General features: G+C 46.0%; 4 protein-coding genes and 1 long non-coding RNA gene across 10 annotated transcripts; 2 read left to right on the top strand and 3 right to left on the bottom strand.

Annotated features, from left to right (window-relative positions):
• Positions 1–16,480: 16,480 nt before the first annotated feature.
• MAIP1 (matrix AAA peptidase interacting protein 1) lies at positions 16,481–24,200 on the bottom strand. The gene is made up of 5 exons (XM_083470446.1): positions 23,789–24,200; positions 20,632–20,703; positions 19,856–19,982; positions 17,510–17,660; positions 16,481–16,719 (listed from the first exon to the last, which is right to left on the bottom strand). The coding sequence occupies exons 1-5, from the start codon at positions 24,173–24,175 to the stop codon at positions 16,641–16,643; spliced, it is 816 nt and encodes a 271-aa protein (XP_083326572.1). The 5' UTR covers positions 24,176–24,200; the 3' UTR covers positions 16,481–16,640.
• A 412-nt stretch (positions 24,201–24,612) lies between these two features.
• TYW5 (tRNA-yW synthesizing protein 5) lies at positions 24,613–40,981 on the top strand. Of its 4 annotated transcripts, none has more exons than XM_083470405.1 (8): positions 24,616–25,021; positions 25,984–26,138; positions 29,622–29,691; positions 30,812–30,856; positions 32,914–33,051; positions 33,710–33,797; positions 35,160–35,276; positions 37,914–40,981. In XM_083470405.1, the coding sequence occupies exons 1-8, from the start codon at positions 24,941–24,943 to the stop codon at positions 38,168–38,170; spliced, it is 951 nt and encodes a 316-aa protein (XP_083326531.1). In that variant the 5' UTR covers positions 24,616–24,940; the 3' UTR covers positions 38,171–40,981. The 4 variants fall into 4 exon arrangements, with proteins under 4 accessions (XP_083326532.1, XP_083326531.1, XP_083326533.1 ...); XM_083470407.1 differs by lacking the exon at positions 24,616–25,021 and adding an exon at positions 25,068–25,233; XM_083470408.1 differs by lacking the exon at positions 24,616–25,021 and adding an exon at positions 25,498–25,584.
• LOC310690598 (mitochondrial protein C2orf69) lies at positions 38,345–45,570 on the bottom strand. Its single transcript, XM_083469888.1, has 2 exons — positions 45,104–45,570; positions 38,345–43,765 (listed from the first exon to the last, which is right to left on the bottom strand). The coding sequence occupies exons 1-2, from the start codon at positions 45,461–45,463 to the stop codon at positions 42,932–42,934; spliced, it is 1,194 nt and encodes a 397-aa protein (XP_083326014.1). The 5' UTR covers positions 45,464–45,570; the 3' UTR covers positions 38,345–42,931.
• Positions 45,571–51,560: 5,990 nt separating this feature from the next.
• FTCDNL1 (formiminotransferase cyclodeaminase N-terminal like) lies at positions 51,561–67,742 on the top strand. 3 transcript variants are annotated; one of them, XR_014518161.1, is made up of 7 exons: positions 51,563–52,025; positions 53,480–53,602; positions 56,220–56,315; positions 57,469–57,621; positions 61,059–61,250; positions 65,628–66,283; positions 66,649–67,742. XR_014518161.1 is itself a non-coding variant. In XM_083470366.1 (6 exons), the coding sequence occupies exons 2-6, from the start codon at positions 53,488–53,490 to the stop codon at positions 66,065–66,067; spliced, it is 996 nt and encodes a 331-aa protein (XP_083326492.1). In that variant the 5' UTR covers positions 51,561–51,885; positions 53,480–53,487; the 3' UTR covers positions 66,068–66,295. The 3 variants fall into 3 exon arrangements, 2 of the variants coding, with proteins under 2 accessions (XP_083326492.1, XP_083326491.1); XM_083470366.1 differs by lacking the exon at positions 66,649–67,742 and having other exon boundaries at positions 51,561–51,885; positions 65,628–66,295; XM_083470365.1 differs by lacking the exon at positions 66,649–67,742 and having other exon boundaries at positions 65,628–66,295.
• On the bottom strand, positions 63,868–65,669 carry LOC310691400. The gene is made up of 2 exons (XR_014518492.1): positions 65,582–65,669; positions 63,868–64,967 (listed from the first exon to the last, which is right to left on the bottom strand). It is a non-coding gene; the product is annotated as an uncharacterized lncRNA (long non-coding RNA).
• Positions 67,743–142,876: the final 75,134 nt, after the last annotated feature.

Here is a 142,876-nt window from a genome sequence, read left to right on the forward strand (position 1 = left end):
ACCTATTTATCTACTTGCACTTTGACGTGCTTTGGAACTGCTAGGTTGGCAGGAGCAGGGACCGAACAACGGGAGCTGACCCCGTCGCGGGGATTCGAACCGCTGACCTTCTGATCAGCAAGTCCAAGGCTCTGTGGTTTTAACCCACAGTGCCACCTGCACCCCAGAAGTATAGGAAGGACCAAAAGGAGAGGGACATGCTCTCTTACATCAACAGCACACAAGCGGGAGAAGTAAACATGTTGCTGTGTAGCACCTTTATATTATAGAAGCTCCCCTCTCAGCCCATGAGGCCAAATCTCTCAAGTGCTCAACAGATCTCCTGCTCTATGTGAAAAGTGAGTGTGATCTCCTTTATCTTCTCCTGCATTCAAGAGACACTAGAATCAGCACTGGGCGTTGGTTGCAGAATGGCGTAAACAAACACATTGGGGGACATCAATGCCATGGAAGTGGCACTTTCACCCTGCCTTACAAACACGACAGCCTATAAGGAGGAGGATATAAATTGTTACTGTTCACACGGTGCATCATCGTATACAGCCTTTGGCAGTGTGACATGGGAAGAAGGGACAGGATCCTGTCTGAAGAAACGTGCAGTCTAAGTTGCCATGGTTCAAGAACTAACAGATGTTGGGGTAGAGGGATAAGAAAGGTTAGATGTTTATTTATTTTTAGGCAGTGCTTTTTTCTGGGGGGGGGTACGCAGGGGTATGTTGTTGTTGTTTAGTTGTTTAGTCGTGTCCGACACTTCGTGACCCCCTGGACCAGAGCACGCCAGGCACTTCTGTCTTCCACTGCCTCCTGCAGTTTGGTCAAACTCATGCTGGTAGCTTCGAGAACACTGTCCAACCATCTCGTCCTCTGTCGTCCCCTTCTCCTTGTGCCCTCCATCTTTCCCAACATCCGGGTCTTTTCCAGGGAGTCTTCTCTTCTCATGAGGTGGCCAAAGTATTGGAGCCTCAGCTTCAGGATCTGTCCTTCCAGTGAGCACTCAGGGCTGATTTCCTTAAGAATGGATAGGTTCGATCTTCTTGCAGTCTGTGGGACTCTCTCCTCCAGCACCAGAATTCAAAAGCATCAATTCTTTGGTGATCAGCCTTCTTTATGGTCCAGCTCTCACTTCCATACATCACTACTGGGGAAATCATAGCTTTAACTATACGGACCTTTGTTGGCAAGGTGATGTCTCTGCTTTTTAAGATGCTGTCTAGCTTTGTCACTGCTTTTCTCCCAAGAAGCAGGCGTCTTTTAATTTCGTGGCTGCTGTCACCATCTGCAGTGATCACGGAGCCCAAGAAAGTAAAATCTCTCACTGCCTCTATTTCTTCCCCTTCTATTTGCCAGGAGGTGATGGGCCCAGTGGCCATGATCTTCGTTTTTTTGATGTTGAGCTTCAGACCATATTTTGCGTATGCATACCCCTAAATATTTTGCTCATCTAAGTTTGGCCTCATTGAGGGCAGTATTTCAATATGAGTAGGAAAATGAGAGTACCCCTAAACATTAAAAAAAACACTGTTTTTAGGTGTGTGGGGAATTCTTCAACACATCCAGTGGTTATCTTTCCTAAACAGAGCTTTGTTTTAGAGCCCCAGTTCTGAGAACCAGTGAGGTTGGCATCCTTCAGGTCTATTCCTTCCCTCCCTGAGCATGGATAGGAGCTAATGGAGATGGATGTGAGCTACTTAGGTTCCGCTTGCTCCGACGATGACGAACATTGGATAATGTGATTCTGCAAAGCAGCCCCTTTTAAAAGGACAGGAGTAAATGATGACTTGCCTCCTTGTTCTGCACACATAGCAGGAAGCGCCCCAGACCTTTCAGTGTGCTGATGGACATTAGAGGAGCGAAACCCCTACCAATCCTGTCAAACAGAAAGGGGCTTCTGCTGGCATAGCAAACCTGAACATCAAATACTTAATCTATGAGCACTTTATGAGACAAGGTGTTAGCAAGCATTTGGAATCACAGCTCTCTACATCATCTTAACCAGTAGCCAAGACAACATGTAGCAAACGGTATAAAAATAGCCAACTTAACAAACCTTAGCATGGTCCATTAGGGTTATGACGCATTGTATATGAATTTGAATCAACCACCATCTAAATACTGTACACTGTGACTGGAACTGATGCAAGATCAATACAGATCTAAAGACTGGAGGATGCCTGAGCTCAGGATGTTTCAATTAAGATGGTTCAATAATAATAATAATAATAATAATAATAATAATAATAATAATAATATATTATTTATACCCCACCCAACTGGCTGAGTTTCCCCGGCCACTCTGGGCGGCTCCCAATCAAATGTTAAAAATAGTACAGCATTAAATATTAAAAACTTCCCTGAACAGGACTGCCTTCAGATGTCTTTTAAAGATAGGATAGCTGCTTATTTCCTTCACATCTGAAGGGAGAGTGTCCCACAGGGTGGTGCCACCACTGAGAAGGCCCTCTGTCTGGTTCCCTGTAACCTCACTTCTCGCAATGAGGGAACCGCCAGAAGGCCCTCGGCGCTGGATCTCAGTGTCCGGGATGAATGATGGGGGTGGAGACACTCCTTCAGGTATACAGGACCGAGGCCGTTTAGGGCTTTAAAGGTCAGCACCAACACTTTGAAGTGTGCTCGGAAATGTACTGGGAGCCAATGCAGATCTCTCAGGACTGGTGTTATGTGGTCCCAGCGGCCAGTCCCAGTCACCAGTCTAGCTGCCGCATTCTGGATTAGTTGCAGTTTCTGGGTCACATTGCCCCACGTAGAGCGCATTGCAGTAGTCCAAGCAGGCAATAACTAGAGCATGCACCACTCTGGCGTGTGTGTCTGTGCATGCATGCGCTCAAAACACACAAGTGTAGCATAAGCTTAGCCCTTTTTTGTGACAGTAAAGTGTTCAAGAACAGACTTGAGCATGGAAAAACAATTACAGTGGGTGCCGCACGCAAAGAAAGCAGGAAAGTGAACTGCTGAAATAGACAGGGTGTTGTGAATGAAAGCCTTTAAAAAAAAATCATAGTAAGTGATCATAAATTCCTGCACAAATACTTTCTCTAACCACAAGAGACAGTGCAACAGTGTGGGAGGAAGCCATAACCACTGCAGATCCTATTTAAGTTTCTCTAGCAGGAATGAATGGAGAGAACGGGGGGGGGGGGGGACTGCTTAGAACAGATCCTAGAGTCCTGCAAGTGAAGTGATTGTTTTAGCAGTGAAGGAAGAGGCTGGAAGACAGAAGAGCACAACGTCTAAATTCATTATCCAAAGCAGTGACTCTTGGGGTGTGTGGTCTGTTCGGAAATCTGTACTAGTGTGTGACTGCAGTAGGATAGGAGGGAAGAATGAGATCTGATATAATATCAAATTTTGCAGTAGTAAGGTAGTTTTTTTAAGGGACATGGGTGGTGCTGTAGGTTAAACCACAGAGCATAGGACTTGCCGATCAGAAGGTCGGCGGTTCGAATCCCTGCGATGGGGTGAGCTCCCATTGCTCGGTCCCAGCTCCTGCCAACCTAGCAGTTCCTTTTTTATTTTAAATGATATTTATTAATTAAAATTTCAGAGAAAAAAAGAATTACACAAAAACAAAAAATAAAAATACAAGGAAAATACAAAATACAGAAAAAAGGAATAAAAAACACTTAAAAAGAAGAAAAGGAAAATGAATCAATCTTTCTAAAGCTTACATTCATATCCTTGTTTCCCTGACCTCCTCATACCTCCCTTTTTTGTATTCCAGTTCAATTATTTAAGTCAGCAATTTCTTTCCCTCTTTGTTTTCTCATGATCCTTTAACTTAATATACTGTAACTTTAAATTTTCATCTGTTATCAATCCTTTTTTTACATACACCTTTATAGCATTACTGCTTAAACCACCTAGCTTCATTCCAACATCATTCTAACATTCATTAATTTTGCAATATTTCTGTAAATAGTCTTTAAATTTCTTCCAATCTTCTTCCACCGACTCTTCTCCCTGGTCTCGGATTCTGCCAGTCATTTCCGCCAGTTCCATGTAGTCCATCACCTTCATCTGCCATTCTTCCAGAGTGGGTAGGTCTTGTGTCTTCCAATACTTTGCTATAAGTATTCTTGCTGCTGTTGTGGCATACATAAAGAAAGTCCTATCCTTCTTTAGCACCATAAAAGGCTAATCTGAATATGGTGCATTTACAGGTTGCATTTAGCCACACAGGCTTTCCCCTTTATCAGTCAAAACCTTCAAAGCACCATTTGCTAGTTTAAAGGGTGCTTGCGGGGTGCAATGTAACGCAGCGGAAAATTTCCATTAAAAACCCAACTCCCTCTCCCCGCACCGACTGCCAGCCTTTCTCAGCTCCTCCAGGCAAATGTTACGCCCCTGTTTAAATGCCAGCTTCTCTTAGCTGGGTGACCCTAGAGCAACAGTACTGAATGGCAGTAAGCTTCTTGAGAGAGACAACTATCTAGAAGGACAAATTCACTGCAACAGCAATTTTAACCCAGAACAGCCTTATCTGGTAACTGTAAATAGGCTTGGCCCAAAAGGGTCTCATGGTATTTTTGAACCACATTGCTGGAGAAACTGCATTAGGAGATTCACCCACTGACATTAGGTTGTTAGGACAACAACAACAACATTTGTACCCAGCCCACCAGACTGGGTTGCCCCAGCCACTCTGGGCAGCTTCCAACACATATAAAAACATAATAAAACATTACACGTTAAAAATGGGTGTACACATGGTATTGGCGCTTCATTTGACGCACTATCAAAACTGACAATAGCATCCAGTCAGGACATCATTCAGCGTCGCCCACTTTGGAAAACCCTGCTCTAGCTTATCCATATTCTTTCTCAGTTCGGCGAGGCTTGGGAGGGTTTCAAGAGGTATTCGTGGCTTTCCGCCATGTTCATGTCTAAAGCTTTATCAATCATCTTTTGGAAATTGGAGAAGTCAGACAGCAGCACCCTCAGAGGTCCTGTGAACAATGCATATACGAACGTACTGCAGTGGAAAGCTTTTTCCAGTGCCCCTATCCAGGGGTGTACGAAGGGGGTTGCGGGGGGTGCAGTCCGCCCTGGGTGCCACTCTGATGGGGGGGGGTAAAAAAATGGCGGGCGGAACTCATCACCACGGGGCCTACAGCATGCACAAGCCATGCGTCTAGGTGCCCACAGGCTCCGCGCTGTCCACCCGCTGCCACCCCCCCAGCTGTAGGTGGTTGAGGCCCCACTGCACTCCCCATCCCTATGGGCGCCGCATTCCGTCCCATATGGGTGCCATGCGCTGCATCTCCTCCCTATGGGTATCACGCCCCATCCCGTATGGGTGCCACCCGCCCTGTCCTTATGGGTGGCACGGCTGTGTCTTGGCCCTATGGGCGCCACATGCCCAGTGGCACGTGGCGCCCATAGGGATGGGGACGGCACAGCACAGGACACGCTGCGGCACCAATAGGGGCAGCACAGCATGGCACGCGAGCACCCTGTTCCGTCCTTATGGGCGCCACGTTCCCTGGGCATGCCACTCAAGAGGCTTCATCCGCCGCTGCCTCTACAGTGGTACCTCGGGTTAAGTACTTAATTCGTTCCAAAGGTCCATTCTTAACCTGAAACTGTTCTTAACCTGAAGCACCACTTTGGCTAATGGGGCCTCCCGCTGCTGCTGCGCCACCGCTGCACAATTTCTGTTCTCATCCTGAAGCAAAGTTCTTAACCCGAGGTATTATTCTGGGTTAGCGGAGTCTGTAACCTGAAGTGTATGTAACCTGAAGCGTATGTAACCCGAGGTACCACTGTATCACATTCGATATCGGATTAATAGCCTGGTATATTTTGTAACAGTCCTGGAGTGCGACTTTCTGGGGGATTTTTTTCGCCATCTGATTGAAATCCGGAAAGCAATGGAGCAGACTGTGAAGAGATTGCCTCAGCTCTGTGTCTTCCACAAAGGCCTCCACCAAGTTTAGCCTTTCCTCTGTTTTATTCTTGTCTACTAGGACTGTTTAATTCAATGGTTCACCAGCCTCTGTCCTTGAGCTGTTCTGCACTTATTTAACAGGCTGGCCAAAGACTGGGTACCTCGGACATTTTCTGGAGATCCCCGGGAAAGGTTAAGGGCCCTGACAGCAGAATGATCCAGTGTGACATACTAACTGAGGTCCAAGGTGGAGACTTCAAATTGCCCAAAATTAAACTCATCTAAATAGTTCTAAATTAGAGGGATGTGGTTGGAGCTGTGGGTTAACCGTTAAACCACAGAGCCTAGGACTTGCCAATCAGAAGGTTGGCGGTTCGAATCCCACGACGGGGTGAGCTCCCGTAGCTCGGTCCCTGCTCCTGCCAACCTAGCAATTCGAAAGCACCCCAAAAAGTGCAAGTAGATAAATAGGTACCGCTCTGGCGGGAAGGGAAACGGCGTTTCCGTGCACTGCTCTGGTTCGCCAGAAGCGGCTTAGTCATGCTGGCCACATGACCCGGAAGCTGTACGCCAGCTCCCTCGGCCAATAAAGCGAGATGAGCGCCGCAACCCCAGAGTCGGTCACGACTGGACCTAATGTTCAGGGGTCCCTTTACCTTTAAATAGTTCTAAATACTTAATCACTGCGGTCAAGGAAGAGATGGAGAGCTGTTGGTGCATTTTGAGTAATGCCACACTAGACACACAGTCTTTCCCTTTTGATCTCAGCAAGCAGTTGAAATCTTGAACAATGTCCTTTGTGAAACACTCGGTCTTTTTCAACTCTGCAATCAGAATCTATTCTCTTTGAACAGCTTCTTCCAGCTTTTTCTTCTCTCCAGCAGCCTCGTCAATAGGTAGAATACATTCCTTATGCCCCATCTGAATTAGCAGAGCTTCAAAGTTTGAAAACTGGTCATCATCTGGGAACTCACACTCTTCCAGCTTCCTCACTAAAGTATCCACAAATCCAACAAGTTTTTGCCCACCAGCTGTGAGTACCTGAATGCCCGCAACACCAACAGAAGATGACATATCATGCTTACAAAACAGAGTATCTTCAAAATGGGCAACGTTCCCTGGAGAGCCCTTATATGCCAAATACCCCTCTCCCTCCTTGTCGGATTTGTTCCCTGCCATATTCTTATATATGTCAGCCTTATAGTGACGAAACAAAAGCAGATTCCTTAAAAAATGATTCAAAGTTTGTTATGTACTGAGTTGAATAGGATCCAAACTGCAGCAGTCTGTTTGGTCCTAGAACAATAGGATTCAGAATGCAGCAGTCTGATTGGTCCTAGAACAATACAGCAGTATGATTGGTTGGCAGGAACCACCCAATCCTGCTCCAGATAGAAGTGAATCCACAACCTGATTGGCTTACAGTAGAATTCCGGAATTAGCCAATCATGTGCAGCCCATTGTGTAAATAATGTATATAAAGCAGATACTGTGAGGGGACTTTCATTCATTCCTCCTCACCACTATGAGCTGAATAAAGAGCATGAAATCACTTTGCGACTCTGAGTATATTTCAAAGTTCCCCTTGCTAAGTGCAGCACTTTCGAGTTTCTGGTTTCCCTGGCTCAGCATTTGAATGGTTCAAGATGTCAACTACCAGCACCGCATCTTTGCCATGCACTGTGCAGCAGTCACCGCGCTCAAAGAGGCACACAGTGGTGCCTGGCTTTGCGGAAAGTGCATGTTTGGCGCGCATGAAGCCACTCTCGGCGCCCGCCCTGTCAGGCCAGCGCCCCTCACGTGAAGTTGTCAAGGAGGAGGTATCCACCAAGACCGCCATGCTGCCGCTTTCTCCCACCAATGGCAGCTACTGCCCTGCTACTGCTCGGGCCTAGGAGGCTGCGCCCCAGCACTTGCCAGATGTCATGGCAATGGATGGGTGGATGCACACATGGTAGGTGAGATTGAGGGACCGCTCTGGTACCAGTTTCTCTGTTCGGTGAAGTCATTAAAAGAAGATACAGTGGTACCTCGGGTTACAGACGCTTCATGTTACAGACTCCGCTAACCCAGAAATAGTTGTTGTTGTTTAGTCGTTTAGTCGTGTCCGACTCTTCGTGACCCCATGGACCAGAGCATGCCAGGCACTCCTGTCTTCCACTGCCTCCCGCAGTTTGGTCAATCTCATGCTGGTAGCTTCGAGAACACTATCCAACCATCTCGTCCTCTGTCATCCCCTTCTCCTTGTGCCCTCCATCTTTCCCAACATCAGGGTCTTTTCCAGGGAGTCTTCTCTTCTCATGAGGTGGCCAAAGTATTGGAGTCTCAGCTTCAGGATCTGTCCTTCCAGTGAGCAGTCAGGGCTGATTTCCTTAAGAATGGATAGGTTTGATCTTGCAGTCCATGGGACTCTCAAGAGTCTCCTCCAGCACCAGAATTCAAAAGCATCAATTCTTTGGCGATCAGCCTTCTTTATGGTCCAGCTCTCACTTCCATACATCCCTACTGGGAAAACCATAGCTTTAACTATACGGACCTTTGTCAGTACCATGGGTTAAGAACTTTGCTTCTGGATGAGAACAGAAATCGTGCTCTGGCGGCAGTGGCAGGCCCCATTAGCTAAGGTGGTACCTCAGGTTAAGAACAGTTTCAGGTTAAGAACGGACCTCCAGAACGAATTAAGTTCTTAACCCGAGGTACCACTGTACACCATTCAAAGCAACAAAACAGAAAACCTACTTGTTGTAAGACTTTCTACTGCAATCCGTTTTGCCTCTGATGCTTTCCTGTTACATATGCCTATTAGGACCAGTTGCAAAATCATATTTTTTCTCCATAACGGTGGTTTATAATTAGGGTTGTGCCGTGCTTTTTAAAAATAATAAAAAAGGTTCTGGTACTTGCCATGAAGTTGTTACAGTGAGTGCCACATGTTTAACATTTGTGGGGGGGGGGAGTGCCAGTACTGAGTACCCTTGAGTAACCCCGGGGGGGGGGGGAGCACCAGGACTGTGTATCTTGTTTTAATTATTCCACTACTGCTACTTTGGCAAAAACTGAATGTGGTACAGGGCTGGATGCAGCAAATAATTAGAATAATGCAGTTCTTTGGCTGAATCTATGGCCCAAGTCAATTCTTGGATGGGAGACTATAGAAAGCCCCATATAGAATTTGTTCCGGAGGTCCGTTCTTAACCTGAAACTGTTCTTAACCTGAAGTGCCACTTTAGCTAATGGGACCTCCTGCTGCTGCCGCCGCACCGCTGAAGAACGATTTCTGTTCTCATCCTGAAGCAAAGTTCTTAACCTGAGGTAAAATTTCTGGATTAGCGGAATCTGTAACCTGAAGCGTATGTAACCTGAAGCATATGTAACCCGAGGTATCACTGTACTGAGAAATAGGCTAATAAATGTGTGTTTAAAAAAACCAACCACCCCAAATTGTCAATAGTCCCAGCAGTCTCCATTTTATTTTTAAATGGAAAATTATAGTCGTTATGGATGCAAAATAGGCTTCAAAGTGCCGGGGGGGAGGTCGGCAGGAAGGAGGTGAATAGCCCAAGAAGTTCCATTAGTGCTTAGAAGGTGGTATTCTGCTCATTCTACTTTCAGCTATAAAAATACCAAAAAAGTAAACAAGGAACAAATCGTTTAATTTGCAAAATTAGAGAGATCAGAGATTATCAGTTTTAATTGGCAGAGATTTGGGATTCATGTTTTCATTTCCTCACTGAGTCATCAAACCATCTGCTGCAGATAAAAAGCGTTAGGCTGGGTTCAACCAGAGGAGTAGCCTTCCATTTAGGAAAAACTAGCTGTTTGGAGTTTCAAGCTGCTGGAATAAAATAGTTGGGAGTGGCAACAAAATGTTCTAGCTGTAGAAAAACACTCCCACCTAATGTTTGCAGAAGAGAACTGCAAAGAATAAGGCCTCTTACATATGTTTTATATAAGGGTTATTATTTTCCCTTTTCGTTTATGCATTTTTACAACTTATAAATACACCATACACTATTCATCATTATCTCTTATCCTCGGACTTCCCCGTCTATCTCTCCATGGTATTCTAGGTAGTCTTTTGTCGGCTGCATAATCCAATATTCCACCCATTTTCGTCTCAGATCTTCCTTTATTTAATGCTATCTGCTGCTCCTATGTTCATTCCTACTTGTAGGTTAAACCGACTATCATACCCTCTGAGATACTCTTCAAAACACTTCCACTCATTTCTTATCCGTGACTCATCCTTATTTCTTAGTTTCGCGGTCATAGTTACTAACTCTGCGTATTCTATCCATTTATTCTGCCATATTATTTCTTTCGTGGGTATCTCTTTTTCATTCCATTTTTATCACATATACATAGCTGTCAACTTACAGATTTGAAAATAATGGACCCGCAGCCTTGAAAATAAGGGACCAGCAGCCAAAATAAGGGATTTTAGTCAACCAGTTAAAAGGGACCAGATAATTTTGGAGAGCAGCGCCAGTTTTTAGCCCTTCGTTTCCAGAGGTTGCTGCTCAAGACACCAGCCAATGAAACACTGCAATTAAATAACTACAAGCAGCAACCAGTTTTCGTGCAAAACGAAGTCCAAGCTATGAAGATGCTGCTGCAGTTCTGTATCTTTTCTCTCGTGCTCCATCTGCAGCTCTCAGTTCCACCAGGTGGGGCGGGAGCATAGGCGCCGACTCCATGGGGCTTGAGGGGGCCCGAGCCCCCTCAAAAATTCGTTAGGGGGGGCTCCGCCCCCCCAATAATCTCCGGCGCCCCTCCAGCAGAGCGCCATCGCCGCCCCTCCCCCAGCCCAAAATGCACAGGGTCGCAGCTGCATGCCTCCTGCCCTCCCTCCCGAGCAAAAGCTCCACCCAATTTCCGCTCCGGAGCTGATTAATAGGCGCAGCACGCTCTCCCCTATTCGCTCACGAGGAGGCGGCGCCACTTTATTTGCATATTCATGAGCTTATTTATTATTCATGAGCTTTCCCGGCTCCCCCAATATTTTTTATAAGTCTGCGTCCCTGGGCGGGAGGAGGGGGGGGGGAAATAGCGCCCAAAGTAAACCCGCAGATCAGACCATCTATGCTAGTCTACCACTACAAAACTATGGGAGAAGTGCTTGCGGTCCTTCCCTTGTAGCCCTTGGAACACCTGCCCGCGCCTCCGCCTCCTCTCTCTGAACTGCTTTCTCTATAGTTGCCCTCGCTCTCCTCACAAGGCTCCTCATCAATTCATAGACCATGCCAGGCTGCCCATCTCATTTGGGTCCTTCGGCGGCACAGCCGCAGTACGACCCAACAGGAGCGGGAGCGGCAGTGACAGGCAGAGGGGAGGCCCCAGGCAGAGACGCTCAGTTCGGCGGCCGCGAGGAGGATGGTGGCGGAAGGGCCCGAGGTTCCCACCAGTCCCGGCGGGGAGGGGCTCCTGGGGGCCGAGGCTGGTGAGAGGAGGCCGGAGGGGGCCGGGCCGGGCAGCCAAGCAACACAGTTGGAGCCTCCCTCCTCCCTGGCCGGCAGGGAGGGAGGGAGAGGAGCTGCTTCCTTTGAAACCCGGGAAATTTAAGGGACATCATCAATAAGGGACAGCAGTGGGACACGGCACTGGGATAAGGGACTCTCCCTCCAAATAAGAGATGCTTGACAGCTATGCACATATACCATTCTAGCTGCCACAGTCACATATAAAAAGAGACTGAGGGCCTTTTTCAGGATTTCAGCGCTTGTTATCCCTAACAGAAAGGCCTCAGGTCTTTGGGGAAATGTGACCTTAAGGATCTTTTAAAATTCTGTATGAATCATCTCCCAGAATTCTATAGCATATTTACACAACCACCACATATGGATCAGGTTCCTTCTACCTCATGGCACTTCCAACATAGATTGGACCCCTTTCTGTACATTTTCACCAGTTTGCTGGGTGTCAAGTATCACCTTTTGTAAATTTTCCTTAATAAGGTGGCAGCAAAGTAGTTCAGTTTTCCCCCATAGTTTTCCCCACACTGACATTTCTTTATTATAACCAATATCTATAGCTCATTTAATCATTGTCGCCTTTACCAAGGATTATTTTTCCACCCTACCTGGGCAAGGTAGTGCTTCCCTTCCGCTTTCAGTTCAGAAAATGTTTGCCTGTTGTGGAACATTCATCAACGTAAAGCATGGATCACAACGGGAAATATTGCAACTTAAAAAACCAACAACACACTTTTAGTTAATGCTGAGTTTTCCCAGTTTGCACATGAGCTTGTGGCGAGGGCTTTCATGTCTGCTAATCCATTTTGCTCCCTGCACCACTGCCCGCAATTCATCCGTCTCTAGTTATCTCTAACCCAGCAATATTCCTTCCCCTGACTTTTCGGATCTCTCCGTTTTAGACATTGACTCTCTAGTTGTGATGGCAATATAGGTAGGTAAAGGTAAAGGTACCTCGGTGCCTGCGTTCTCTCGGTGCTTGCCTCCCTCCAAGGGTGGATCCTTTTCTCGCTCCCACCTGCTTGCTCGTGTGCCATCCGCCAGCAGGGTCCTGGCAGAGGGGATGGCCCCAGAGCACAGTTCCAACCACGAAGACCTACCTGTTGGCCGTGGCTACCTGGTTGATCTTGCCAGCAGCATATGCTTGTCTCAAAGATTAAGCCATGCATGTCTAAGTACATATGGGCGTTACAGCGACTTACTTCCAGGATGAGAGGAAGGGTAGCTTTCTCTCTATCCGTCCCTGGGAGTAACAGGCGACAGAAATTGCCTTCATATCCTGCTTAGGGGCTTTCCAAAGGCATCGGGTTGGCCTCTGCTGGAATAATAATAATAATAATAATAATAATAATAATAATTTATTATTTATACCCCGCCCATCTGGCTGAGTGTCCCCAGCCACTCTGGGCGGCTTCCAACCGAGTGTTAAAAACAATACAGTATTAAATATAGTGGTACCTCGGGTTACATACGCTTCAGGTTACAGACTCCACTAACCCAGAAATAGTACCTCGGGTTAAGAACTTTGCTTCAGGATGAGAACAGAAATTGCACGGCAGCGGCAGGCCCCATTAGCTAAAGTGGTGCTTCAGGTTAAGAACAGTTTCAGGTTAAGAACGGACCTCTGGAACGAATTAAGTACGTAACCAGAGGTACCACTATATAAAAAACTTCCCTAAACAGGGCTGCCTTCAGATGTCTTTTAAAGATAAGATAGCTGCTTATTTCCTTCACATCTGAAGGGAGGGTGTTCCACAGGGTGGGGGCCACTACCGAGAAGGCCCTCTGCTTGGTTCCCTGTAACCTTACTTCTCGCAATGAGGGAACCACCAGAAGGCCCTCGGCGTTGGATCTCAGTGTCCGGGCTGAACGATGCGGGTGGAGACGCTCCTTCAGGTATACAGGAAACAGAATGCAGGGCTTTATGAGTCTTTGGCCTGACCCAGCAAAGCACTTCTTACATTCCTTAGTGACATCACAGAATCACATACAAGGTTCTGAAAGCATCACAAACAGCGCCTCATACTTTGCTTAAGCTACCTGTAAAGCTAATTCAAATATTACATAGAGCAAATTCTAATTGATCGGGGGGGGGGGGGGAGGAATCATTGGAGAGACTGTGAGTTAATGACACTATATTTTTATACAATCATTTCAGCATCAATGTGTTACTCTAATGGGACAAACTTAAAAATAATATAGATTCTTTTCTCCTTAACAATTAGTTGCTGGGTTTGTTTGTTTTTTAAAAAACTGTAAGGTCTTTTATGCTTCTTTTAGGTCAAGCTTTCCCAAACTTGAGTCTCCTGCTGTTTTTGCACTACAACTCCCATCATCGTTACCTAATACTACTACTAATAATTTTTATTTATACCCTGCCCTCCCCAGCCAAGGCCGGGCTCAGGGCGCCTAACAAGCAATAATAAAAACAAGTTGAATGAATACAACTTAAAAACAAGATTACAATACAACAATTAAAATATTGAAACATTAAAAGGGCCTTTTCGGTGGTGGCGCCCGCCCTGTGGAATGCCCTCCCATTGGATGTCAAGGTGATGGACAACTACCTGACATTCAGAAGACATCTTAAGGCGGCCCTATTCAGGGAAGCTTTTAATGTATGATATTTTAGTGTTTTTTGGTTTCTGTGGAAGCCGCCCAGAGTGGCTGGGGAAACCCAGCCAGATGGGCGGGGTACAAATAATAAATTATTATTATTATTATTATTAAAATATTAAAATGCAGCCTCATCACAGGAGGAGAAAGGAAAAAGAAAAAAGAAAGAGGAGGAGGGAATCAAATTGGCTCCAAGCCAAAGGCCAGGCGGAACAACTCTGTCTTACAGGCCCTGCGGAAAGAAATCAGATCCCGCAGGGCCCTGGTCTCATGAGACAGAGCGGTCCACCAGGCCATAGCCAGTGTTGAAAAGGCCCTGGCTCTGGTTGAGGCTAATCTAACTTCCTTAGGGCCTGGGACCACGAGGGTGTTGTTATTTATGGACCTTGAGGCTCTCCGTGGGGAATACTGGGAGAGGCGTTTCCATAGGTACGAGGGTCCTAGGCTGTGAAGGGCTTTAAAGGTCAAAACCAGCACCTTAAATCTGACCCTGTACTCCACCGGGAGCCAGTGGAGCTGGAAAAGCACTGGGTGAATATGCACCCATGGCAGAGACCCCGTGAGGAGCCTCGCTGCAGCATTCTGCACCCGCTGGAGTTTCTGGGACAGCTTCAAGGGCAGCCCCGCGTAGAGCGAATTACAGCAGTCAAGCCTGGAGGGACCGTCACATGGATCATTGTGGCGAGGAGGGTTTCTTATCACCTGCTACCTAATGTTTTTTTAATCAGGTGTGGGGAAACTTTGGCCCTCCAGAAATTGCTGAACCATCATTCCTGGCCACTGGCCATGCTTGCTGGGGCTGATGGGAGTTGTTCGACAACATCTGGAGAGTCAAAGGTCCCCTACACTGGTTTTAAATGAAGATTCCAGAGATTCTGCATGCAAATCAGTTCTTTTCCACTGTATTATATTCCCTCTCCATTAGGTGCGGTAGCTTTCAGATAATGAGAATGATAAAAGCAAGATAGCAGCAGAAAAAGCACCCCACCTTCCACCCCGAATTGGTAGGCATTTTGGGAAAGCAGTCTCTAGGTCCTTTGTTTTGCCTCCTCCAACAGCTTCCTAGAATGCCATTCATATGAATGAGTTGTCTGATGCTGGTAGGCACCTATCGATGGAGATATATATTTGTGGCTTATGGGAAGAGTCAGAGCATCCATTTATCATGGCTGATGTTGACGTAACACCTACAGTGATTCTTCCACGAGTGCCTAAGCTGCCAGCTTATGGTCAGCATTAGAAAGGAGCAGGTCATTGTAGGAGGAGGAACGAGAAGTCACAGAACATGTTTTGCCAATGAGACAGTCTAGTCTGATGTGGAGTTAATATATGCCTAACCCTCCATATAGTTCAGAGTTTAAATCCTTCCACATTCATACAGGCTATACCAAAATTGCAATACGACTGTGCACTTCATTGCTGAAATAAAGGTAAAGGGACCCCTGACCATTAGGTCCAGTCGTGGCCGACTCTGGGGTGGCGGCGCTCATCTCGCTTTATTGGCCAAGGGAGCCAGCGTACAGCTTCCGGGTCATGTGTCCAGCATGACTAAGCCGCTTCTGGCGACCAGAGCAGCACACGGAAACACCGTTTACCTTCCCGCCAGAGCGGTACCTATTTACTGTATCTACTTGCACTTTGATGTGCTTTCGAACTGCTAGGTGCTGAAATAGTGAGGAGCTAAAAAACAGATGCCTTCACAAGGGTGAGATAATATTCACTTACAAGCGTATAAGGATCCAGCTTCATGCTCTACAGATCTCTCCACAATCATATTGAGCTCATCGAACCAAGCCTATAGTAGCCCTTTCTTCTTACCCTTTAATGTACCTCACCTTAAGAGATGGGGGGGGGAGGGCAGTGAAGGAAGAGAGCTCATCACAAAGCTTAACTTGCTGTATAACCACAAGTTATTAAGCCTCTTTTCTTTCACAGTGGAATGCTACAGGCCAGGCATGTCCAAAGTCCGTTTCGGGGGCTGGTCAGTTTAATCTGGCCCCTGTGGCAGTTTATTTCCTGGGGTAAAATCCCCCCAAAAACCTCAACCCCCCCAAAAAAAACTCAACAACTTTTGTTGGCCCTCACGGTCCTTTACTTCATTAAATCTGGCCCTCTTTGAACAAAGTTTGGACACCACTGAGATAGGCTGTAAATTAGTTCTAATGTTCCTAAAAAACAAAGATTTTTTCATAATGTATCCATTATGTAACTTTTACTTTCGGTGACACATAAAACAGGAAGTTTGGAACTCACTTCTCTCCTTTCCTTATTGTGCATCCCCCCCCCCCGAAGAAAAAACCATTTGGACAGATCATTGAGGGCGGGGACGGACAGATGATTCAGTTATGAACTGCCAGACGATGCATCACTTTCTTTCAAATTTACATCAATATTTCTCAGCATAACCGCTTAGCATGCTTCGTATTGAAAGTGACTTCGAATGACGCTTTCAACGGCGGGCAAAGAACACATCTGTGAAGTTTCCAAGTCTGCTGAAAAAGATTTTATTTTTATGCTTTGGAGCGAGACTGTGTTCCAGTAACCGAGAAGTACAAAAGCAGTCCACAAAAGATTGTGGCACACAAATCTTGAGATGTCTTCTGATATGCCAGAATATTAAGAACTGTCTATGAAAGTGTCCAGTCAATTCATTCTAATAGCTTTGGATGCTCAATCCGTGTAATTGTCCAGTCTGGTTTCACACCTTGTGTAAATTCTCTTCGAAATCTGGGGGGGGGGGGGGGGGAGAGAGAAAGAACAGAAATAAGAGACTGTAACACAAGCCAAGCAGTAAAACGTTTCCAAATCCTTGATAAAGCTTTTAGTGTTGTAGCAAATTTAATACTGAACTGATGGATAAAGTATCATTTGGCAATGTAATAATAGGCTCAAACTTGAATGCTTAATCCCAGTGGGTTGTTTTCAATGTAGAAATAAGGCAAATATTCCATCCGCACAAGGATATCTCCTTGCAAAAGGAAACATTTCCCTACTCTTTCCCCCCTGTGCTCCTGATAATCTGTTTTGGGTTCCCTCTGAAGCAGATTTTGGGATTGTGTGGGGTGCAGAGAAAGTCCAGTGGTTCTTCCACTCTCACAATTTTTTATTTAGCTGGATACTTCCCAATGGTACACTAAATATTGGGACAATAAATAAATCAAATCTTAATGTTCCTGTATCAATACTTTAGGAGACCCATTAAAACATTCTCTCTTTTGCAGGAGAAGTTTAATGCACCTATTTCTGGTCTCGACTTTTATTTGCCATTTATTCACATTTATGTATATTATTCACAATTAAAGTGCATAAATTCGATTATCTTCTTCATCCCCCACACCCACCTTACTGTTGCTCACATTTCAGGAGAGAAAATAGTCAACTAAGTGGTTTTCTCACAATAGCATGGGGGTTTTTTCAGGAAAGTAAACCCTGAACTAAAATGCACTGATTTGATGGTAGTTTCTTTATACACAGAGCACAATGCCGCCGCCACGTAGAAAACCAAAGATGTGCTTACTCATAATTTGCTGTTAAAAGACGCTTCGTTTCCTGTGAAGTTTCATCTCCAAACACGACCTGGAATATTTTGGTTCCATCTGGAGTCTCATCAGGGAGGTCAGCGCTCGTCAGATACCAGAAACGCATCAGGATGCTAACAAACTTTCTTCCTGTTTTCAAGATAAAAGGGGTATTAGAAGAAGAAATACTATTCTACAGCTTCAGACACGTGGATTGGTACAAAAAGGATGGAGCAGACAGACGCTCCATTTAAGAACAAACACACACACATACAGCCTAATTTGGAAGGCTAGTGGGTGGCGCTGTGGGTTAAACCACTGAGCCTAGGGCTTGCTGATCAGAAGGTCGGCGGTTCGAATCCCCCGTGACGGGGTGAGATCCCGTTGCTCGGTCCCTGCTCCTGCCAACCTAGCTGTTCGAAAGGACGTCAACGTGCAAGTAGATAAATAGGTACCGCTCCGGTGGGAAGGTAAACGGCGCTTCCGTGTACTGCTCTGGTTCTCCAGAAGCGGCTTAGTCATGCTGGCCACATGACCCGGAAGCTGTACGCCGGCTCCCTCGGCCAATAAAGCGAGATGAGTGCCGCAACCCCAGAGTCGGTCACGACTGGACCTCATGGTCAAAGGCCCCTTTACTTTTACCCTTACTACAGCTTTCAAGGAGGTGAGGAAGGTGGTGGGATAAGCGACAGATTGTTGATGGAGAAAGGATGGTACTTCCACTCAGCCATTCAAAGGTTCTTGGCTGCATCTCTGAACACAAAAAGCTACTGAATTCCTCCATCAGGTTTAGTGGCTCTTCAGTAACGACCCATTTTCAGAGTCCCTCGGCTTGATTATGAGTAGACCTCTAATTACAAGCAAGCTACTCTCTCGGGCATCTCATTGCCTCCCTGACAGGGCTACTGATTCTCATATATCCTCCAATTTGGCCCTCTTCTTCCTTCTCACCCCCCACAACATGGAACCTAGAACCTTACCATCTGGGATAACCCCTATATCTCTAAATGCTGCCATGCAAAGAGAGTCACGACAGAATCTTATGTATGCTTAAAATTCTAAGCATGGGAGCTCACTGATCAAATCTGAATTGGACCAAACACTAGAATTACCCATCCTCCAATGAGTTCAAACAATTATGTTGCACTCAGGGAGGGTGACTGGTTCAAGCTCAGCCCTGTGAGATTCCCAATTGAGCAGAAATTTGAACCTGGGTTTCCCCAGCCCTAGTTCGCACTCTAACCCAAGGCTGGGGACCCTTTCCTAGGCAGCAGGCCAGATGCTCATCTCACCATCCCTGCCACTACAAATTTGACAGGTTGCCCACCTGTCAATCACCTGACACCACTATGCTATCAGGTGATGCTGCCCTTTGAAGGCCCAATTGTCAGGACTGCAAAGGAGAGAGAAACAAACAGAGGTCTGAAGAGCAGCATGGGACTGTTCGCAAAAGGACTTTCAAACACCTCCATGCTGATCTTTGAACCAATGATTCAAAGCTAATGGGTAGTAGGAGCGCACCTTGCTCCAGCAAAAGGTTAACCGGGAGCTCACCTTAAGCTCCTCATTGCTCCTCTACAGCTCTGCACTTCCATGCTTCATTGTGCATAGCAACGTGTAGGGAGGATGGGCATGGCTTGCCCAAAATGGCTTTGCTGTCCAAAGTTCTCCACCCCTCCTATATAGGGTGCGGCAAGGATACACCAAGAGATGAACAATGTACAGGACCCTAGTGGCATAGAGCCAGTGTGGTGTAGTGGTTAAGAGCGGTAGACTCGTAATCTGGTGAACCGGGTTCGCGTCTCCGCTCCTCCACTTGCGGCTGCTGGGTGACCTTGGGCTAGTCACACTTCTCTGAAGTCTCTCAGCCCCACTCACCTCACAGAGTGTTTGTTGTGGGGGAGGAAGGGAAAGGAGAATGTTAGCCGCTTTGAGACTCCTTCGGATAGTGATAAAGCGGGATATCAAATCCAAACTCTTCTTAATATTATTAATGTTAGATTGAAGAAAAGTACCGTATTTTTCGCTCTATAAGATGCACCAGACCACAAGACGCACCTAGTTTTTGGAGGAGGAAAACAAGAACAAAAATATTCTGAATCTCAGAAGCCAGAACAGCGAAAGCAGCAATCCCTCTTGCTGTTCTGGCTTCTGGGATAGCTGCGCAGCCTGCATTCGCTCCATAAGACGCACACACATTTCCCCTTACTTTTTAGGAGGGAAAAAGTGAGTCTTATAAAGCAAAAAATATGGTACTTTGAACAGTATCACAGAGAACGGATAATAAGTGTTTCCCAAAAGCGGCCAAAGGATTTAAAGTAAAGCATTCTGAACAGGTTGCATACCACTGTCGTCATAGTAAATGCCAACATCTCCTGCTGTTGTGTACATTATTTCATCCACGTCGGCAGCTAGGGCACTTCTGTGGCTTTCGGAGAGTGAAGAAAGCTTCTCCTTCAGCACCTGCAGCATCTGATTGAGAAGGGATCATTGTTAACATAGAGGGCAGGATCTCCAAGGATGTGCTCTACAGGGAGCAGAGTTTGGGCACCAGGCACACTCCTTTTCACAAGGTGCTTAACTGAGAAAATCAGGTCTCACAACTTAGTCCCTACATAAAGGTTACAGTCTCTAACTTGGGAGCCTTTCCCCCCCCCCCCATGAGTGGCTGGTGGTGGAGATTGCTCACTGATGAGGGGAGAAGTACTCTGCATGTGTTCACAGATGGTCTTCCTAGTAGTACTACATCTTCCAGGAATGAGCCTTCCTACTGAAAGAGCTATGGACCTGTGACTTGGCTCATATGCCTCTTTAAGAGATGGAAGTAGAACTGAGGGAGTTAAATTGGGGGGGGGGGCACTGAAGAAAGAATGAAGAGAGGACGAAGTGGCAGTGAGTAGGTTATAAACTGCAGGACACAGAGAAGGAAGGATACATCCTGCTTTCTGTTCCCAGAAGCTCAGGTGCTAAACCCATTTTTTGAGGTGTCAGTTGCTATTCCTGCTTAAGTAGATGAAGGTAAACACGACCCAAATAATATATTCTAGCCTTGGTCTACTACGTCAGCTTAAGGAATGATGGATATATCAGTTTTACCATAACAATGGAAATAAACATTTACCTCTTTTGATACAAGCTCCTCCAGAAGATCATATTTACACTGAGAAATTAGCCTTGAAACAAGAGCAAAAGCCTAGAAGACAGGACACACAAATATCATTTTTTTACTCCGAAGTAAATTCACAGTATTCTCTCTGTGTATTAAGTACATATTATGTCTCACAAATCAATGTGCTCTTGTTGTGCAGCTATATTCCCAAGCAAAGCAACTGCAAACAGGGAGTGATATTTATTTTATGCTCAGTTGCCTAGACTGCTTAATGGTGTCCTGTTTGTGCAACTTGAAAACGGACTCAAATGATGGCTAGTGCCAGAGAAAAGGAAGAAGGGCTCTCCTACGCAACCAAGAGGTGGTGCAGTAGAAAAAGGATCAATAGAGAAGAATTTCAAACAACTGGGAAATCAGTGTTAGGGATGCCACCTTTCTTTCTTGGCTTGATTGCTGTACCTTTAACAGTATCCTGAAAACTAAGGAATGGCATAGTCACTGCAGTCTTCATCACTAGACTTTTGGAGTAGTTGTGGTAGGGAGGCAGGGAAAGAGAGGTAGGATCCTGTTGGATCAGACCAAGGATTCATCTAATTCAACATCCATCACTGCTTTTCCTTGGCATCTAATACTCAAAGCAATACAGTCCATGTGCCCAGAGGGGCTATTTAGTTATCACTGGTACCCTCCATGGACTTCACTTGTAAGAGACTTACACTTAACAACTTGCCACATGTAACCAGGAATGAGTGGGTTGCTAGGTGGAAGTAGCACAGTTTTCTCATTAGTGGACTGGACTGTTGCATCCTTCCTCCACCACTTTATTTGATATTTTGGTAAACCACTTTGTTCTTGTTTTTGTACAAATGAGCAGGATATGAAATAAATAAATAACAACACTAGCTTGCTAAAATGCTTGCCACTTGGATTTTCATGCTAGGCGGGGGAGGGGGGATAGGCTACCTTTCCTCTGCAGACAGCATAGAAAAACAAGCTACTTCAGTAGTTGCTGGTTTTGAGAGAGGACAAGCCAGTAACCCCTGTGGGCTCGTTTGCAAGGTTACCTTTTTCTTCAAGAAGTCAGAGCTTGGGCAGCTTCACCCATTGAACTTCTGCCTTAGCTCAATCAATAGAGCATGAGACACTTAATCACAGGGTTGTGGGTTCAAGCCCCGCATCGGGCAAAAGATTCCTGCATTTCAGGTGGTTGCACTAAATGACCCTCGTGGTCCCTTCCAACTCTACAGTTTAATATTTTTATGCTTTGCTGTGTCAAGGAGGCTCAATGGCATGGTACGAGGACACTGTACCATGTGTAAAAAAAGGTAAAGATAAAGGACCCATGGATGGTTAAGTCCAGTCAAAGTTGACTATGGGGTTGCAGTGCTCATGTTGCTTTTCAGGTCAAAGGAACCAACGTTTGTCTGCAGACTTCTTTCCGGATCACGGGGCCAGCTTGACTAAACCGCTTCTGGCACAACGGGACACCGTGATGGAAATCAGAGTGCACGAAAATGCCACTTACCTTCCCGTCGCAGTGGTACCTATTTATCTACTTGCACTGGCGTGCTTTCGAACTGCTAGGTTGGCAGAAGCTGGGACAGAGCAACAGGAGCTCACCCCATCGTGTGGATTCGAACTGCTGACCTTCCAATCGGCAAGCCCAAGAGACTCAGTGGTTTAGACCACAGAGCCACCAGTGTCCCTAGTGAACCATGAATGGTATAAATGTAGCATAAACACCAACAACTGGGAAACACTTGCCTGCGAGTGCTCCAATTATAGAATAGCCTCTACCAAAGATGTCATGGACTTTGAAGACACTTGACCACAGGACGAAAGGGAGAAATGTGCTAAGAGGAAGGCAGGTTTGGCAATCCCTCACTATGATCAACTCTTATCCGGAAACCTATGTCCCCACTGTGGAAGGACGTGGGGATCCAGAATTAGCCTCCGCAGTCACAGACTCACACCGTGTTCATGGAAGACCTTACTCGGCTACAAGTGATTGCCAAAGAAGAAGAAAGACAAGGTCGCCATAACCCAAGGACGACTCAAGACATTTTGGCGCCAAAATGATGCCCCCTTCCTGTCAGAAAAGAAGGGGCAAGGGAAGATCTGCATCAGTGACAAGCAGGGCCAGATTTAGGTTTGATGAGGCCCTAAGCTACTGAAGGTAATGGGGCCCTTTATATATCCAGCTGTCCTTTGTCAACAACAAATTGTTGCTGTTTTTTGTGTTGAATATATGCTATATGGTAATTTATGGACTTAACAGGTTATCTAAAACCATTTGAACAAAACAAATAGGAGCCTACACAACACACAACACTGTTGCTGTATGTAGGTTTTATTTTTTTGTTTTTTATCTTATATTTTGGAAATGTACATCCAGTTTTTTCCCCTTTAATTATTTCAGAGACCCCCCAAGAGAGGTGGCACGGGTGACGCTGTGGGTTAAACCACAGAGCCTAGGACTTGCCGATCAGAAGGTCAGCGGTTCAAATCCCCGCGACGGGGTCCTGCCAACCTAGCAGTTCGAAAGCACGTCAAAGTGCAAGTAGATAAATAGGTACCACTCCGGCGGGAAGGTAAACGGCGTTTCTGTGCGCTGCTCTGGTTCACCAGAAGTGGCTTAGTCATGCTGGCCACATGACCCGGAAGCTGTACGCCAGCTCCCTCGGCCAATAAAGCGAGATAAGCGCCGCAACCTCCGAGTCGGCTCCCTTGGCCAATAAAGCAAGGTGAGCGCCACAATTGGACCTAATGGTCAGGGGTCCTTTTACCTTTACTTAAGAGAGTGGGGGCCTGAGCTATAGCTTGTTTAGCTGATACAGTGGTACCTCGGGTTAAGTACTTAATTCGTTCCGGAGGTCCGTTCTTAACCTGAAACTGTTCTTAACCTGAAGCACCACTTTAGCTAATGGGGCCTCCGGCTGCTGCTGCGCCCCCGGAGCACGATTTCTGTTCTCATCCTGAAGCAAAGTTCTTAACCTGAAGCAGTATCTCTGGGAGTCTGTAACCTGAAGCGTATGTAACCTGAGGTACCACTGTACGTAAAATCCGGCCCTGGCAAGGGCCGATGGGGAGGAAGACGTGCTGCCCCGTGGATCCTGACCCCCTGAGGAGGCCTTCCTTTCCTCGCTTCCTGCCCAAGGCCCCTCCTCACCTGCTTGGCCCCTTCCGTGAACTCGTGGACGCTGAACTCCTGGTCGAAGTAGGCGCGGACGAGGAAGAAGTAGAGGCGGGTGCGGAGCCACATGAGCGGGTTGGGCACCCCGACCACCACCACGCCGGCCTTCCGCCGCCCGCCGGGCTCGGGGCCGCCGCTGCAGGGGCGCGCGGGGGCAACGGGCAAGCGGGGCGGCGCAAGGCCGGCCCTGCGGGGAGAGGGAGGCCGCGGGAACCCGGCCCGGCCGGGCTTGGCCTGGTCCGCCGCCGGGAGCAGGAAGTACCGGCGCGGGTGGGCCGCGGGGACCCGCAGGGCCCACGGGCAGCGGCTGCGGGAGGCGCCCACGGGCAGCGCCATCGCTCCCCGCCTCAGCCCTCCCGTCATCCCGCGGGAGTCCGGCCGCGAAAGGGGTCCGGGCGGAACGAGAGAGCGCCGGGAGGAAGGTTCCGGGCGCCGCTCCTTCAGCGCCTTAGGACCGAGCCATAGAAGCGTCGGAAGGGACCATCTCACCCCAAAACCCTCGCAACGCAGGGGTATTTTAGCCCAAACTTGGGTCACCTGCTGTTTTCGGACTACAATCCCCGAGCAGTGGTCTTGCTCGCTAGGGATGATGGGAGTTGTAGTCCAAAATCAGCTGCTCGCTAGGGATGATGGGAGTTGTAGTCCAAAAAAAATCAGCTGCTCGCTAGGGATGATGGGAGTTGTAGTCAAAAAAAAAAAAAAAGCCGCCGGAGAGCCAAGCTTGGGAAATACTGTTTTAGCCTAACATAGCGCTCGATCATGCTCCGCCGCAGGGTTTCCCAAACTTGCGTCTCCAGCCATTTCCCCCCCGGACTACAATTCCCATCATTCCTGGCCACTGGGTCCTCCTAGCTAGGGATGATGGGAGTTGTAGTCCGAAATCAGTTGGAGACCCACGTGTGGGGAACCCTGCCCTACGGACTGAGCTGACCCAGCCTAGGATCGTCTCCTACGCGCGGGGCTGGAAGCGCCTCGCAAGGGGTTTCCAGACAGGTGTCTGCTTTATCCCACCTTCCCCTTGCGAAAGGAGAAAACAACCGCGCGGTCTTCTCGGCCTGGAAAACCTGGTTTCCCTGGAGGAAGCAACCCGATCGCGGAAACCACAGCGAGAGGGGATCTGGTCCCGGCATGGAGGGGCAGCGAGTCATCCCGCTGGCTCAGTACCCCGGGGTCACCCGGGAGCGCTTTCTGCAGGACATCTACCCTCTGGTAGGGGAAAAAAATATCGCACCTTTACTTCCCTGGTTCTCTGGTTACCAGCGTTGTAACGATAATAAGCTTTATATTTTTGTAGAACTCTTAGAAAAATAAAACTGTCGGACTGATTGCCATGATACTTCTTTGCCTTCTGTAAAACAGCAACACCACAGGATGTCCTCTCCAAATGCATGTGTTTGAAAGGTCATGCATTTAAGCCCTGGGTGGGTAAGGTAAAGGGACCCCTGACCATTAGGTCCAGTCGTGGCCGACTCTGGGGTTGCGGTGCTCATCTCGCTTTATTGGCCAAGGGAGCCGGTGTACAGCTTCCGGGTCATGTGGCCAGTATGACTAAGCCGCTTCTGGCGAACCAGAGCAGCGCACGGAAACACCGTTTACCTTCCCACTGGAGCGGTACCTATTGATCTACTTGCACTTTGACATGCTTTCAAACTGCTAGGTTGGCAGGAGCAGGGACCGGGCAATGGGAGCTCACCCCGTCGCCGGGATTCGAACCGCCGACCTTCTGATCAGCAAGTCCTAGGCTCTGTGGTTTCACCCACAGCACCACCCGCGTAAGCCCTGGGTAGCCAAGCCCAAACAGATTACAGATTCATGTGTGTGTAGGTGACAAATTCCAGAAGGGTCCTCCTGTTAGGCTGCAATAGGTTGTAATGGATTGCTTTCAAGTCACTTCAGCACCAGATGGGGGGGGGGGGAAATCATCCACCAACCGCCCCACCCTGCCCTGTATTTTACCATGATGCTCATATTGACTTTCAGCATTTTAAAGTTGAAACTCAACTTAGCAAAGATGTAATTTTTGAAAGCATGTATGTATTTGCATTGATTACTAACATTATGTCAGTATATTCTTAGATGTCATAACTGTCCGTACTGTGAGAATGGTTGTTGGTAGAAGGTAGTAGAATTGCAAAAATGTTCTGCAATAATATATTTTTTTTAATTCTTAGAGAAAGCCAGTAGTGCTGAAAGGTATTGATTTGGGCCCTTGCATGACCAAATGGACCGTGGATTACCTCAGTCAAGCATCAGGAAATAAAGAAGTAAAGGTTCATGTTTCTGCGGTGCCACAAATGGACTTCCTCAGTAAGAACTTTCTGTATAGGTATTCCGTTTCAATCCTTTCTCTGCTTTTAGAGGAATGCTCCAGACTTTTAGAGACTCAGTACTTCTGCTTGAAACTTTTTATACGGGATCTGTGCTTTCACTTTGCAAATGGCATTCTGAATTATGAGTTGTTATCTTGTGCTGCTATTGAAGCTGTAAGAGATTTTCTGCCTTCCAAGAACAGTTGACCTGATGTTCTGTGACTGGGTGATATCTGGTTTTCAACGTGATATATCACCAGCTAAACATTGTGACACACTGATATATCACAATGTTTGAAATAAGGTTGGAGCTATGTAGAGGCAATGGCTGCCTTCATGTTTCCCCCCCACATTTGATTTTTGCAGCACACACACACACACCATGATTCGCAATATATTGCTGGGTCAAAAACTATGAAACCAATATCAAGATATGGATGATATATTGATATATCGCCCCGCGCTATCTGTGACCTCTTCTGCTCCTCGGTTTAATTTTCAGGCCTTCACATCTTATGGGACACCAAGGCAAAAGCAGTTCCCTGCCTATGTGGCTTTGCGATACATTCAAATATTGTGCGGATCGGACCACTTTGCTGATGACTTGTGCTTTCTTCTGTACACTCACTCTGTTGTTTTCCTATTGTCATGACATCACAATTGGGTTTTGTGGCTTTTTCAAACCAGAACTGGGAACTATACATACCAGGAGTGTGGAACTTCTGGACTGTAGGCCTAATTAGGCCTTGCTTCATCTACGACATGAGTTGTGGAGGACGTAAAGTAGTGGCTGGGCCAGAAAGCCCTTTGCAAGGAACTTTGAAGGAACTGTCCGCTGTTTGTAGGGGTGAAGGGGGACCCCCCCCAACCAGGCCTCAAAGCCTCGAGCACTTTTCAAATTGCACTTTTCAAATTATTTTCTCTAAGGCTAAAAAAGTTTTTAGCCAAGCATCTTTCTTTGTAGCAAAAAGGTAGCTGAAGAACAATGCCTTTTCGCTTCTCAGGCTAGCTGACTTTGTCAATAGCACATCCAGCTTGTTGCATGTCTTGTTGGTAGTAGGCCAATAAAGAATCAAGACTTGGAGTTCTAAAATGGGTGATCCTACTAGCATTGTTGAAAGGAAAGGGTTCCAGATTGTGCTGAGAATCTATGTTCCTGTGTGTGTGTGAGAGAGAGTGTGAGCTGGGTATGTGGTGAAGAAGCAGCACAGTGGGTGCTAGAGTACCTGGGGAAAATAAGCAAGGGGGTTTATAGGCTAAGGGCCAGGGGTAGCCAGTGTCTTGCCCTCCAGATGATTTTTTCCCCCAATTTTTTTTAATTGGTTTTCACAATTTTACAAACAAACAAACAAACAAACAAACAAACACACAAGACAAACAAACATAAATCATAACCTTATTGAAAATTACACTTATTAACTTTGTTAAGTGACTTCCTCGCTTCCCCTTGGTTGAATTTCATTGCATGTCCTTTTAACGGTTTTCCAAATCACAATTCTTATGAAATTTAACTTAAACATTAACATCCTTAAATCTTCACATTATGGAATTAAACATATTAATTCATCACTTAACATAAATAAAATCCTAAGCCAATTAAGTATCTGCAAGCTGTTTTCAGTTAAATTAACTTAACATATTTAACTAAATAATCATTAAATTTAATCCACTCTTCTTGATACTCCTCCTCCTTCTGGTCGTGGGCTCTTCCGGTTAGGTCGGCTAGCTCCGAAAAATCCATCATCTTCATCTGCCATTCTTCTATCATTGGTAATTCTTGGGTTGCCCTCCAGATAATTTTGGACTATGATTCTCATCAACCTCAGCCAACATGGCCAATGGTCAACTGTAGTTCAGCAACAACTGGAAGGTGACATTCAAAAGACCTACAGTGGTGCCTCGCAAGACGAAAATAATCCGTTCTGTGATTCTCTTCGTCTAGCGTTTTTTTCGTCTTGCGAAGCAAGCCCATTGACGGATTAGCGGATTAGAGCTATTAGCGGCTTTTAGCGGCTTATCTGCTGATCGGATCAGCTGATAAGCGGCTTAGCGGCTTAGAAAAAGGGGGGGGGGAAGGAAAAAAAACCAGCAGGAACTCGCAAGACATTGTCGTCTTGCGAAGCAAGCCCATAGGAGATTCATTTTGTGAAGCAACTCCAAAACGGAAAACTCTTTCGTCTAGCGAGTTTTCCGTCTTGCGGGGCATTTGTCTTGCGGGGCACCACTGTAATATGTTTAGGAAACAGGTGGGATTCAACTACCCAGTTCCATTAGCAGAAGGCAGCATAAGGAATCCCACTAGCGCAGGGATGTCCAAAGTCCATTTCGGGGGGCCTAATCTGGCCCGCTGGTTGGTTTAATCCGGCCCCTTCAAATCCCAAAACTTCAACCCTAAAAAAGCTTGGTTGGCCCTTTGGACGGCCCTCACGGCCCTTCACGTCATCAAATCTGGCCCTCTATGAAAAAAGTTTGGACAGTGACTAGCACAATGGGATTCTCACCCCCACTGGAGGTTCAGGAGAACCCCAGAACAGCACATACCCTTTATAATATATGCAGTGTAATTGACAGTAGTATGACTGATTATATGACAATTACAGCATGTATTTTAACAGCTTTCTGATAAGTTTCCATGACTGGAAGTTTAAAATTGATTTGATTTAGCACCAGTTAACTGAAAAAATGCAGTTTTGTTAAAAGGAAAAATGGAAGAAAAAAAAAACTTTTTTGGCATTGGGTTTGGGAGTGTTCTGCTACCCGGAGTGTTTTTTCTTGAATTGTTGGAACTGCTTTTCAAAGCCTAATTGCTGTATCCCCACATAATGACCCTTGAGGCCCAGACCTTTTTGTTCCGCTGTGGCTCTGAATAATCGTTCCTTCTTACCCAGTGAGACAAGCAGGGTAATGTCACCACCAAAATCCAGTTTATCCAATTGTCCATTATCATTTGCCTGTGAAATTCCTAAGCTGTCTTAGACAGCTCCTATCCTCGTGACCCATTCAAACACCAAAGGGGGACATTATGTGCTCTTACTTAAACTTCAGGTTGCTCCGTGTAAAAGAAAACGAGAGCCTTGGTTTTTGAATATTATGCCCCAGCATAATTGAAAACCACAAATTTGGTGTGTCGGGGCTACTTGTAATTATTTTCATTGTAAACAGTGGGGCTCATAGCATAATCCTAAAGGAATGCACTTAGAGTTAAGTCCATTGACCTGTTTCCTTGCCAGTATTAACATGACACAACATAAACGAAACATTAAAACCACCGATGCTGTGCAAAGCTAAAAACATAAATCAACGAACAGTATAAATATAAGCCAGTTAAGCAATTTGTAGTAGGTTCCACACACCCCTGCTCACCCCGTTTAGCCTTGTGGGGTTTAAAAAGCGAAGCAATCTATTTGGAGTTGTTATTGCAATGGTGCCCCATATCTGGCAAAAGTCTATTCCGTGTGAAACGCCTGGAGAGTTTTAATTTAAATATATTTTTATTTCAGAACGTTACCTTTCAATGTATTCATAAGGAGAGCTGCTGAAGCCAAACATACAGATTACTTTATTTCAGAGGTAAGACTGTGATATTGTAATTACACTGGGATATGGGTTTTTTGGGGGGAGGTGTAGACTGAAATTCAAAATATTATTCCCGCGAAATGCTTTAAAATGTGAGATAAGAACTGTACCTCGCTGTAAATTCTACTGGGTCTGGGTGCTTCTTACTCTTAAGTAACTGTGGGCAGGGTTGCATTATATCAGTACAATCTTAGGACTGTCTACTCAAAAGTAAGTACTCCCAGGTATGTGTTTGTGTGTGCAGGATTGCAGTGTCTCACTTCGGCCCAATCTTTGATGCATTTATAGCCAGTGCACATAGACTCTGGTGGGATCCAGCATTAACAACCACAATCACTCTGGGGTCCTTTCCAACTCTACAATTCTATGATATTCACCCCGGTGACTTACACTTTATATTTGCAGTGTAATTGACTGCATTATGACTGATTATATTACAATATGCAGAAGAGTTCTTTTTTAATTCTCTCTCTTTTTAATAGCACTTGTTCTATGCTGGATTTGAAGTTGTTTCACATACAGTTTCTGAAGCACTTTGGCCCGTTTAGCTAAGTAGCTACTTTAAACATTTCTCCTTTTATTTCAAAATGTTTTAGTGTTTGGCATGTGACTCATGCTTGTAGCTTCGAGAACACTGTCCAACCATCTCGTCCTCTGTCGTCCCCTTCTCCTTGTGCCCTCCATCTTTCCCAACATCAGGGTCTTTTCCAGGGAGTCTTCTCTTCTCATGAGGTGGTCAAAGTATTGGAGCCTCAACTTCAGGATCTGCCCTTCCAGTGAGCACTCAGGGCTGATTTTCTTAAGAATGGATAGGTTTGATCTTCTTGCAGTCCATGGGACTTTCAAGAGTCTCCTCCAGCACCAGAATTCAAAAGCATCAATTCTTCGGCGATCGGCCTTCTTTATGGTCCAGTTCGCACTTCCATACATTACTACTGGGAAAACCATAGCTTTAACTATACGGACCTTTGTTGGCAAGGTGATGTCTCTGCTTTTCAGGATGCTGTCTAGGTTTGCCATTGCTTTTCTCCCAAGAAGCAGGTGTCTTTTAATTTCGTGACCCACAGCAAAACGTTGATGTGTGTTCATTGAAATGACTTCTGTCTTTCTTAAGGATGAAAAATATTATTTGCGATCCCTGGGAGAAGACCCAAGGAAGGTGAGTACAGTGGTACCCCGCAAGACGAGCGCCTCTGAAGATGAAAAACTCCCTATGGGCTTGCTTCGCAAAACGAAGCTTGCCCCGCAAGCTCCGGGGATAGCGGGGAAGCGCAGCGCGTCTTCCCCGCTGTCCCCGGACCTCTTTTGAAGCAAGGGGCGGCGGGGAGAAGATCACTTCTCCCCGTTGCCAGCCCCGCAATCTCCGGGGACAGAGGGGAAGGCGCGCGCGCCTTCCCCTCTCTCCCCGGACCCCTTTTGAACCAAGGGGCGGCAACGGGGAGAAGCGATTCTCCCCGCTGCCCCTTCCCTTGCTTTAAAACAGGTCCGGGGACAGAGGGGAAGGCGCGCGGTGCTTCCCCTCTGTCCCCGGACGGTCTCCATAGGAACGCATTGATTGATTTTCAATGCATTCCTATGGGAAACCGTGCTTCGCAAGACGAAAAACTCGCAAGAAGAAAAAACATGCGGAACGAATTAATTTCTTCTTGCGAGGCACCACTGTAATGGTGTCTCATCTTAAAAGGTGTTCCTTTGCTTTCCTATAAAACACTTCATTGGAATATGCCTTGTCTTAAAAAAAGAAAAGAGGGGAAAAGAGGGCAGTTTGTATCTGATGGGGGTGGGTGGGAGAATTGACTGAACCCTCTTCACTCATTTAGAGGGCATGTAGGCACCAAATGCTGGATGAGATTCATGAGGATCATTCCCTGTCACAGTCCTCCCTGATTCAAGTCCTGGATTTATTTATAGGCTTAACATGCTATAGATTAGGGCCCCACTCTCTTGGGGCCCCCCAAAAAATTTAAAGGAAAAAAAACCTGGATGTACATTTCCAAAATATAAGTTAAAAAAGAAATAAAATAAAACCTACATACAGCAACAGTGTTTTGTGTTGTGTAGGCTCCTATTGGTTATGTGCAAATGGCTTTAGATACCGATTAGGTTCATAAATTACCATATAGCATATATTATATAGCACAGAATACAGTGACAATTTGTTGTTGATAAAGGACAGCTGGACATATAAAGGGCCCCATTACCTTCAGTAGCTTGGGGCCTCATCAAATCTAAATCTGGAAATGCTGATTCATATGGTTTTGGGGATTGATCTGAAAGTGTACAAGTAGTGTTTGCAAAAGACGCTACTGGTTCTGAAGAATGTGGAATGTTTCCTACGCAAACTTCAACCATGTTATTCTAGCTAGATGTTCCTAATCTACTCGTACCTCTCCTGCCCCCTTGCAAAAAACAAACCCCCGTTTCTGCAGGGTTTGGAATTGAATGCGGTGTTTTGGACTTTTTTTTTTTTAAGATGCAAAATGTACACACAATTACCGCATTCGTACACATCATATTGTGCCTTATTTATCCAAACACAGACCACGAACAACCCTGGTTATTGTGGCTCAAGGACCCAATTTATCCTTGGCAAACGAAAAGGCCTTTTTTGGGGGGCAGTTCATACTAGTTCATCTAGGGGCGCGGGTGGAGCTGTGGGTTAAACCACAGAGCCTAGGGCTTGCTGATCAGGAGGTCGGCGGTTTGAATCCCCGCGACGGGGTGAGCTCCCGTTGCTCGGTCCCTGCTCCTGCCCACCTAGCAGTTCAAAAGCACCTCAAAGTGCAAGTAGATAAATAGGTACCGCTCCGGCGGGAAGGTAAACAGCACTTCCGTGCACAGCTCTGGTTCGCCAGAAGCAGCTTAGTCATGCTGGCCACATGACCCGGAAGCTGTACGCCAGCTCCCTCGGCCAATAAAGCGAGATGAGTGCCGCAACCCCAGAGTCGGTCACGACTGGACCTAATGGTCAGGGGTCCCTTTAACCTTTTTACTAGTTCATCTACTAAGTCAAGTATTCAGTCGAGTTTCCAATGGCCCCTCATGTTTCTGTGGGAAGAAATACGGATGGATCTGCTCCTTAATTATTTTCTGCACCTGCTGAGGAATGAGATCATGCCTGTATGTAGTGTCCCAATGATTTCCGCCCTTTCCCTTTGGATCGGACACTTTATACAAAACCTTAAATATGACCCCCTCCCTTTTTTTGTGTTTCAGGACATTGCAGATCTCAGAAAGCAGTTTCCTCTGCTGGCAGATGATATTCAGATCCCGGAGTACTTTGAAAAAGAGCAGCTTTTCTCCACTGTCTTCCGCATAAGCTCAGCAGGAATGCAACTTTGGACACATTATGATGTAGGTAATATGCCTCTAAGCATCTTTTAACAAAGAACGATGACAAGCTCATCTTACGATTTATTGGCAGCAGGGTGGATTTGATTTAAATCAAATTATTTTGATGGGTTATTTGTGGGGCATAGGAATTCGTTCATTTTCCCCCCTTCAAAATATAGTCCAGCTGAATTTCCCCTTCAAAGTCATCTAATCTCCCTTGCTGTATTATACTGTATTGTTTAATCAGTGTTTTTATGGAGCAGTCAAGTAATTTCATTGTCCCCGAAGGGGGCAATGACAATAAAGATATTATTATTATTATTATATAAAATATAGTCCCCTGAATTTCCTGAGCCCCTGCAACAATGCTATGTTTAGCGTAGCTACAGTGGTACCTCGGGTTAAGAACTTAATTCGTTCTGGAGGTCCGTTCTTAACCTGAAACGGTTCTTAACCTGAAGCACCACTTTAGCTAATGGGGCCTTCCGCTGCTGCTGTGCTGTTGCTGCACAATTTCTGTTCTCATCCTGAAGCAAAGTTCTTAACCCGAGGTACTATTTCTGGGTTAGCGGAGTCTATAACCTGAAGCGTCTGTAACCCGAGGTACCACTGTATTGTGATAACTGAAATTCTTTTCTGGTCGCATGCCAAGTAATACTTGTCATTTTCACATTTTTAGGTAATGGATAACTTCTTAATTCAGGTGACCGGAAAGAAGAAGGTTGTACTGTACAGTCCTCGTGATGCACCATACTTGTATTTATCAGGTATGTTACATGCCACAGGAACTCACTTTTACTTGTGCAGTGGGATTCCTCCTCCCCCACCCCCCTGGGTCCCACCTGCGACACCTCCCCCCCGAAACTACTCCAGTGGAGACCCTCCAGAGCAGATTTGGGGGGCACACAAGCGAAAGGAGAACTCCAGTTGCATAAGTGGAAGTCTGCTTTCCTAACAATGGATTCTGCCCTTGGGGTTTTATCTAGCTAGGCCAGAACAGATCCACTGAAGTAAATGAGCTTAAATTAGTCATGTGCATTGATTTCAGTGGGTCTGCTCTGACTTAGCTGGATACAACCCATTTTCTTCAGTGGTGGGCAGCTTAGTACTCACATGACCTGCTGGATCAAACCAAAGGCCTATCCTGTCCCACGGCGACCCACCAGATGCCTCTGGCGAGCCCACGTGAAGCAGGGCATGACAGCAGCAACATTTCCCCACTGTTGCCCTCCGGCAACTGCTGTCAAACCCCCTCTGAACCTGGAGTTTCCATTTAGCCATAACAATTGATGGTCATTGGGCCCTGGGATAGCCCAGCTGGTAGAGCATGAGACTCTTAATTTCAGGGTTATTCCATACTAAGTAATGCTTTATTCCACTTTTTTTACAGACCAGATGTTAAGCGAACTGCCCTGTAATTTTCAGGATGCCCTTTTTTAAAAAACAGCATTTCCTAGGATTGTGAGCACATTGCTTTCTAAACAACTCCACATCTCCTGGGTCGGCACCTTAGTCACTTCCAAGCTATTTAAAGAAAAAGAAAAAAACCCAAACACAGACAAATCCAGTCCTTTTCCCCACCGAGATAGCTAGGCAGATTAGGCAATTTATGAACCAGGTGCAAATTGGTAGAGATCATTTTAGTTACTCCGATTGGCACTGTTTGCATTCTAGATGAGATTGAGTAGCAGATTCTGTTCAGAATGAGCCGTACATTCAAGCAATCTTTACGGAAATCACCGAGTGGAGGAACATAACAAGGCTTGTAACAGAGAAATCATGTGGTTTAGTATGGAATCCTGTTGTGCTATGTTTACTATCAGCAAAAACAAGTTCTAGTATTTTTAAGATTGAGGGTAAGTATGTCAGCCGTTCTGATGAACGTTTCCTTTAAAAGTACACCATGGCTGAATTGGATTCACTTATATTTGATAGCTGCAAATGTCAGCTAGAGTAATAGAAATAGGGTACTATTAACAGCCTTCAGCACACAGGAGTGTATACACACACATGCAGTTTTTCCTCTCTGCCTTTTCCCACATTGGGATACCTGCATAGTATGTTTGCATCCCTGAGAGCAATCAGATACCAAAACAGTCATGTCCATTGTTTGTTCACATCTTCATTAGGTACCAAATCAGAAGTGCTAGACGTGGACGAGCCAGATTTGAAAAAATACCCTCTCTTTGTCAAGGCCAGACGTTATGAATGCCAGCTAAATGCAGGAGATGTCTTGTTTATTCCAGGTAAGAGGGCACAGAAATCTCCTTTTGTTTTCCTCCATTACTTCTTGGATTGCTGTTTAAGGGGCTATAGGTATACAACGTATGTAACAATCCAAAAAACTTGTGGTGGTACGATTAATCAGCTTAAATCTCATGGTGCAGCCGTGCGTGTGTCGCTGTGGATTTTTCCAGGAGGATGCATCTTTTAAAAACTGCACCCAAATGAATGCTGCATCACACCTACAAAAATTATGTATTGGGTATGCTTTGCATGTGGATACATTTTCAATATAGCTCGTTTCGAAACTGACCTGGCATAATTATGTTAGCATAATAATAATAGCATTGCAGAGTACTGACAGAGTTTCAGACAGCTGCACATGCCTGTTTTCTTTGGCTGCAGTGTGTAGGTGTGTCGTGCGATACGCATCCGCATCTCTTGTAAGGGGTTAGTTTAACCTCTGGTTTGCTTGTAAAACTGGATTAAAGGTAAGGGACCCCTGACCATTAGGTCCAGTCGTGGCAGACTCTGGGGTTGTGGCGCTCATCTCGCTCTATAGGCCGAGGGAGCCGGCGTACAGCTTCCGGGTCACGTGGCAAGCATCACTAAGCCGCTTTTGGCAAACCAGAGCAGCACACGGAAACGCCGTTTAACTTCCCGCCGGAGTGGTACCTATTTATCTACTTCCACTTTGACATGCTTTGGAATTGCTAGATTGGCAGGAGCAGGGACCAAGCAACGGGAGCTCACCCTGTCGCAGGGATTCAAACCGCTGACCTTCTGATCGGCAAGTCCTAAGCTCTGTGGTTTAACCCACAGCGCCACCCACGTCCCTTAAAACTGAATTACTGTGCTGCAAAATGATGCATATCTTCAGTAAATCAGAAGTGTGTCACCAACATGAAAAGTTTGGAAAGCTCTGCTCCAGAGCCTGTGACCCGCAATATGATCTTGGTCCCCAGCCAAGCATGGTCAGTGGTCCGGGTTAAGAATTGCAGTCCAGCAACTTCTGGAAGGTCTATGGAGTTTCTCCTCCTGTCCTAGAGGACACTAGGCAGTTGTAGCTATCTGCTCTCCTCAACAGGGTTTAAGTATTTAAATTGCACAGAGGCAGAATAAAATCTAATCAATGTACTTGCATCAGAATACATGACATGCAGTTTAAGACAGCATTAATGCTCAGGTGAGGAAATAGTTGCATTCACAAGTCTTTGTTTTGTCATAAGTGTGATTAATCTAGCCTACCTAGAAAAATGGCAGAGTCGGACTGTTACAAACTTAGCACTTCAGTTTTCTTAGAAAACGGAAGGCTTTCTTCCAGTATAATGCGTGAATGCAATGTTGACTGAATTACCGTATTTTTCGCCCTATAGGACACACTTTTCCCCCTCCAAAAATGAAGGGGAAATGTGTGTGTGTCCTATGGGGCGAATGCAGGCTTTCGCTGAAGCCTGGAGAGCAAGAGGGGTCGGTGCGCACCGACCCCTCTCGCTCTCCAGGCTTCGCGGACCTCTCCGCAAGCAGCGGGAGTGCTCCCGCTGCTTGTGGAGAGTTGCCTGCATGCCGAAGCCTGCCGTGCGCTGGGATCAGCGCGTCCAGGCTTTGCGGACCTCTCCGCAAGCAGCAGGAGCCAGCGCTAGGCTCCCACGGCTTGCAGAGAGCTGCCTGTTTGGGGGCTGGGGTCGGGGGAAGCTCGGGGGGAAAAAAATTCCCCTTTATTTCCCCCCCAAAAAACTAGGTGCGCCTTATGGGACGGTGCATCCTATAGGGCGAAAAATACTGTATATAACATTTCTGGAAATGAGGATTGGTGTATAAAGCAGAAAATCACATTTCCCCCCTTAACACTTACTGCCATTTTTTTCAGTTAACCATGGTGCTGCATTTTAGCAAACTGAGTCCTCTGCTATACAGGTTTTTCAAGCTCTCTTCCTTTAAACAGTAAAAAGTAAGTCCCTGAAGACTTACAGAAGGCTATGTCTGAATACTATTAAGATAAGGACTCATTTCTATGAACTGATCTTTGCTGGTTTGAGGTTAAAATACTGTCTTCTTCAAAATGTGTCGTTGGGAGTCTTTATTTCAATTTATGCTTAAATCAGGCCTCTGCAAATTACGAGCCACTAAATCAAACCTAGCTGCCTGCCCATGGCAAAGCAGATCACTAGCAAATCAATAAACCTCCTATTTTTGCTGCCAGGCTTTGGAAACTGGGGTGTCAAGTACTTGGCAGGTCCAGATTGCATGGTAGCTGTGCTATATTATATGCAGCTTGGTGAGGGCATTACATAGCCCTGCTCCTAGGTATTGCATTAGTCACACAGGATCTTAGGGTTGGGTGACTGAGAATATTGTCATACTGTGGTCTTAGCTGTAGAAAATCATAAGCTCCACCTAACTGTGCATATAATTAATATTTACACAAAATACTGAAGGCTGAATACTGAAAATATAGCAGCCTCTGCCAAGCTGAAACATTCTTAAAGTACAATTACTGTTTGCTAGCCATAAAAATTGGTATTTTATTTTTTTTAAACAACACTGGAGCATTTGGAACAGCATTCTCTTTAACTGTTCACAGCAATATCTTACAGATTCTAGTTACTGTATTGTCTGTAAGGCATTTTCATTCAAAGTTTTTCTCTCTCTCCTTATAGCTTTGTGGTTCCATAATGTGACTTCTGAGGAGTTTGGCGTGGGAGTCAATGTTTTCTGGAAACACCTTCCTTCTAATTGCTATGATAAGACAGACACCTATGGAAACAAAGATCTTGCGGCAGCCTCAAGAGCAGTACAGATTTTAGACAGGGCACTGAAAACCCTAGAAGAGCTACCAGAGGAATACAGAGACTTTTACGGCCGGAGAATGGTTTTACGGATTCAAGAAAAAACCTACAGTACTAACTATGAATAGTTTTTTTACAAACATCTCATGAGCTGGCCTACAGACATTGCACATAGATACTTTGCCATGGGTACTTCCATTGTTCACCACTCCCCACTTTATATGTGTGTTTGTTGGAACTTTGCCCCAAGTTTATATAAAAGTAAAGCTGGAGTACTGGTCCATTAATGAATAGACACATAATTTGTCAACAAAAGAATTTATTTAAAACTTGTTTTAAATAGTTTAGGATTACACAATACAAAGAGATGTGGGTGGTGCTTCTTTCCTCTAACATTTCTTCTAGAAACTGCTCTGTAAGTTTGTGGTAGCTTCAAGCAACTATTTGCGCACAGGGCTCTCTGGACCAGGTGATTTTAAATATATAAAGAAGAATAAAAAACAGTAAAGTATCCCCCCCCCGAACTGAAATACAAAGTTTATACAAGCAAAGCCTACACAATTCACTTGGCAGAATCCATGAGTGGGTATTAAACAGTTTAATGGCTGCTTTTCTACATGAAGATGAAACTGAGTCAAGCATATAAAGTATTGCAAAATATCAACTGCAGTTATTATGGGATGCTGGGGGCTACAAATTAGCAGGTCGTGCCTTATCAAATATCTGGCTCCAGTAGATACCACTCTGATAATCCACTGAGCACCCCCTCAGTGCTTTATTATTTCTTCCAAGATCTTATTCCTGTTCGATTTCTTCCAAGATCTTATTCCTGTTCGAGCAGAACATCCTAACATCATTATCCTCATGACAAAACACATTTCTGCTCATTAACTTCCATTCCCACTTTCTAGAAATGTCTTTGCATTTTTATTTCAAAATATGAAATTTTAGCTTGCAAATCACAAGGTTTGAGCCAGTGAACTGTGCAAGGAAGACAACAGATGCTGGAACTGACCTTAAAATGCAGGTGCAAACATTCATATGGTGCCGTAATAGGGAGCTTCTATAGCCATGCTCATATTTGTGCAAGTGATTCTATAACCAGAACACTTTTGGGTTTAGCTCTACTCTTCAGCTTCTGTTTGAAAAGTGGTCTACCATAAGCATGGGCTGTCTACTACAAAATCTTAAATGTAAACTCATTCAAGATGGTGTAACACTTGCGTTTTAAAAATAGATGCAGGTGTAAGCATTCAGTCTAAATTTATGAAGCTGAAAGTACCGTATTTTTCGCTCTATGGGACACACCGGACGCAACCCAGGATTCCTCGGGTTCCTTTCGCTGACCCAAAGCCTTTGGAGCACAGCGCGAGTTCCTGCTGCACTCCAAATTGAGGCTTCGGGGACAGCCCTTGTAGCCTCCGCAGGGCAGCGGGGTGAAGGCACCCCGCTGCCCTGCAGAGGTTTTGCAAAGCTAACCCCCAAGCTAGAAGAGCGAGATGGAACGCTCCGCAGCGCTCCGTCTCCCTGTTCTGGCTTTGGGCATAGCCATACAGTCTGCATTCACTCTATAGGACGCACACACATTTCCCCTTAATTTTTGGAGGGGGAAAATGCGTTCTATGGAGCGAAAAATACGGTATATTCCACATTTCAGTGGCAAAGTACTGTATTTTTCGCTCTATAGGACACACTTTCCCCCCTCCAAAAATGAAGGGGAAATGTGTGTGCGTCCTATGGAGCGAATGCAGGCTTTCGCTGAAGCCTGGAGAGCGAGAGGGGTCGGTGCGCACCGACCCCTCTCGCTCTCCAGGCTTCAGGAAGCTATCCGCAAGCCTTCGGAGCCCAGCGGGAGTTCCCACCGGGCTTCCAAGGCTTGTGGATAGCAGCCTGCAGCCCGAAGCTGTTCTAGCTTCGGGGTGGCCGCACAAAGCCTCCGCTTGAAAGGCTGTCCCCGAAGCCAAAACAGGGAGACGGGGCGCTGCGCAGCCCTCCGTCTCTGCGCTCCAAAGGCTTCAGGGTTTTTTGAGGCTGGCGGTGGGGGAAAGCAGCGCTTCCCCCCACCGCCAGGCCCACAAGCTCGGGGGGCAGCGGCAAGGCTGTGCGCAGCCTTTGCGCTGTTCCCTGACCTGCTCTTGAACGCACCTTGTTTTAGAGGGGCAGAACAAGGAAAAAAAAATCCCCGTTCTCCCCCCTCCTATGGTCCGGTGCGTCCTATAGAGTGAAAAATACGGCACTTTAAATTTGCCTGGTTGTTTCTTAAAGCCAAACTTAATTAGTCCACCTTGCCTTGGTAGATGATTAAGTCTCTTGGTATATGAGAAGGTAACATTCACATTTCTAGACCAAAACCTACAGAGTGTTTGAAGGGGACTGGCTAGTTTAAAGCAAGCAGCTTTAAACTAGTGCATTCTTTTTTTGCTACTATTTGCTCAACCTACTGCCGTCAAATGGGAGTACTTAAAAGAGAGCAACTAGTCAAGAGCTGTGGATTTATCTGATGAAGCATGGAACACTAATGAAAGCACTACTATTAGAGAAACAACGGTCTGTGCAGGAGGTGGGGGGAACCTCTTGGAACACTGGAGAAATTATTCAGTGAGCTCCTTTTGTCAACAGCAGCAATTTAGAGAAAACAACATTCTGTCACATGAATGGGTAACAATACTCTTAATGACTGTAAAACAGGCAAGCATTATAGTCACTGAATGAAATCCAATGCTTCCACTATGATTATGTAACAGCTTCTGACACAGGAGAGGCATTTGCTAGAGTAAGACATGGAGAGGCAATTTTCTCCCTCTTCCCTCTGTAATCCCTCATATTGTGTTCTAGGATGTTCTGGAGGATCCCCCAAGTCTCTGGAACTGATCGAGGGACGAAGTGGGATGTAAGAGGGGGGAAAAGGAGAATATCACCTTTTATATTAGTCGACACCTCCACTGGATTAAAAGACATCCCATTAAGTGGAGCAGCAGCACAGGATTCTACTCCTTTGCTTTTTGCCCAAGGGGATGATGTTTCAAGGTCAGAACATGATTTAATATATTCTTCCTGAAACACTAGAAATCTTTCATCTTGGTTATAGAAATCTAAGGATGCATTTATTCAATGTTCGTTTGTGTGACAACTCTGAACGGTCTCATTCCGACATGGCAGCCTTTTTAAAAACACTGTAAAATAGATGTCCAACAATCAGAACAGCTTAAGTACTGACTGGAACAACTAGTAACGACTTTTTCACTCTTCAAATTATTTTCAGTTTTAATTAAGAATGGTGACTCGATATGAACATTCTTAATAAAAACTGAAAATAATTTGAAGAGTGAAAAAGTGGTTGCCAGTTGCTTAACTGGTAAGAGAATCGTTTCAAAATATATCAACACTTAATGTTTGGAAAAGGAATTGCTTATTCATAAAAGCAGCTTTCAAAGGCCAACAGCAGTTTCCTGTATGCCACATTGGAAAAAAAAATTATTGGCACAGAAAACCAACTTAACATGTTCATACTATGGAAGTTAAGTCTTTTTCCACTATTCTGGTCAACATCAGCTTTCAAATTGATACTAGAACTGTCACTGCTAAAATCTGCATATTTTGGTCACAACACAGATGGTTAAGCCACCCCTACAGGAATGGCTTTCAATTATTTTGTAAAGTGAGCTCCACAAATGGAAGTGCAAAAACTTTGCTTACTTCTCATAAGTAAATCAAAAGTGCTGCAGAAACATATGATTGGAATGTGCTAACTGCAAAACTGCTCCTAACATTCAGTAATGCAAACTGGTATCCTAGCTACACAAAAAACCCTCATAATCTGTATGATTGCCATTTGGTAACAGGAACTCGTAAGAGATAGTCTATGGATGCTGCAGTCACTTTAACGATAGCTCTAAGATGTACCATAACCTGTAACATCAACCTGTGGTTTGATTTTTAGCAAAACACATTTGCCACAATTGCCTAACAGTCTCACAATATAAAAGTTCAAAAATGCATTAAGTTAAATCAAGCTTTCGTATTAATAGGGAATGTTGAAACAGCAGCAGGATAATACATTCTTGGTCACTTAACAAAAATAGATGTTTAATACTCTTAAGTCTTAAAAAAGGTTATTCACTAGTAGATGTTCAGCAATGGTTAGAAGTTGCACAGCACCTCTAAGGCAACAGTATAGTCATTATGCACCTTATTTCCCATGCAAAGTGTCATTTATACTTAGTTGTAATGAATATTTAGCCCCTTGGCATACCCATAGCACAAGCAATGCAGTAAGCTGGTAATGTGGACACAGTCCGTGCCAACATTACCAACTTACTGCATTGCTTGTGCTATGGCTATGCCAAGGGGCTAAATCCCAATGTTAGCAACATAATCCACGTTAACTCATAGTTCTTTAGTTCTAGAATTGAGTGTTGAGTATTTTTGAATGATTAGTCGCTTTTATTCTTTAGTTTTAAGAATAAAAGCGACTAATCATTCAAAAATACTCAATATTCATAAATGTATGATATCTAAAACATTTTAGGGTGCAAATTATTGAGCCCGGATCTAAATATTCTGCTCACAAAAATCCACACTTGTAAAGCAAACATTAGTTCCAATTGATGTTCAGAAAATTAGTCAGATGAACTGGTGTGGCTTTTCCTCAGGGATCTTATTGTTTCAACCAGAACAAAATAATTTCTTTAAGCCAGGAATTTGTTGTTGCTCCTCAGTTGCAAAAGCAAGACAAGATTGGCTTCACTGAAGGTCTTAAAAAGTAAGTATTAGCGCACACAGCATTAAGCCTTTCCATGACTTAGGAGAAAGCACATTCTCAAACTGTCAAGTCAAAGTTTAAAATGTATTTTTGCAGTTAACAAGAGTATTTTGATATATTCACTGTGTCAGAATACTTCATGAACTCTGAAGTGGTTATCTAAGGAAGGTGCTTCATCAGCAAAATGAAGCTGGCTATTTACATTTACACCAAGCTCCTCCAGAATTTGCACGAATCTCTTCTGCTCTTTTCCAATCCATGCCCTCATTGTATCAAATACCTGATATGGTGTAACATGTGCATTAACTGAAATCCCAGTCTCTGAAAAATCTTTCAGCACATCAGGGTAGGTCACCCAAGTATTGCTTCCTCCAGAATGGCCACCATCGAGCCAGTAAATTGCTCTTATGTTTTTTATGAAGGCATTTGTGTCCTTTTCCTTTTTAGCTTCCTTTAGTTCGTGAAGTAATTGATTCAAGACAACACAACCTTTACTGAACCCTATTAAAGTGAATGACGCTTCACCAATCACAGAAGGCTCAATGAGGTTCATGGCAGAGCTGTTGAAATATTCAAAATCTCTTCCCCTTTCCATTGCGGGGCAACCATTAGTAGTAGCAACAGTAGGTGATTGACAAGCTATGGCCTTTGCATCCTTGCTGAAATTATACAGGCTTTTCTGAGACAGAAGAACATTTTGAGCAAGTTTAAATGCATTAACTAGTAATGCATGAAGATGTTTGAAGGCTCCAAAATCAGTGCTGTGTTCAGGTGCACCAAACATATTGCTTGCCACAAAATTGTCATAGCAGCTGAATTTGTGCAAATGCATACGGGAACATTTTATAACCCAAATGTAACTCTGAGGGAAACGGCGACCCAGAAGAGAAGCAACGTTTTCTAAGCACCATTGTTCCCACTGGAAATTTTCTGGATGGCAAACCATAATTTCATGATAGTTCTGAAATAAAACAACATATAAAGAGCCTTACTATTTGGAACACAACATGCACAATTAATCACTTAAATTATAATTGCACAAGTAGGTTGCTGGGAAAGGTTATTCTTGGCAACTAACAGAATTTTAATAAGGCATGCACTTGAAAATGAAATTAGAAAACAGCATAAAGTGGAGTATGTGAATCTCAACTGAAAGAGAATTAAAATGTTTGGAATTAGGAAAGAGACTGAAAACAAATCAAGTATCATTATGCCATTATATAATTTAAAGTTGTGAACACCTTTAGAATACTTTGTAGCTCCGACTGCCTCATCTCAAAATACATTTTAAAGTGATTTAACATTCCCTAAAAGCAAACATGTAGTTTCTCAAGTAAGCAAGGCATTTTCTCTGCCGCCTGCCAACCTGTCACCCACCCCCTGCCCCAGCAATCAAGGCAATAGTCACTCTCAATTTTCATCCAATGATGATGATGAATCCTTGCAAACTTCTGCATTGTCACTACTGGTATACAGTACAGTGCTTTTAAAACATGTCAAAATCGCCCTACTTTTAGTTAAGTATTTTTATTTATCTACTTGATTCAGGGGGGCCTGCTGCCCCCCCCCCCGGCTATGCCCATGGTGAAGGGCACCAAGGGAAGAAAGTTCCAAGTGCCAGTTTTCCCTCTACACTGGGCACCACCAACCATCTCCTTGGTGCTTACACCTGTGCATTTAAATTAATATTCTGTGTGCGATCCCTTGCATAACACGTCTACAAGCAGTCTGCACTCGCAAACGGAACTATGAAGGAGAGATGCACATCTTAAGATGGGGAGCAAAAACGCCAGAGAGTCCCTGGTCGAAAGGATTTAACCTTCACAGGTGCTCCATCAGATGTTGGAAAAAGCAGCATCATGAGGAAGAAATATTAAGTTCTGGTGAGTGCAATGAAAAAATTTAGGGCCTAAACAGAGGCTATGGCTTCTTCCAGAAAATCACCTCTGCTTGGGTATCCATAACAGGAAGAGGTGGCAGGAGAGGGTCGTCGTCTCCCCTCAGTCTGCAGCTTCGGGATCCCTCAGGAAATAACATGCCACACGCTCTTTCGATACAGCATGAAGCTCTTAACCCGAGGGTCGCGGGTTCGAGTCCCACACTGGGCAAAAGGATTCCTGCATTGCGGTGGGGGGGGGGAGAGGGGTTGGACTAGATGACCCTCGAGACCCCCTTCCAAACCCTAACTAGCCACGTCTACTCAAGAGGCAAGCTCCGTTTCTCCCAGGCTCTCTGAAAGGGCAGCTGGGCTCCCTTCTTCCTACACCGCCGCCGGGTTCCTCCCTCCCCTCAGCCTTACCTGCACGTCGCCGGGAAAATAGACGACATGATGCTGAGGCGGCTCCGGCAAAGGGCCGGCGGCGGGCGGCGGCAGCAGCAGCAGCACGTCGTTGGCTCGGAAGGGCTCGGCGCCCGGCACCTTAGGGAGCCGCAGCCACGGCAGGTTCAGCCGAGGCGACGAGGAGGAGGAGGCTCCGCCGCTACTACTACTACTACTACTACGGCCGCCGCCGCTTCCTTCGGAGCTCCCGCCGCCCGAGGGCCCCGACAAGCAGCTGGCCGGAGCTCCTCGCAGGCTCATAGTCCGCGCGAGGCAGAGGAATGCGGAGCCGACGAGTCCCCTCAGGACGGAGGAGGCAGGTGGGCAGCGCCTGCTCATGGAGGCTCCGCGGCGCGAGCTCCGCCTTCCTCCCTCAACGCGCGCTCGCGCACTGACAGACCTCCCAACGGCTCCCGCAGACGAAAACAAACAGGCCAGCCAACCAACCGCCCACGCCTCCGGGGCGGAGCCACGCCGACCGCGCAGGCGCCCGAGAGGGAGCGAAAGGAGCTTTCCTGCGAGGGGAGGGGCGGCGAAAGAGTCGCCCTATCGTGTGATGGGAAGCTTCGGTTTCTCTCCGCTGATTGGGTGTGGGTGGCAAGGAGGGAAGCTCAAAGAGGAGAAGTGGGGGGGGGGGAGCGGCTGCGCGCGCAGTTAGCTCTGTAACGGTTTGGGGTTTTTTTTTCAATAACAGAGAGAGGATTTTATGCAAATAAGTACGACGGTTTATTTATTTATTTATTTTTCCAATTTTTAAAAAAATAGTTTTCCAAATTTATAACAAATAAAAAGAAAACATCAACAAACAAACATTTATCCTAACTGTGATAATTCCACTTTTGTTAACATTGTTGGGTGACTTCCTCGAGACCCCCTGGCTGAGTTTCCATATAAATCATTGTAGCAGTTTTCCAAAACTATTTTCACATAAAATTTACTTGGTCAATTAACATCTTTCTTTCTTTTCATTTTTATTTTTTTTGCCATAGTATTCTACAACATCGCTTATTTAAGTCCTAGGCCAATCTGATACTCGTAAGTAATTCTATTTAAGTTATCTTAACATATTTAACTAAATAGTCTTTGTTACAGATAGGTAGCCGTGTTGGTCTGCCATAGTCAAAACAAAAAAATTCCTTCTAGTAGCACCTTAAAGTGTATCTGAAGAAGTGTGCTTGCACACGAAAGCTCATACCAAGAACTAACTTAGTTGGTCTTTAAGGTGCTACTAGAAGGAATTTTTTTGTTTTAAATAGTCTTTAAATTTCTTCCATTCCTCTTGGTACTCCTCCTCTTTCTGGTTGCAGACTCTTCCGGTCAGGTCGGCTAGCTCCCAAAAGTCCGTCATCTTCATCTGCCATCCCTCCACTGTTGGTACTTCTTGTAATTTCCAATTTTTGGCCAATATTTTTTGATTTTTAAAAAACGGGCTCCTTTTTAAGCTGCTCCTTCACTAGCTAAGGATGGGGTCACTTTGGGATGGGGCCATGTCCCAGGGCACAGACCTCAGTGGGGCACAGATTTATGCAAATTCACAATATTATTCAAAATGATTTGTGCGCTAAAACATTTTATTTTGCAGTTGTGAAAGAGAACCAAAGGTTGTTGCCCAGGCAACAACACCCTGTTTGTGTGGGGGTCATTGTGCAATGGCCATTGTGGTCACACTTAAGCCTGTTCCATCACCTTCCGGAGCCGAAAGTGGTATGCATGTCGGTCACATGTCAACTGGATGCATGCAAAATGTCCACCACCTGTATAACTTACTCTTTCAATTTAAAATATATTGAGCAGTTTCACGTTCTGCGCTTTCCCCCCACATCTGTTTTGTAAACCAAAGTTAGCAAGTTGCTGGAAGTAGAGGTGCAAGTCAGTAGCCTTGCCTAGGGTGCAAAATAGAGGGACGCGGGTGGCGCTGTGGGTCAAACCACAGAGCCTAGGACTTGCCGATCAGAAGGTTGGCGGTTTGAATCCCCACGACAGGGTGAGCTCCCGTTGCTTGGTCCCTGCTCCTGCCAACCTAGCAGTTCAAAAGCACGTCCAAGTGCAAGTAGATAAATAGGTACCGCTCCGGCGGGAAGGTAAACGGCGTTTCCGTGTGCTGCTCTGGTTCGCCAGAAGCGGTTTAGTCATGCTGGCCACATGACCCGGAAGCTGTACGCCAGCTCCCTTGGCCAATAAAGCGAGATGAGCATCACAACCCCAGAGTCGGCCATGACTGGACCTAATGGTCAGGGGTCCCTTTACCTTTACGGTGCAAAATAACTTGGCACCAGCATTTCCCATACCTCTGTCTGGCCCTTGGGACATTTCTCCAAGGCCACACCTCTCATCGGTCCTGCTCTGTACCCTCCTTGAATACTTGCCTAGCCAAAATGTGTCCTTGAACTCAGACCACCTTGGCTGTTAGGCCTGGAAGACCTGCTCTCTGCCTTGCAGGCCTTTCCCACCTGGCCTGGGATGGCAGTGCCATGACTGACTCCAACTACAAAAGCTGAGGCTGCTGAAGAGGCCAGAGACCATCTTGGCTGTCTCTTAGCACCAACCCAGGTCATTGAGCCTGAGCTTCCACAGCCGCCTGCTTGCCATGAACCACCATTGGCAGGATTGGCAGCAACAACAGCTGATATGATCGCATTTTTAATATTCTGTTGGGAGCTGCCCAAAGTGCCTGGGGAAATCCAGCCAGATGGGCAGGGTATCAATAAATTATTATTATTATTATTAAAGGTAAAGGTACCCCTGCCCGTATGGGCCAGTCTTGCCAGACTCTAGGGTTGTGCGCTCATCTCGCTTAAGAGGCTGGGGGCCAGCGCTGTCCGAAGACACTTCCGGGTCACGTGGCCAGCGTGCCAAAGCTGCTCTGGCGAGCCAGCACCAGCACAGCACACGGAAACGCTGTTTACCTTCCCGCTATAAAGTGGTACCTATTTATCTACTTGCACTTAAGGGTGCTTTCAAACTGCTAGGTGGGCAGGAGCTGGGACCGAACGACGGGAGCTCACCCCGCCGCGGGGATTCGAACTGCCGACCATGCGATCAGCAAGTCCTAGGCGCTGAGCTTTTACCCACAGCGCCACCCGCGTCCCCAAATTATTATTATTATTATATTACGATAATTTTGGATTCTCTTGTTAATTGTGCTGTTTTAAACGTGCATTTTACATCTGACATCCATTGGTAATATTTTATTTTGAAATGTTCTTTATATATGCTAATGCAACCAGTGAAGAGAGTCCCCAACAAAAGTGATTTTATTTCTCATTACATTTCCTAAAATGTTGTGCAAGCACACTTGCAGTTAGAAATATGTGGCACTTAAGCCTATTATCCTTTTTGTGGAAGATACTGTTTCAACCTCAAAGTTTTCAGGAGTACAAAAAACTTTACAAAAACAAACACTAACTGGAGGAAAACAGCCCAGTAAGCATGCTCAGTAGCCACAGAACACGAAGTATTCATTGGAAAATAAAACATATTGTTGCACATCTTATCTGTTCTGCTGCTTTCCTGCTGCACCCCCACACATTTTGTGTCCTTTGGAATGGCTGCGTTCTGTCAGTGTAAGGATAATGTTTTATTTTGCTGGTGAAAGGTGATTTAATAGCGATCCTTTCCTCATCTAGGTGGCATGAGGTGGGTAGAACCACACTGTTACTTTTTAATGTGAAATATACTTTTGTTATCTAGCTAATATTCTTTGTTGTTGTTGTTGTTGTTGTTTAGTCGTTTCGTCGTGTCCGACTCTTCGTGACCCCCTGGACCAGAGCACGCCAGGCACCCCTGTCTTCCACTGCCTCCCGGAGCTTGGTCAGACTCATGTTTGTCGCTTCAAGAACACTGTCCAACCATCTTGTCCTCTGTCGTCCCCTTCTCCTTGTGCCCTCCATCTTTCCCAACATCAGGCTCTTTTCCAGGGAGTCTTCTCTTCTCATGAGGTGGCCAAAGTATTGGAGCCTCAGCTTCACAATCTGTCCTTCCAGTGAGCACCCAGGGCTAATATTCTATTGACTTCTAAATATAAAATATAAATCTAAATATAAAATGAACTCTGATCACCACAAGATGGTGCTGCACATTCTAGCTTGAATAATAAATTTACTATATCCTATATTTTACCATCTGATTATTAGATTTAACCGTAACGTTTTCAGTGATAGTATATACTATGTCTTTTGACATTTGTTAAGAAACTGATTAGGAAGAATTTGCTGCAAGAGAGGTAGATGGAGCTGAGATCAAAGCATCTACTGGGTGACCTTGGGTTAAGTACTCTGTCACCTCACAGGGTTGCTGTGAGAGCAAAACGGGGAGCAGAACCATGGCATTTATGCAGGGCTGGATTTAGGTTTGATGAGGCCCTAAGCTACGGAAGGTAATGGGGCCCTTTATATGTCCAGCTGTCCTTTGTCAACAACAAATTGTCGCTGTTTTTTGTGTTGAATATATGCTATATTTATGGACCTAATAGGTAATCAGTCATACCAACAGGCTAAAAAAAAGTTTCTATCCGTGGGCTGTTAGGCTGCTGAACAGAAAATAATATAGTGCAACTGACTTTCGGGGTTGATGTGTTGTGTGACAAGTACAGAGTACAATGAGATTGAGTGTTGGGGGGGGGAAGGGAGGCTCGGTTAATTTCATTGTACATGGGTTGTACATTGACAATGAAGGTATTATTATTAAAGCCATTTGCACATAACAAAATATGTATTTTATAAAAGTAATTGTTGAACTGAAAGACAGTTAAGAAGAAGTATATTAATAGTGAAATATAATTAAGAAGTATATTAATACAGTGATACCTCTGGATGTGAATGGGATCCGTTCCAGAGCCCCATTCGCATCCTGAAGTGAACGCAACCTGCGTCCGCGGGTCACGATTCGCCGCTTCCGCACATGCGCGTGACGTCATTTTGAGTGTCTGCGCATGCGCAAGCGGCAAAACCCAGAAATAACGTGCTCCGTTACTTCCGGGTCGCCACGGAGCGCAACCCAAAAATACTTAACCTGAAGCTACTTCAACCTGAGGTATGACTGTAGTGAAATAATTATTAAGCTCTAACTGTATGTAGGTTTTATTGTATTTTTTTTATCTCATATTTTTGGAAATGTACATCCAGGTTTTTTTCCTTTACATTTTTTGGGGGCCAAGAGAGTGGGGCCTTAAGCTATAGCTTGTTTAGCTTATACGTAAATCCGGCACTGCATTTATGCCATGGTGAGCTCCTTGTAGCAAAGTCAAGATGTAAATGTCATAAAATCTGGAGTGTTGTAAGTGAGAACCTCCTCCTCCTCCTGCTGCTGCTTGCTCCAAAGTGCAGTAATCTGGACTTCACTTTAGCAAGCAAATGTTGCCATTGCTTTGCGATTTATGATGTTCCCTTGCATGGGCATTTTTGTTGTTGTTTAGTCGTTTAGTCGTGTCCGACTCTTCGTGACCCCATGGACCAGAGCACGCCAGGCACTCCTGTCTTCCACTGCCTCCCGCAGTTTGGTCAGACTCATGTTTGTAGCTTCGAGAACACTGTCCAACCATCTCGTCCTCTGTCGTCCCCTTCTCCTTGTGCCCTCCATCTTTCCCAACATCAGGGTCTTTTCCAGGGAGTCTTCTCTTCTCATGAGGTGGCCAAAGTATTGGAGTCTCAGCTTCAGGATCTGTCCTTCCAGTGAGCACTCAGGGCTGATTTCCTTATGGATAGATTTGATCTTCTTGCAGTCCATGGGACTCTCAAGAGTCTCCTCCAGCACCAGAATTCAAAAGCATAAATTCTTCAGCCATCATCCTTCTTTATGGTCCAGCTCTCACTTCCATACATCACTACTGGGAAAACCATAGCTTTAACTATACGGACCTTTGTCGGCAAGGTGATGCCTCTGCTTTTTATGCATGGGCATAGCCAGGATTTATGTTGTGGTGTGTGTGTGTGTGTGCAAGACACCCACCATCCTCTGTCTGGCTCTGTCTAGCAGATTCGGGATGAAATGTTTTAAATTATTTCCTTTTGACCCCAAGGGCTCGGAACAATCTGTCAAAACCTTTCTACAATTTCTACTTTTATTTTTTTATTTGTTTACTATATTTTGGGGGGCGGCAGCTGCTCCCCCCCGCCCCCGCCGCTACACCCTTGGTAAGAATAAAAAAATTCCTTCCAGTAGCACCTTAAAGACCAACTAAGTTAGTTCTTGGTATGAGCTTTCGTGTGCATGCACACTTCTTCAGATACACATGCGCATGCACGCATGCGCACGAAAGCTCATACCAAGAACTAACTTAGTTGGTCTTTAAGGTGCTACTGGAAGGAATTTTTTTATTTTGACTATGGCAGCCTAACACGGCTACCTATCTGTAACTGGACCCTTGGTAAGGTAGGCGATGCTACCGCGACAGTGCCCATCCAACATAAAATCAAACAAACACAAGATTGCGCGAAAGCAGACTTTGCAGAGGAAGAGGAACAAAGCTGGCATCTCCGAGCTCTTTCCTGTAACCAGCCGTCTCTTGCACAGGAATCTGCAGAGCGATTCAAATCTCTGCGCGAAATTAATCCACGGAGCAACGCATTTTCCGGGAGGAGCGAGGGGAGGTGGAGCGCACACGACAAATCCCGCACCAACAGCAGTGTGAAAATAGTCGCACACCAGTTTCCCGGAAGAGGCTCCCAGCAAAGCAGTAACCTTCCAAAACTCACGTGGCGTTTGCAGTCTGGGAGGGACATTGACAGAAAGTAAGAAAAAGTTCCTGTTCTTGGAAGTCTTAGGTTTGTTTTGCCTCCGCGCTTTGCAGATTTTGGTGCAGTTGCTGTCTGGTCGGATGCTGCAAACCAGAGATACTAGTATTGGTTAATAGCAAAATACCCTGAACCTGCTCTGCTAGCCGACCAGACTTGTTTCCAACATTGTAAGTAGACCACCATTTAGTCTAGATACAGCTCTGTCTTAATTTTGGGGATTCGTGCGGCAGCCCTTCCCACCCCCAGCTTGTATGTATAATATATATGTATAATATATATAATTTTCTACCCGTTCATACATGCCGCGATCAAATAATACAGAAGTCCTGAAACAAAAGTCTCATTGTTTTCTTCCTTATACTGAAATCATTTCAAGCAAAATGTGCTTCAAAACGGAAAACAACGCAATCAGTGCAATCCTGTACGAGTCTACTAAAAAGTAAGGCACACTTTATTCAGTGGAGCCTACTCCCTTATATAGGGATTTAGTACAGGGCACTGAGATATCAAAAAAGAGAAAACAATTATTTGATTTCCATGAGAAAGAGTGAGTCTGTGTTAAATGTGTGTGTGTGTGTGGGGGGAATAAAAATGTAAAGGGACCCCTGACCATTAGGTCCAGTCGTGACCGTCTCTGGGGTTGTGGCGCTCGTCTTGCTTTATTGGCCGAGGGAGCCGGCGTACAGCTTCCGGGTCATGTGGCCAGCATGACTAAGCCACTTCTGGCAAACCAGAGCAGTGCACGGAAACACCGTTTACCTTCCCGCCGGAGCGGTACCTATTTATCTACTTGCACTTGGACGTGCTTTTGAACTGCTAGGTTGGCAGGAGCAGGGACCGAGCAATGAGAGCTCACCCCACTGCGGGGATTCCAACCGCCGACCTTCTGATCGGCAAGTCCTAGGCTCTGTGGTTTAACCCACAGCGCCACCCACGTCCCGTGGGGGGAATACAGGCTGTCATTTTGATGTCAGTGGTGTCGTGGGTGCTGCAAAAAGCATCTACAAGGAGCACCGACCCCATTTTTAAACAATCGCCTGGAAGCATCTAGATTGCACCTAAATTTGGCATTTAATCTATAACAATGTGAAGAATTTCATAACATAACTGCACTTGGTCAAGATGGGCTTGCTAGGCAGAATTGCATGGTGCAGATCGTAATTTATGACAGTGTTACTTACACAGGTGCATGTCTGTATATGTACTCTCCAGAAGGGGCGTCCAATTTTAGCTTCCCAGTGCACAGAGAGACAGGGATTTAAAGCCACATAGCAGTGTTTTCCCAACCTTTGGTCTCTGGCTCTTTCTGGACTACAATTCCCATCATCCCTGACCACTGGGCTTACTAGGTAGGGATGATGGGAATTGTAGTCCAAAAACAGCCAGAGACCTACGTGGCGGTGTCATATTTTATGATTTGCATCCACAAGATTTGTGTGAATGTCAGCATGAAACAAATGCTTTCGTGTAGGGATTTTGTCCTGGGCTAAGGGATGTCGTGAAGTGACTGGAAGCAGTTTCCTCCTGTTGAGAGAGAAGGAACACTTTGACAGCAGCATTGGAGAATGCTACCGGTACCTTGCCTGTTCCGTTGGAATTAAGGAGTATTCTTTTATTACAGGGGCGAAAATGTCTTCCAGCAGAACTGGCTTGCGTCTGGCTGCTTGTTTGCTAAACATTTCAGAAGGAAGAAGAAAGGACATTGTTGAGAAAGTAGCAAGAGCTGCGGTTTGTGAGGATAATGGTAAGAATAATGTAGATCTACTCCAAATATGGGATGCAGGTGGCGCTGTGGGTTAAACCACAGAGCCTAGGACTGGCCGATCAGAAGGATGCCAACCTAGCAGTTCGAAAGCACCTCAAAGTGCAAGTAGATAAATAGGTACCGCGCCAGCGGGAAGGTAAACGGCATTTCCGTGCGCTGCTCTGGTTGGCAGAAGCGGCTTAGTCATGCTGGCCGCATGATCTGGAAGCTGTCTGCGGACAAACGCCGGCTCCCTTGGCCAATAAAGCGAGGATCTAATATGCACTTTCTTTATAATTTCTCGTTTTAGAATATCTCAAGCATATTTTTTATCTTTTCTCTTTAGGATATCTCAAACATGAAAATGCTTTTAAACCCTCAGGTTGCATATTAATGTCATCATCCTGCACTTAAAGGGTAAAGGTAAAGGGACCCCTGACCATTAGGTCCAGTCGTGGCCGACTCTGGGGTTGCGGCGCTCATTTCGCTTTTTTGGCCGAGGGAGCCGGCGTACAGCTTCTGGGTCATGTGGCCCGGGACCTCCAAGATGTTTTTGTTTGAAGACCATAAGGTCCTCCATGGGACATACCAGGAGAGGTGGTCCCGTAGGTACGAGGGTCCTAGGCTGTATAGGGCTTTAAAGGTTAAAACCAGCATCTTAAACCTGATCCTGTACTCCACTGGGAGCCAGTGCAGCTGGTATAGCACTGGGTGAATGTGATCTCGCAGCGAGGACCCTGTAAGGATAATTTTTAAAACCTTCCTTATACCATGTCCGACTTATCTGCCCATTTCGTCCAGCATTATCTGTTCTGGCTATCAGTGGCTCCCTAGGGTCTCAGTCTTTCCCATTACCTGCTGCTTCAGGGTTGTTGATTCGGTAAGAAAATTGCACTCTGCACATTCTCAGAGGCACTTGACTGTACGTATTCCAGTGTTAGCCGTAGTCCTGGAAACGGATGGTGTTCTGAGCCCCCAGGCACAAATGAAGCTTTGATGAGAAAACATTAGTTGAGCTTTCAAGCTTGAGCTTTCCGTTCTCACCCACCCAACCAAACATTGACGTTGATGTTCGTGAAGCTCTGAAGCCGTATGTTGGGGTGTGTGTGTGTGAAGTATGTATAGAAAGTCCTGCCTCGGGGCAGGAGCTAAGACTAAACGACACTCTTGAGTCCCTTCCAGCCCTCTGGTTTTTATGATAGCTATGGTTTGGTCAGCCACGCATTTCTGAAGTCCTACCAAATGGCAGCCTTTGTGAAGTTTATGGATATAGTTTGCATGAGCTGTGGTTGCACAAAAGAAGGCCATTGATCTGTTAATCACTGACTAACACATTCTAAAACTTCGGGGTGGCGTTTCTGTTTGTGTACTTGTAAGAGTTTTTTTATCCTGGCATCTCTTTCAGGCTAAGTCTGAAGTTCATTGTGTGAACAAACTTAGGGCAAACAGATGCAGGAGAATACCAGCCCTCACCCGTTAATGAAGTTGCCAAGAATTGGGAATTTCAGCCAGTATGGTTTTCATAATGACAAGCCCTGGATTGTGTTGCCTATCTGTACTCTCTCAGACCGGGGTGGGGAACCTGTTGCCCCCCACTTGTTGTTGTTGTTTAGTCGTTTAGTCGTGTCCGACTCTTCATGACCCCATGGACCAGAGCACGCCAGGCACTCCTGTCTTCCACTGCCTCCCCCAGTTTGGTCAAACTCATGCCGGTAGCTTCAAGAACACTGCCCCACCATCTCGTCCTCTGTCGTCCCCTTCTCCTTGTGCCCTCCATCTTTCCCAACATCAGGCTCTTTTCCAGGGAGTCTTCTCTTCTCATGAGGTGGTCAAAGTATTGGAGTCTCAGCTTCAGGATCTGTCCTTCCAGTGAGCACTCAGGGCTGATTTCCTTAAGAATGGATAGCTAGACTACAATTTGTCGGAAATCAAGCCTTTATCAGGAGAAACTGGCAACTCTCCCAGGCACCCGGCTTGGTCTCCTGTTGACCTCCCTGTCTGCTTTCCCGGCAAGATCCAGGCAGAGGTCGCGATAGGCGATCCTTCTCAGCGTGAGAAGAACACACCCCTCTTACCTGCCCCCACCCCCCCGGCAGGGGAAAGAGATAGACAGAAAACGTATTTTCATGCCTTTATTTCTGTCTTTGCAGCGTTACAAAAAACATGACTGCTCTCTTCAAGCTCCAGCAGTCGAGAGAGAAAAAAACACTTCCTGTACAGCTCATATTACACTCTGAGCTAATTCCGGTGCCCTCTGTTTCCCATGGACAGTCCCAACATCATGTGATGTTTTCCAGCTAGCAGCTCGCAGCTGCATTGCTTCTATATCATAACACAATTCCCATCATCTCTGGCCACTGGCCATACTGACTGTAGCTGATGGGAGCAATAGCTTTAAGGCCACAGATTGCATTGAGCAAAACTGTTCAATATTTTTCTAATCTATCATGCTTGCACCGATGTATGCTCCATTTAGCTTGCTAGAACTTATTTTGCAATTAATGGATTTAGGATCAGAATGTACCTCTTCAAAACATAGCATGTGCTTAAGCTAAATTAGAAGCCTTTATTTGTTGTCTGAACCACAAGAAATGTTCCATTTTTTTCCTCCCCGTAGGCCAGGAGCATCTCCCAGCAACTGTGCTTAATATATTTTCTGACTATGACTATAACAGGTCCGTCATAACTATTGCAGCTCCAGTTGACAGACTGGGTAAGTTTTAAAAATATGTATTAAAATGTCCCAGCTCATATTATTATTATTATTATTATTATTATTATTATTATTGGCCTTTGAATGTTGTGTTTTTCAATGCAAAGTTTGCAGTTGTATACATGTTTGCCTGAGAGTAAAACAGTACATTTTAAAACGCATTGCTTCTCTCAAAAAACATACTCTGGTGTTTAGCTTCCTTGATAAATGAGGACTTTAAAAAAATCCTCAGCTGAAAAATTATATAAATACAAAGGCACATATTTCCAAAAAAAGGTGATGTTTTAATCCCCTTGGTGAATGGTTGCACTTGAATCACAAACACAGAAAATTATGGTGTGACTGATCGTTTGTGACAAGAAGCTCTTCTCTGGAAGCCCTCTTAACAGTTTTTGAAAATAAATAACATTCAGCTAGATTTGAGAGGGATGTGTTGTGTAGAATTTCCCTTCAACACTGGTTTACAAGAGCCAGTTCCCCAATTAACATCACACTCCTAACCATGTCTACTCAGAATTAAATTATATTGAATTCAATGGGAATTTATTCCCAGGTAATTTGTGTTTGGACTGCAGCAAAGCTTACTTTTGAATTCAGGCTGTGCGATGGAGGAGGCGCAGAATAAAATATTCTTTCTTATCTTTTCTGCTAAGGACGTTCTATAGGGATGTTTACAAAGTGAATCAAAAGCAGTCTTGTCAGACAAAGTTAGCAGGAGGATGTCAGGTGGCCATAATTAACACGGTTGTGTTCAGCACTTCACTAAAAAAATACACCCTTGTAGATTGTGATTCAATAGCAAACCCTCCAAGATACCAAGTGGGCTATTTTGTTAGTATATTTTTAAAGTGTGTTTGTTGCATATAATAAGAACCCTGCTTCAAGGTGGGTAGATTTGTAAGAGTCGTAAGAGCTTCACATTTCTCCCAAAATTAGTGCTTTGTGTAAATGAGAAAGAGAAGTTACCTTATCTATGTCACTAGAAAGAGTCGCAAGGGGCGGGAGGGAGTTTGTCTATGTTTTTTCTTTGTGTGTGAATGTTTTTAATTAAAACATATTTGGGGCAAGAGTGGCTAAGATTTAGTTTTCCTTTTCAGATTTAGTTAATAATGGGTTTGATAAAGTTTCTTTCGCCCTCTTTGTGTTTTGTTAGGCAGGTCTGTCGTTGCTGCCTGTGTGGAGGCTTTTGCTTCAATAGATATGGCGGAACATTCTGGAATCCACCCTTGCCTTGGCGCAGTAGACTTGGTGCCCATTTACCCATTGTCAGGTGTCGATGTGGAAGAGTGCGGAACAGTGGCTCGAAGTAAGCGGAACCTGAACATCCAGCACAGGGGGGGGGGGGGTTAGTCAATGTCGCGACCTCAGTATATGGTTGGTTGGACTCCAATTTCCCATCATCCCCAGCCAGCATGGCCTTTGGCCAGGGATGATGAGAGTTGTAGTCTAGCAACACCTGGAGGGCCCCAGCTTGGCTGCACAAGATCTGGCCCAAGGATCCTTAATGTAGTCACCGATTCATGTTGGATTGTTCTTCTGTCAAAGCAGAGGCATCTCTCTAAATTAACTGGGGTAACTGAAGGACCAGGTGCACAGCCTGGGAGTCATTTTGGACTCACAGCTGTCCATGGAGGCGCAGGTTAATTCTGTGTCCAGGGCAGCTGTCTACCAGCTCCACCTGGTGCGCAGGCTGAGACCCTACCTGCTCGCGGACTGTCTTGCCAGAGTGGTGCATGCTCTAGTTATCTCCCGCTTGGACTACTGCAATGCGCTGTATGTGGGGCTAGCTTTGAAGGTGACCCGGAAACTGCAGTTAATCCAGAATGCGGCACCTAGACTGGTAACTGAGAGTGGCCGCCAGGATCACATAACACCGGTCCTGAGAGATCTGCATTGGCTCCCAGTACGTTTCCTAGCACAATTCAAAGTGTTGGTGCTGACCTTTAAAGCCCTAAACGGCCTCGGTCCTGTATACCTGAAGGAGCGTCTCCACCCCCATCGTTCAGCCCAGACACTGAGATCCAGCGCCGAGGGCCTTCTGGCGGTTCCCTCATTGCGAGAAGTGAGGTTACAGGGAACCAGACAGAGGGCCTTCTCGGTTGTGGCGCCCACCCTGTGGAACACCCTCCCTTCAGATGTGAAGGAAAATAAGCAGCTATCCTATCTTTAAAAGACATCTGAAGGCAGCCCTGTTCAGGGAAGTTTTTAATATTTAATGCTGTATTGTTTTTAACACTTGATTGGAAGCTGCCCAGAGTGGCTGGGGAAACTCAGCCAGATGGGCGGGGTATAAATAATATATTATTATTATTATTATTATTATTATTATTATTATTATTATTAGGGGTAGGGCGAGGTGGCACTCTGCAAATGTTCTTGGGATTCAAACTCCCGCCAACTCCAGCCAGCATGACCCATCGTCAGTGGTGATGGGAACTGGAGTCTAACAACAAGTGGAGGGGACGGCGTTGGCTAAACCCATTCTAAACCATTTAGTGCAGCTGTTTAATGTATACTCCAAAGCATGGTTGTAAAATTTGCAACTGGAATGACAGCACAGCATTTTAGATAATCAGTTGCCACCTTGCTCACATATTCACACTTTCTCAGACCTGTTGCCTGCTTGTGTGTTTGTTTAACACATTAATATCCCACCCTTCACAAGAAACACCAGGGAGGTTCACAGCAGTGCAAATATATGTATATATATATATATGTTAAAAGCAATGTGTTAAAATACAGCCATCACAGTACAAGCAGCCAATTCTACTAAAAGCTCTGCATTAATAACTAGCATATGCCTGGGTGCATTAGAAAAGTTCTTAGCATACATCAAATCATGTAACAAAGGCAGCACTTGCCTTATTTTTGAAGGGAGATGAGGGTGCCCACATACTGGGTAAAAAGGTAAAGGGACCCCTGACCATTAGGTCCAGTCGCGACTGACTCTAGGGTTGCGGCGCTCATCTCGCTTTATTGGCCGAGGGAGCCGGCATTTGTCTGCAGACAGCTTCCGGGTCATGTGGCCAGCATGACTAAGCCGCTTCTGGCGAATCAGAGCAGCGCACGGAAATGCCGTTTACCTTCCTGCCCGAGCAGTACCTATTTATCTACTTGCATTTTGACGTGCTTTCGAACTGCTAGGTTGGCAGGAGCAGGGACCGAGCAACAGGAGCTCACCCCGTCACGGGGATTCGAACCGCTGACCTTCTGATCAGCAAGTCCTAGGCTCTGTGGTTTAACCCACAGCGCCACCCGCATCCCTCACATACTGGGTGCCATAATGGAAAAGGCTTTTCCTCTGGTTGTCTGTTTGTTTTCTATACCGCCCTTCATCCAAGGATCACAGGGAGGTTTACGAAAGAACAACACAAAATTACATACCATGATAACAGACAAAAACAGTAACCCCATACACACAGTTTAAAAGGCCGTTGATTGTTTCATTAGCTAAAGTCCTGGAAGAAGAGGAATGCTTTTGCCTGGCGCCTAAGGATACATAACAAAGACACCGGGCGAGCCTCTTCTTTTGCAAGATAGATCTCAGCAGGCCACCAGTTAGGCAGCCATCTTCTTTCAGGTACCCAGGTCTCAGGTTGTTTAGGGTTTCTTAGGTTGACACGAGAACCTTGAACTTGGCTTGGGGGCAAATTTGTAGCCACTGCATATGTATAGCGTAGGCAGCCCCAGTCTACAGCTTAGCTGCTCTCTTAGTCTTTCTTCTTGTGTTTCTTCTCACTCGGGGTCACCAGCATGGTGCCCATGTGCCTGACACTGCATCCCCTGGTTGTGGCCTTTGCCTCCTAGGTGGGTCATAAGGAAAGGGTTAAGTGAGTGTGATGTGATGTGATTGGCCAGTGGGAACTGAGGGGAGGAGTTAGAGTGAGAGGTAGAGTTATGTGGAAGTCAGTTGAGAGTTGGGAGTTGGAGAAGGAAGAGGGAGGATAAAGTCTGTGGGTTGGTCGAGTTGTGTTGTGAGAAAGTGAGAGGAACTGTTAGGTGGAGTCAGATAGATAGTTGGGATAATCAGTTTGAAGTTGTTAGGAATGTATAGGACAGTAAAAGAACTAAGATTAAGAAACTGACAAGAAAAATTAACTGAAACCATAAACTTGTTCATGCTTATAAAAATAAACTTGATTATTTGTTAATGTTAACAACTGTCTGGGCTCCGTGTGTACCCGAGAGAAACGGGTTGGTGGCAGCGAAGAAAGCAATCACAGTGGTGGCACAGGGATCAATAGACCGTCAAACGTCCGGGGACCCTGTGTGATCGCCACACTGGTGCTCGAGAAAAATGCCAGTAATGATTCCCTCCAAAACCCACAATGCGCAACAGACTCTTTTCGTTTCCTGCTCAGTTTTTGTTGGCACTGGCAAGGGCTTCTACTACATTGAACACGCCTCCTCAAACCTGCCCACGTTTCGTTGGAGGCCAGGATTGGACAATCATCACTGCCTCTTCCATTCTGAACAGAGGAGAGGTGCTTCCCTGCCCCTGTCCGCTAGTGTGGGACATGCCCAGACCTGTTCGTCCTATCTCTTTTTTTTAATAGATGTAGCATCCGTTTTGTGCTACACCACATCCCCTTGACCGCCATTTTGTGTTCCGTCATGTTCCCACGGCAGCCATTTTGTGATTGCACCCACACCACTCCTTCAAAATTCCAGAGTACTCACCCCCAAAGGCTGCCACCCCTGTTCTAGCTGTAGTACTTCCCTTCTGTTCCTCTCTTCCCTCAGATATAGCAGAGACCCTGGTCTGCCGTGTTCCTGGATGCAGCATATTTCTTTTTGGTCAAGCTCATCTCCCAGAGAAGCAAAGTCTGGTTCAAAGAAGAAAACAGCTGGGATGGTTTAACCGCAGAGCTTTCAATGCAGCCACTGTTATCCCTGATGTAGGGCTGTTGCCTACCTTAAGACACGGTTTAACAGGTATGAAATGATGGCAATGTTCATTGTAGCTGTTTTTGTCATGGGTACAAGGCAATCAATGTCTCTAGGACTTCACAGAGGAATATAGCCCACTCCCCAGTGGAGCTTACATATAAATATTGAGAATGGGAGAGAATGCAGATAAGAGACAGGTGAGTGTACCAAAAATTGAGAGAGGGAAGATAGGAAGACTAATAAGGGATTAAAGTTGCATAGGCTTGCTGCCCAGTCTTTGCTTACTTGGGGCGTCACAGAGTTCATTAGAACTTATTCCCAAGCCTATTGCACTTACGTGTCAAGATCCCGCAGCCACCTCCTTGTTGGAAATAACTCAGACACGGATATTAGGTTTATGTTATTGGGCAAATTTTGGCCACAACGTTATTGAAATTACAGAATGTGAGTGGTATTGGCTTAGGTATTGATTGGACCTGACTATATCTGACTCCTTCCCATTGTGCAGGAAGTCCCAGTAAGGGTAAACCACCGGTAGGGGGAGCCCTGTCGATGCGAATCAACTCATAGAATCATAGAATCATAGAATCATAGAATCATAGAGTTGGAAGAGACCACAAGGGCCATCGAGTCCAACCCCCTGCCAAGCAGGAAACACCATCAGAGCACTCCTGACATATGGTTGTCAAGCCTCTGCTTAAAGACCTCCAAAGAAGGAGACTCCACCACACTCCTTGGCAGCAAATTCCACTGTCGAACAGCTCTTACTGTCAGGAAGTTCTTCCTAATGTTTAGGTGGAATCTTCTTTCTTGCAGTTTGGCTCCATTGCTCCGTGTCCGCTCAAGCTCCCCCTGGTGTTCCCGTCGGGGTCGTGTCAAGGCCTTATCTCGCCAGCCGGGATTCAGACTAGATCAACACCCCCGGATTCCTTTAACGGAATACCCTTAAGCATGGAGGGGCAGGTGATGGCCACACCTCCCCTCCCCCACACAAGGTCAAACAATGCCTAACCGCAACCCTAACAAAGTTGTGGCGATTGCTACGAGGTAGGCGAAAACCAAGTGGCCAGTGCCAATTTGCCAAGTGGAAAAATTCCTACCAGGCCCCTCAGACAACCGAGGTGACCAACCGAAGTCCATAGCAAGGCCATTGCCTAACTTGCAAAATAGGGAGGGAGGGTGGGTGATCGAGGAAGCGAGCCAAAGAGGAAGTCCTCTGGCTCGCTCCTCTGTTTAAACGGCCCCGGCCACGCCCCCCCCCCGGCCAGCGGATTGGCTGGCCGGGCGCTGACGTGGCCGGGAACCCCCAGGCAATGGGGGACAGAGTCCCCCACCCCCGGTGGGGAGTGGGCGGCCACGTGGTCCACCGCAACTCCTCCCCACTGGGAAGTGGAGCGGATTTGTAGGACGGAAGTCTTAGGCTTTTGAGATGGGGATGGGGAATAAAGTGTCATTCAAAAGGACTGGGGAGAGGACGACTTGTGGGGGTATTGAGAAAGAGAGAGCACCAAGAAGCAACAGGAAATGCATAGAGTTATTTAAGAGCAGAAGACCTTGAGGCACCTGGCAGCTTTTTGCTCTTAATTTGATGTAGGCTGTGATAATAAATAATAAAATTTCATTTATATCCCGCCCTCCCCATCCAAAGCCGGGCTCAGAGCAGCTAACAACAGAAAAATAATACAGCATTCTAAAATCAATTCATTATAAAATCAGTTCAGATCAAATTAATGGCAACCGTTAATGGTCGCAAATCAATTAATCTATTCTCGTGTAAGCAATATTTTGTGTTGAATCCCTTCAGGTAACTCCAGAACCTTCTTGAAGTCTACAAAGGTTTTGACTTTCCCACGCAGGCTATCTTTTGAAAAATAAACCAATAAATGATTGTCTCTTAAAACGGGTGGAGGAACTGTGACCCCTAGAGATGTTGTTGGACTCCAAGTCCCATCATCAATAACCATGGGCTGTCTCCACTGGGTACTGATGGGAACTGGAATCCAACAGCATTTGGAGGGTCACGGTTTCCCTATCCCTGTCTTATAAGATTCATTTCGAGTGTTGTTTATCTTAAGTCCCTGTGTAAAGATGTGAGACCTGGAAGCTCATTACCAAACGGGACAACAACTACAAAAATCCCAGAATTCCTGGAGTGGCTAAAGAATTCCCTTTTGGGCTCCGCTGCGTTGCCAGTAGGCAAATTGCCCATTTAAATAATTTCACAACATTAATTGTCAGTAATAATAGGGGGTCAAATGACCTGACTTCTGAGTTTCGATGTGAGTTTACAATTGGTCATCATGTGGTCAATAGCAGACAATTATAGCCGTTTTTGAGCATGTACTATCAAGCATTTGGGTACCATTGATATCTTTTCTTTTCTTTTTAAGCCCCACAATATCAATTGGGCTTGTTTCGTACCCTGGATTGTGCCCAGTAAACGATTTCAAATGTTTTGAAAGGAGGACGGATGAGGCATTGCTACAATCCATTGAAGAGAATTGGTTAAATATTTAATATAGAATGGGGAGGGGGGTAGATATCAAGAGAATAACAGTAATTATTCTCCTATTGACCCACTTAGAATTAACCTACTTAAAAAACGCTCTGCATAAAACAAAGCTCCTTATGTACTTTGATTGAATAATCCATTTTTTAAAAAAAAAAATCCTGTTTCTTCAGACGTCATTCTGCCGCAAGAATCCTTAAACCAGTTATTATTGCCAGCGCTGTCACACACATACTGCATTTGGGTTTGTGAGAAAGGAACACACACCAGATGTTAATTAGTGCATTTGTTTTTATTTTCCCTCTACCTCAACAATTTGGCCTTGAGGGTTTGTGTTCTTTTTTTTTTTTTTGCTGTAAAGATCTTTGTTTCTATCCAGGCTCTGGCTCATAAACTACAAAGACAATGAGTCAGAACTCCGAGGAGGAAAGGAAAAGAAAAGACCTCGGAGAAATATTAAACTTTCACACTCTTTTCTTCATCATGAACAATTTGCAATGATGATTTATCCCAGGTGGAGTTTCTCCCCTTCCTTCTTTCACGTTGCTTACAAAGAGGCAGATATAAAACTGCTTTTCCCTGGGGAATAGCTCTTGAGTGCAGTACCTTTGATTTATTTACTAGATTCACCACTGGCTGACTTCTATTTGCACCGAGGTAGCTCAGTGCTCAGTGTGAGAAACAGACTTTGCTCTGCAACTTCCCTTCCCCTGGAATGCCCTTCCAGAGAATTTATGTAAAAGCTTGGGAACTGCAGGCCTGGGGGCAGCATATGCCCTCCTCCAGACATTTATTTGCAGTCCTGGTAAGTCTCTCTAGGCCATAAAACTCACCAGACCTGCTTTGGACTCTCCTTGGGTCTTCTGGATCCAACTACAGTCATTCTTTGGTTGCCGAATGCCTTGGAACTTGTACGCTCAAAAGCCAGAAGTGGGTGCTTCAGTTTCCGAACGATTTTCGGAAGCCGAACGTCCGACGTGGCTTCTGCCGTTTCCAATTGGCTGCAGGACGCTCCTGCAGCCAATCAGAAGCCATGTCTTGGTTTTTGAGCGGTTCCGGGAGTCAAATGGACTCCCGGAACGCATTCTGCTTGAGAACCAAGGTACAACTGTACTACTCAATCTCTTGATAAAGAATACTGAATATTGCCTGGTGTATAAGTGAAGGATTAGCCAAAGTCCTTTTCCAAGGCTTAGAAACTACTCGACCAAGTATCTGAAGAGTAGATGCAGAAGCCAAACTAACCTAACAACCTGTGCTGGTCCCAAGGGTTAACCGTGCGGCAAGGTCTGAGTCCAGTCCAAGGTCGATGCTGCAGTATGGAGGCTGTCCGTCAAAGCTGAAGTGGGGTCCAAGGCAGGGAGTCGGGTGAGGTCAGGACCTCTGGCAGAAGAGCAGGGCAGGGTGCAGACAGGAACAGGCTACCAACAATGTTGCTCCCGCAACCTGGGACTGGGGCTGGCTGGCTTTTATCTGCCCTGAGGCATAGGGCGGCCCTGATCCTCTGGTGACTTGCCTTTCCTGGCCTGGAGGCGAGCCCTCCTCCTGCGGGAACTTAGTTCCCTCCGCCTCTCTGCCCTGAGCCTCTGCAGCTCAGGAGAGGCTGGAGGGTTACCGGATCCAGAGGCAACCTCACCTTCCCCTGACGGGGCTGAGAGTGGAGCACCTGCAGGCAATGGGTCCTCCATCACCTCAGGAGCCAGAGCAGACTCAGCTGATGCCTGCAACTGAGGATCCAGCACAGGTGAGGACCCTTCAGGCTCAAGCCCCAGCCCCGGCTCAGCTGGTTCTGGAGGCGGGGACTCCTGTGCAGGCTGGGATTCCTCAGGTTCAGCCTCCGAGTTCGAATCCCAGGCCATCACATAACCATTAATTTTGACTCGCACCGGTGGCTCATTTTCTGATCGTTTCAGGGGTCGGGGCCAGCCCTTACGTGATGAATTGCAACGTGACTGTCGACACACAAGACTTGACTACGGCCAAGGCGATCGCAGGCTCCGTCCGGGGCAGTAGTGCCGGAGGCCTGAAGGGCGTGCAGTCGATGGCTTTCCCACACAACGGGCAAATCGAAATAGCGTGCAACGTGGAAAGCTTTGACGAGCATGACCCCAGCTGGGCCGCGGGCGACAAATCGGGATATGTTTCCTACAGCCTTCTCGGGAGAACGTATCACTACGTGTCGCCTTGGCTGATAGAGGCGTCCATTAAGAAGTCAGCCAGAGACCGCGGAGTAAACACTGTTGGGACCGCGCTGGTTGGGTTTACGCCAGAGGAATGCGCACGATGCGCTGCCTACGCATTGACAAGCGGTGTCCATGAATTCTGGAGGATGCGGGGCGGCGTTTTCATGTGATAGCCTTGCTGTTTGCTGGCTTAAATCGGGGTGGAGTACCTCAGATCCGGGAGTCACACCCTCTCCCCAGACAGACTCTTGCCCCACTTAGTGAACCTCAAATATTTTTGTCTGGCTGGAGCGCATCACTGAACTCTGACCCGGCCTCTGGCTTGCCTGTAGGGAGGAAGGAAAGGGTTGTGTCAGATTGTGTGGGAATTAGCCTACTGTACAAAGGTAAAAAGGGACGCGGGGTGGTGCTTTGGGTTAAACCACAGAACCTAGGACTTGCTGATCAGAAGGTTGGCGGTTCGAATCCCCGTGACAGGGTGAGCTCCTGTTGCTCGGTCCCTGCTCCTGCCAACCTAGCAGTTCGAAAGCACATCAAAATGCAAGTAGATAAATAGGTACCACTCCAGCGGGAAGGTAAACGGCATTTCCGTGCGCTGCTCTGGTTCGCCAGAAGCAGTTTAGTCATGCTGGCCACATGACCTGGAAGCTGTACGCCGGCTCCCTCAGCCAATAAAGTGAGATGAGCGCCGCAACCCCAGAGTCGGCCACAACTAGACCTAACGGTCAGAGGTCCCTTTACCTTTAAAAAGGTAAAAAAGTACACTAATTGCTATGCCCAGTTTTACCTCTGGCGCTGCCCACCCCTGTTATGAAACTCCCAGAAACCTGCCGTCAGGCTGAAAAGCAGTTCCTGATCACTGGTTAAAATTCTTCTCCTTGCTAATTCCAAGGCAACCTTTGGGGGCCAGGAGACTAATGTATCCTGGCAAGGTGTAAATAAATTGAAATACTTTATCGTCACTTGTACAACTTGTATACAGTGAGATTACACGAACACCCCCACTCAGCGCTCTTAGTCTTAATTCCCCTTGTTTACTGACGCACACCCACCAAACCCAAAAGTCAGTTGCCCTGTTGTTATCTTTTCATTCAGCAGCCTAACAGCCCACGGATAGAAGCTGTTCTTTACCCTGTTGGTGTGACTAATCTTGCTTCTATATCTTTTGCCCAAGGGCGGGAGATCAAGAAAGTGCCGGCCAGGGTGTGAATCATCCCTGAGAATTTTCCTCACTCTCCTGAGTTCTTCCATGATGTCATCCAGCGGATTCACGGTACAGCCCATAATATCTTGTGCTGTATTCACCACCCTCTGTAGGCACTTCCTATCAGTGTACCACACCGTGATGCAGTATGAAAGGACATTTTATATGTGCATTTATGTAGAGTGTATCCAACTAACACTTTGCTCAGAATTAGGACATCCTGGATTAGGCCAGAAGTTCATCCTTTTTTCACAGTGGCCAGCCAGATGCCCATGGGAAGTCTGTAAGCAGGACTTGAATGCAACAGTCCTCATTTGTGATTTCCAGAGACTGGTGTTCCAAGGCGTACGACCTCCGAGAGTGTTACCTACTGAGCTTGGATCCTAGAACAATAGGCAGGTAGGATCCTAGAAGGCAACAACCTGATTGGTCTGCAGGAGCAGCCCAATCAGGCTCCAGGAGGAGGTGAATCAGCAACCTGATTGGCCTGTAGGAACAGTCCAATCAGGCTTCAGGAGGGGAGTTGAATCAGCCAATCACATGGGACCCATTGTGTAAATAATGTATATATAGCCAGAGGTTTTTGGGGAAAGGACTCATTCACTGTTTGCCATGAGCTGAAATAAAGAGCATGAAATCAACACTCCGAGTATATTTCATAGACACTAGGAAAAGCAGAAAAACACTTAAGTATGTGCTTTGGAAAGTTGCCCCAAAACCTAGCTAGTGGTTCCAGCACAATCACAAGTTCTTGATTCTCCAGGAGCAATGGGTGGCAAAGGGATGGACTCCAGAGAGTCTTGGTTGGAACCTCAGGGGGCCAGATGGGGAGGCTTCACAGACTGGAACTGGCTATAGGGCAGCAGTTCCCTCACCCCTGTCCTAGAGCCTCGCTCCTCCCTTTCTTCTTATGCCTCATCCGTGCCAAAGAGGCTGCACAGGAGCAGCAAATATGGTAGCCAGCTTGATGCCCTCCACATTTCATTGTACCGCAGCTCCCATCATCCCTGACCACATTGGCTGGAGCTGATGCAATCTGGACTCCCGACGACAACTGAAGCACCAAAGTATCTCCCTGGAGGTTAATCTTGGTTTATCACGTCCCCCTTGGGAGGCTGTTGCATTGACAGCGATAAAAACCAAGAGCAAGCAAGAATCCCGGCTGTGATTATTGGGGAAAATGGCTCTCGCTTCCATGATGCCCTCTTTAGGGTGGTTCCCTTTAGAGCTTGTTGTTGTTTAGTCGTTTAGTCGTGTCCGACTCTTCGTGACCCCATGGACCAGAGCACGCCAGGCACTCCTGTCTTCCACTGCCTCCTGCAGTTTGGTCAAACTCGAAGCTTCGAGAACACTGTTCAACCATCTTATCCTCTGTCGTCCCCTTCTCCTTGTGCCCTCCATCTTTCCCAACATCAGGGTCTTTTCCAGGGAGTCTTCTCTTCTCATGAAGTGGCGAAAGTATTGGAGCCTCAGCTTCAGGATCTGTCCTTCCAGTGAGCACTCAGGGCTGATTTCCTTCAGAATGGAGAGGTTTGATCTTCTTGCAGTCCATGGGACTCTCAAGAGTCTCCTCCAGCACCATACTTCATAAGCATCAATTATTTGGCGATCAGCCTTCTTTATGGTCCAGCTCTCACTTCCATACATCACTACTGGGAAAACCATAGCTTTAACTATGCAGACCTTTGTTGGCAAGGTGATGTCTCTGCTTTTTAAGATGCTGTCTAGGTTTGTCATAGCTTTTCTCCCAAGAAGCAGGCGTCTTTTAATTTCATGACTGCTGTCACCATCTGCAGTGATCATGGAGCCCAAGAAAGTAAAATCTCTCACTGCCTCCATTTCTTCCCCTTCTATTTGCCAGGAGGTGATGGGCCCAGTGGCCATGATCTTCGTTTTTCCCGTTTTTTTTAGAGCTACCTATCATCCAATAATAGAAGATTTTCCTTTGCATTTCAGAAGCTATTTAAGGCAATGGCCGTAATGTGAACCGGCAAATCCCACAAATTACCTATTTGATGTGTGCAAAATGGACTATTACTGCAAGATGTGGCGGTGACTCGGAGGCGTTTGACGTATTCCGGGAGGATAACAAGGCTAAACGTGGAAGCAATTGCCTGTTCTCTGCACTTTTGGTTTTGCATCATCTCCACCAGAGGGCAGCAATTGCAAATCCTCCCTTTAAAATGACAGTTTTTGCTATTTCGCTTTCCTTTTGTTTTGCCATCCAGCGGCTAAGGGGAGGACTGCTCAGCAAGGAAAGTTTTATAGTGCACGTGCTCAAGGATGAGCTATTGAAATGCAAATGTTATTGTGCAGTTTCCAGTCTTGGTGTCGGGTAGTGGCTGCCGTTCATTAAAAAGGAAAAAGCGAGTTTCTGTGTATGTGTTATGGACTACATTTGGGCTGCTCAAATGTTAAGATGCCTCGTTGTGTAGTGGCACGAATGAACACCCAGGAAAAATCCTGGTTCAAATCTCACTTATCATAGAATCTTTGAGTTTGAAGGAACCCCAAGGGTCATCTAGTCCAACCCCCTGGAATGCAGGAATTTATTTTTTTTTGCCTAAATGGGGCTCCGACCCATGACCCTGGCATTAGGAGTCTCATCACTCTACCAGCTGAGCTATCCCCGGCAGGTCTGGCCTTTGAACTCACTTGCTGGCTTTTCCTAACACAACCTGCTGACATTCAGCCCCCAGTCCTTATGCAACAATTCATTTATTTAATTAAATTCTCACCGGGAGAATCCGCGACCAGAAAGAAGAGGAACATCAAGAAGACTGGAAGAAATTTAAAGACTATTTGAATAAATATTGTAATATTAAAGATATGAAACCACTTGATAGAAACAATTAGGCCTAGGATTAAAATGGAATTAGATTTATAAATAAGAAAATGTACAATAAGGAAAGCTGTGTAATATGATTAGGACTGTGATATGGTCTTTTGAAACACTGATATTGGAAACTGCTACATATAATTACTAAGAAATTCAGATGGAAGAGATTCGAGGAAGTCAAATACTATGTTTATGAAGATGGACGGTACTTACGGTAATTTTAATTAATTAAGCGGTAATATGTTGTATGTATCTTTTTTCTTTTTTCTCTTTTCTCCTATTTTTTGTTTGTCTTTATTATTGTTAATCTTTTCTTTTTTATTATGTTTATCTACTGAAAATAATAAATATTATTGGGGGGAATTATTTAAATATTCCTGTTTCTGCATTGTAATGTTTTCATTCTGAAAATGTTTCAGTGAAGGAAAGTCTCTACTTCTATTAATGTTGCATATAGGTAAAAGGTAAAGGTACTCCATCTCCTCAGAGTCTTGCAGAAGAACAATGTCAATCAACATCTGATGATCTCCTTTGACTGGACTAAAGTGTCTTTTCATACTGCAACACGGTGTGGTACGCTGGTTAGACATCAGCTGATAGGAAGTGCCTGCAGAGGGTGGTGAATACAGCACAAGATATTATGGGCTGTCCGGTGAACCCACTGGATGAAATAGCGGAAGAATGTTGCCTCAGGAGAGTGAGGAAAATTCTCAGGGGTGATTCACACCCTGGCCCTCAGGCAGAAGATATAGAAGAATGATTAGTCGCACCAACAGGGTAAAGAACAGCTTCTATCCATGGGCTGTTAGGCTGCTGAATGAAAAGATAACAACAGGGCAACTGACTTTCAGGTTTAGTGGGTGTGCGACAGTAAACGAGGGGAATTAAGACTAAGAGAGCTGAGTGGGGGGTGCTCGTGTAATCTAACTGTGTACAAGTTGTACAAGTGACAATAAAAGTATTTCAGTTATTTCAATTAAAAGACCCCTGGACGGTAAAGTCCAGCCAAAGGCGACAGAAACTTTGCTGTTGGCTCATAAAAGCTCTAGGGTTAAGGACTTTGGTGAAGTTAGTCTTAAGTCCCATTAAGTTCAATGGATCTACTCTATCTGGATCTGGATCCACCCTTTTATATTTATTTCACTTCAATCAAAACAAACTGTAACACGTATGCCCATCATGAGATAGTTTGGACAATCAAACAATCAAATTATTTACGATCATGATTATATGTTTTTACTTTTTAAAAGTTTTTAAAGTTAAAAAGAAAAGGTAAAGGACCCCTGGGCGGTTAAGTCCAGTCAAAGACAACTATGGCTTTCAGCCCGAGGGAGCCGGCGTTTGTCCACAGACAGCTTTCCGGATCATGTGGCCAGCATGACTCAACCGCTTCTGACGCAATGGAACACTGTGATGGAAACCACAGCGCACAGAAACACTGTTTACCTTCCCACCGCAGTGGTACCTATTTATCTACTTGCACTGGTGTTCTTTCAAACTGCTAGGCTGGCAGGAGTTGGGACAGAGCAATGGGAGCTCACCCTGTCACGGGGATTCAAACCGCCGGCCTTCCAATCGGCAAGCCCAAGAGGCTCAGTGGTTTAGACCACAGCACCACCTGCGTCCCTTAGTAATGTTGCTTCTCTTCCACTAGAGTCCCTTGACCCTCAGGAGAGGCTTTTCTGGTGGGAGCAAAGGAATGTGGAAGTTGCTGGGAATCTCACATTTGCATGGACATCTCTATGCTTGGGATGTATTTCGTACAACCGGTTATTTCTCAGAAAAGCAAAACCACGTCCACTCACAGATAGGATGGGCGCTTACATGTTGTCCCCCCAAAGAGGAATGCATCACCCCCCTAAAATGGGGATGAATATTACATAATATTGTAGGTGCCAATTTATATGAATAAAGGTGTATCTTTAGCAATAACAGAGCCTAGGGCTTGCTGATCAGAAGGTCGGCGGTTCGAATCCCCGCGACGGGGTGAGCTCCCGTTGCTCGGTCCCTGCTCCTGCCAACCTAGCAGTTTGAAAGCACGTCCAAGTGCAAGTAGATAAATAGGTACCACTCTGGCGGGAAGGTAAACAGCGTTTCCGTGCGCTGCTCTGGTTCACCAGAAGCAGCTTAGTCATGCTGGTCACATGACCTGGAAGCTGTATGCCGGCTCCCTCTGCCAGTAAAGCGGGATGAGCGCCGCAACCGCAGAGTCAGTCACGACTGGACCTAATGGTCAAGGGTCCCTTTACCTTTACCAACATGGAAGTACAAATACAACCCATCTCACCATGATGGGAATGACAGAGTCTCCTGTGTGCCTGGCTCAGGCTGCTGTCTAGGTGCTGCTAACTTTTGATGGGCAACTCCCTGCTCTCCCTTCTTAATGGCTCTGTAGTTTTAGACTGAACTTGCACTGAGCAAGGGAGGGCTTCAAGGGAAGGAGGCTGTTTTCTGCCACCTTGTTCACTCTGCAGCTGATGAACTGGTTCAGCTACACAAATTGTTCAACTGGAAATGGGCGAGAGCTTATTTCACCCAAATATTGTTTGGTTGTTGTTTTTGTAAAACTGGAGACAGTAAAAGAGAGGCTGTTGTTGAAGTCGATCTGCAATATTGTTTTATTTATTGATCAAAACATATATATATATTGCTTCACTGCAGAAAAGCCTCCGAGTTAAATTATCAGTTGAAAACAATGGAAAACCTTTAAAATTGAGTAAAATCAACAGCAAAAGAGATTATAAACACGTCAACATCTTCATATATATGTCTGGAAAGGCAGGCCTAAACAAAAATGTTTTAAGCAGGTGCCAAGAAGTGTACTACTTTGAACATAGGCACGGGGTTCCCAAAGTGTAGGAGCTGCCACAAGTTCTAAACTTGTTTTGTTCTGTGGTGTCGATACCAGCTTTACTGAAGAGGTATGGGCGGGCGAGCGTTCTGCTAAATCCAGCAATTAAATAAAGGGGACTTTCAGATGCAACTTCGAAAAGCACATTTATGAACATCATTACCAATGTTTTATCTCGCCATATAGACTGCTGCTTCTTTGGCTGTTGCTGTAGTTCTGGTAGTTGACTTTTTTGTGGACGTTTCAAAGCAGGGTGTTATGTACTGAGTTGAATAGTATCCAAAATGCAGCAGTCTGATTGGTCCTAGAACAATAGGATTCAGAATGCATCAGTCTGATTGGTCCTAGAACAATAGGATTCAGAATGCATCAGTCTGATTGGTCCTAGAACAATAGGATTCAGAATGCAGCAGCCTGATTGGTCCTAGAACAATAGCTCCAGAATGCAGCAGTCTGATTGGTCCACAGGAGCCACCCAACCCAACTCCAGATGGAAGTGAATCCACAACCTGATTGGCCTACAGGAGAATCCCGGAATTAGTCAATCACGTGCAGCCCATTGTGTAAATAATGTATATAAAGCAGATACTTTGAGGGGACTTTCATTCCTCCTCACCACTATGAGCTGAATAAAGAGCATGAAATCCACTCTCGACTCTGAGTATATTTCACAGGGTCTTTTGTTTTGTCTTGGAAATGGTTCAGGGGCAACAGAGGATTTGTCCTGGTTGGGTCATCATTAAGACATGGGCTCTCCTAACGGGTTCAGGGCTCCTTTATAAAGGATAAACACACCAAAAGCTCCAAAGTGCAATAACTACCTCTAGATTGATTACCGTATTTTTTTGCACCATAACACTCACTTTTTTCCTCCTAAAAAGTAAGGGGAAATGTCTGTGCGTGTTATGGAGGGAATGCCTACGGGTGGCATGCCTACGGATTTTCCTCCTCTAAAAACTACATGCATGTTATGGTCAGGTGCGTGCTATAGAGCGAAAAATACGGTATTTCCAGTGGAAAGGTGGCTCGCATTGGATATAAAAGGATTGCAGGTAAGCAGGGAAGGCAAATAAGGCTGGGACTCGTGTGGGTTGCTGGATTCACCGTTGATGTCATCTTGGCACTAACACATGGCCCAGGGCCAATTAATTAGGCTAAAAGTGTGACCGAAAATTGCCCATTGAGCATTATTACTGGGTCACTGCTGGCAAAGGAAGGCATGTGTGTCAGTAGATGATTCAAAGCCAGAATCGGAGGTCATTCCTTTTCAAAGACTTATCCTGCGAAACGTCAACTGAATATAAAAGGGGAAAGTTGGAGATAAGGTCGGTCCATGCAAGGAGAGTATGCGTCTGTCTTTTGCATTCATCCGCAAAGATTTAGTAAATGGACAAATAGAAGTAAATTGACCGGGAGAATCAGAGACCAGGACGACAAGAGGTTTAAGAGAGAATGGGTAAAATTTATAGGTTACTTAAGAGAACACTGTAAACAGTTGAAAACTTTGGCAGGATTAGGATAATATTTGCGAAAGACAAAATATAATGGAAAAGTTAATAATAGATATAACAAATTTTGGGGGAAAGGATAAGTTGAATAAAAAGGGATATACAATGGAAACCAGAGAAGGACAGAAGGAAATCAAAGGATTCTGAGAATCCTAAATGTAAAGGTGATTGATATGTTTAAATGGAAATTTGGTATGTAAAATTTAATATTTCTTTTATTAAAAAATAATAATAGAAGTAAAGTGTTACATTTAAGCTGGTGTTAATATTGTTGTGCCGTCAGCGTGCATACCAGTTTAAATTGTGCAAGGGGACAGTTGCCTGCCCTGAGGAGCTTACAAGCCAAAATTTCTTAAAGGGAAGGGAAGTGGAGAAGGGAGATGGAAGAAAGATTCATGAATCATTTCAATTACACATTACAGTGGTTGATAGGAATTACTGCATTTGTTCTGTCTGCTGAAGTACATGTCCCAGATTTTTGCTAGGTTTGGGCATCACCAAAAATCCTGGGTGAGCAGCCAGCCAGCAGCTCACTGACTCCCGAAGCCATCTGAAGGTGATCCTGTACAGTGGTACCTCAGGTTAAGTACTTATTTGGTTCCGGAAGTCTGTTCTTAACCTGAAGCGGACTTTCCCAATGAAAGTAATGGAAAGTGGATTGATCCGTTCCAGACGATGAAAAACACCCCTAAAACAGCAATTTAACACAAATTTTACTGTTTCACGAGACCATTGAGCCATAAAATGAAGGCAATAATCAATGTAAAGGTAAAGGGACCCCTGACCATTAGGTCCAGTCGTGACCGACTCTGGGGTTGCGGCGCTCATCTCACTTTATTGGCCGAGGGAGCCGGCGTACAGCTTCCAGGTCATGTGGCCAGCATGACTAAACTGCTTCTGGCGAACCAGAGCAGCGCACGGAAATGCCGTTTACCTTCCCGCCGAAGCGGTACCTATTTATCTACTTGCACTTGGACGTGCTTTCGAACTGCTAGGTTGGCAGGAGCAGGGACCGAGCAATGGGAGCTCACCTTGTCATGGGGATTCGAACCGCCGACCTTCTGATTGGCAAGTCCTAGGCTCTGTGGTTTAACCCACAGCACCACCCCAATAATCAATGTACTGTACAGTGGTACCTCGCAAGACGAATGCCTCGCAAGACGAAAAACACGCAAGACGAAAGAGTTTTACGTTTTTTGAGTCGTTCCGCAAGACGAATTTCCCTATGGGCATGCTTCGCAAGACGAAACGTCTTGCGAGTTCTTGCGAGTTTGTTTCCTTTTTCTTAAAGCCACTTAGCCGCTAAGCCGCTAATAGCCGCTAATAGCCGTGCTTCGCAAGACGAAAAAACCGCAAGATGAAGAGACTCGCAGAACGGATTAATTTCGTCTTGCGAGGCACCACTGTACTATAAAATAAATAAGACAGTATTTTAGATGAAAAAAATTAACATTTATTTGTTTTCTTATGTGCACTCACTGTTTGAAGGGGGTTCAGGGTCCTCTTCCACAATCACAATCGGCTTGGCTCCTGGCATTCGTGGAGGCTTCAGAGAGCTCCTGCGGCTGGAGCCCAGTTGCAGAGCCTCTGCAGGCACTGCAATGTGCTGGTCCCGGGGGGTTACCGTGTGGCGTGGTCCGAGGCTGAAGCGGGATCCAAGGCAGGGAGTCGGGTGAGGTCAGGAACTCTGGCAGAGAGCAGGACAGGGTGCAGGCAGGAACAGGTAACCAACGATGTTGCTCCCGCAACTTGGGACTGGGCGGGCTGGCTTTTATCTCCTCTGAGGCATAGGGCGGCCCCGGCCCACAGGTGACCCGCCTCTCCTGGCCTTAAGGTGAGCACTCCTCCTGAGAGAACTTAGTTCCCTCTGCCACTCTGCCCTGAGCCTCTGCAGCTCAGGAGAGGCTGGAGGGTTACTGGACCCAGAGGCAACCTCACCTTCCCCTGACAGGGCTGGGAGAGGAGCACCTGCAGGCAATGGGTCCTCAATCACCTCCGGAGCCAGAGCGGATTCAGCTGGTGTCTGCTCCTGAGGATCCAGCACAGGTGAGGGCCCTTCAGGTTCAAGCCCCTGCCCCGATTCAGCCGGCCCTGGAGGCGGGGACTCCTGTGCAGGCTGGGATTCCTCAGGTTCAGCCTCTGAATCAGATTCCCAGGCCATCACAGACAGATGTTGGGGCTTGGCTCCTGGCATTCACGGAGGCCTCCGAGAGCTCTGTAGGCCCCACCGATGTTGGGGTTTGCCTCCAGGCAGCGGCGAAGCCTCCGAGAGCTTGGACAACTTACTTCCAGGTTACAATTGTTTGTAACCCAAGGTACCACTCTATAGGGAAGTTTTTAAAAATGTTAAAATGCTTTACTGGCTGAGCTATCCCAGGTGTTGCAAGAGAGGAAAGGGCCCATGCATTCCGGTCTTGCACGTGGACCTCTCACTGGCGTCATTGGACACTATGAGAACAGGATTCTGTCCGTCAGTGTAAACAAAACTGAGCTAGGTGGACCGACTGAAGCATCTCCCTATGTTCCTAATTTTCAGCCCATAGAAGAGTGAACCACAGCTATCCAGAAAAGCTGATTTATCGCCCTGGGCCTTGATCCAGAGAGCAGTGCAACTGGTACTGCACAAGCCCAAGGGAGCTTTAGACTTGCTTTCCTTGCACAGCACATGGCAAACGGATGACCGCATGGCAGATTTGCTTATAAAACTCCCCTCGGTTTCAAAAGGCATTTTGTGATTTGGCCTTGGGGGAGGTTTGTTAGCCATTCAAAACGAGGATGGGATGGGGGGAGAGGCGAGGAGTCCAACAGTTCAATGGAACTCCAAGCCCTTATTCTTAAAAGAATATGCATCCCAGGATAACGCTCTGCTTGGGTAACAAATAAATAAAAGTAACTCCACGATGACGTATGTGTATGAAATACGATCTGAAAGCCAATTAGCAGTCCCATGGCGATGACTTTTAAGAAAGGACTTTAAAACGGCATTTTAAGCTGTTTCAGTGACTTACGTGATGAACTTACTTATACGCAACATGTGTATGTTTGTAAGTCCAATCTGTTTTCCCAGGCTTTTTTTCCGGGGAGGGGGTCAACAAATGGTGGGATTCTGGAGCTGATAGCGGGGAGGAATCCTTTCCTGGAAGAGAATCAGTTGCAAGTGTTTTCATTTGATCGTTTTGCAAAATCTGAAACATGTGCAGGGAGATTAGTGATTAATGCTGCTTAAAATATATTTAATTGTACGTAGCGATGGTAGAAATCTGGGGCCAATTATCTGACTAATGAGAAGGCAACACAACTCTGACTAATTGGCCAGTGTCTTTGGTTAAAAGCAGTGCAGCAGAAATGGGAGAGCGTGGGGTTCGAAATCAGGATTTGGAGATGTTCGGGCCAAACGTGTCTCAGGCTTAGAGCAATTATTGTTCCCAATAGGCTAATAACTGGGTGTTTTTGCAAAGAAATTGGAGGGGCGTTCAAATTGCTTTGCAAAGACACCTGTAACTGAGCAAAGCCTCAATGCCAACTCTCCCTTAGGAATTCTTCACCTGCCACTGCCGACTCTCCTCCCTCCCTCAAAGTGAAGAACTTTTCTGTACACAGAGGATAGCAGACCCTCCAAGTATCCCTATTTTCCAGAGACGTCCCTGATTTAGAGAAGCTGTCCCGGTTTCTGATTTGATCCCAGAATGTCCCCTTTTCCTTAGGACGTCCCCCTTTTCATTGGAGACATGTTAGAGAGTATGGTAAAGGTAAAGGGACCCCTGACCATTAGGTCCAGTCATGAACGACTCTGGGCTTGCGGGGCTCATCTCGCTTTACTGGCCGAGGGAGCCGGCGTACATCTTCCAGGTCATGTGGCCAGCATGACTAAGCCGCTTCTGGTGAACCAGAGCAGCACACAGAAATGCCATTTACCTTCCCGCTGGAGCGGTACCTATTTATCTACTTGCACTTTGACGTGCTTTCGAACTGCTAAGTGGGCAGGAGCAGGGACTGAGCAATGGGAGCTCACCCCATCGGGGGGATTCGAACCGCTGACCTGATCTGCAAGTCCTAGGCTCTGTGGTTCAAGAGAGTATGGTAGGGTGTCCCTATTTTCATGGGAGAAATGCTGGAGGGTATGGAATTATCCGACCCCTGAGCCTTCTGAAGGCAATTCTGTATAAGGAAGGCTTTTTTAAAAAAATGCTTAATGTTTTATTATGTTTTTATATATGTTGGAAGCTGCCCAGAGTGCCTGGGGCAACCCAGTAAGATGTGGGGGTATAAATAGCAAAATTATGGAATGGGATGCCCCTATTTTCATCAGATAAATGTTGGAGGGCATGGGATAGTTCCATCCTGCCTAACAGCAACCCAGGAGGAGACTTGTGCCCTTTAGACCTTTTAAAGCAGAGGTGAGAAACCTCAGGTCCGTAAACTGAATGTGGCCCCCAGCTCTCTCCATCTGGCCTATGGGACATCCCAGTCCATTGCAACCCCAAATACTCACCCCTGCTCTGCATCCTTCTCTAGTGATTTTAAGGCTGTGTGTACACCTTCATTGAAGGCCCATGACGTCCCCAAAATAATCCTGGGAACTGTAGATGACCCCTCACGGAGCCACAATTCCCAGCAAGCTTGGCAAACTACAGCTCCCATGATTCTTTGCGGGGTGGTGGGAGGTCACATGCTTTCAGTGTGGGGCGTGTATGGAGCCTACCTGGCTGGCACGTGACCTTCAATTGCTGGATGCAGGATCGAGAGATGTATGTGTGAGTGTGTGACCCACAAAGTGAAAGATATTCCCCACCCCTGATATACAGTGGGGTGGCTGGCTCTGTGGTCTAAACCACTGAGCCTCTTGCTCTTGCAGATCGGAAGGTCGGCGGTTCGAATCCCTGCCATGGAGTGAGCTCCCATTGCTCTGTCCCAGTTCCTGCCAACCTAGCAGTTCGAAAGCACGCCAGTGCAAGTAGGTAAATAGGTACCACTGCGGCAGGAAGGTAAACGTCATTTCCATGCACGTTGACTTCCATTACGGTGTTCCGTTGTGCCAGAAGCGGTTTAGTCATGCTGGCCACCTCACCTGGAAGTCTGTCTGTGGACAGACACCGGCTTCCTCTGCCTGAAAGTGGAGATGAGTGCCACACCCCATAGTTGAATTTGATTGGACTTAACCGTCCAGGGATCCTTTACCTTTTACCTTCCCTTTTTATGCAGTGTGTCATGAACTGGCAGGATGGCAGAAAGGAGAAAGAGGATCCCAGCAAAAGTTTGCAGGGGATGGGGAAGAAAGTACTCGCAGGGAGACAGAGGTTGGCAAGGATATGGGGGTCAGGGCACAGGACCCAGAGCAGCAGGACCCCTCACCGAAGCCAGAAGGTCCCCTATTCCCACAAATATCACCATCATCATTCTTCTATTCCATTGAACCCCGCTGAAGGGATGAAAAAACTGTGGCTCTGCAGCTGTTCCTCATGAGTAATCAGCATTAAGTAAAGGCAGATACCTGGGTTTTCTCTACCCCCTACCCCTGCCCAAGGGTGCTGTGCAGTGCCACAAATCCAACTCAGTAGTGTAATGTTGGAAAGTGTAGATCACTTCTCCTACCTGGGCAGTTATCTTTGCAAAATCCAAAATCCAGCATCGCCTGAGCTCTGCGAGTGCAGCTTTCTCCTGATTGAACTGCAGAGTGTTTGAGGACTGGGACATTTGCAGGGAAACCAAAATGCTTGTTTACAAAGCTATTGTACTACCAACCTTACTGTATGCTTGTGAAACATGGACCACTTATAAACGCCATCTCCAACTCCTCGAAAGATTCCATCAATGGTGTCTCCGAAAAATGTTACACATCACTTGGGAAGGCAGGTGAACTAATGCCCAGTTCACTGGAACAAGCAAAGATTACCAATGTCGAAGCAATGATTCTTCAACATCAACTTTGTTGGACTGGTCATGTTGTGCGGATGCCTGATTATAATCTTCCAAAGCAACTACTCTATTCCGAACTTCAAAATGGAAAGCGTAATGCTGGTGGTCAGCAAAAGAGGTTTAAAGACTCTCTCAAGGCAAATCTTTAAAAATGTAGTATAAGCACTGACAACTGGGAAACGCTGGAGTTGGAGAACAGCCTTTACCAAAGGTGTCATGGACTCTGAAGACACTCAAACTCAGGACACAAGGGAGAAACATGCTAGGCAACTCCACACCGTGATCAACTCCGGCCTGGAAACCTTTGTCCCCACTGTGGAAGGACGTGTGGATCCAGAATTGGCCTCCACAGTCACAAGCAGACTCAGTGTTAAAACCATGTTTATCGAGGGCACTCTTACTCAGCTACGAGTGATCCCCAAAGAAGAAGAAACAGATTTGTGCATGCAGGCAGTTTGGTGGACCAGATTTTTGCAAAGACTAAAGATGAGTTATGCAGAAAGTCATGCAAAGGCTGAGGGTGGAAGTTGTTACATCGTCTTTGCATGTAAATGAATTAGCTCATGGCCCTCTTAAAAGATCCCCTTGCCTTTCCATATCTGAGGCTGAACTTTTTGATATTCATCTCCTATTTATAGCATAATCCTCCCATCTGGAAAAAGCACCAGCCCACAATATTGCTTTCTTCTTCCTCCACACACAATAACCACCGATATTAAACACTTAATGCTCCTTCATATGTTGCTCGCCACACATTTCAGTAAATTATTGTCAGCCTGGCCTCCGAAGGAAAGACGGAAATTATTGCTGGGAGCAGAAGGTTCTTCAGGGATTTTTTATTTAATATCAGAGCAATTAAGTGGGAACGCATTATTGAGCAGCGGAAAGTACATTTTGTGCAAGCAACACAAGCGCAGTGTTGTAATATAAATGTGTATTGGAATAAATATTGAGCTTCTCTTTTATGAACGCTCAGGATTATTCCAAGTTGTGAAAAACACAATCTGGAGGAAGAGAGTGCATGCACTGAGGTTTAGTGACTATACACAGCAATCCTACTCAGGAGTAAGACCCATTGAGTTCCTTGGCACTTGCTTCCAGGTAAGAGTGTACATTAGCAGGGTGGGGGGGACCTGTGACCTTCTGAAACTTCAACTCCCTCCAGCCCCTGTTACATGTTGGAAATGTCCTTGACAAACTTTGTGGCCTGTTCTCACAAGACCTTAACCTAGGTCAGTCACTTTTCCTTTCTATGGTGGCTAAGCAACTCCTAATGACCGCTCCCCACATCAAATGGGGGGCGCCTTTTGCATGGTCATGTGCAGCCCCCCCCCCGGATCCCAGTGTGACTCCTGGTAATTCGGGCTGGCTTCATCTTCCCCAGGCTGGATACCTGGAGGTCTCCGCCTACCTCAGCCAATCGGCCAGTCACGCCTGGGGAGGCGTTGCCAGGGGATTGGCCAGGTAAGGGGAGGGACTGCCCTGCTCACACAACAGAAGGTGACTCTTATCTGCGAAGTGGCAGTCGGCTCCAGAGAAAAAGAAGAAGAAGAGTTTGGATTTGATATCCCGCTTTATCACTACCCTAAGGAATCTCAAAGTGGCTAACATTCTCCTTTCCCTTCCTCCTCCACAACAAACACTCTGTGAGGTGAGTGAGGCTGAGAGACTTCAAAGAAGTGTGACTTGACCAAGGTCACCCAGCAGCTGGATGTGGAGAAGTGGGGAAGCGAACCTGGTTCACCAGATTACGAGTCTACCGCTCTTAACCACTACACCACACTGGCTCTCCCACCCTCCCCACCTCAGTTAAGTCTTCTTTTGCAGGTTAACCTCTTCTCCACAGGTATGTGGGCGCTGCTACGTCATGGTCACAGGAAAGGAATTTTCCTGCATTGGCAGGTTTTGCCTTTCCCATAGCAAAACGTCACAACTTTGGTGATTTAAGACCTTGGGCAGAATCCTTTAGTCTATCTTCCTAAATGGGGAGGAGGCTTGAAGCGGTGACCCTCGTCCCCCTTGTGGCGGTGATCCCAGGGTTCCCCGTTAAAGGGGGCTTGAGGGGAGGCATTGGCCATATGCCAAGAGGTTGTCATTGCTCTCCCTTCCAATGGTGGCGAAACAGGGGGCGGGCTCTTTGCTTGAACATATGTTCTCCAGAGCCAGCCCAATCCCCACACATTCTGGATAACCCTGATGTCTCCCAGATCCTTGGTTGGGGACTGGGAAGGATAAACGCCCAATGCCTGAGCCAAGGACTCCCTAAATCTGAAAATTAATAAGGTTGTGGCCAATTTTAATCCCATAGCACGTTGTCTTGAGTCATTATTCCGCTCGGGGGTCGCCTGGGGTTGGGGGGACTCCGCCTGTCCATGCAATATGTTCTTAAATAACTATGAATTATGAAAATGGTAGAGCTTGAGATCTGGTTCCAGTCTCAACTCTTGGCATCTCCAAATAGTAGGGCTAGATATGTCCCCTGCCTGAAACCCTGTAGAACCACTGGTGGTCGTTGTAGACAATGCTGAGCTTAGATGGACCTCAGGGTCTGTGTCAGTAGAAAGCTGTTTATTATGTTCCCAAGAAAGTTATTTTCCAGAGTGGGAGGCATGGATTAAAGTTGCAGAGCCAGACGACTGCTCACGAGTGCCTCTCATTCGCAGCAGTAAAGCTTCATAGAATCATAAAGTTGGAAGGGACCATGGGGATCCTCTAGTCTGTTGTTGTTTAGTCGTTTAGTCATGTCCGACTCTTCGTGACCCCATGGACCAGAGCACGCCAGGCACTTCTGTCTTCCACTGCCTCCCGCAGTTTGGTCAAACTCATGCTGGTAGCTTCGAGAACACTATCCAACCATCTCGTCCTCTGCCATCCCCTTCTCCTTGTGCCCTCCATCTTTCTCAACATCAGGGTCTTTTCCAGGGAGTCTTCTCTTCTCATGAGGTGGCCAAATTATTGGAACCTCAGCTTCAGGATCTGTCCTTCCAGTGAGCACTCAGGGCTGATTTCCTTCAGAATGGATCGGTTTGATCTTCTTGCAGTCTGTGGGACTCTCAAGAGTCTCCTCCAGCACCATAATTCAAAAGCATCAATTCTTTGGCGATCAGCCTTCTTTATGGTCCAGCTCTCACTTCCATACATCACTACAGGGAAAACCATAGCTTTAACTATACGGACCTTTGTTGGCAAGGTCATGTGTCTACTTTTTAAGATGCTGTCTAGGTTTGTCATTGCTTTCCCTCCAAGAAGCAGGCGTCTTGTAATTTCGTGGCTGCTGTCACTCTAGTCTAACCCCCTGCAATGCAGGAAATTTTTGCCCAGTGCGGGACTCGAACCAGAACCCTGAGATCAAGAGACTTCTGCTCTCTGGACTGAGCTATCCCACAACTTATCCTGCAGCTGACTAAACTCAGGTGTAAGGAAAGGTGTGCACCCCTAAAACAGGAAAGCACTGCTATGGGTGTTGTCCCCACCCACACGTGCAGAAAAATGCTTGTGAGTGCAGTCCTCCACAGGGATAAATAGCTCCGTCGGTACAGCATGAGTCTCTTAATCTCAAGGTTGCGGGTTTGAGCCCCACGTTGGGCAAAAGATTCCTGCATGCCATAGGGTTGGACTAAATGACCCTGGCACTCCCTTAAAACTCTTATGATTCCATGTAGAAGTTGCATAACATTTGAAGGCTCTTTTCTGAAGTACAGTGGTACCTCGGGTTAAAGACGCTTCAGGTTACAGACTCCGCTAACCCAGAAAAACTACCTCGGTTTAAGAACTTTGCTTCAGGATAAGAACAGAAATCGCGTGGCAGCAGCAGTAGGAGGCCCCATTAGCTAAAGTGGTACCTCAGGTTAAGAACAGTTTCAGGTTAAGAATGGACCCCCGGAACGAATTTTAACCCAAGGTAGCGCTGGCCAATCCAGGCGTGCTACACCTCAGTGCAGAAGCATGTGTTTATTCCAGTCCAATGTGCTCTTGCAAGGTGATATGCAGTGCCTTGTGCTTTGGCAGAATAAGAATAAGAGTAAGAGTAAGGTAAAGGTAAACGGACCCCTGACCGTTAGGTCGTTGCAGACAATTCTGGGGTTGCGGCGCTCATCTCGCTTTATTGGCCGAGGGAGCCGGCGTACAGCTTCCGGGTCATGTGGCCAGCATGACTAAGCCGCTTCTTGCGAACCAGAGCAGCGCACAGAAACACCGTTTACCTCCCCGCTGGAGTGGTACCTATTTATCTACTTGCACTTTGATGTGCTTTCGAACTGCTAGGTTGGCAGGAGCAGGGACCGAGCAACGGGAGCTCACCCTGTCATGGGGATTCGAACCGCTGACCTTCTGATTGGCAAGTCCTAGGCTCTGTGGTTTAACCCACAGCGCCACCCGTGTCCCTAAGAATAAGAGTAATAAATTTATTATTTATACCCCGCCCATCTGGCTGGGTTGCCCCAGCCACTCTGGGCAGCTACCAACACCTATAACAACTTCCCCTCTAGCCTTCTGAGCCAGGGAGCAGGTAGCGCCCTCTGCTGTAGAGGCAGACAGCAGCACAGCATTGCCAGGCCCATGTCCTCTTGCGCAGCCATGCCACAAACCCCCGTGGCGCAGGCCCCAGAGGTTGGCCGCCCGCGCCTCAAGTTTGGAGCCTCTGTGTCCATTATGTGGTAGCAAATTGAGGGCAATGTGCTCCCTTTCAGCCGTGGTAATTCAAAACACATGCAGGGTCCCTTCCCTGCCGCCGTCCACATCAAGTGCATAGGATGCACTGCTTCTGGTTCTGGCTAGCAGGGCGATGTGGCAGTAACTTGAGCTCACAGCTCGGCGCGGTCAGCCTTTTGCTCTAGGGTCCCTCATCCAGATCCGTAAAACGGCAGGCTTCCTAGTTCTCCTATGGCTGTTAAAAACCTTTGAATGTCATTTATATGTGGTGTGCCCAGATGCTCAGTGGGTGTGGACAGATGTTGCTTTGCTGAGTGGGTTTGCAGTGGAGCTCTGCTAATTGACACCAGCAGCACCATGTAATGCGACGTGAAGGTGAGGAATGGTACAGTTTAGCTAACAGCCCTCATTGATGTTTATAGCGGGAAGTTTCCAAGATGGCTGCCCACAACCAAAGCAGATGTATAGCTGAGCTTTCCCTGAGTTCAGTCTCTCTCTCTCTCTCTCTCTCTCTCTCTCTCTCTCTCTCTCTCTCTCTGTATTCTTTTTCAAAACAGGAGGGCTTTCTCCCCCATATTTAACACAGACAACATGACAGTAGGGAACAGAAAGGATATGGTGGGGAAGAAGGCTCGATTCTGCCCTCAGACAGTGGCCAAATCGCATTGTTAGTTTGCTTTGTTATTATCATTGCCATCATCGTCATCATCATCAACATATTTATTGAATTTACCGTATTTTTCGCCCCATAGGACGCACCTAGGTTTTTTTTGGGGGGGGGGAATAAAGAAATATTTTTTAAAATTCCCCCTCAGGTGCGGGGCTGGGGCGGGGGAAGCCCGAGTCCCACCCAGGAAGAATGGCAGATGAAGCTGATGGACTACATGGAATTGGCGGAAATGACTGGCAGAATCCGGGACCAGGGAGAAGAGTCAGTGGAAGAAGATTGGAAAAAAATCAAAGTATATTTACAGAAATATTGCAAAATTAATGAATGTTAGAAGGACGCTGGAATGAAGTTATATGGCTTTAGCAGAAATGTTATAAAGAATTAAGTAAAAATAGATTGTTAATGGGCCAAAGTGGAAAATTTAAGGTTAGATTGTGTTAAGATAAATTATAGAACAAAAATTGAGAAAGATGGAAAGGATTTGCTGAAATAGGTAATTGAACTAGAATACAAAAAAGGGAGGTGTGAGGAGGTCGATGAAACAAGTAAATGAAAGGTAAAGATACGGAAATATTGGATGTGTTTTTAAATGTTTTTGTTTTTCTTGTTGTTTTGCTGTATTGTTTTTTGTTTTTGTTTTTATTTCTGATATATTGTAATGTATTGTTTTGTTTTGTTTAACTTTTTATTGTTTCTTTCTTCTTTTTTCTGTAACTATTAAACCTCTAATAAATATCATTTAAAAAAATAAAAATAAAACTTTATCACTTGCTGAGAATACAGGTACACACATCCCAGACTCCAGTCAGTGAGAGATTTCAGGGGTCGCATCACATACCTTTGGTTAGAATGAAGGTCACCAAAGACTAATGGTGTTTTTCTGTCATGTACACATATCCTGTCCTCTACACATATCTACAAGGCTGAGTATAAGATGGGGAGGGTCCACAGGGTTAACTGATCTTCCTTCCACATTAGGTTAGGGGTGGGGGAAGCCATACCCTTGAATGCTGCACAGGGAGTGAGTCAAGCCCCCACCTCTTTCCAGATCCAGGACTGCCAGCGTCTTTTCTCTTTTATATGCACATGAAAGAGACTTTTAATGCAGATGACACAACCTTGATGGCAGAAAGTGAGAAGGAAGTAAAGAACTTTGTAATGAGGGTGAAAGAGGAGAGAGCAAAATAGGGTCTGAAGCTCAACATCAAAAAAATGAAGATCATGGCCACTGGGCCCATCACCTCCTGGCAAATAGAAGGGGAAGAAATGGAGGCAGTGAGAGGTTTTACTTTCTTGGGCTCCATGATCACTGCAGATGGTGACAGCAGCCACGAAATTAAAAGACGCCTGCTTCTTGGGAGAAAAGCAATGACAAACCTAGACAGCATCTTAAAAAGCAGAGGCATCACCTTGCCAACAAAGGTCCGTATAGTTAAAGCTATGGTTTTCCCAGTAGTGATGTACGGAAGTGAGAGCTGGACCATAAAGAAGGCTGATCGCCGAAGAATTGATGCTTTTGAATTATGGTGCTGGAGGAGACTTTTGAGAGTCCCATGGAGTGCAAAGAAGATCAAACCTCTCCATTCTGAAGGAAATCAGCCCTGAGTGCTCACTGGAAGGATAGATCCTGAAGCTGAGGCTCCAATACTTTCACCACTTCATGAGAAGAGAAGACACCCTGGAAAAGAGCCTGATGTTGGGAAAGATGGAGGGCACAAGGAGAAGGGGACGACAGAGGACGAGATGTTTGGACAGTGTTCTCAAAGCGACCAACATGAGTCTGACCAAACTGCGGGAGGCAGTGGAAGACAAGAGTGCCTGGTGTGCTCTGGTCCAGGAGGTCACGAAGAGTCAGACACGACTAAACTACAACAAAAGTCTCCAAGCACCACCTTGCAAGCATCACCTAGAGCGTGATGCTGATGATGCCAAGGTTGCAGGTTCGATCCCCATATGGGACAGCTGTGTATTCCTGCACTGCAGGGGATTGGACTAGATCAGGCATAGGCAAACTCGACCCTCCAGATATTTTGGGACTACAACTCCCATCATCCCTGACCACTGGTCCTGTTAGCTAGGGATGATGGGAGTTGTAGTCCCCAAACATCTGGAGGGCCGAGTTAGCCTATACCTGGACTAGATGATCCTCAAGGTCCCTTCCAACTCTGCAATTCTTCGATTCTATGGCCTCTAGGTGACGACCTGCCACTGGTGACTCCACTTGAGTGGCTGCTGACTGCTGCCCTGTGACCCAAGTCATGAGCCACTGCTTCGGTCACCGAAATTCAGGGCAGGCAACTGAAACAGGGGCTTGGCTACTCATTCGCGCTGAGTCTCTCCCTGCTTCCGAGCTGTCAGGGACAAGTATCTGTAAACAGATAGATAAATGTGCTCCGAAGCCATTTTGACATAGGATTATTCACTTTTGACATGTTATGAACATTAAAGGAAATTTAGTGTCCATCTGGACAGTTGGCTTTTGCCAAATGCCACAACTACCAGCTGCAAAGTACACAAGCTCGAAGCCATCCAGCTGCCGTGTGCTCAGCCGCTGCCAAGAAGGTGCAATCTGCCAACACACTCGCTCTCTCGGTTAGTACGCAGTCAGCATTAGGAGAGCTGTTGTGTGAAAAGAAATTGGCAAGGCCTCCCGTTCTCAAGTGGGGCTCTTAGCACAACCTCCCTCTCTCCTCCCAACCACTTGCATTCGGAGCCTTTTCAATAAACGCAGCGGTGGGGAGAACTGGGATGGAAGGAAGGAAGGAAGGAAGGAAGGAAGGAAGGAAGGAAGGAAGGAAGGAAGGAAGGAAGGAAGGAATCAGTAAGTATGGGATGGCTTCGTTGTTTGCAACAGTAATGAATGGGTATTTGTCGGGCAGAGCCTTTGAGCCTCTCTGGAAAGATCCCGTTTATATATACTGTCCTTGGTGAGACGGGAGCTGACATTGGGTCAGAATGAGGACGGCAGGCAAATGGTTTGTATGTACATCTGATGGAGTTATTTTGGATTGTGCCTCTTTTTGAAATGTCAGTTGCACAGTGCAGGTGAATGCAGCTTTCCTTCTGTTAAACCAGGAATGGGGGGAGGGCAGTTAAACTACTCCCTAAAAATCCCAAATCCACACCACAGCCTCTAACTAAGGCCAGGACAGTGACTGTTGATACAGGCACAATACCTACACAACAGCAAAGGGGCTCAGAAAAGCAGTCTATAAAATTGTAGTAATAAGCAGATGCCATGTACAGTGGTACCTTGGGTTAAGTACTTAATTCGTTCCAGAGGTCTGTATTTAACCTGAAACTGTTCTTAACCTGAAGCACCACTTTAGCTAATGGGGCCTCCCGCTACCGCCACGCCGCTGGAGCACGATTTCTGTTCTCATCCTGAAGCAAAGTTCTTAACCTGAAGCACTATTTCTGGGTTAGCGGAGTCTGTAACCTGAAGCGTATGTAACCCGAGGTACCACTGTATCGTACTGTTTCCTCTGACAATCCAATAGTCATAGCTCGGGTTACGAACGCTGCGGGTTGCATGTTTTCGGGTTGTGGACTGCACCGAATCTGGAAGTACCGGAACGGGTTACTTCCTGGTTTCGGCGCTCACACATGCGCAGAAGCACAAAATGACGTCATGCGCATGTGCAGAAGCACTGAATCGCATCACACACGTGTGCAGACGCGATGCTTCAGGCTGCGATCGCTGCGGGTTGTGAACGTGCCTCCCGCACAGATCATGTTTGCAACCCGAGGTATGGAAGACTGTAGAAACCTCAAACAATTGCCAAAATTCAACAGTTTGACCAATTTCCTTGGTTCCAACAGCTAATGACTCCTCTGGAAGAGGGGAATCCAGGGCTCCCCCTGCCCCCATGATCCCTGTTATGTACTGAGTTGAATAGGATCCAAACTGCAGCAGTCTGATTGGTCCTAGAACAATAGGATCCAAATTGCAGCAGTCTGATTAGTCCTAGAACAATAGGATTCAGAATGCAGCAGTCTGATTGGTCCTAGAACAATGCAGCAGTATGATTGGTTGGCAGGAACCACCCAATCATGCTCCAGATAGAAGTGAATCCACAACCTGATTGGCTTACAGTAGAATTCCGGAATTAGCCAGTCATGTGCAGCCCATTGTGTAAATAGTGTATATAAAGCAGATACTGTGAGGGGACTTTTATTCATTCCTCCTCACCACTATGAGCTGAAAAAAGAGCATGAAATCACTTTGCGACTCTGAGTATATTTCAATCCCTTAAGCACAAGGTCACATACGCCTTGCCCCTCCAATAGGAGGCAGGAGGCAATCAAGGACAGCACATACCCCAGGTATAAATAATAAATTATTATATTATTATTGTTACCGGGTGACCTTGGGCCCTGTCACTCTCTTTCCTCTTAAGCCGACCTCACAGGGTTGTTGTCAGGATAAAATAAGGGAGAGATCTACAGGGAGAAAGTGCTTACTTACATGGAAGACTTTGAGCAGGAGTGGGGAACTACGGCTCCCATGAGCCTCAGCAAGCAGGGCCAAAGGCTAGGGATGATGGGAGTTATAGTTCAGCAGCATCTGGAGGGTCAAAGTTTCCCCTCAGTTGGCTTGGATAATTTGGAGCTGTGGCTCGGGACCAAAACTAGAGGCTGTTGTATTTTAAACACAGCCAGGACGGTGACCCTGCGCTCTGATCTCTGCCGCCGTGAGAGTGTTTCTTCTTCATAATCCTCGTCGTGAAGAGGATTCCACCCCCTTCCTACCGCATAAATGAACATTATTGTGACAGCCTTCCCTACAGATGGGGAGCGTATAACTAAATAAATAATAATAATAATTATTATTATTATTATCTGGAAGGGAGGCTCTTGCAGCCAGGGACGGAGTGGGGGAATTGCAAAGGGAAATATATCCATTGGGTCCCATGCAGTAGCCGTTCCCCAAGGATCTTCGTCATGGGAATAAATTTTCCTTTTGTACACTTGTTTTATTTTGAGGGCTTTCATCCTTAAAAGTGGAACCAGAGAGGCGGTGGCGGCGGGCTATGAATGGCTGGCCCAAACCCCTGACCTCCTTGAGATGGAAAACGAGCATCTTCGCCTGAGGCCACGCCGGGACGTTTGCCAGGAGAGTTCTGCTCTCAGCCAAGGCCCCGATTAGCACTTCCAGGGGATGCTTCCCATGCTCTGTGACCGGCTGCTTTCAAGGAGGATGTAGAAATGCTGCCACTACATCAGCGAGGCCAAGAACCAGGGAGTACCAAACTTCAGTTGCTTCCAGAGGCTCTGTTTGCATGTCGAGGTCCCCAAGCCACCCCCCCCCCCCAATAATTCACACTTCACACATCAATTTTGGTTTGGGTTTTTGGCACGATTTTGGCCACAACTTTATTTAAATACAGTGGTGCCCCGCAAGACGAATGCCTCGCAAGACGGAAAACCCGCTAAACGAAAGGGTTTTCCGTTTTGGAGGTGCTTCACAAAACGAATTTCCTATGGGCTTGCTTCGCAAGACGACAATGCCTTGCGAGTTCCTGCAGGGTTTTTTTCCTCCCCCCCCCCCGTTTCTAAGCCGCTAAGCCGCTTATCAGCTGATCCGATCAGCAGATAAGCCGCTAAAAGCCACTAAAAGCCGCTAATAGCGCTAATCCGCTAATCCGTCAATGGGATTGCTTCGCAAGACAAAAAAAACGCTAGACGAAGAGAATCACAGAACGGATTCTTTTTCTCTTGCGAGGCACCACTGTACACACCAGTGAGTGGTTGCTTAGGCATTGGTTCCGACTATCTGCCCTTGCCCAGGGACAGAACTGACTTCCGGATTCCAGCGGAAGCCAGTGAGGGAAACAAATTTTGGGGAGAAAATGAAGCTGGGCCTCAGTCCCTCACTTCTCACCCTCATGCTCCTGGTGGCCCAAGTCCGATGCCAGGGACAAGGACAAAAAGAATGGCAAGCCCCTGGATTCCTTTAACGGAATTCCCTTTCCGCACCACCATTGGAGGGGTAGGCACTTACCCCTCCACCAACCAATTCGAACCAATGCCTAAACGCCAACCTTACGAGTTGTGACGATTTGCTACGCAGTAGGCAAAACCAAGGGGAAGAAATGGAGGCAGTGAGAGATTTTACTTTCTTGGGCTCCATGATCACTGCAGATGGTGACAGCAGTCACGAAATTAAAAGACGCCTGCTCCTTGGGGGAAAGGCGATGGCAAACCTAGACAGTGTCTTAAAAAGCAGAGACATCACCTTGCCAACAAAGGTCTGTATAGTTAAAGCCATGGTTTTCTCGGTAGTGATGTATGGAAGTGAGAGCTGGACCATAAAGAAGACTGATCGCCGAAGAATTGATACTTTTGAATTATGGTGCTGGAGGAGACTCTTGAGAGTCCCATGGACTGCAAGAAGATCAAACCTATCCATTCTTAAGGAAATCAGCTCTGAGTGCTCACTGGAAGGACAGATCCTGAAGCTGAGGCTCCAATACTTTGGCCACCTCATGAGAAGAGAAGACGCACTGGAAAAGACCTTGATGTTGGGAAAGATGGAGGGCACAAGGAGAAGGGGACGACAGAGGACGAGATGGTTGGACAGTGTTCTCGAAGCTACAAACATGAGTCTGACCAAACTGCGGGAGGCAGTGGAAGACATGCTCTGGTCCAGGGGGTCACGAAGAGTCGGACACGACTAAATGACTAAACAACAACAACAAGGCAAAACAAAATGGCACCAGCCAATCAGCCAAATGGACAAAATTCCTACCAGGCCCCTGCCTTAAAGCAGACGACCCCATGACAGGCATAGCAAGGTCAAGCGAACAACCCCCCCAAAACAGGGAGGGTGGGCGGGTGATCCAGTGCAAGCAGCCAAGAGGATGCCTAAAGTTGGGCGTCCAGTATTTAAAACCTCTGACCCCTCCTTCAAAATTGGCAACAAGCAATTCTCCCCAGCGACCCAATTAACCCATTCACTGCCTGGGCCACTCCACAAATCCGCCCAGCAACAATGAGGTGGCTTGTATCCCCCACCGCAACACGTGCTCTCTTCTAGGGAGAACACGTTTTATTGATCATCATTCCTCCTGATTTCTTTGTGTGCCAGATCAACCTCCCCTCCCCCTAAATACTTTTATTGGTTTTCTTCTAAATACAAGAACAGCAACATAGAACTGCAGCAACTTGTCTTTTAAGCAGGACACAAGCAATGTGTTTATTTATGCATTATCAACTCAAGTATCCTCTCTGCAGCGATTCTTGTGCGGTGGGTAGAATGAAAGTATGTTCTGCCTCGTTTATAAAGGAAAAGAAAGGAAGACAAGTGTCACCAAAAATGTCTAGCCTTGAAATGCCTCTGTTTACCCTTCCTTGGCAAGTAAGGCATTCCGATAGAGCCACATTCCAAATATTATTGAACCATATTTCAATGGGGATTTCTATAGGTTGTTTCCAGTGCAGTGGTACGGTGGTACCTTGGGTTACAGACATTTCAGGTTACAGACTCCGCTAACCCAGAAATAGTACCTTGGGTTAAGAACTTTGCTTCAGGATGAGAACAGAAATCGAGCTCTGGCGGCACAGCAGCAGTGGGAGGCCCCATTAGCTAAAGTGGTACCTCAGGTTAAGAAGAGTTTCAGGTTAAGAATGGACCTCTGGAACGAATTAAGTTCTTAACCCGAGGTACCACTGTACTTTGGTTCTCGAATGGCTTAGTTGTCAAACAATTTGGCTCCCAAACGCCACAAACCCGAAAGCAAGTGTCAGGGAACTGACATCGGAGCTAGAGGCGGAGGGAAGCTCTCAAATGATGCTGGAGAAGGGCCCAGCAGGGAGAGAGGCAGCTCCGCAGATGGGGAAGCAAATCAGCGCAACACCAGGGATATAGAGGGGCTGATGGGGGAATCGGTGAGAGGGCTCCAGGACTCTTCACCGGACACCAGCGGGGAGAGCACGGGTCCTCCGCTACCCACGCCCAACCTGCGCAGAAGACTTCCGCGCAGAGAGAGTAGGAGGAGACTGGGTGTCAAACAACTTTTATGTTGGAAAAGATTTAAGAAACGCCCACTGACGGATTCTGCTAGCGACTGAGGCAGCCACGAAGTGAAGGGCTGCCCAGACTGAAAGGTTTAGCAAGGCAACAAAGCCTGGAGAGGCGGCAACTTACGCACGAGCAACCCATACACATTACAGTAAGTGTTCTGGTTTGCGAATGTTTTTGAGAAGCTGAATGACGTGGCTTTCGCAGCTTCTGATTGAGTGCAGGAAGCTCCTGCAGCCAATCAGAAGCTGCACCTTGGTTTCCAAATGGTTTCAGGAGTTGAACGGACTCCTGGAACGGATTAAGTTCGAGAACCAAGGTGCCACTGTATCGGGCTATTGTTAATCAGGCTGCTGATAATAGGGGGAGGACGGGACTCAATCTCTGCATTTAAGGTTATTGTTTAAATTTGAGTCTAAGGATAACAAGGCAAGAGTCAAATTGGATGGAAGGGATTGCTGCATTGGAAATAATGTGAAACAACTTTGTGCCAAATCAGTTGAATGGCACAGCTGGAATTTGCTGGGTTGTGCTTGGATCCCAGCCAAACATCCTGGCAGTCTGGAAGCAGCTTGAGAGAGGGCCTGTAGTTTGGTGTTACAGGTCCTGAGCTGTGTGTGGCCACACTTAACCCCATGCTCTTAAAACACATGGTTTAACTTCTGCAAAGATCACACTCACGACATACCTTTAAAGCACGTGGTTTCTCCTAAATAATCACAGGAACTGTAGTTGTACCCCTCACAGGGCTATAATTCGCAGCGCTCTTAACAAACAGGTTCCCGGTATTCTTAGGTGGAAGTGTTGTGCTTTAAATGTAGTTTAAATGTATAGTCTGGATGTGAAAACGAATGAATTAGGTGAAGCCACAATGTAAGTTCTTGGGGGGGGGGCACTGCAAATTGGGCATCCAAGTACAATGTGTAATTTAAATGTAGGGTACGAACGTGATCTATGCAGGAGTCTATAGGCTGAATAATCATTGGCACCTACAGTTATAAAAGCAGCTCAGTCTGGGAGAGAAGCTCTACCTAGGTCCCTCGATTCCTCGTGAGGAGGTCAGGCAGAGGAAGGCCCTACAAGACAGGTGCTTAGCACCTGCTATCATCTTCCCCAGCCCTAGCCTAGGGCAAGAGAAATCGATCCCCCGATAATTCATTTCACCCATGACCAAGGCACTGGGACTACAGATCCCAAGATGGACCACAGGAAAACTGTTAAGTTGTGGGTGAACATATCAGACGACACAGCGGTTCTTCAAACAGCTCTTGTTTATTCACAGGCCAGAACAGAACTGAACTGAAGGGTTCAGTCAGCCTGCTTATATAGAGCTCCAGTACAACGTAACTGTAACAATTTTCTAAAACTATCCAATCACTGAACGTCACTTCCGACCCCTTATTTGCATAACTATCTACAGTATCCCCCTGCTGGCCCAGGGTGAGAACTTCAGTACATAACAAAAACGATGCCATTCACATCAGTTTCTGCCCTGGAGGGCCTCTTTCCAACAGCAATGAATGACTTCGCTTGTGACCTGGTTGTCACTCAGTCTCAGAGGTGAGCGATTTCAGGGGTACCAGCACATTTCTCAGGTTTCCTTTCCTTAGACTGAGGGTGCGACTCCAGATAGTCAACAAGTTGTGGTCCGATTGCAGACCAGAGCTCTGGGTTTGCATATTTAAAGTGGATTGAAGGGTTCTGTTGCCATAGTGCCATAAATTGACCCAAACTCCACCCGCCCCCAAAAGTCCCCCACTGACTTTTGCAGTTTGGAAAGTAATGGGGGAAGCGAAAAGATGAACAAATGATGAAGAGCAACGTGTGTCAAGCCAATCAGGATGAACGGAGGGCGAATGCTCCTTGTATTATGGCCACCCTGTAATTAAGCAAGAACAAATGCTCAGTTAAGACCAGATACCATTGGAAACGCCCCCCCCCCCAATGTAAGCTTGGCACAAGCAAATTAGGATGCATGCTCAATGAACAGGCTGTCTGGAGGGGCTCAAGGTCAATTAAAATGCCGGTGCCTTTGCGATGTATGGAAGTGAGAGCTGGACCATAAAGAAGACTGATCGCCGAAGAATTGATGCTTTTGAATTCTGGTGCTGGAGGAGACTCTTGAGAGTCCCATGGACTGCAAGAAGATCAAACTTATCCATTCTTAAGGAAATCTTCCTCTCCCACCAGGCACATATCCTAAGCAGACCATAGCACAGGGCACAAATCAGGCTCTTGCATTTTCCCAGCTCCTGTCTAGACTGGCCTTCCTCTGTTGATCTCTTTCACTCACTTCCAGTCAGGGGAAGGGGGAAGACCTGTTCCCTTCTGTAAGAATTTCCACTTAGAAGTTTCCGTGGCAACCAGTCACCTGCACTCTTTAGTCATGTAAATAGATACTTAGCAGACTCGTCTGTTAAATTAATAAACCACTTCAGCTGTCTCTCTTTCTACGGAATCCTATTTCGCCTATAGAAAACCACAGCTTCCAAAAGGACCTCAGAGGTGAAGCCCGGGCTTACTCCACAATCCTATAACATAGTGTTATTTTCCTGCACAGGGTGATGCAGGAACATGTGGGTCCTGTTCCTTCCCTGTGAGGTGGAAACAGATCTTTCAAGGGTCCATCCTGCCGCACCCACTGCAGCTGCCTCCCGCTCTCTGTTTGTCAAGGAGCTGTCAGGCGAGCACAGGTCATCCACAGAGCAGGAAATAATGGGAGGCAAGCAACTAGCTCTTATTCACAGAAAGCAAGAACACTTGGCCTCAACTCATTCAGTTTGAGACATTGCAGGACCTTCCTAGAATGAGGTGTCAGAGGAGGAGGAGAATCAGTAGGACAGGGACTGGGCGGCAAGGACAACCTCTGACTCCTCTCTGTCTGTGCCCACACTGCGACTCTCAGCCTCCAGCCCTGTCCTGGAAGGGCCTCCTTCTTCTGACACCCCTTGACCACTCAAAGCTCCTGCTTCTAGCACCTCCCAGCTCATCCCTTCCCCAGACTGCTCTCCTGTATCCCACCACCACGATCCAGGGTCTCAGTCTTCTTCTTCCATGTTGTCCCTGGGGGGTTCTTGGGCAGTCGACTCCTATCCTTTTCCTCATCCAGCCAGTGCCTGACACTGGCTGGGCAAAGTCCGTGGGCCTTTTGGTGGACTGGAGACCTTCTTCCTCTTCTTCCTCCTCCTCCTCCTCCTCCTCCTCCTCCTCCTCCTCTTCTTCTATACTGGCAACCACTTGTAGCCAAGTAAGATAGTCTTCCATGAACACGGACTTAACAGTGAGTCCGTAAGTGACTGCGGAGGCCAATTCTGGACCCACACGTCCTTCCACAGTGGGGACATTGGTTCCTGGGCGGCAGTTGATCACTGTGTGGATTTGCCAAGCGTGCCTTCCTCTTAGCACGTTTCTCCCTTGCGTCCTGAGTTTGAGTGTCTTCAAAGCCCATGACACCTTTGGTAAAGGCTGTTCTCCAACTGGAGCACTCACAGGCCAGTGTTTCCCATTTGTCAGTGCTTGTACTACATTTCTTAAGATTTGCCTTGAGAGAGTCTTTAAACTTCTTCATTGACCACCAGCATTACGCTTTCCATTTTTAAATTCAGAATAGAGTAGTTTCTTTGAAAGACAATAATCAGGCATCCGCACAACATGAGCAGTCCAACGAAGTTGATGTTGAAGAATCATTGCTTCAACATTGGTAATCTTTGCTTGTTCCAATGAACTGCCATTAGTTCACCTGTCTTCCCAAGCAAGGTGTAACTTTTTCAGAGACACCGTTGATGGAATCTTTCGAGGAGTTGGAGATGGCCTTTATAAATGGTCCATGTTTCACAAGCATATAGTAAGGTTGGTAGTACAATAGCTTTGTAAACAAGCATTTTGATTTCCCTGAGAATGTCCCCATCCTCAAACACTCTGCACTTCATTTGGGAGAAAGCCACACTCGCAGAGCTCAGGCGATGCTGGATTTCGGCATCAGTGTTGATCCTTGTGGAAAGATAACTGCTTAGGTAGGAGAAGTGATCGACATTTCCCTTTTTTTAAAAAAATAATTTTTATTAACAGGCCAATCACATCACATTAATTCCAAATCACAATAGTTCCAAATTACACAGCCAAATTTTTAAATTTTTGTTGGGGGTACCCATACTTCGTGCTCCGAAAGGGATCCAAACATCTCTCTTGCTGCTGCTTTAACGTACCTTCTCTTTGTTAAAATAAAAAAATTCCTTCCAGTAGCACCTTAAGGACCAACTAAGTTACATTGTACATTGACTGCTTGTACATTGACTGACTTGTACATTGACTGCTTCCGCCACAGAATCCAAACAGATGTGACCAGAAAACACCATCGCTTACAACAAAATCGAAACCATGCTGAAAGGAGAGCCATAGATAATCTCAGAAACAACCCAGACAACTTAGTTGGTCTTTAAGGTGCTACTGGAAGGAATTTTTTTATTTTGACTATGGCAGACCAACACGGCTACCTATCTGTAACTTCTCTTTGTTGTTTTCCTCATCTTCTTGTTGTTATCATATATTCCTTTCTTTGTGATTTCTGATAGTCTCCACAAGCGGGTTGAAAACAAACGTTGTTGTACCCTGTGTGGATTTTACACTCCTCCAAGAGCCATGTCAAAAAGAAACAGATGCCATTTCCACACCTCTGTACAAAACATTCCCACAGTCTGTCCGTTGAATTTCCACAGGCCTGCCAGTCTCTCATCAATTTTCTCAGGGGGGCCTGCCAGGTCCAACTCACATTCCGATATAGTAACAAGCCATGGCACTCCTCCCCCTCGTCCTCCTGTAGGCAGGCCTGCCATAACAAATCTCTTTTTATTGCTGCAGCACAAAGAACTTTCATTCCTTCCCGATCTTCCCACCAGCCATGTCTTTGATTAGTAATTTATTTCCACACATTTCTTAATCCTCCTGCTTGTGACCAGTAATTGCAACAATTCTTTCTTTCTTGGGGGGGGGGTTATTGTGATCGACATTTTCCAACGTTACACCATTGAGTTGGACTGGAGACCATAAGGGGAAGACAGCAGCAGGCTGTCTTTTCATGCTCTAGCACATGTTGGGTGGGAGTGCCTGCAAACCATTGATCCTTCATGCGCATGTGCTAGAGCATGAAAATTAGGTATAGGGAAAATCAGGTATTTAGGTATTTCCATCTGGAAATGTAAAGAAAACGAAGGTACCTTTCAACACATGTGGTGGACCTGTAAGGTGGTAAAAGCTTTCTGGGAGATGATATACAATGAAATGGATTTTTTTTTTTAAAAAAAACTTTTGTTTAAAAACCAGAAGCTTTTTTATTAGGAATTACAGGTACCGATATTCCAAAGGACCAGAAACTACTTTTTATGTACGGGACAACAGCCCCCCAGATGCTACCAGCCCAGGGATGGAAAGAAGATAAAGTCCCTACCAGAGAAGAATGGCAAACCAAGCTGACGGACTATGCTGAAATGGCAGAGCTGACTGGAAAACTCAGGAACCAAGAGGACAAAAACTTTCAAAAAGAATGGGAACAATTTATAAGTTATTTAAGAGACCACTGTAAGCAGATGGAGACATTGGCAGGATTTTGATTTCACTTGTATTTTAACAATTACTGTGGAAAATATGGATTGATACAATACTTAGAGCTTAGAAGAAAATGCAGTTTTAAATGTTTAAATTGGGACTCCAGGGAGGGGGTGGGGATAGTCCTCAGATTCAGAGGAATCTCTGCATATGGATATGTATCTGAATTTTGTATTGTACTGTAAAACCAAATAAAAATGATTTAAAAAAACACTAAAGGGAAAATGAGGCAGATTCACCTTAAAAGTGCAAACTGAATTTATCCCCCTCTCCTATCCGCAGGTCATTGTGGCTGCTTGTGTGTAGAGGAACCTGACTGTAGGAACCGGGTGTACATCAAACTCCATTTTAGGGGCCACCCAGCTATGCAGGAGGCTGAAAGGGAACCTGCTTCCTGCAGCATCAGGAAGCAGAGGGGAGCAGACATGAAATGAGGAACTGGAGTCTGAATGGCACAACCAGACTCTGTAAATGGCTGGTCCATTGGGGTTCCTTTTCACTCAGCGGAATGCCTTGGGCCAACACTGCCTGATTTTCATAGGCAAGCAGCCTACCTGGTGGAAGTCAGCATTGGGATAAGGGTTAAAGGGGTAAAGGGACCCCTGACCATTAGGTCCAGTCGTGACCGACTCTGGGGTTGTGGCGCTCATCTCGCTTTATTGGCCAAGGGAGCCGGCGTACAGCTTCCGGGTCATGCGGCCAGGATGACTAAGCCGCTTCTGGCGAACCAGAGCAGCACACGGAAACACCGTTTACCTTCCCGCCGGAGCGGTACCTATTTATCTACTTGCACTGGCATGCTTTCAAACTGCTAGGTTGGCAGGAGCAGAGACCGAACAACAGGAGCTCACCCCATCACGGGGATTTGAACCGCTGACCATCTGATCAGCAAGTCCTAGGCTCTGTGGTTTAACCCACAGCGCCACCCGCGTCCCTGGGATAAGGCTTACATCTACTTAAAAGGCAGGGGGGTCCACCTGTCCAGGTCAGGTGATTCTGTTGAAATGATGTACAGTGGTACCTTGGTTCTCAAATGCCTTGGTACTCAAACAACTTGGAACCCAAACACTGCAAACCCGGATGTAAGTGTTCCAGTTCACGAACTTTTTTCGGAAGCCGAACATGCTCTGTTTTGAGTGTTAATTCTTCCGTTTTGAGTGTTACGCTGAGGTCTCTCTGTTTTTGCTATTTCTTTTGCATTTTATATTTTATTTTTAGTTTTTGGTGGTGACTGTGTGGAACCCAGTTCACCTACTGATCGATTGATTGTGTGACTGCAGTACATTGTTTATTGCTTTCATTTTATGGATCAATGGTCTCTTTCGGTAGTAAAATCCATTTTCATTTGCTGTTTTTAGGGGTTGTTTTTAAAAGTCTGGAATGGATTAATCCGTTTTGAATTACGTTCTATGGGAAAGCGCGCCTTGGTTTTGGAACGCTTTGGTTTTGGAACAGACTTCCGGGACGGATTAAGTTTGAGAACCAAGGTCCCACTGAAACCTCAACAATTGGTGCTTGGTTTCGCTTGCTTCTCTCTTCACTCCCTGTTCCCCTTCCCCCTTTCGTGTCATGTCTGCTAGATTGCGAGCCGGCAGGCAGGGACTGCCTTACCTCTCAAACCCTGGACAGCACCGAGAAAAAATCGTAAGAGAAAGCGATGTCGATAGTGGGCCCAGCATGCAGAAGCTGACCTTGTTGTTGTTGTTTTCATAAGGCAGAAAGAGAATTTTGATGTCACCAACTATTCCCCTGCTTGTCGTAAATTCCCGAGCTCATTTTATTGGCTCCCTTGCTTGAAGGTCAGGATTAACCAGCTTTCGGGATTGGCACTCCTCTCTGCTATCCAGGCTGAACCAGACCTCCAAGTCCCACCGCTGCAAAAGAGCCAAAACCTTAATATAGCCGCTGGCCTGATATTCCAGCGCCGCCCCTGCCTTTGCTGAGCAGCCTTAATACGTTAATAACAGGGGTGTGAATAATATCAAGTGGCTTTTATTATTTCTCCTTGTGTGGTCCTGCACATTGGGCCCGGGGAGTATGTCGGCAGCGAAACCACCATCTCGCCCTTAACGGAACTCTAATAACCAGGGAGCCGGGCAAGTTCCTTATCTTTAAAAGGATATGTTCCGTTTTCTTTGGTAAGCAAACCCCCTTCCCCTTATTTCATAATATTTCAGAAAGTGGTATCTCAACCAGCGCTTCAGGACTGAAAGGTTAACTGCTTGCACATAGCGGGCACCTATCAAAGCATAGTTTCCTCTCTCTCTTTCTCTCTCTCTCTCGTTCTCGTTAAATAAAAATTTAAAAAAATGTTTCACCACCGGCATCATAATCCCTCCCACGCAACTGTGCACTCTCTGATTAAGTGCCCATTAGCACCATGGTGGGCTTGCAGAACCGCATCAATTAGTACTATAGACACCATGATTAATTCACATCCTGGAGGAAGCAGATAATGCCTTGTGTTAAAGTGACTTTTAATTAGAGAAAAATAAATAACGGAATGAACAGCCATGGCTTATTTTTAGAATACAGAGCGGGAAAACTGCTGGATCTTTTGACTTCTCCCTTGGAAGGCAAGTGGAACGTTTCAATGCGTGGCGAACAGAAGGCGATCTACTGTGACCCTGAAAGGCGTGTGTGTGTGTGTGTGTGTGTGTGTGTGTGTGTGTGTATTGTGTCTGTGTGTGTCCCAGAGGCCCCAGGCAAGTCCATCAATTTGAAATCAATCTTAATTCACTGGCTACTAGGAATGCCTAAGATTGTGTGGATTAGTTATCCTTGCAGCAATCCAACCATGCCATCATTTGCGGTTGGGTCAAGTTGGAAACTGGGGAAGAGCAGTTTACACACACACACCTCAGTTTGTTCAATCAGTGCCCAAATGTCATTTTTCTGGACCTTGTACAAACAAATTTATTGAAAACATTTCTGAGTCATCCCTCACCATCTTTAAGATACCAGGGTAGTATGCAACTAGTTGTAATCACAGCAAGCGGATGCACAAATATGTGAGTTTCACTTCCTCTCAATTTCTTTCTTTCTTTCTTTCTTTCTTTCTTTCTTTCTTTCTTTCTTTCTTTCTTTCTTTCTTTCTTTCTTTCTTTTAAGATTAGTTTTCCACATCTTGACAGCTTCTGATTTTTTTTAAGTCATCGCGAAAATTCATAGCATTTTAGCGCGAATTTCTCAGAACATACACATCCTTGCATACCCTCCAACATTTCTCTGATGAAATAGGGACGTCCCCTTCCATAATGATCATTTCACTATTTATACCCCACACATCTGACTGGGTTGCCCCAGCCACTCAGGACAGCTCCCAACATACATAAAAACATAATAAAACATTAAACATTTTTTTAAAAAACCTTCCCTATACAGGATTGCCTTCAGGCGGCTCAGGGGCCCGATAACTCCATACCCTCCAACATTTCTCCAATGAAAATAGGGACGTCCTAAGGAAAAGCGGGACATTCTGGGATCAAATCAGAAACTGGGATGGCCTCTCTAAATCAGGGATATCCCTGGAAAATAGGGACAGCTGGAGGGTTTTGTCCTTGTATGCATTTTTGCCCAACACACACAGTTTTGCAAAGCAACCCATCCCCCCCCATAATGCATTTCTGTATTTTGTTGCCAGCAATATATGCATTTTTAGGGATTTTTGTAATCATTTCTCAGCTGGCACTGCAAAATGTCAAGGGATGGCTGTGCTTCAGTTTTTGCATTGTTTCAGAAAGCACAAATGAGTTAGGTTCCCCTTTCGAGGGTGAACCAAGTCAAATTTCTCCCCCATCCCTATTTTAAAGCACGAATGCAGGAATAAGACATTAGGACACTTGAGTAGTCAGAATACCTGATTGGAGGAATCAGTCTAAGCACTCTCCCACTCTTTCCCATGCATTCAGATAGAGCGGCCTGGCAACAGGATCATTGTCATAGCTGTCAACTGTCCCTTATTTGGCGGGAAACTCCCTTATCCCAGCGCTGTTTCCCGCTGCTGTCCCAGATTGACGATGTCCCTTAAATTTCCCGGGTTTCATGCTCGCCCAGCTCAGGAGGGAAGCAGCGGCTCAGGGTCCTCCGCCGCAAGAAAGAGCGCGCGCATGAGCTTTCCCCCCTCAGGAGCGTGTCGTGAGGAGACGGGTGGCGGGCAGGCAGCCCCTCTCTTGTGAGACTTCCGCAGCGCTGCCAGGGGAAGCCGGAGGTGGCAGCAGCGGCGGCGGCTGAGGAGGCGGCCTGAGGGAGGAGGAAGAGGAGGGGATGGGGAGGGACGCAGAAGGGCGGCGCTTCAGTGGCCACTGTGGCTCCACAACTGGGCTCGTGGGTGGCGTGGGTGAGAGTCTCTCTCCTTCCCTCTCTCTTGGGCAAGGAAGGCCGATGGAATTCCTCGCTCCAGGACGACAGCAGCCCAGACGTGCTGCTTAGCATACCTTCCAACTAAGCTACGAAAAATCCCTTATTTTTGGCTGCTGATCCCTTATTTTCGAGGCTGCTGGTCCCTTATTTTTAAATCTGTAAGTTGACATTTATGATCATTGTGGGTGGGCCAGCACAACCCCTCCATGCATTAGGATTCCTTGTTCAGGTCTCTTGTTCAAGCCTTCCCCCAACCTTCCCTTTCCTCATTACATTTTCATTCCACCTGCCACTCAAGGAGCTCACGGAGGGTTTTTTACTCTAAAATAAGGTTCGAAATCGGGGCGAGTCTTATACACGGATAGTGCTTATGTGGGACAGGCGATTGGTTGCAGCTGCAAGCAGAAGCTTATCATTTAGGTGGCTGATTGGTGGTTGCGTCAAGGGCTGTTGTGGATTGGCTGCCGCTGCGGCAATTGTGTGTGCAATTGGCGAGTGGGAAGACACTCCCCCCCCCCCGTGACACGATTGGCAGCGTTGGGTGAGTGATTTTCGGGGCATTCCCCTCCCCCCAAAGCTCCACAAATCTGGGCAATCCTCCCCCAAAAAAGCTCAACAACTCTGGGTGATCTCTCCCCATTTTCTTAATTTGGGGTCCCCCAAAGTAGGGGGCATCTTATACACGGAAAAAATCGTTAGATTGGACAGAGAGGAAAGCAACAGGCCTAATGCTACACCAACCTGGGCACTGCCCAGTCTGAGTGCTGAAACCAGGGTGGAATCTATGCACATATAAAAACCGTTGTGAAAATGCTTTTTTTTAAAAAAAGGATTTTTAAAAACACATTGAATTTTCCATAAGGCTCACCATCGCCATCCAGTGTCACGTTGTATATTGCACTTAAAACACACTTAAAATGTTTTATTTGCAGCTGTATAGCTGAGCCCCAGGAATAGCAAGCAAGAATAGCAAGTAATGCCACTGTTATGTAGAGCCTAGGACTTGCCGATCAGAAGGTCAGCGGTTCGAATCCCCGCAACGGGGTGAGCTCCCGTTGCTCGGTCCCTGCTCCTGCCAACCTAGCAGTTCGAAAGCACATCAAAGTGCAAGTAGATAGATAGCTAGCACTCTGGCGGGAAGGTAAACTGCGTTTCTGTGCGCTGCTCTGGTTCGCCAGAAGCAGCTTAGTCATGCTGGCCACATGACCCAGAAGCTGTACGCTGGCTCCCTCAGCCAATAAAGCAAGATGAGCGCCGCAACCCCAGAGTCGGTCACGACTGGACCTAATGGTCAGGGGTCCCTTTACTATAAGTAAAACGTAGCAGAATGCCATCCTTGATCTTTGGAATATTTATTGCATTTCGAACTTCAGGTGAATTTGCAACAGAAACTTAAATAAGTTTTCCCAAAGAGCTGTATTCAGATCTCTCACCCTGACTTCGTTTTTGCAGCTCCTTTGACAGACACATCTGGCGAGCGACTGCAATACCCACTATGATCGGAAGAGGGTAGCATTAAACTTCTAATTACGTGGAAGAGTCTTCCTACAAACCTGGCAAATGTCGAAAGGGGAAGGGAAAAAGCTTCAGCCTTGGTGGGAAAGATTCCAAAAGCTTTGCTAAATAACATTTCCTGAACACAAATCCTACGGTTTGGTTTGTTAAAACCAGAATCTCTCCTCAATTCTGACAGAGTAAATCCGTAATCTGGAATTACAGACGTTTTCATGGTGTCATGTCGCATTATCTTCACGCAGGGAGGCTGAATGGATTGGTCCAGGAATCGGGTAGGGTGAAGTGATGCCGCTAGCTCTTTAAATACTTCCCCCAAACATATACAGCCACGGGTTTGGTTCAGGGATCGAGGGCCTTGTTGAGAATGCAAATGGAAATCAGATTGGAAATAAAGCTGGTCGGAATTAATTTGGTCCAAATCGGACTTTTCTTAGCCAACTTTCCAATTTCCTCCTCTAAAGACCTGGTTGGGCAGCTGACATGAGAGGAAATCTTTGTTACTAGTCGGCCGCAGCGCAAGCTCGTCACCAAACGGTTCGTGGCAAGAGACTGGAACTGGCGAAAAGGCTTCCCGTAATATTGGCAGGGCCACAATCTCCTCTGTGTGGCATCGCCCGGGCCAGTTTTTGCGAGGCGTGAAACAAGTGGCCCTTCGATAAGAGCAGGAGAGCTTTCTGGGGAGTTAGGGGCTATGGTTTCCAGTGGCATCCTGGGTTTCTCTGACCACCCACACTTGACTGGAGCTTGCCTGTGCTTGCTGTTTATCAAGGTCCTTCACATATCACAGAATTGGCCCAGACGTGGCTCATATTGGTCTGATTAGTAAAATGCAGACTGAGCCAAAAGGCAGGATTTAGTCAAAAGACTGTGCAATGTTTCCCCCCTCCTCCCCTCTCCACTGGGATGCTAAGTTTTATATATATAATTGGGGGTGGGGAGACGGCTTGTTTTCAGTTCTGCAAGAACTGAACTCGGTCGGCGTGGGGTTGAAAATGCTGGGGGTCAGAATTCATCAGTCCTTATCATTTCTGCTTTTAAAACAATGTGGTTTCTAGTCCTTATGAACCCAGTGTTTAGAGGAACTCTTAGAGTAAGCCAGCACTGCTCACTTTATTAGACCCTGACTGGGCTTCCTAGTTAAGTTCCTAAGTTAAGAGTTCCTGGTTTTCTTTCAGTGTTTCTGATGGGCCTCATGTTGAGAAGCATTATCCTCATTGAGACAGCAATTTATAAGGAGTATATATGACACAAGGGTTAAACCACAGATCCTAGGAGTTGCCGATCAGAAGGTCGGTGGTTCGAATCCCCGTGACGGGATGAGCTCCCGTTGCTCAGTCCCTGCTCCTGCCAACCTAGCAGTTCGAAAGCACGTCAAAGTGCAAGTAGATAAATATAGCGGGAAGGTAAACGGCTTTCTGTGTGCTGCGCTGGTGCCGGCTCGCCAGAGCAGCTTTGTCACGCTGGCCACGTGACCTGGAAGTGTCTCCGGACAGCGCTGCCCCCGGCCTCTTAAGTGAGATGGGCGCACAACCCTAGAGTCAGACACGACTGGCCCGTATGGGCAGGGGTACCTCTACCTATATATGACACAAGGGACGCGGGTGGCGCTGTGGGTTAAACCACAGAGCCTAGGACTTGCCAGTCAGAAGGTTGGCGGTTCGAATCCCCGCGACAGGGTGAGCTCCCGTTGCTCAGTCCCTGCTCCTGCCAACCTAGCAGGTCAAAGTGCAAGTAGATAAATAGGTACTGCTCCGGCGGGAAGGTAAACGGCACTTTCGTGCGCTGCTCTGGTTCGCCAGAAGCGGCTTAGTCATGCTGGCCACATGACCCGGAAGCTGTACACCGGCTCCCTCGGCCAATAAAGCGAGGTGAGCGCCGCAACCCCAGAGTCGGTCACGACTGGACCTAATGGTCAGGGGTCCCTTTACCTTTACTTTTACCTTTATATATGACACAAAGTAAATTTTGATATATTTTTGGGAGAAATGAAGGGAAGGTCGGAGGTCAGTGGTCATGCCTCATCTGGGCTACAGGCATGAACATGACAGAAGGAGTTGATGGTCCCTCTCAGAGCCTGGGCCTGGGCAGACAGAGGTTGCCACGGTGATGGGGTGTGGGTTTGAAGTGTCAGGAAGAGAGATTCTTTAGCAAGGTGTGCTGGGAAGAAGAAGTGGGGGGGGGATAGAGAGAGACGAAAGATTGGGATCCATCTTGGGCAGGTTGGCCGAAGGCAGTCCGGGAGAGAAGCCTGGGAGTTCAGGGCTGCACTGCTGTGGGGGACAAGCCCCTCTTGAAATGACCATGCTGTAAGATCTGGACTCTCTCCATGCAGAATGAAGGTGTAAATAGGTGAATAAACCATATTTCTTAAAGCTACAACAGGCTCTGCTGTGTCTCGGTTCTCTAAAGGAGCACAGACCCTGGGTGAGTGCCTGGAACCCCCTGGAATCTTGCAGAGAGTGGGGATGGCGCCCAACTTTTGTAATACCAGGAAACCTCACCCTTATTTCCCCCTCAATATTCCTCCGTTGCAAGACATCTGACAGTCGCGGGATAGGGGAAAATCCTTCTGGTGCAGCTTCTCCTATCAATGCACCCATGCGTTCTGATCTCTCTCTTGTTAAAGGTCCAGCTCTGGGACAAACGGATCAAAATGCAATGGGCACAATGGTGGAAATGCATTTTCATTCAGAAGCCAGAAGGAGGGTGAGCAGAGGGAGATCTGGGTGCCAGTAGAGTTTCAGTGCTTCGGGGGGCAGCGTGATATTGTCTCAAAGGCAGAAGCATAGCTCAGGGGGCACAGATATTCCCCACTCCCTATTATTATTACTTTGTGGTTCCATTATGCCAGGGCTGGGGAAGCTGAGGCTCCATTGCCCATTGCCCCCTGCCAGTGTGGTCGATGACCACGGATGATGGGAGTTGTAGTACAGCAACATCGGGAGGGTCACACAGTGTGGTGTGAGAGTCATTGTGGTGTAGTGGTTAAGAGCGGTAGTCTTGCAATCTGGGGAACCGGGTTCGCGTCTCCGCTCCTCCACATCCAGCTGCTGGGTGACCTTGGGCCAGTCACACTTCTCTGAAGTCTCTCAGCCTCACTCACCTCACAGAGTGTTTGTTGTGAAGGAGGAAGGGAAAGGAGAATGTTAGCCGCTTTGAGACTCCTTAAGGGGAGTGAAAGGCGGGATATCAAATCCAAACTCTTCTTCTTCTTCTCCACCCTTGCACTATGCCTTTGGTGGTACTGTGATGCCTTCTGACAAAACAGGAGAATTTTGGTGATGGATTCTGAACAAGGAAACTATAGCTCTAGCTCTGTATCTAGATAGATTTAGATAAAAAGGAGTGCCTACCTTAAAAAAGAAAGTGGTGCTGTTGTTCTTTGCTGCTGCCTGGGCTGCCATTATACAAGGAAGCAGCAACAAGGAGTACCGTACTTTTCCGTGTATAAGACGCTCCGTGTATAAGACGCCCCCTATTTTTGGGGACTCCAAATTAAGAAAACACCCCTCAGCACTACCCGTGTATAAGACGAGCCCCAATTTAAAACCTCTTTTTTTGGCCAAAACCCCAAACCCCTAGTCTTATACACGGAAAAATACGGTAGGTAGAAGAGAGGTAGATAAATTAAAATGTTACAACAACTTCTGTGCCAAAAGGATGTATATATGCTGGAAGCTGTCCAGCGTTTGCAAGAAGTTCTGTGAGGAATAATATTAGAAATATTGCAAAAATGGAGAAGGAGACGTGATATGTTAAGAATGTAAAGGCAATATTAATTTAGGAAATGCGTAAGAAGTGATTAAGACGGAGGACTGTCAGAGGTGCTGATGGAAGTCCAATAAGAATGTATTTGTGATAAATTGTGTGGTATGTTTTATAATTTTGTCTGTTAAAAACATATATATATATATATATATATATATATATATATATATATATATGCAGGTTTTGGTGTCTTCGGGTGTCTTCCCGTGTAAGAGTTGGGGTGTCTAGGCGACGTTTCGCCTAGACACCCCAACTCTTACACGGGAAGACACCCGAAGACACCAAAACCTGCATTCCTGTACCCGTGAAAATCTACGAAAGCATATATATATATATATATATATATATATATATATATATATATATATATATATAAAAGGAAGCTGCCCAGAGTGGCTGGGGCAACCCAATCAGATGGGTGGGGTGCAATTATTATTATTATTATTATTATTGATTTGGGGTTTTTTTTAAAGAAAACAAATTCCTTCTTGCAGAAGTACACAGGAGTTCCTGTTCAAAACAATCACCCCAATTTGTCACACTGTGCCGCCGCCTCCCCAGAACGGATGCACATTCATAGTATACAAAGATTTTGGGGCACATCCAGAAGTACCAGGAATTAAGATGCCTTTCAGCCGCTCAGCCATTGCTTAAGCACTTTTAAAATTCCATGGGAGGTTCTTACACATATGTTTAATGCCCTCTGAAATCAGTCAGTACAGTTTAAAGAAGTGCTTGAATTGGCCAGGCGAAAACCTTCATTTGTGTTGACCCGTGTAGACGACTGCTCCCTTCTCCCTCAGACTTTTCTGAAACATGTAAGGGGTTTTGTCTCAGTCCTCCACCCAAACTTCCCGAAATAAATTTGATGAAAAGAACCCTGCTTCTTTAAGCTGCCCCAATTTCCAGAGTCAAAGGAACTGGAGCATTATGCTGTTTTGATTTTGTAGATCTCAAGGTGGATAATTTAACCTTGAATTATGTATCAAAATCCCCTGTTTCAGCATAAAGGCTTCCTATGTGAGCATTTAATGAATAAGACCCTTATGGCTGCAGAGAAGCTAGATTTATACATTCCATTAAACATGCTCTTCACAGGCTAATTAGCCGGTAATTTCACCCTTGCTTGTAATATACACCAGTTTATGGTCAATAATAGTAAAATGTATGTAAACCATGCTCTTTATTAATAAACATTATGTGCTTCTAGCTTTCCAATAAAGTAATGGATGACTCTTCTCCCGCTCATTGCCTCGGTGCTGTCAAAAAGTCAAGAAATTGGAAATATCCATCGAATGCTTGGATGTGAAAAGGGAAATTATGCGCAAGATGTACAGGTTCTACTGGGTGTCTTCATACCATCATGTTTCGCATCATCATGACATCTGAAGAAGGCAGGCTCTCTGGTCCAGCCTTATCCCTCTGATCACCTGCTTCCTAGGGCAACAGGCTCCCCTTGGCCTGGATGGCCCATTTGGTCATGCCAAAGAAGGATGTATGGCCACACAAGGAAGAGGAGCGGGAATATCACATCCCCCCAGAAACAACAAATGGCTGTCTTACTTCTGGCAAAATGTCTTAGGGCAGATCTACACTCATGGTTTTTCACATTAAGGAATGGTTTTGATAACATAGATGGACACATGATGTCCTACTGTTTACATTCATAATGCTTTATTACCTTGTCTCTCCCCCCCCCCCGCTTAATTTTTAATCGTTTTATGCTCCACATTTCTGTGAAACCTGGCCCACGAGAACGATCCTGATAAGGATCTGGTCCATGGAGCCAAAATCCTTTGCAATCCCTGCCTCAGAACCTAGACTAAGGGTCAAGCTAAATGATCTATGAAATGCACAATTACATTTCCATGAGAAGGACTGGGAAACTCCGCTCTACAAAGCTACTCTTTGGAGAGGGAAACACCTTCCGGCATGCTGTGGTCCCGATCCATACCAGGACTACTGCAGGTGCCTTTTTATTATTTAATACACTGATGGCCAAACTTGGCCCTCTAGCTGTTTTGGGACTACAACTCCCATCATCCCTAGCTAACAGGACCAGTGGTCAGGGATGATGGGAATTGTAGTCCCAAAACAGCTGGAGGGCCAAGTTTGGCCATCATTGATTTAATGGAAATGGGATTGCTCCTTTAGCATTTAGTCTAGTTTCTCCTGACAACACTGTTTTCTGGAGCTGAGCACTTAAAACATTTCCCCAAGGAGCTCTCCAGGCTACAAATTCTATGACTTGTGCTTTCTCACACACACTTCAGCACTGCCTGACAATTGGGAAGCAAGATTGGAAAGGCGCCGTGATGCTGATTTCACAGTGAATCTCCTTCCAGTTCTAATTCCACAAACAACCATATTTTTCGGTCTATAGGACGCACCCCCCCCCCAAATTAAGGGGAAGTGTGTGTGCGTCCTATGGAGCGAATGCAGGCTCCTTGGCTTCAGCGATAGCAATGCAAAGCCTCCAAAGCGCAGAGGGAGCGCTCCATCCACGCTCCGGAGGCTTCGCATTGCTTTCGCTGAAGCCTTCGGAACGCAGTGCGAGTTCCCGCTGCGTTCTGGAGGCTTCAGGTTCAGCAAAAGGAACCCGAAGCCTGCGGAGTGCAGTGGCAACTCTCACTGTGCTTGGAAGGCTTCAGGGATGGCCACCGGAAGCCTTTGGAGTGCAGCGCGAGTTCCCGCTGCGCTCCGCAGGCTTCGGGTTCCTTTTGCTGAAGCCAGGAGAGCAAGACTCTCCTGGCTTCAGCAGAGAGGGAGAGCTGCGCAGCGCCCCTTCAGCCAAGTGGGAGGAGAAATGGAAGGGGCTCCGTTTCTCCTGCCGCTTTGCTGAAGGGGCGCTGAGCAGAGAGGGGGAGAATTCCCCCCCCTTGTTCTCCCCCTCTAAAACAAGGTGCATCCTATGGTCAGGTGCCTCCTATAGAGCGAAAAATACGGTACATCAATTTGTTGATTTGTTGAAGAATTGTCAATCACCCTTCCCAAAGAGTCCCAGGGCGGGTTACAATATGAATAAAAACACAGCCATAAGTAACATTAAAAAGCAGATTGACAATGGGTGACAATGCAGAAGCGGATAACAACCAGATCATCATTATCATAATAGGTGGAGAGCTTTAGACTCCAAGTCATCTAAATTAGGTGCTCCTAGTTTAATTTTTTAAAAATGATAAACACCTGAAAGCTGTTTCCTTTCTTGTCCTAGCAGAACTCTCTGTCTCTCTTTCTCTCTCCCCTCTCCAATCACAAGGGCTGTAAGAAATGATGTCAGAGGCTTCTGCCCAACCCCAGCTCTCTTGCCATCCAGCACCCCTTTTACAAGTTTGTTTACAGGGTTTGTTGAGAAATGGAATCCAGACATGGAAAAGAAAGAAAGGCAGCAATGCCCATCAACTTTGGTGGGTGGCTCAAATATGTTATTTTACACATCACTTGGGAAGACAGGCAAACTAATATCAGTGTACTGGAAGAAGCAAAGATCACCAGTATTGAAGCAATGATTCTTCAACATCATCTTCATTGGACTGGTCATGTTGTGTGGATGCCTGATGATCGTGTGGTGAGAGCCAGTGTGGTGTAGTGGTTAAGAGCGGTAGTCACGTAATCTGGGAAACCGGGTTCGTGTCTCCGCTCCTCCACATGCAGCTGCTGGGTGACCTTGGGCCAGTCACACTTCTGTGAAGTCTCTCAGCCCCACTCACCTCACAGAGTGTTTGTTGTGGGGGAGGAAGGGAAAGGAGAATGTTAGCCACTTTGAGACTCCTGAAGGGGAGTGAAAGGCGGGATATCAAATCCAAACTCTTCTTCTTCTTCTCTTCTTCGTCTTCCAAAGCAACTACTCTATTCCGAACTTAAAAATGGAAAGTGCAATGCTGGTGGTCAACGAAAGAGGTGAAAGACTGTCTCAAGGCAAATCTTTAAAAATGTAGTATAAACACTGACAACTGGGAAACACTGGCCTGTGAGCGCTCCAGTTGGAGAACAGGCTTTACCAAAGGTGTCATGGGCTTTGAAGACACTCAAACTCAGGACGCAAGGGAGAAACGTGCTAAGAGGAAGGCACGCTTGGCAAATCCACACCGTGATCAACTCCTGCCCGGGAACCAATGTCCCCACTGTGGAAGGATGTGTGGATCCAGAATTGGCCTCCACAGTCACTTATGGACTCACTGTTAAAACCGTGTTTATGGAAGACAATCTTACTCAACTACGAGTGATCGTGAAAGAAGAAATTATTGGGACTTGTACCGCTAAGAGTAGACACCTATGGCCAGAAAGTGTCGCTGGCCCACCCCCTCCTGCCTGCCTCCTTCCTTGCAACCAGTCCAGGCAGTGGCACTGTGGCCACCTTCCTACTCCTCCTTCATCTCAGTGTTGTCCTAGTAATACTCAGGGAGGATTGGGTCGAATTAGTTGGCTCTGCTTGGCGTTCGCTCCAGCTCTGCCTGTCACTGTGTCAAGGAGCTGTCAAGGAGCCAGGTCAACCGCGGGGGCAGGCACAGAATGCAACCAGCTCCTTATTAACAGAAAATGACAACACAACAAGAGTCCTCTGGGTCTACTTAATCCAGATAAGACGTTGCTGAAACTGACCACTGGCTCCGCCCTTCCTCCTCTAGCCTTTCATTCTGGATCCCACCCAAGCAGACGAAAGCTGTGTCGAGAGGGCAAGCTCATCCTCTGGGCCTGTCTGGCCCATTGCTCAGCAAAGTGCAGGACTCTCCTTGATCTACCTCGATCGCGGTGTCAGAGGGTGTCAGGGTCTGAGCAGAGGAGGAATGGTGGAGACCACCTCCCCAGCTTGACCCTTCCAGGGAGGAGGAAGAGGAAGACAGTTTAGATGTACAACAGGGGTTTGAGGGAGGTCACATCTCAGAGGCAGATGAGGGGAAAAGTTGGGAAACAATGGGAGAGGAGGAGGCGGAAGCACCAGGGGGACGACAGCTGATGGACACAGTGTCTTTAGAAAGCATTCCAGACCTCCCCCATCTCCCAGAACCCGGTGAGCCTTGAAAGTAGAAGAGCAAAGAGCTCAAAGACAGAAGGCATGTATGTAGCAGCACCCGTAGGAGAGAGGATGAGAATGATGAATGAGGAGAGACAAGGGGTGGAGATTCACTCGGGACGCCATTATCCAAGAGGCTGGGTTCTATAGCCTCTCTCTGTAAATACTGAATAAAAGGGGGATGGTAAGAAACATTTCCTTGTCTTTGTACATTCCTGGGCAACCAGCCGGCAGTCACTGGCAGCAGTCTGACAGAGGGGGAGCAGAGCCAGCAGGACTGGAACTGTCCTGCTGTTGTGGAGCAAGGCCAATGTGCTGGTCCCAAGGGTTAACCATATGGCGAGGTCCAAGTCCAGTCCAAGGTCGAGGGTGTGGTATGGAGGCTGCCCGTCAAAGCTGAAGCGGGGTCCAAGGCAGGGAGTCGGGTGAGGCCAGGAACTCTGGCAGAAGAGCAGGACAGGGTGCAGGCAGGAACAGGTTACCAACAATGCTGCTCCCGCAACTTGGAACTGGGGCTAGCTGGCTTTTATCTGCCCCGAGGCATAGGGCAGCCCCGGTCCACAGGTGACTCGCCTCTCCTGGCCTGAAGGCGAGCACTCCTCCTGCGGGAACTTAGTTCCCTCCACCTCTCTGCCCCGAGCCTCTGCAGCTCAGGAGAGGCTGGAGGGTGACCGGACCCAGAGGCAACCTCAGCTTCCTCTGATGGGGCTGAGAGTGGAGCACCTGCAGGCAATGGGTCCTCCATCATGGCAGGAGCCAGAGCAGACTCAGCTGATGCCTGCACCTGAGGATCCAGCACAGGTGAGGACCCTTCAGGCTCAGGCCCCAGCCCCGGCTCAGCTGGTTGTGGAGGCGGGGACTCCTGCGATTCCTCAGGTTCAGCCTCCGAGTCTGAATCCCAGGCCATCATAGCCAACTTCTGACTCCTCTCTATCTGAGTCTGAGCTCACACTGTGGCTCTCAGCCTCTAACCCTGTCCCAGAAGGCCCTCTTTCTCCTTACCCGCTCGATTGCTCTCAAACCCCCTGCTTCTAGCACCTCCCAGCTCATCCTTTCAGCAGACTGCTCTTCAGTGTCCCACCTCCAGGATCTAAATCATCATTTTCTGTGCCCTCCATGGGGGGCTTGGGCTCCCACCACCCTTCCTCATCCAGCGAGTTCCTGACACAGTGGCTACACCAATTGCTGGGGTCTCTAATTTCCATCTTACCTGCCCCGCCACTGGTGCGAGCCATATCATATCAGCATAGGTAGAAAGCTCTTCTTGTTCTTCTTTTACAGGCCAGAACTGCATACATCATTAATGACACATATTGTTCTGCTGGAGAGGAACAATCACATCATTTCTCCATTTTTGTAGTGTTGTCCATTTTCTAGCGAAACGGTTTGCCTTTAGAATTCGGTTGCTATTCCAGCAATAGCCACACGCAGTGACCAGATGTTTTCAAACTGTTGTCACACTATAGACAAGGAAGGCCTGAATAACTTTTTGTCTGTGTTTTGTTTGCGACCATGGAAGCCAAAGCCTAGGTGATGAATGTCTCCTCCTAGGCAGCCGCCATTTTGTTTGTGAGGGAAATGCTTCCATTAGTATGCATACGAGTGCGCTCTGATTTCTTTCGGTTTCTAGCAAACATGACCCAAAGAAAGAAATTAAATTATCTATCAGGTTAAGACAAGCAATCTCTTTTACCACAGCTGTATAACTAACTTATGTCTAATTGTTTGGAATCTTCAGAAGGGTTTGAGCATTTTTTTATTGTCTCCCTCGCCACACAATAGGCTGGGCAAGTTAAAGAGCTCTAAGTTTTCAAAGGCGAAAGCATTTGAGTGTCTGCCAGAACATATCTGTTTTAACAAACAAGCTTCAGGGTACTTATTAGTTGGCTGTGGTTTGCAAGCCATGAAGCCCCTGGAGTCAGATCTGCTGATCAAATAGTTAATTTCTGTATATCACTGAGGCCATTAGATGAAAAGTGAAGCTCAACTACATATAAATATGGGTTTCGGTTATACCGCTGTAAAAGACTTTCGGCTTGGAACTCCAGCAAATGAAATATTAAACATTAGTATAACCAATGCTTGGCTTAGAGCAGGGTTTCCCAAACTTAGGTCTCCAGTTGTTTTTGGACTACAGTTCCAATCATCCCTGACCACTGGCCCTGCTAGCTAGAGATGATGGGAGTTGTAGTCCAAAAATAGCTAGAGACTCAAGTTTGCGAAACCTGGCTTAGAATCTCCTGATGGGGAACAGAGTGCCTTAGAACTTTGGGACTGAGTGCAAAATTGCTTTAATTGTCAGGAGGAGATGTCAGTGTGATGGCCTGGGATTCGGACTCAGATGCTGAATCTGAGGGATCCCAGCCTGCACAGGATTCCCCGCCTCCAGAACCAGCTGATCCGGGGCTGGGGCATGAGCCTGAAGGGTCCTCACCTGTGCAGGATCCTCAGGTGCAGGCATCAGCTGAGTCTGCTCTGGCTCCTGAGGTGATGGAGGTGTTCCACTCTCAGCCCCGTCAGGGGAAGCTGAGGTTGCCTCTGGGTCCGGTAACCCTCCAGCCTCTCCTGAGCTGCAGAGGCTCAGGGCAGAGAGGCGAAGGGAACTAAGTTCCCGCAGGAGGAGTGCTCGCCTCCAGGCCAGGAGAGGCGAGTCACCAGAGGATTGGGGTCGCCCTATGCCTCAGGGAAGAGATGGCCAGCCCCAGTCCCAAGTTGCAGGAGCAACATTGTTGGTTGCTAGTTCCTCCCTGAACCTTGTCCTGCTTTCCTGCCTGAGCTCCTGACCCGCCCTGGCTCCCTGCTTGCAAGCCTGTTCCTGACTTCACCCGACTCCCTGCCCTGCGCCCAGCTCCAGCTACTACGGACTGCCTCCACGATGCACTTTTGACCACGGACTGGACTTGGACCTCGTCTCTTGGGTAACCCACGGGACCAGCACAGTCAGAAGCTGAACAGGTAACAGGGTTTAGTGAGCTGGGAGAATCCGTGGCAGAGAGAAGTGTAGAATCAGAGGCAGAAGCTGAAGCTGGCAAGTTGGAAGAGGGAGGTCAAGAGGCACAGATGAGTCAGGATGCTGAAGAGCTATGGGTGGCTCCCCTTCCTGCTGCGACAAGCTCCCCTCCCAGAACCAGGAGAGGCATGAAAAGGGCAGAGGAGAGATCAGCTGCACACAGTCGCAGTCTCCAATTGCTTGGAAAAAGGCCCGGAGAGGAGGGAGGTTAGCCGGTTATGGGGAGGCAGGGACCTTTAGTCTCAGCAACTGATTTCATGGAGGAAGACCCACAGGGAACAAGCAACATTTAGAAGACACAATGTTAGTTCCCCACAGTCCAGAGATTGCTCTGTGCGATTTTCTGGTGCACATAAGCAAGATTAGACCAGGCTGAATTTACGGTGAAGACAGTCATTGTCACCCCTGTAGCCTTTTCCTTCCCCCTACACTCAGGTGAGCAGAGGTCCATGGATGAGCCCAGAATTGATGTAGGCCTTTGTACACATTCATTGCTTAGTGCAGATGACTTCCCAACTTCTTGAACTATAGATCCCTATATTATGTGCTGCAAAGCACATAATAACACAGCAATTTGGCAGCTCTGGATTTGGTCAAGGTAGACGACCACTATATACACTGACTTGATATCCAAGGAAGAAAGGTGAGATAGAAATGCAATCTTGTATCCTTTTCATCAGCTGATGCCAATTCCCAACTGGTCTCGAATTCTGGATCCCATACATGGCCCAAACATCTGCACAAGGCTCAGCAAATGTAACATATATTGAAGGAGATGACCAAATGATTCTGCAAACAATTCTCCCCCAATCAATTTGATCTGTCCCAGCAAGCACTTAATTAAGTAAATTTTTAACTGATTGCTCTTCATGGCTTATCCATCCATAAGCAGACATCAGTTGTTACTAATTAGTCTGTGACTCAAAAATTCTTTGACAAATTGTTTATAGGACTGGATTTCATGCTGCGAGTTGCTCATGAATAACTCACTGTGACTACCGCTCCAAGTGTTTGTTATTTGTGGTGAGTGGCTGGTCTCAACAAGTCATCTGGTTTCCTTGCCAACCGGGGAGTCAATGTCCATCAATTGATAGAACATTGGAGATGGCTGAATGATTACTCAGCAGCACATATTCTCCCACACCCCCTTCTTTTTCCACTTCCAGAGTTTTCGGGAACAGATTTTCCCTCAAAAATGGTTTTCAGGGGGGACTTTTAAAAGTTTGAGAAACTCTTTAGCCCAACAAATGTTCAGATTGCATAGCTCCATTTACTGATAACTGTAGTACACAATAGGGAACTTTATTTTAGCTTTATTTAAGCAAAGACATTGTTGTGTTTCAAGAGTGGCCAGTGAGCTGCAGCTGGCAGAGGAGTGTGGCCGCGATGGCGCAGCTATGTGGTCATATTTGGTGAAGAGGCAACAGATTGGTTCCATCTGTGTGCTCATGCATTGCCAACTTTCTGCCTCCCCCCCTGCCCCTGGTGGCAGTTGGAGTTTAAATGCATCAGCAGAAGTGTTGGTGCTGGCCTTTAAAGTCTTAAAGGGCATCTGCCTGGTATATACCTGAAGGAGCGTCTCCACCCCCATCATTCAGCCCTGAGGTCCAGCTCCGAGAGCCTTCTGGTGGTTCCCTCCCTGCCAGAAGTGAGGGTACAAGGAACCAGGCAGAGGGGCTTCTTGGTAGTGGCACCCACCCTGTAGAACGCCCTCCCTTCAGGTGTCAAGGAGATGAGTAACTATATACGGCCTAGGACCCTTGTACCTATGGGACTGCCTCTCCTGGTATGTCTAACGGAGGACCTTACGGTCTTCAAACAAAAACATCTTGGAGGTCCCGGGCCACAGAGAGGTTAGGCTGGCCTCAACCAGAGCCAGGGCTTTTTCGGCTGTGGCTCCGATCTGGTGGAACGCTCTGCCACAAGAAATTAGGGCCCAAGGGACTTGACATCTTTCCGCAGGGCCTGCAAGACAGAGCTGTTCCACCAGGCCTTTGGCCAAGGCACAGCCTGATCCCCTCCTTTGGTAATCCTTACAGAACTCTAGCCTAATGGTTGCCATTAATTTGATTTTTGAATTGATTTTAGAATGAATTGATTTTAGAATGCGGTATTACTTTTACTGTTAGCCGCTCTGAGCCCTGCTTCGGCTGGGGAGGGCGGGATATAAATCAAATTATTATTATTGTTATTGTTACCTTTAGAAGACATCTGAAGGCTGCCTTGTATAGGGAAGCTTTTTAATGTTTAATGTTTTATTATGTCTTTATATATGTTGGAAGTTGCCCAGAGTTGCTGGGGCAACCCAGTAGGATTGGTAGGGTACAAATAAATTATTATTATTTCTATGACTTTGATAATGGAAAATTTTATATATATATATATGCAGGTTTTGGTGTCTTCGGGTGTCTTCCCGTGTAAGAGTTGGGGTGTCTAGGCGACGTTTCGACGAGGTCTCACTCGTCATCTTCAGGCTGGTGCTTTCGGCTTCTTGTTACTGGAACAGAGCAGGATCTCAGTGTTTGAGTTCCTATAAATACTGTTGAGGGGGTGTGGTGTATAGCCTCCAACGTTCTGGGCAGAGAGGAAGTTCCCAGGTTAGTGTGCCTTTTCTTCTTTTGTTCCTTAATTACTTGAGGGATATCTTGAGTGATTTCTTGAGTGATATTCTGAGTACCACTTAGGTGGGTCATTAAGTGTGGATTAGTTGCTAAAGCTTTCGTGTCTTGGCCTCTTGAGCTTGTGAAGAGTTTTTCTGAGAAGATGGCTGTACTGCACTTAGTTGTGCTCTGGCTTGGCTTCGTGTATAGGGGCGAGCTGTGGTTTTGTGCCCTGTGCCAGCCAGATCTGTGTAGGGATTACACGAAATTAATTTTGCAGATTCCAAATTGCTCTTTAACATGGAACATCACCACAAGAGAATAATCATGGAAGCCATCGAGATAGAGAAACACCCTCACAACATGAACAAGCGTGACGACACGTCCCGCCTGCCAGACATCTGGAAATTAGCCCTCCCCACAAAAACCGACACCAGAACCAGAGGCACACAGAACGCCATCACCAATCAACCACACCAGACCCAAACCCAGACCCTCTCCACAGATAAATTACAGACACCATCCAGTAGCCAAACCATAGTGGCACCTCCGGATGCTGCACCCCCCTGCAATCCCTACACAGATCTGGCTGGCACAGGGCACAAAACCACAGCTCGCCCCTATACACGAAGCCAAGCCAGAGCACAACTAAGTGCAGTACAGCCATCTTCTCAGAAAAACTCTTCACAAGCTCAAGAGGCCAAGACACGAAAGCTTTAGCAACTAATCCACACTTAATGACCCACCTAAGTGGTACTCAGAATATCACTCAAGAAATCACTCAAGATATCCCTCAAGTAATTAAGGAACAAAAGAAGAAAAGGCACACTAACCTGGGAACTTCCTCTCTGCCCAGAACGTTGGAGGCTATACACCACACCCCTTCAACAGTATTTATAGGAACTCAAACACTGAGATCCTGCTCTGTTCCAGTAACAAGAAGCCGAAAGCACCAGCCTGAAGATGACGAGTGAGACCTCGTCGAAACGTCGCCTAGACACCCCAACTCTTACACGGGAAGACACCCGAAGACACCAAAACCTGCATTCCTGTACCCGTGAAAATCTACGAAAGCAAATATATATATATATATATATATATATATATATATATATATATATATATATATATATATATTGGTACCTCGGGTTAAGTACTTAATTCGTTCCGGAGGTCCGTACTTAACCTGAAACTGTTCTTAACGTGAAGCACCACTTTAGCTAATGGGGCCTCCTGCTGCTGCTGCACCGCCGGAGCACGATTTCTGTTCTTATCCTGAAGCAAAGTTCTTAACCTGAAGCACTATTTCTGGGTTAGCGGAGTCTGTAACCTGAAGCGTATGTAACCTGAAGCGTATGTAACCCGAGGTACCACTGTATGTGTTTATATGTATGTATGTGTGTGTGTGTGTGTGTGTGTGTGTGTGTGTATGTGTATATATATATATATATATATATATATATGTATTTTACACACCCACACCCCTCTAAGTTTATTATAGGAAATGCATGCTGGATAGGAAAAATCCTAGTTCTAGCGAACAAAGGTGGGGGCGAGAATAGCCATGCTTGCTCTTTCTTCTCTGCAAGAGTGAGACAAAGGATGCTATTCGCTTGTTTCAAGAGAGGCTCAAATATCGATTTTCTACAAGTCACAAAGTCAGAGAAACCACATTTTCATAAGCAGGTATTTAAGCGCCTTCAAGAAAGATAGTCAAACATGGTGGAGGGAAATTATTTTTCTAGGGGAGTGAAAATCTATAGCTGTAGATTTGTCATTTGGCAATGCAGCTATTACAAAGGCAGGGTTCACAGGTTCAGATCCTAAGAAGGCATCACCGGGGAATAATTAATGTTGTGACACTTGGTACAGAGGAAGAGGAGTGAACTTTAAATGGAGACCGCCCTCTGAAGAACCATTGCAGGGTTCATTTGATCGTAAGTATGATGATAATAATAAGACAGGTTGCAACAAAACACCAGGTAAGCTTTTATGATACGGAGAGAACATTGTTCTGCAGTGGAGTACTGAACTGGCCTGCTGTCAGGTATTTTTAGGCCTATAAGATATTTTGCAATTCCCACAGGAAATGGAATCCTGGGAACAGAACATCAAACATATGAAACTGTAGGGAAATGGTGGATTTAGGGTGCTATAAAATCATCTCCCCCTCCTCCTCCTGCTCCTCCTTCTTCTTCTTTGGTGATCACTCGTAGCCGAGTAAGATTGTAAGATTGGAGCACTCGCAGTCAAGTGTTTCCCAATTGTTGGTGTTTATACAACATTTTTTAAGATTTGCCTTGAGACAGTCTTTAAACCTCTTTTGTTGACCACCAGCACTACACTTTCCATTTTTAAGTTCAGGCAATTTTGCAATTCCCACAGGAAATGGAATCTTGGGAACAGAACATCAAACTTATGAAACTGTAGGGAAATGGTGGGTTTAGGGTGCCATAAAATACGACAGGCCTGGCTCATGGTTTGAGTGCCCTATGGCGAAGTGCGAGCTGTGGGCTCCCTCCTCTGTTTGTGTGGGTCTCCTTGGGGGCAATAGCAAGTGGCTATGAGTCACCATGTAACATTTCCCACAATGCCCCAGAGTGATGTTACATCAGATGCCCCAGGGCATTGTGGGGAATCTAAAGCAGCATCAGATAGTAGTAGTAGGCATAGAGAAAGAATTGTGGGAAAATAGGGGCTTCAAGTCCCTGCTACAACCAAGGAAACCCATATAAGAGAGAAAGCACAGAAATGCTTGGAGGGAAACTTCAGCCCATAAGCACGTCTACTGAGAGAATTCACATAGGAGTGAAACCTTTTTAAGTTTTAAGTTTTAGTAGGAAGAGCTTTGGTTCGAATTCAAACTGTATTCCATCTGGGGAAAATAATAATAATAATAATAATAATAATAATAATAATAATAATAATAATAATAATAATAATTTATTATTTATACCCTGCCCATTTGGCTGGGTGTCCCCAGCCACTCTGGGCAGCTTCCAACAAAACACTAAAATACAATAACCCATTAAGCATTAAAAGCTTCCCTAAACAGGGCTGCCTTCAGATGTCTTCTAAAAGTTTGGTAGTTATTTTAATCTTTGACATCTGGTGGGAGGGCGTTCCACAGGGCGGGTGCCACTACCGAGAAGGCCCTCTGCCTGGTTCCCTGTAACTTGGCTTCTCGCACCGAGGGAACCGTCAGAAGGCCCTCGACGCTGGACCTCAGTGTCTGGGCAGAACGATGGAGGTGGAGATGCTCCTTCAGGTATACTGGACCGAGGCCGTTTAGGGCTTTAGGAAACATTTAAATGCTCAGTTTTCATAGGAAAAGCTCCAGCTCCAGCTCCAGTTTAGCATATATGGGAGAATTTGTGAAGTACGGTATGTAGACAGTGGAAAAGTTCAGATCTTTACAGAGCACAGGATAGGGCCCCATGGCGAGAGAACAATACAGCACCAAGTCATATGAAATGTGCACTACATGGGGGGCCACTAAAAACTCCCTCTGCCTTGACGATTTGCAAACCACACTAAGATCCTGAGGAAGGAAGTCAGAGGTGTCTCTTGCTGAGGCATTTGACAATAAAGGTGCTACCTTCATTGTTGAATGCCTTGCCAAGAGATATTTCAGGCTTCTTTTCACCAACAGGTAAAAACCGGCCTTTATTTGGAAAGCTGGACCAATGACTGTTTTCTTTAATTATTGCTGTTGTCCTTTCTTGTTAGATTTCTTTGTTTCTAAAGTTTAATGCTTTATCTAATTTTGTATTCTTGTACAGCGGTACCTCAGGTTAAGTACTTAATTCGTTCCGGAGGTCCGTTCCTAACCTGAAACTGTTCTTAACCTGAAGCACCACTTTAGCTAATGGGGTCTCCAGCTGCCGCCGCGCCACCGGAGCACGATTTCTGTTCTCATCCTGAAGCAAAGTTCTTAACCCAAGGTACTATTTCTGGGTTAGCGGAATCTGTAATCTGAAGCGTATGTAACCTGAAGCTTATGTAACCCGAGGTACCACTGTACATCACTTTGAGTAGAGGTTTCTTGCAGCAAGATGAAATAGTAACAATGTCGATCTGAATCATTTCATTTATATCTTTCCTTTCCTTCAAGCAAGGTTACACACACAGAAAGAGAAAGAGGGAGGGAGGGAGGGAGGGAGGGAGGGAGGGAGGGAGAACTTGATCTTCACAACCACCCTGTGAGGTAGTCAGGCTAATCATAATTATAATCCACCTCCTGGCTGATGGGCCTGATGTCCTCAACTGGGAAAATACATTATTTCCTAGTAACAAACAGATTCATATTTTATTTGGAAATCCCATTAGAAAAGGCACACAAACAGCATACACTGGTACCTCGGGATGCGAACAGGGTCCTTTCCGGAGCCCCATTCGCATCCTGAACAGAACGTAAGATGCGACAGCGTGTCTGCGCATGCGCGGGTTGTGATTTGCCGCTTTTGCACATGCGCGTGATGTCATTTTGACCATCTGCGCATGCACGAGTGGCAAAACCCAGAAGTAATACGCTCCGTTACTTCCGGGTCGCCGTGGAGCGCAACCCAAAAATACTTATCCTGAAGCGTATTTATCCCGAGGTATGACTGCAGACACATAGGGTGCTTCCAGACCCACTATTTTGGGGATTCAGTCACACACCGGCAAATTCAGATTGTGCCGTTATAGTTCCCTGCTTCCCTCAAATCTTAAAGCCTTTTTGTGATAAGGAAAGTGATGGGAAAACTCACTGTGGAAAGTTTGGGATAGCACTTACGCCGACTCTCTGTCATCTAACCTCCCCACAAATGAAGCAAAATTAATACTCACTGAATAGTCAGCATTGTCTAATCTCCTCCAAAACGATTAGGGATGGATGCTCAACAAACAGGTCACCTGGAAGCACCCTGGCTCTCTGACGTGTGTCAGTCAGGATTAGATAATGGATCCCAACACAGACATTTTCACCTGCTAAGACTGGCTTTGCAAGCTCTGCTGGCTCCTAAAATGGAGCTGGTGAACCAAAGAGGTAGATGAATCTGTCCATTTTCATTCTCTCCATTTCCCCTTTTCCTTTCTTAAATTCAATTCTCCACATTTCCATGTCAGTTTACTATTTTTAAACAAATGTTAAAATTTTTAAAAATCACAATGGAAATTCATCAACACTTTGTTATGTGCAGTTGTTTTGACTAATATAAACATTTTTCAAGCAATCTCCCCTAATATAATGCATTTCTGCATGCGATTTTCACAGATCTATGCATTGTATGCCCATTTTAACATAGCACATGCATTTATTTACCATATTTTTTGCTCTATAAGACTCACTTTTTCCCTCCTAAAAAGTAAGGGGAAATGTGTGTGTGTCTTATGGAGCGAATGCAGGCTGCGCAGCTATCCCAGAAGCCAAAACAGCAAGAGGGATTGCTGTTTCACTGCACAGCGATCCCTCTTGCTGTTCTGGCTTCTGAGATTCAGAATATTTTTTTTCTTGATTTCCTCCTCCAAAAACTAGGTGCGTCTTGTGGTCTGGTGCATCTTATAGAGCGAAAAATACAGTACGTATTACTTGGTTGGAGATCAGAATTGCAAAATTCAGAGAAGCGCAAATTTCAGAGGTTGGCTTCTGTTTCGGTTTGCGTATTGTTCCAGAAAGCACAGGCTACGTAGGTCCACCTTTAAATGCAAACGGAATCAATTTCCTTCCCCATCCTTAGTTCAGGATAAGACGGCAGCGTCTAGGCCACGCAACCTCAGGATCCTCCCAGCTGTATTAGAAGGAGCTGTTGTTGGCTGAGCGCAGAAGAAACCTCACAGCCCCAAATTAAGAACAGCGCTGTAAGGTTTTAAAAACCTAATTAAAGTAAATATGTTGAAATGATTAAAAGGCACACACCATTCTTCAAGATAAAAGTTTATTATAGTTTTAAAAGGAAGCTCTTTAATTTGAAATGGAAAGTTTATGAAGCTACAGAATAAACCTCAGCTGGGAGTAGAGGGTGGGATAACAGTTTTCAGATGTTGCAAATATCAGACGTTAACCCCAAGTGATCCTGCCACAACACTGTTTTCCACAGTCTATGACACTGGAAAGCCAATGTCCGTTGAGCGAGTAACAAGGGTGGCAGTTGCTGCAGGTTGTCACCTATAAAATGGTCCTTGACCCAGACAGACTTTCTCAGAGGGAAGATTTAATAACAGGCAACCTTACGCATCCAGTAACATGCGAGTTGAACACGAAGCAAACCATTAATGTAAAGATGTACTCTGACGTGTGAGTTTTGCAAACAGATGTGTTTTAAAAGTAATAACCAGTAAATACCTTAGAGGTGAGTTTTTGTGCTCTGAAAAGCACTGCAGAAAAATTGGGTCTAAAGTCTAAAAGACACAACAGAGGAGAAGCATGAACATGCTCTCTCCTTCCATGTACAGTGGTACCTTAGGTTGCATACGCTTCAGGTTACATACGCCTCAGGTTACAGACTCCGCTAACCCAGAAATAGTGCTTCAGGTTAAGAACATTGCTTCAGGATGAGAACAGAAATCGTGCTATGGTGGCGCGGTGGCAGCAGGAGGCTCCATTAGCTGAAGTGGTGCTTCAGGTTAAGAACAGTTTCAGGTTAAGTATGGACCTCCGGAACAAATTAAGTACTTAACCTGAGGTACCACTGTACATTTTAACGGGTTAATAGCAGCTGCAGGGGCTGATTTAGCTTGAAAGCCACAGAGCTGAGAGAGGGTGGTTTTTAAAATGATGATGGTGATGATAATAATAATAATTATTTCTTCCCCCACCATCAAAGAGAAAGCTTTTAGCTAGATTCACATACTCAGAGATGCTAGAATATGGGGGAACTCAAATTCCATGCACACCTATTTTAATGTGACAGGGAGGCCACACGAATTGGTTTTTGGAGCTGTTCTCATTTGGAATAATTAAATGGTTTCACTGTGTTTTTAATATTTTGTTGGGAGCTGCCCAGAGTGGCTGGCGCAACCCAGTCAGATGGGTGGCATATAAATAATGAAATTATTATGATTATGATTACATCTGGTGTGTGTACAGTACATTCTGTCTGCCACAGAAACAGGAGCGAATGGATCACAAGAAGATCAACAGTGGGTGATCAACGGCTGTGTGGACCCCAGTGGCATAGCATGGGTTGTCAGCACCCGGGGCAAGGCAAGTAATTGGGTTGTCAGCACCCAGTAGGGGCAGAGAGCTGCGAGTGCGAGCGCCCCCCCCAGATGTTGCGCCCGGTGCGGCCGGCCCCCCCTGCACCCCCCACACTACGCCACTGGTGGACCCCTCAGAATGGAGGGTCTCTATGAACTAGTCCTAGAATGTGATCATATCCCAGATTTTCCCTTGACTTGACCACGTGAAAAAGTCCTACCCAAATGGATGGTGTGCTCCCGGACAGTAGCAATTTGGAGCGATTCTGCCCACTTGTGTGGCCCATCAACAAAAACTGAGGGAAGCCCAGAAGAATTTGCTTTTGTTCACAACCACACCACCGCAATGAGCAGAAATGGCAACGCTCCGTGTTTACTCCCTTCTGCACTATCCGATAGCATTGAAATTAAAACGGTCTAAACAAAGAGCCATCGAGCCCTTTTCCAATGGAGTCGGCGTGGCTCTGATAAAGCCCAAAATGGATTCCTCTGTGCAGACAACATGTCGCGACCCATAATTTGTTTGTCAGATCCAAAATGCGAATCCTAAAACACACACACGCTCCCCTTCAGCAATGGTGATTTCCCTCTGCGGCAGGATGGAAGGATGTGCTGTAGTCTTAACTGTTAACATTCAGTCTCTAGAAATTATGCGTGGTTACATTGCCAATTAGATTGGCGATTCCTTGTGATTTTGGCAGAACCTTGTATTAGTCAAGGAAGATCCTCAGAGGCTGGGGAATCAGCATGACAAAGAGGAGCTGGTCCTGACCTTTGTCAGACAGAACACCCACCGACTTCTTGGACGGCTTCCTCAGCTTTTAAGAAGTCAGCAGAACTGCAAAGAATTGTTTTTGGCCTGGGTATATTACTAGCTAGTCTTATGTGGGGGATTTGTGTGTGTGTGTGTGTGTGTGTGTGTGTGTGGCATGGTATCTTTATGAAGATAATAACTAGTCTTTGGGAAGCACTATATATATATTACTTGTCAGGACTGTTAACGTTTTAAAAGTGAGTTTCTCTTCCAAGTGAAAATGTAAGGCACATTGGAATCTGCCTTATAGCAACTCAGACAGTTGGTCATCACTGTCAATTTTGACTGGCAGAAACTTTCCAGGATTTCAGACAGGCGACATTCCCAGTCCCTCAGATGCTGGGGACTGAACCGTGGACTTTCTGCGGGCAAAAAAAAAAAGCTCTACCACTGAGCTTATGACCAAAAAAAGGATCTATTGAAGGGGGAGCAGGACTGAGGGGACAGGCAGCATCCTCTTAACCAGGGGTCAGCAAACATTTTCAGCAGGGGGCCAGTCCACTGTCCTTCACACCATGTGGGGGGGCCGGACTATATTTTGAAAAAAAATATGAACAAATTCCTATGCCCCACAAATAACCCAGAGATACATTTTCAATAAAAGCACACATTCTACTCATGTCAAAACACCAGGCAGGCCCCACAAATAACCCAGAGCTGCATTTCAAATAAAGGGGCACATTCTACTCATGTAAAAACAAGCTGGTACACGGACCATCCGGGGGCCGGATTTAGTAGATGATTGGGTCGGATCCGGCCCCCGGGCCTTAGTTTGCCTACCCATGCTCTTAACTCTCGACGTGTTTTGTAACACAGAGCCTAGGCACATACTGCCACCAAAGTCACTTCAATAAGAGAAGGGAGAAAAGAACTCTGATCCCCAACCCTAAAAGAGAGACCTTGTCTTTCTTGCTTCAGGCCTTTGTACATGGCAGCTGGCATTCAGCCGAAACATACGTAGGAAAAACTCCCTCAGTTTTTCACAGGCAATCATAGCCTGTGCATTACAGATGCCGGCAAAATATTATCAGGGAGGGGATTCCAGAGAGTAGGCACCGCAATGCTAAAAGCCCTGCTTCAGCTTATAAAAACCATCCTGGCCAGGCTAATTAAGTGCAGAGCAATTAAGGAACAATGGGGAACCAAGTACTCAGCCATTAATGGCCACTGGCAATGCTATGAGGAGGGGGCAGAGGCAGGAGAATGGGCAGGTGGCCACGGTGATGGAGGGAGCGTGATGTCACAGGAAAAATGGTCCTTTTTGAATTCTAAAGGTGTTCTGGGAACAGGAAGTCAGCAGAACCATCTCAGCCCTGGCTGGAGGAGAGCGACTAGGAATGACTGCTGCTTTGTACCCAAGCTTGCTGAAGCTATGAGAGGTGCAATGAGAGGCGCGCTTGGAACATAATGTTCTGCACACTTGAAGCCCATTGAAGACTTTAGGTGTAAATATGTGTATTGATGGCAGAAGGTGAGGAGGAATTAAAGAACCTTTTAATGAGGGTGAAAGAGGAGAGTGCAAAATATGGTTTGAAGCTCAACATCAAAAAACCGAAGATCATGGCCACTGGTTCCATCACCTCCTGGCAAATAGAAGGGAAAGAAATGGTGGCAGTGAATGATTTTACTTTCTTGGGTTCCATGATCACTGCAGATGGTGACAGCAGTCACGAAATTAAAAGACGCCTGCTTCTTGGGAGAAAAGCAATGACAAACCTAGACAGCATCTTAAAAAGCAGAGGCATCACCTTGCCAACAAAGGTCCGTATAGTTAAAGCTATGTTTCCCCCAGTAGTGATGTATGGAAGTGAGAGCTGGACCATCAAGAAGGCTGATCGCCGAAGAATTGATGCTTTTGAATTATGGTGTTGGAGGAGACTCTTGAGAGTCCCATGGACTGCAGAAGATCCAACCTATCCATTCTGAGGGAAATCAGCCCTGAGTGCTCACTGGAAGGACAGATCGTGAAGCTGAGGCTCCAATACTTTGACCAGCTCATGAGAAGAGAAGACTCCCTGGAAAAGACCCTGATGTTGGGAAAGATGGAGGGCACAAGGAGAAGGGGATGACAGAGGACGAGATGGTTGGACAGTGTTCTCGAAGCTACCAGCATGAGTTTGGCCAAACTGCGGGAGGCAGTAGAAGACAGGAGTGCCTGGAGTGCTCGTGTCCATGGGGTCACGAAGAGTCGGACACGACTAAACGGCTAAACAACAACAAGAATGTGTAAAATAAACAATATTTCTCAAAGCCACTAGCCTCCACTGTGCCTTGATTTACCCGACAGAAGCACAACCCCTCAGCAGAGATTGGGGGTGCCGCACGACCTTCGTAACAATCTGTTAATATTTATAATTCCATAAGAAATCTTTGGCTGGACAGATTTTGGCTGTGTACATTCCAATACATTTGAAGCTCATTCTTTCCCCCAAGTAATTCTGGCCACTGTAGTTTACCCCCACAGTGTTACTTTTCCCAGCAATACCTTTTAAATAAAAAACTACTGTGCCCAGAATTCTCGGGGGGTGGGGTGGACTGTGCTTCGAATGTGCTTTATTGTGTGTACGCGGCCTTAGAGATCTGAGACGTGGAGAAATATTAGGTGCAAAAGAACTTTTTCTTTTCTTTTATCGGCTTACATACCACACAATAAACAAAGGATCTGGGTGGCGAACATTACTCATCCACAAAGCAGCATAAAAATACTTAGCCGACATCTGGAAAGCGAGGCACTGATGGTTGAGCTATACATCAGAAAAAGCCTATATAAACAGAAGAATCTTAAGTAGACGCCCAAAACAAAGTCCCGATAGCCGTAGCATAACAGTAACGGACAAGGATTTCCACAACACAGGCACATACTAGAGACTTGCGGAAGCAAAGCACTAACATCATGCCATACCCTTCCTAGTGCCTCTCCAGCTGAATGCAAAAACTGGGCGTCCGTATGCTTCCTTCCTTATATATACTTAAAGCATTTGCGTAGCAGGTCTCCTGTTTTATGCTTGCGCCGGGGTGAATGATTTTGATTAACTCGAAGGGAAATCACAGCTTTGTTAGCGCATTCTCACTCCGAGCAGCTCTGCCTGATTCCTTTGGAGTTGGCTAATGCCGTTTTCTGTGCATGTAATTTCATATAATCTGATCATTCTGCATGCTTTTTTTTAAACTGTCACTTACATGGGGGAGCAACAACAATGCCAGAAGAATTTCCTGGTCTGCTCTGAATTAGGGGGCCGGAGCAAAGCTTCTGAAGATTCCTTCTCTACCTAAAGTGTTTCAAAACTCCCTTGGCTGAGAGAGGGGAACTCAGATATGGTCTAATCAGGGCGTTCTCTGCAACCCACACGTTGTTTAAAGATGGTGTGCTTTAGGATGGATTCGTGTGTGTACGCAAATTGCTGAAGAACTCATCAAAGGCCCATTCATCAATTCCTCCCTTCTATATCCACTTGTTGTTGTTGTTTAGTCATTTAGTTGTGTCCAACTTTTTGTGACCCCATGAACCAGAGCACGCCAGGCACTCCTGTCTTCTACTGCCTCCCACACTTTGGTCAAACTCATGCTGGTAGCTTCGAGAACACTGTCCAGCCATCTCGTCCTCTGTTGTCCCCTTCTCCTTGTGCCCTCCATCTTTCCCAACATCAGGGTCTTTTCCAGGGAGTCTTCTCTTCTCATAAGGTGGCCTCAGCTTCAGGATCTGTCCTTCCAGTGAGCACTCAGGGCTGATTTCCTTCAGAATGGATAGGTTTGATCTTCTTGCAGTCCATGGGACTCTCAAGAGTCTCCTCCAACACCATAATTCAAAAGCATCAATTCTTTGGCGATCAGCCTTCTTTATGGTCCAGCTCTCACTTCCATACATCACTACTGGGAAAACCATAGCTTTAACTATACGGACCTTTGTTGGCAGGGTCATGTCTCTGCTTTTTAAGATACTGTCTAGGTTTATCATTGCCCTATAACCACTAGCTAGCCATAACATACAGCCATCTTGCTATGCGAACTTATATTTGCGTACAACAAAGATGATCTCTCCCTTAGGCTGAACTTGTAGTGACTAGATAAGGGTAAAGGGTTTGTAGTGGTAATTCAAAACCTCTCCGGTGGCAAAGGTGTTTTTCCTTTTTCAGAGGGGTGGAGCTAATTTGGAAAGGGGAAAGGATTATTCCACCTGTGGAGTTTTATTTTTTTAAAAAATGAAGGCAGCATGACGTTCTATCATAAAAATGGAGCTATTACTGAACAGGGCAGTTTGATCTTCATCTCTCTCTTCTTGTTCTACAATGGTGATTAAGACATACCTGTGTTGTGGTGATCTGCACAGACTGCTCATAATTTACTGGGATAAATGAAAGGGGTTGATCAACTTGAGACCAAGATACTATTGGACTATATGGAGATGGTGAAATTGACGGCAAAAATAAGAGACCCAGGGCTCAGCTACACTAGTCGAAAAACAGCATGTTGAATGCATTATAAACATGCAACAGCAGATGGCACCAGAGAGCAAACAAATTTTCTATGCAATTTTTACATAGGGTTTTTTCTTTTTTGTTATAACGATTTAATTTCTGACTTATTTATAGCGTGTCCCCCCACATGTAGATCTACCCCCAAAAGATGAAATGTTTGTCGAAGAGTGGAGACCCTTTTCAGATTATCTGAGAAAATACTATGTCCAGATGAAATCACAGGCAGGACTTAAAATATAAACAAAGGAATGAGAACGTAATGTAGGATATATGCTATAGAAATAAATATTATATTTAAGACAGTAGATAAAAGAATTTGAACAGAAACATCATGGAATTTAGGGTGGGGAGTCAAAATGCTAAGGGAATATTGTGTGGAAACTTAATTGAATTTGTTAAATTGTAAGAAGATCAGTAACAAATTATGATAAAATGTCCTTTGCTGTGGGTGGGAGGGAGTGAAGGATAGGGCCTTCTAGGCAACTGCACCCTGACTTTGGATGTCCTGTCCCTCAGAGACATAGGACTCAGCTATACAGCTGCAAATAAAATGTTTTAAGTGTGTTTTAGGTGCAATATACAATGTGTCACTAGATGGCGATGGCAAGCCTTATGGAAAATTCAATGTATTTATAAAAACGCTTTTTAAAAAAGCATTTTTCAGAACGGTTTTTATATGTGTGTAGATTCCACCACAGATGGCTACATCACTGCTCAGTTCCCATCGCTTAATTAAAGCCCCTTCTCCCAGGCTTCTGGAGGGCTTAGCTGACTCCATTGAGATGTTTAAGGATCGTCTGTGTTATGTAATGAAACTGCAGCTGGTTAAGGGTGCTGTGAATTGTAGTTCATTGAGGGGGAAAATATGGTTCCCAGGATTCCTGGGGGAGAGATCAGATGCTTTAAATGTGGGTCTTCCCTGAGACTTAGTCAAGACAATATTTAGGTGCCGTTGGCTAGTTAAAAAAATAATAAAACTGAAGGACATGGATTTCCCTTTTTTCCAAACAGAAAGGATTGGGCGCACAGCCTGAGAGTTCTCTTTCACCTCACCTTAGTCCTGGGAGCTCAGATGGTGGCTGTTGCCAGCCGTGGTTTTGCACAGCTTCGTGTAAAGTTGCAACAGCAGCGTCCCTTCCTGCAGAAGGCGAATCTGGCCCCTGTCAGACATGCTTTGGTCAGATCCTGGTTAGACTATAGCAACGTACTCTATCTGGGATGCCTCTCCAGAGGATCCATATAACTCGTGCCAGAATGCAGCTGCCAGGGTGGTATCAAAGGCTGTCGTCTTAGAACATTTGATTCCCGTGCTTTCTTAATTGCATCGGCTCCTTGTCTGTTTCCGAACCCAATTCGAAAAGCTGGTTTTGATCTTGAAGGCCCTGAATGGCTTGGGTCCAGGGTGTCTGGACTGCTCGCTTCCACATGAGACTGTCCAGCTGTTGAGATCTTCAGAGAGGGATCTGCGCTGCATCCCACTGTTTTCTGAGGCCAGACTGGTGGAGGACTGAGCCTTTTCCAGGGCTGGTGCCTCTCCCAAGAGGTGCATTTAGACTGTTTTCGTCTCTCCTTCCAACAGATGCTGAAGACCACCCTTTTTCCATAAGGCAACTTATGAGCTGGTTGTCCCAACTCAAGGGTTTTTGTTGATGTTGTTGTTTTTAAAAAGACTCTATCATCTATCTATCTATCTATCTATCTATCTATCTATCTATCTATCTATCTATCTATCTATCATCTATCTATCATCTATCTATCTATCTATCTATCTATCTATCTATCTGTCTATCTATCTATCTATCCATCCATCATCTATCTATCTATCTATCTATCTATCTATCTATCTATCTATCTATCTATCATCTGTCTGTCTGTCTATCTATCATCTATCTGTCTAACTAACTCTATCATCTATATATCTATATCCCTTTAAATACAATTTGTTTAGAATTTTAATTTATTTGATCAAATTGTTTTCCACGACTGCCTGTACATTTTTTTCAGCCTTTTCTTAAATTATTCCATTTGTAATGTTCTAACTGTTGTTAGCTGCCTTGAGCTCTCTTGAGGAAAGGCAGGATATCGTTGTTTTCGTTTTGTAATTTAATTTTAACGCACTGCAGTCTGGGGGCTGAAAAGCAGCCTAGGAATGAACTCCAGCACAAGCACCACACTTTATGATTATTATTCCTGGAGAGGGGAGACTCACATGATTCAGACGCTTTTCCAGACCACATTTTGTTTTGCTGCTCTCAAGAACTTCTGGGTCTGAGTCCGGCTCCTCCGTGTGGTGAATTACAGGACTGCAGACGACCTCTTTTCAGAGAGGGACTTTCAGGCCCTGGACTGAGTCACCCCAGCCTTGCTGGTCATTGGCTCTTTCTGGATAGGAAGGCATACGAAGATTCAATGACCAGCCTGGTTGGGCAAGTCAGTCCAGGACCTGGAAAGGGGTCGCCTGCAGTTCAGTAACTCGCCACAACAAGGAGCTGCATACTTCCTGTTGAAACTTGGGCTTCCTGTTCCAGCTGAGTCTTGCTTGAGCAATGAAGTCTTACTAAGCTCTGCTGTGGTTCTGCCTCCTGTAATGTCCTTCAGGCCCAACTTCTGGCTGGCTCTTTAGTCCTGCCTCTTTGGTCCTTCGGTCCCCCTGACTTGCTCTTCAGTTCGGACTGTATATCCTCCACCATTTATCCAATGAAAATTTATTGTTGTTGTTTAGTCGTGTCCGACTCTTTGTGACCCCATGGACCCGAGCACGCCAGGCACTCCTGTCTTCCACTGCCTCCCGCAGTTTGGTCAAACTCATGTTCGTAGCTTCGAGAACATTGTCCAACCATCTCGTCCTCTGTCGTCCCCTTCTCCTTGTGCCCTCCATCTTTCCCAACATCAGGGTTTTTTCCAGGGGGTCTTCTCTTCTCATGAGGTGGCCAAAGTCTTGGAGCCTCAGCTTCATGATCTGTCCTTCCAGTGAGCACTCAGGGCTGATTTCCTTCAGAATGGATCGGTTTGATCTTCTTGCAGTCCATGGGACTCTCAAGAGTCTCCTCCAGCACCAGAATTCAAAAGCATCAATTCTTCGGCGATCAGCCTTCTTTATGGTCCAGCTCTCACTTCCATACATCACTACTGGGAAAACCATAGCTTTAACTATACGGACCTTTGTTGGCAAGGTGATGTCTCTGCTGTCTTCAATGAAAATAGGGACATCCTATTCCATTGTCATCACCATACTTTTATTCTTTATAGCTTGCCTATCTGACTAGGCTGCTACAGCCACTCTGGGTGGCTTCCAACATACAGTGGTTCCTTGGGTTACAAACACTTCGGGTTATGTGTTTTCAGGTTGCGGACTGCGGACTGCGGGAAACCTGGAACCACCGGAAAGGGTTACTTCTGGGTTTCGCCGCTCGTGCATGCACAGAAGTGCTAAATTGCATCATGCGCATGCGCAGACGCAGCGCTGCAGGTGACGAACGCTGCGGGTTGTGGATGTGCCTCCATCACGGATCATGTCCACTACCTGAGGTTATGTTATTATGTATATTATGTTTTTATATACAGTGGCACCTCGGGATTGCGGAATTGGCAAAACTGACACACAAATTACGAGACAAAGATAACTGTGTGTCAGGGAACTGACATCGGAGCTAGAGGCGGAGGGAAGGCTCTCAAATGATGCTGGAGAAGGGCCCAGCAGGGAGAGAGGCAGCTCCGCAGATGGGGAAGCAAATCAGCGCAACACCAGGGATATAGAGGGGCTGATGGGGGAATCGGCGAGAGGGCTCCAGGACTCTTCACCGGACACCAGCGGGGAGAGCATGGGTCCTCCGCTACCCACGCCCACCCTGCGCAGAAGACTTCCGCGCAGAGAGAGTAGAAGGAGACTTAGCGTCAAACAACTTTTATGTTGGAAAAGATTTAAGAAACGCCCACTGACGGATTCTGCTAGTGACTGAGGCAGCCACGAAGTGAAGGGCTGCCCAGACTGAAAGGTTTAGCAAGGCAACAAAGCTTGGAGAGGCGGCAACTTACGCACGAGCAACCCATACACATTACACCGTGATTTTAAAGATGAACGGGAACCTTTTACGAAATATTTGAAGAAACAACAATACGAACTGGACTCCTCGGCAGGTTTTGAATAAACATTCACAAAATCTTTATTGGTAATATACAGATAGATAAATTGAGGACCATTGCAATTTTATAACATGCAGATAAAAACATATGTTGAGAAACCAGAGATAGGAGCTGAGGGAAGTTGCAGGGAGGGACTGGGAGGGTGGGCATAAGTTTAGGAGGGGAGGGGGGGAAATGGGGGGAACAAACAATGTGGGTGATGTATTTTTGTTAAAATTATTGTGTTGAAATTCTTAATAAAAAATATTTTTTTAAAAAATAAATAAAATCCACCGCATGTTATAATTTGAAAAAATAAATGAATAAAAATAAAAGCATAATAAAACATTAAACTTTTTTTTAAAAAAAACACCTTCCCTGTACAGGGCAACCTTCAGGTGTCTTCTGAAGGTTGTATAGTTTCTCAGTGGTCACACGACTGCATAACCTTCAGCATTTCTTGAATGAAACAGGAGTGTCCTAAGGAAAAGTGGAACATTCTAGGATCAAATCTGAAACCACGATGGCTTCTGTAAATCTGGGAATCTCCCTGGAAAATAGGGACAGTTGGAGGTGTTATGTACTGAAGTTCTCACCCTGGGCCAGCAGGGGGATACTGTAGATAGTTATGCAAATAAGGGATCGAAAGTGGCGTTCAGTGATTGGATAGCTTCAGAAAATTGTTACAGTTACATTGTACTGGAGCTCTATATAAGCAGGCTGACTGAACCCTTCAGTTCAGTTCTGTCCTGGCCTGTGAATAAACAAGAGCTGTTTGAAGAATCGCTGTGTGGTCTGATATGTTCACCCACGACTTAACAGGAGGGTTTGGGCTTGTCCCATTGCTCCTTACTCATGTCAGAATGTTGCCCACGACCCAGCACTGACAGCATCATATGGGAAACTAGAAGTTAATGAAAGTGATTCTATCATGGCCTTTTCCCTGGTTCACTCATTTGCTATGTGCAGTGGTTTTCATTACAATCGTACCTTGGTTCTCAAACGTAATCCGTTCCGGAAGTCCGTTCAACTCCCGAAACTGTTTGAAAACCAAGGCACGGCTTCCGATTGGCTGCAGGAGCTTCCTGCACTCAAGCGAAAGCCATGTGAGACGTTCGGCTTCCGAAAAATGTTTGAAAACCGGAACAATCACTTCCGGCTTTTCAGTGTTTGAGAACCGAAACGTACGAGTACCAAGGTTATTTGAGGACCAAGGTACGACTTTATTACTGTAGGAACATTGTTCCCTCTTGTGAATTCTCCTGCACAGTCTAATGGAGTACAGGCCAGTCAGTGGAGTCAGTGAAAACTGAGCTATAAACAACTGATTTCAGTTGGAGTTTGACCAAGCTTGGCTTCTCACATATGTATAATGAGCAGGCCCTTATTTTCTGTGAATCTCCGGGAAACAGAGGGTAAAGGTCAAATCCATGCCACACATTTGAAGCGCATCCATTGGACATTTAAAGCATGTCACTCCCCCCCCCCAAATCCTGGGAACTGTAGTCCCCCCTCACAGGGCTAGAATTTCCAGAATCCTTAAACTACAGTCCCCAGAATTCTTTGGGAGAAGTCATGTGCTTTAAATGTCCATTGAATGTCCATTGGATGGTGTGAGTCTGCCCAAAATTGGTCTCAACAACTGTATGTGTTTGTCATTCTCTGGAAAGCATATTTTAGGCCAGTCTCAGTCCTCCCAAACCATACACCCTTGGGCAGAAAAATCAGCATCTATTAAAAAACAAGGATTACCTTGCCTTCCTCAGCATATTTGAATTAAAGGATTAACATTGTTCCTCATTCTTTCTTTTATTTCTCACTTAATTATTAGGCAGTCTCTTTGGATTTTGAAGCACTTTCTGTGGCTGGACTGTGACTCGGGGATGCCATTTCCTCCTCATGGGGCTTATTCCCTGAAGCCATGTTGGTGGGGCTGCTGTCTGCTGAAAGAGGCCTACAAGTGGTGTGTGGTTCTTTCAGAAAGGACCACTGTTTTCCTAAAGACCATCAAACATGTGGAGAATATTCCTTGTGCTCCAGAGAAATGAAGAGAGAGAACCCTGCGATCTGAACCCAATGCTCTGTTACCTTAGCACAAGCGTAGCCATTGTGATGACCTCACAGATGCTGCGGGACTACAGCTTCCATCATTCCGGATCCCTGGTCCTGCTGGCTGGGGCTGGTGGGAGTTAGAGTCCAATGACATCTGCCCTAGAGACATAGCGGTCAACTTTCAGATTTGAAAATAAGGGATCAGCAGCCAAAATAAGGGATCAGCAGCCTCGCCTGTCCCAGGCACTCCTGTCTTCCACTGCCTCCCACAGTTTGGTCAAGCTCATGCTGGTAGCTTTGAGAACACTGTCCAACCATCTTGTCCTCATGGTTCAATGTTACGAGTGAGCAAAGTTACCCAGTCAGGATTTGAATCTTGGTCCTAACTTTTGGGGTTAAGTTTCTATTTAGCTGTCCATTAATACTGACAAACCGTATCTCCCATTCATCTCTCAGATCCCTTTGTAAATCTAAAGTACTGACCTGAAATATACTCAGAGTCGAGAGTGGATTTCATGCTCTCTATTCAGCTCATAGTGGTGAGGAGGAATGCAAGTTTCTCCAAAGTATCTGCTTTATATATATTATTTACACAATGGGCTGCACGTGATTGGCTAATTCTGGAATTCTCCTGTAGGCCAATCAGGTTGTGGATTCACTTACATCTGGAGCTGGATTGGGTGGCTCCTGCAGACTAATCATACTGCTGTATTGTTCTAGGACCAATCAGACTGCTGCATTCTGAATCCTATTGTTCTAGGACCATTCAGATTGCTGCATTTTGGATCCTATTCAACTCAGTACATAACATGACCTCACCATATCCTGCGGTAAAAAAAATTCCCCAAGCTAATTACACATTGTGTGAAGGTAAGTATGTGAAGCTACAGCATTCCTACTATCAGCTTAAGTGACACATTCTCTCTCTCTCTCTCTCTCTCTCTCTCTCTCTCTCTCTCTCTCACGCACAGACAGAGTAGAGCCCCTCCGAGCCAAAGGCCCAAAGGCAGAAAGCCCAGCCAGCAGCCAAACGAAGCCGCAAGCGGTGTTTCCCACAGCGCAGCAACCCAGCAAAGGGGATGCAGCAAGGAAAACCACAACATCACCTCTCTGCTGGGAAGCGCTGAGCAAAGGCAGGTCCCCCGGCAACACAACCGCTTTGATCGGCCCAAGGCATGCAAGCTCCACCCCCCCAGTCGTTATTTGACTCCTTATTGGGTGAGCAACGCAGTTGAGGAGCCTCCCTGGCTGGCAGGGAGGGAGAGGAGCTGCTTCCTTTGAAATCCGGGAAATTTACAGGATATCAACAATCCGGGATAGCAGCGGGAAAGGCCACTGGAATAAGGGAGTTTCCCGCCAAATAAGGGAAGGTTGACAGCTATGCCCTAGAGAGTGCTTGAAGCAGAAAGCCACCCCCAGATGAAACAAGAATGGATAGGTGAACAGTAAATTCTTTTAAAGTAAAATCACCCAAAGCATTCTTTGTGAAATGAATGTGTGGTGTGTTAATTGTTGTTGTTTTTTGCAGGGAAGTGAGTCAGAGCCGATTAATTATTCCCGTTTTCTACCAGATGGGAAGTAAGCATCTTCTTTTTTTTCCAGTGAGCATATAAGGGAAAATGGACCATACACACACACACACACACACACACACACACACACACACACACACAGTCAATCCTCACACAACATGCAGACAAAACATCAAAGCCAATCCTCATTATGTTCAGTGTGTGTGTGTGTGTGTGTGTGTGTGTGTGTGTGTGTGTGTTTTCTAAAAATATTTTTAAATAAAGATTCCTTAAGTATACAAAAACAGTGAGATGTCTCTTTCTTCAAGTTATAATTTCTACAATTCAGTTGCATTTGTTATGAGACATTCATGATACATACAATGTTAGGTTAGGAAGAAAAGAGGGGGAGTGGGGTTGAGTGGTTATGTTTCTATTCTTCTACTTAGTGTGGGGTTTTGTTTCAACGTTACGTGTATGGGCTTTCTCACTATTCACTTGTTGTGTTTCCTTGGTGATAAGAGAGGTAGAGGGTGGCCTAGGGTGTGATTGGTTGTCCTTGGGTGACTGTAGTGAGATTTATTTGTGTGTGTGAGTGGGATGTGTGAGAGTGTATTTTAAAAAATCAGGTCAGCCAAATTGATTTGTATGTTGTTTTGTTGTTACCTTGTTGGGCTGTGTACATGATAAAGGGGAGCCATACTGGGGTGAAGGCGTCTTCTTCTATTTGTCCCTGTGTCAATTTCAGTTTTGGGGTTAGTTTTTCTAATAGGGCTGTCTTCCATACTACTTGATACCAATGGTCCATAGCTACTCCTGATGTTCAGAGTGTGTTGATGTTGCAAAAAGTACCTGGTAAATGAAAGTTAGAGGTGAAACAGATTTGCTGCCTGTAAATCCTGGTTGGCAAAATTCAAAGTCTAACGTCTACTAAGTTTTAATATCTGGCGATAAACTGGCTATGGTGATGGTTTTCACTGTTCAGAATTAATAGTTGTTGGTGGAGGTTGTTCTTTGCTTAGGAGTAGGGATGGGCGAATCTCTCCATTTCAGTGCCTCTCAGATTCTTGTCTTTCCACTCTCAAGTTCAGCCTCCACATTTCCTCATCAGTTTGCAATTAAAAATAAATAAATCCCATGAAAATTCATCAGCATTTTAATGCAAATTTCTCCTACTTTACACATTTTGCAAAACATTTGCAAAATAGAATTTTTGTATGCTCTTTTCACTAATATGTGCATTTCTATGCCCACTTTACCCTGATACAGTGGTGCCTCGCAAGACAAAAAGAATCCGTTCTGTGATTTTCTTCGTCTAGCGGTTTTTTCATCTTGCAAAGCAAGCCCATTGACGGATTAAAGGATTAGCGCTATTAGCGCTATTAGCGGCTTTTAGCGGCTTTTAGCGGCTTATCTGCTGATCGGATCAGCTGATAAGTGGCCTAGCGGCTTAGAAAAAGAGGGGGGAAAGGGAAAAAAAACCAGCAGGCACTCGCAAGACATTGTCGTCTTGCGAAGCAAGCCCATAGGAAATTCGTTTTGTGAAGCACCTCCAAAACGGAAAACTCTTTTGTCTAGCGAGTTTTCCGTCTTGCGAGGCATTCGTCTTGCGGGGCACCACTGTATATGCATTTTTGTAAGTATTGCTTGGCCATTGCAAAATTTAAAGAAGTATGAAATATGAAGGATGGCCCTTCCATCCTTGGAAAAGGAAATGTACGATAATGCACTGATACGTGTGGTATGAAAAAATGAATGAGAAGACTTCCTCCCCGCCCCCCGGTAAGGTTTTATTAAAGCATTTTTTAATAATACAATAAGATAAAAGAAACTAACCTAAATAAAAACAAAAACAGAGAAAGAAAGAGAAAAGAAACAGAAAGTTGTGGGTCTTCCCAACTTTTAAATGGGAGTTTTCCTTTCCTCTCCCAGTCTCCCACCCTGGGAGATCTTCCCTTCCTGCGTCTCACTCAGGTTCCTGCCACCAACCATCTACCACCTTCATGTGTGTGTAACCCTTTGACCATGAATGGAAAGACTTATAAGCCCTGCATAAGCAAATCAGGATGAACTCGGGATCAGTGACATAGCATGGGTTGCCAGCGCCCCGGGCTGCATGAAAGGGGAGTTGGACATAGTATGCATGTGCATTCAACTGCCTAACGACATCCACGTCACCCAGAAGATCACAGCTGCAGAAAACAAAAGTCGTTCTGTTGTCTGGAGAAATCACTTCCTGCTTCTCATGGAGAAATCATTTTCTCTTGAGTCCAGCGATGGAAGCGTGCAGCTGTATTGAGGCAGTACTGGGTGCTGAAATTGTGCACCCCTAACAATTTTGCGGCTGGGGCAACTGCCCCTGTGCCCCCCTGCCCACTACGCCACTGCTCAGGATGAATAATCATTCATATATAACCTCCCTACAAAAAAGAAATCTGAAGAAACTCTTGATAAAGACCAGGCACAGTCTAACCTCTGTGTAAGCTTTGTGAAAGCAAATTGGAACAAATGCTCAGCAGGCTGTTGGATGAGCCCCAAGAGTGGATCTATGCCCTTTGCTCTGGGGTAAGAGGGGTCTGAGAATACGATGAGACATTGCCTCTTGAGGAGAAAACCACAAACCTGCAGCCATTCCTGGCTCTCAGATGCAGGTATCTCCAGCATGGGCTTTATCTCATTCACACCGGGTATTTTTAGGCATATGCTTAAAGCATTCCCAGTGTATGCCTAACAACAAAAAACGTGTGAAGAATCTCACAGGCCAGCCCACATCCTAGCCAATGGAAACGACCTTTCCAGCTCGGAAAACAGGGCTTGCCAGACTGCCTCGGGAAACGTTGCGCAAATATAAACCTTGAAATGAAAATCAGGGAAGAAAACGAAGGGAAAGCCTCGCCAGCTCGTGTCAGTCTGCTCTTCACCTTGCAGCTTTTTCAAAAACAGTCTACTAAAACCGATACTCTAAATGTGATTAAACTCTGTGCGCTCGAGGCTCCAGCCAGCCAAACAGACTTTCAAGTGGCTTTTCCTGTTAACATAATGTTACATGTAAGCAGTCGGCTGAGCCAAGTTTTACCAGGAAAAGGGCTCTCAATGAAATGTCGAGCTGGATTTCAGCAGGTTCCCCGTTCCTTCCTAGATTTACACGTCTGGGGCTGCGTCGATCTGCAAGTGGTGGAGGAGGATTACTTCTACATCTTGCAAATAGCGTTGCCTGTGATAATGAGCACCCTTTAAAACACACACACACACTCATACGCCCACCAGAATAATTGTACCGAATCCTGCGAAGGTT

Source organism: Podarcis liolepis (genome assembly GCF_965112155.1).
Source record: "Podarcis liolepis genome assembly, chromosome: 1".
In the NCBI taxonomy this organism is placed as follows: Eukaryota; Metazoa; Chordata; class Lepidosauria; order Squamata; family Lacertidae; genus Podarcis; species Podarcis liolepis.

Excerpts from the sequence above, each read along its gene's own strand:
- MAIP1 (XM_083470446.1), bottom strand. The coding sequence starts at position 24,175 with ATGACGGGAGGGCTGAGGCGGGGAGCGATGGCGCTGCCCGTGGGCGCC. Across the intron at positions 19,983-20,631 it reads AGGAGCTTGTATCAAAAGAG|ATGCTGCAGGTGCTGAAGGA; the intron begins GTAAATGTTTAT and ends CTTCTCAATCAG. Across the intron at positions 16,720-17,509 it reads CTTTTAACAGCAAATTATGA|ATTTCGAAGAGAATTTACAC; the intron begins GTAAGCACATCT and ends CCCCCCCCCCAG.
- TYW5 (XM_083470405.1), top strand. The coding sequence starts at position 24,941 with ATGGAGGGGCAGCGAGTCATCCCGCTGGCTCAGTACCCCGGGGTCACC. Across the intron at positions 26,139-29,621 it reads AGTAAGAACTTTCTGTATAG|AACGTTACCTTTCAATGTAT; the intron begins GTATTCCGTTTC and ends TTTTTATTTCAG. Across the intron at positions 33,052-33,709 it reads AACTTTGGACACATTATGAT|GTAATGGATAACTTCTTAAT; the intron begins GTAGGTAATATG and ends TCACATTTTTAG.
- LOC310690598 (XM_083469888.1), bottom strand. The coding sequence starts at position 45,463 with ATGAGCAGGCGCTGCCCACCTGCCTCCTCCGTCCTGAGGGGACTCGTC. Across the intron at positions 43,766-45,103 it reads ATTTTCCCGGCGACGTGCAG|AACTATCATGAAATTATGGT; the intron begins GTAAGGCTGAGG and ends GTTTTATTTCAG.
- FTCDNL1 (XM_083470366.1), top strand. The coding sequence starts at position 53,488 with ATGTCTTCCAGCAGAACTGGCTTGCGTCTGGCTGCTTGTTTGCTAAAC. Across the intron at positions 56,316-57,468 it reads AGCTCCAGTTGACAGACTGG|GCAGGTCTGTCGTTGCTGCC; the intron begins GTAAGTTTTAAA and ends GTGTTTTGTTAG. Across the intron at positions 61,251-65,627 it reads CTTAAGACACGGTTTAACAG|GGGTCGGGGCCAGCCCTTAC; the intron begins GTATGAAATGAT and ends TGATCGTTTCAG.